We start from the raw sequence: 123373 nt of genomic DNA, 5'->3' as shown, positions 1-123373 counted from the left end.
GTCTAGCAACATTGCCAGGCTAGGTATTTGAGCCTACGTTTAATTTTAGCAGCTGCTGGCAATCGGGAGATGTGGGCAGTCATATATTGTGCATGCTAATGACACATAATGGTGTTGGCTGATCCTTTGTTTCTCTTTACAAATTGCAGTTCCAGTAAGCTAATAAAGGAGAGCTTTAGGTACCAGAGCTAAGAGCCTCACAGCTTCAGTCCTGAGCCATGTCTCAGGCTCTGGTCCCAGGGCCTGGTGGCAAACCAAGCTGAGCAGGGCCTGCCACTTGTCCAGTTTCTATCCCCATGCAATCTTCTCGACTGAGTCCATACTGCATGTTACAGGGTCACATAATTAAAAGGATCACAGAACTAATCCAGCTGAAAAATATCCCTAACAAAATATACTTTGAGGGTTATTTTAGATAAGCTATCCATTCTATGTAAATATCAGTCATACATAATTGCACGTTGTCATATATAATTGTAATGTATTTTTGTGCATGTAAACTTACACTTTTTTACTATATCTGCTGCTAAACATCAAAACTTGTCATTTTTAACCCAGATGAGTTTATTGCTGTGGTTCCGTCTGGGACTCCAGATCTGATTTTTCACCTTATGACTACAATCTACAAGCTGTAGTCAGGACAGCAATATTTATTTAATGCAGCAAGCATAACATCTAGGTAACAACAGTGATGGTGACCCAAAGGATTACCCTTTTGAACCTCCGTCATCTGGCTGGTCCATGAGCTGGTGATGGGGAGAAACAGCGCAGGGGTGCAGGAAGGGCAGCTGCTTGCACACAGCTGGAGCAGGGAGTCAGCAACGGCTCCTTCCTGGCCTCCCACGTGAAAGCTGCTGGAGGCTGAGGGGCTGCAGAGGTGAAACCAGTGGTGAAACCAGCCGACCTGCTGGCCGGCCGGCCAGGGCATCTCTTCTGCTTAGCAAGCTGCAGCCCCAGAGCAGTTTCCCTCCTCTGCTTAGGGCTTCCCATTACATGGCACTAAAACACCAAGTTGTATGATAGTGTAATGGAAAAGATTTTTTTAAACAAACAAACAAAAAAAACCACCTTAAAGCCAGAGTTAAAAAGAACATAAATCTCCAGAAACAGCTCATTAGGAAGCTGGAATTAAGCACAAGTGAGTAGGAATTTTAAAGATGACATGCTAATTTTTTTAATTCAAATTATTGATATTGCAATCTTCTATTAATTTTCCTCTAATTTGCGTATGCACTTAAGAGAAAATATACTGCCCATCCATCTTGTCAGGCACATACACCCAGGATTTTAACAGCAAGAGACGGAGAGAACAAATCCAAGGTTAGCGGAGAGAAAGCTGCAGAAGTACCCCTCCGTCGCTGGGAAGTCTGAGTGGCTCTCCAGTAAATAGAAGGGAATGCAGTTTTGCAACACACAGGGTGCGTAAACCCTATAGCTTCACAGTTTCTTTTTTCTGCATTACTTCAGTTGGAGTGCTTCAAGCACACTACTGAAAATGTCAGAGGACAAATCAATATCATCAAGAGGAGAGTGTTGTTGATGTACCGCTGCATCACATGTGAGGAGAGGGACAGCACTCCCTTCTGTAGTGTTTTTGCTGGTATGAATGCTACTGTCTGACACTTAGCCCCTAAGGGAGAGAAAAGTGTTGGGATTTTAATCTTGCTTCAAATAACCACCCTCGCTCTAATTCAGCTCAAAGCTCAGAAACCATTAGAAACCATCTCCAGGGTGTGTCACAGCAGAAAACCAAAATGCTTGTTTAGAAAGGAAGGGAGTAATTTTCACATAGTTGGAGGAGGCCTGGGTTGAAAATAATCATTATCAGCTGATTCACTGCGTCTGGTGCCTGGTGCCCCAGAAGACGGGTCTTGCCTGAAGCGAGGAGGGCCGGAGCTCAGTACCCACAGGTCATGGTGAGGAGGAGGAGGGGCGGGCATCTGCGGACAGACAGCTTCAGAAGAGCTAAGGTGCAGCACAGCGAATGGGCAGCTCTCCGCTGGACTTCGTGACAAAGCAGTGGAACAGCATTAAAAAAAAAATCTAATAAAAATGAGTGGTTCACACTTTTCAGAGCAATTTTGTCAGGCTCCCTGAGAATTCAGACTAGAGGCCATAAAAGTGTGTTTGTCACTGTGGTCCCCACCTCTGTGGAGCTATGTAGGCAGTCAGGTAAGGAATTAACAAACGCAAACATCTTTCACACAGGAAAAAATAAATAAATAAATAAAATAAAAAGAGGCTGGAGGCTCTCTTTAATGGAGAGCTTTGCCATTTAACATTGTTCTATTTTGGTAATATAAAAGAGAGTTTTGATAATGGTTTGAGAAGATGATTTTTTTTTCACCTTTTTTGACAGCCTCCTGCTTGCCAATACTTGGCAACCTGCTGTTACGTTATGCTTACCTCATGTGCTAAGCTTAACCATTTTTAATGACTTCCTTACTTTCAATTTGATAAATCTTTTTTTTTTTTCTTGCTTTCCTGTCTTTTTATGCATTTGCACGTCATCTTATTAGGTTTTTTTTTTTCTGTGCTTTGTTCTCATGTGAAATATGACCGAGTTACGTGCAAAGCCTTGGAGCACATCCATCATTACTTCTTTTCTGGATTTAATTTTCCCCACGCCCTTGACAGCATTATTCATGTATTTCTTGGCTGGCAGCACCCTTACTAGCACATTTAGGCTATGAATGCCCACTGGCTCTACCGAGACTTGGACCACAAGAAACTTGCCCTGTGGGCTGCCAACCCCCCACAGCAGTCACACACTGCCCTGCTGCCTGCCTCGGCCTGCAAACAAACAGCCCTTGGTCCTCGGTGTCGTTTTCGGCTGAGGCCAGCCTGGTGCCGTGCCCAGTGGCTTTGAGGCCTGGACCTACAGCAGCCCAAGCACAGAGCAGCCCAGGCCCTTGGGGCACGGAGCCAGAGCGGGGCAGAGCAAAGCCCCCAGCAGCCCAGCTGTGGTGGAGGCCCATGTCTGCACACACCTTAGCTATGGCGAGAGAGCCTTGCTGCACCACAGGGCTGAGGCAGCCTCGGCTTCTCCCTCATGCAGGGCTCCCCTTTCTCACAGGGAAGACACAGGCCACCAGGCTGGTGGGCGACGTCCCCCACCCAGCCCCAGCGCGGCAGTGCCTGGCTGCTGTGGGGGCAGTGCCACCTGCCAGCGTGAGCCCCAGAGGTGGTTTGTGGCCCCATCGGCTTGGGGATGCCCTGCGCCATCTCTGCGGGGCTGGGCTGATGGCTGGTGCCCATGCAGACCCTTCAGCTCTGCCATACAGGTTAATACATTTCCTCCGTACAACCTCAGGATGAGTGTCCTCTCCATTCAGGAGCATCATCAGATTTTATAAAGAGTGCTGCTTTTCTGTCTGGCGTGTTTGAATTCATTGTCATCAGAGTGACATCAGCTGGGAAAAGCTGGTACTGGAGCAGAACTTCATCTCAAAGAAATTTCTTCTTAAACAAAAGCAAGTTGCTCCATGGCTCCACAGAAGGACACCTCAGTTCTTCTGATGTCCAAAAATCCTGGGAAAACTATAACTTCTCATAAGCTGAAAGCAACAACTGACCTCCTGCTTCAGAAGAGTTACCCAGCTTAATATCCAATGAAGTTGTATTTTATGAATTTAAACTATAAATTCTTTATACTTGACATTAGCAAGAGAAAACTAGAGGGAAACAGCGAAGCTCAACCTCTTTGAAGGACAGAGCTGGGCACAGTGGGGTTTTCTGTTTCAATCATACAGGAATGAAGCTTCAGCACCAGCTCTCATGGGGCTTGGATGTGGCAATTATCATACTGAAGGGCTAGCTGCTTGATACATTTTTTTCTTTCCATGCTAGCTGTAGTAATTGTATTTTAATGTTATATTAAGGCTACAGGCTTCTCATTAAAAGGCAAAGCAGTTGCAACACAATACTAAGTGATTCAACATATGCTTATAATAATTTCTGCTTCTGGCTGGCAACTCATGTAACACGCAAGAATATAATGGATTTCATATGATTTTGGCATAGATCAGGATTATATTTCTTTCTGAAAGATATCAACAATTGCTGTAAAATAAATTATCTCGGACAATTCTGGCATACATAGATGAGCGGGAAATATATCAAGATTTTCTTTGGAAACGAAGAATGCATACTTTTTTGAATATGTGATAGGTAACGCTGGAGAAATCCTCCTCAAAGAGGAAGATAGGTAAAGCAAGCCTAGGAGACTCAGATCAACACTGAAAGATTTTTTTTGTTTTCTTACAGCAGGAGACTGTAATCTTTATGGAATTTTTTTCAGCCAAAGATCTCCATAGGTACAGCTGAGCTGATCTTTTGGGAAAAGAAACTGTATGAACTCTTATATAATAATATATGTGATATTTGCTACTCTAAAATCTGTTACAGATTTCAACATTGACAGAAGGACTTTGGGCTAGGATTTTGTTCAGTGACCAAAGTTGTGCATTCCCAGCAAGAGACAGGCATTTTCAGTGTCTAAGGCAAGCCTTGCAAAGGGAAGTCACTTTTTTCATGCAGAAAGCTGAATACTATAAAGGTCAGAGGAACCAAAACTTTCTAGACACAAGCTAATTTATGATACTATGGAAATATCCCACGGAAATTCAGTCTGCACACAGCAAGTCTTCTGGGAGAAGGGAAAAAGCTGAGATTCCCAGAAGAATATCACTCTTGAATTTTTCTTGGCATCAATACCCTTTGGTAAAAAGACAGGTGCTGAGCTAGCACGTTCCATGGGATTACTGTCATGAAAAAGGAGTCATTTTACCTTTAGTTCTTCCATTTCATGAAAGGGTTTTCAAGGTCATATCAGGAAAGGGAAGGAGCAAAGTGCTTATGGGAGTAAACAGCTCCAGTAATTTTCATAGTATTTATGAAAGTTAGATTGAGTTGAAGTTTTGTAGTTTCGCAGCAGCAAACAGCATCTGGCTAAACTTTAATTTTGCTGCTGGTTAAAAGAAAATTATGAGCAGTAGCTGAAGCAATGGAAAACTGCAGGAAAAGTGCAGAGCATTACAGCACGCTTCTCTTTAGCAAGAGTTGTTCTACACGCGCAAGGCCAACTACAGTTTAAAAAATGAAACACAGGAGTCACTGGGATTTAGAGGCTGCAGAAGCAAAGACTTTAAATGCATCATTTCAAATGCTTCATTGCTCTAATGCAACACTTTGTTAGGAACCTGTCAGCTCCCCAGGTTTACAACTCAGTGGTCATATCTGTTAGCTGGTGTTGAAAAGAATTCCCCTCAGAACACCTGAAGTTTAATCAGACTTTTTTTTTTTCAAAACCCTTCACTGAAGCTCAGATAATTAGAGAAGAAATGTTTCTAGGTGTAAGCTCTTAAAAATGAAAGAGAGTAACTACATTTATATGTTTACTCTTTCTTGCCCAAGGGTATAATCAATTTCAGTTGCTTCAGTTCGCAGATAGTAATGATATATAGGCAAGAGCTACACTAATGCTGTCTGGTTTATTTTACAGGAACTTTCTGAGATACAGCGCCAACAGGCGGTCTTTTGGCTTACAGTACCAGGCTGACAGTACCAGGCTGCTATCAGCCAGCAATCAGCATCAGCAGCTCTCACTGCTTTTTCTCAGAACTTTTTTTTTGCTGAACAAAGTTTCTGGGCTTCCTTGCATAGTTTTTTGGTGATGCTTCTGTTTCTCTCCCCTCTTGCTTGCATGCATCTTCAGTCAACATCAGTGCTCTGCCTGTATGTATATTCAGCCTATTAAATAATGTGTCCATCCTCAGAGTTAAAATTTCTGAGTAACTTTGCACCTGTAAGGAAAACGCTTAAACTTCTTCATTTTTTTTTCTCTTTTCCTTTTATCTCTTCAGCCATGTTCCATTCAAAAATAAACGCAGTGGCTGATGGCCTTCCTTGTACCTCTCGGCCTGGTCTAGCACACCTTCTGGTCCAGGGAGAAACTCGCATCTGTTGCTGCCTGCCTGGTGTTACCTTTTTACAATTGTTTTCAGAAATTCAGTGCTGCTGTTTTCAGCTCAGTGCCAGTTTAGTATCATAAATCAGCTGCCAGTCTCGCACCATACTCCATTTGGCTACCACCTCTCCTGGAAGAACTATCCTCCTTTTGACAAAACATTTCATGAGCAAGAAGGAAACCAATGAAAAAACCTGTTGAAGCCTCTTTTCCAAAGCATGTGAATCCTTTCCATCCCAACAGACGCACACCCATGAACCAGCTCTCTTTGAGTTCTTCCTGCTGCTCTAGTTGAGCACCACTCAGCAATGGCTGGTGCACAGCTGCATGCTGCCGGTTGCATAAAGGCTCACTTATGCTTTATTTTCCTACCTGGGCACACTGATTTGAGAGTACAATCTCACTTACTCAGCTATTCAGCCTCACAGAACTTGGGAACTTTTCTTTTTTTAATATATATTCTAAAGACTGCCAGCATATTCAGATCATTAGTAGCAACTACAATTAAGCAATTAAGTAAACAAGCAAACAAATTTTCCACAAGTTTTCACCCTCATCAGAGCTATGCTGAGCTAACCAAGCAGTTTTCCTGCAGTGTTTCTAATCAGCAGTTTCAACACTGGCAACCTGAAAGCAACTACGAAGAATAAACTGATTTTTTATTAACGTCTACTGCCCAACAGTTGTTTTACAATTCAGGAACTGTTGGGCATTTAAAAAAATGCATTTCAGATAACTTCAGCTGTTTCTGGTTACATTAGACAACTATTTATGTAAGGAGTTCAGCTGTTTCCGTTATCTGCTCCTTTGACTGCTTTTCTTTTTATTCAGTAACAGCATAAATAAGTTGCTTGCAATTATTATCAATAATTAATTACCTTTGGATTCTTTCTTTCCTGTCATAACTAGTTATGGTGATACCACCTCCAAAAAGAAAATGCTTGGATGTTGTGTGCCATGAACCACAAACACAACAATCAAACCCTCTGTCCGTTGAGGCAAATGATATATTTGTAACCCATTAAGTGGTTTTCTTCTAATACCACTCCTGTTAGCAACATTTAATTTAGGTTTCCAGAAAATCAGTTCCACAAGTTATTTTAATTAAAATCAGACATTAAACATTTGTTTTTCCCCCTTCTCAGCATTTTAAAATCTTAGTTTCAAATTACTAATGGCCAAGACATCAACATGCTAAAATTACAAGCTGGTAAGGTTTCAGTTTGGTGCCTAGTTAGGTGCTTTGGGCTCTAATCGCAAAATAAAGATGCAAAATGTAACTGAGTCATAACACATCTAACGTATTAAGTCCCACATTACAACTCTAGAAACTAGTCAATCATTCTTCTGCTTAATTACTAAAGTTTCTTTAGCATCATCTATATGAAGAATTACGTCCCCAAAAGAAAAGTTGCACACTGTCACAACACAATCATTAATACAATTCTGGAGGAAAAGTCTAGTTGGTATATTTCCCATACGCTGGTGCAAATGGATCTTCTGCAATGCTTCCTTCAAAAAATGTTCCCATAAACTCATGTCAATGGACACTGTATCATGTTTCTTTCATTATCAGGCAATGGTGTCTTGTGTTGGCTTATTTTGCTTAGGATTGATAATTGCAAGATATCAGTTTGCAATTCTCTATACTGTTCCAATCAAGATTTTTTTCAGAGAAAGCAAATCCCAAAACAAACTCAGACTGACATAAAGATACTAATTACTGTGAACGCCAATAAAAGGTCCTCATTTAATAGGATGCTGAACACTTGTGAGTGCACTTTAAAAGGCCAACAAATTACTGAAGCGTTCTTAGAATTACCTTCTGCCATTACTTGTTTGCATGCTATTGCTGCTGAGAGAAACAGAAACATGAAATCAAGCAATCTGTTAGGTTTAAAGATGACTGAATATTTCCATACTGAACTTGGCAGTCCAGACAGAGGACTTAAAAGGTATGAGAAGATTTCTATCAAGACACAATTTAAAAACAATGTAGTAAGAGTGTAAACAGAATTTGGTCTTTTTTAAGAACACTACTCACTACTGAATTAGCAGGCCACATGAAGTTAAGTGAGACTATCTGCAAGAATGAAACAAATTCCTTGCTGGGAGGTATTCAATTTACAGTTCAACATTAATCTTTCCAATTTAAATACCCTTAAAAACATAACATTGTTGTTTTACCTGGCTCCATTTTGTCCTACTGTTAAGTTTCCATCATTATTTTTATAAAAGCACCATTTTGAGGTTTACAATTAAGATGTTAAAGAAAGCTGTTACAGTAATGATGCATACTGAGTGCCAGTTTTAAAGTGGAAACAGAAGCACATATCAAGTCAAAGACGATGCATCTTCAGACAATATGGTAATTTTCCTTCTTCCTGTAACTAGCTTGTGATCTTAAGAGTAATGAGAATGACATGCATGTATTAATCCTTAAACTGTTTGCGCACAAACATTACAGATGGCTTTCTGAAAAATTAAGAAGTAAACAAGCATTAGCCATATAACATTTTTATTTTACTATATTGACATTTTCTGCACAAATATTTTAGAGTAAAAATAGAAAATAATTGTTTTGTGTAAAATTACCAAAAAAATGCAAAACAAAAGAAATACATAATTTTAGCAGAGTATAAGTGTCTTTATTTAAAGAGTAAAAAGTATGCAAAAAACCTTCTGTTTTACAAAAAAATGGGAATATTCTTTCTGCGTTTTCCTTCTGGCAGCAACAGAACAACTCTTGACAATATATCCTACATCTGTTATTTCATTGAAGACATCAAGTTAGTCACAGGTTTCTCCCTCAACTGCAGAAAATGTGACTGATTTTATAATTGTTTAAAAGATTTCTTCTTTACCAATTTGAACAAGGTGGAAAAGCAGATGATCCCACAATAAAGAACCCAAAGGACTGTATCATACCCACTGAAAAGCTTCAAAATAATAATCAGATGTATTTACAAAGTGTGATATAAGAACTCCCTAGAGGGCTTATCATGTAATAAGAACATTCAGGGGAATAAAGTATTAATATTACATTTCAACTTTGCTATTAGTTTATCCTACTGCAGTCCAGTTCTATTTAGTAAAAATATTTTAAGCTCTTCTTTTTGTACTGTATTTTAACTTTAAAAGGCCTTTCACGAACTCTGCTAAATACAACTGTGACTTGTTTTGGACTTTTGTTTAGTAATGGAGCAGTGTTACATACATCGTTGCTGCCACTGAACTATCAGCTTCATCTTATTATTAGTAAGCAAATCTACATCTATTTGCGCAAGTCACCTCAAACACTTGCCAACGGGTGAAATTAGACTATTTTAACAGTAAGAAGTGGATTGACGATTGACCTCTTGTGACAGACACATACTTTGCTCAGGGTTTAAAAAAAAACTATTTAAAAAAAAAGCCAACATGCTTAGCAGATGGAGTGCTTTAAGCACCCAAGAAAGAAAACAATATTAAGAGTAATTGAAAGAATCTGTCAAGAAAATGTTATAACTGTGGAGGTAATGAAAAAAGTAGACTAGAAATGCATGCAAGATTTCTTATGTATCAAAAGCTATCTGCAGATGAACATCCACCTATAAAACAAAACAGATTTGACCTCAATACATTTTTAAAATAAACATAAAGAAGAGTATTCTGTATTTCCTGCCCTCTGACTGCAAGTATGACCATTCACTTTCAGATCAAGAGCAACAGCCCAGTGCTCTCACTACTCAGTATAAAGAAATTTTATGTTTAGAAACTCTCTGTACAAGCACTTTTGATTTAAGGTTTAAGGGTAGCTCACTCTCACAGAATTAAAGGTTTTCCCTTAACCATTTTCATTTTAATTAACTGTGAAGTGTTGGGAAGGGCGGGGGGGTGTCAATTATAAAAAGTTGCAAAATATGCCTTGTGACGTAAATATTTATACTGTTTAATAACATGAAGGGGCAAAACCAAAACAAAACCATGCTATTTTCAGACATCAAAAGAAAGTCCAATAGGCATCAGTATAGAAGCTCAAACATTGCAGCCTACTTTTTACTGCACATTTGCATGAACTACTCTCTATACTAGTGTCTCAGAATTCAGAATACATTCCAACTATTTCTATTCATCATCCAGACTTCGAATTGCACCCAGCTCTGGAGCATGCATTTGGCTTATGAAGCTTCAAAAACATCATTTGAAGTTCAGAAAGAAAATTAATTTTAAATAAAAGTTACACATCTTTGTACTTCTATATATGTCAGACTGTACAATAATTTGGAAATCAAACTTGAGTTCTCTTTAAAACTATTTCCAATTTGCATTTTCTTTCTAAACAGGAAGGGACTACTGACTGTGATTAACTTAGGTCTTCAGTTACTAAGGTTGACTACCATGCAGGTATAAGCACCTTGCAGAACAGAGCATTAAAAAAAACCCACCAAAGCAAACTACTCTTTGGGCAAGGGATATTTTTTCAAGTTTTCAAATCACCTGATGGGGGAGGGGGGGGAGTTGTTTTTTTTGTTAAATGTCTAGCATCAACAATGTCTTTCAAAACAGGTAAGTACTTGCCCTCATATACGCATATTATCTACATATTACAATGAATACTCATAATTGGCTTTTCACCTAAGCCAGATCTAAACCTGGATCTCCTTCTTCAGCACAGATCTTCAGTTCGGTCTAGTCTTAGTTTGCTTTGCTTATAAACACGGAAGTCATTTTAAGAACCTAATGCTTTGTAATGTTTAATATGTCTTTCAACTCTGCTTGATTAAATGAGAATAATGAACACGTTTAACTTTGAAAGCCTCAAATTCCATTTGGTAGTTCAGCAGAGAACAAAAGACTGGAAAGAACTGAATCCAGACGAACTGATCAGCCTGCTTACTGTATGTACTTCATTTCTGTTAAAAGCACTGCAAAAAATATTTCGTAGAGCTGTGGGCACAGAACACTAACCAGTTCAACTTCTCTCCCCAATTTCAGACTGTATACCACGGAGGCCCTGACTCAGTTGCGGAAGCTGCAGTGATCCCTTAACTTACACTGAAACATATGCTGTTAAAAGATCCAAATTTATGGCAGTCCCAGTTCTTTGTAGAAAATCATGCACTGTATTGTACTGTGAAGAAACAGAAGAAGCTTCAAATTCTGATAAAACTAAGAGCAACTGCTCTGGTTATATAGGAAAGGCCTCAGGCTCCCACTTTTAGGTCCTAGTGCTTAATTATCTTTCTCTGTTTGCAGGGATGCTGTAGCTAGTGCTACTGCTGTAACTGGCTGAGCAATGCCGTGAAGCTGCATCTTGGCCAGTTTCTTTTGCTCACATTCTGTTACCAACCGATTCAACTCTGCTGCGCTGTATCCAATGAGAGTTTTCAAGTCGCAGACAAATTTGTAGACAAACCTCTTGCCTTGCACTTTGCAGATCATGTCTCCATCATAGTAATATCTGTAAAAAGAAAAAAAAAACAAGTTTTCAGCATCTCTAACTTCCATACACAGTCACTTACTTAGCGACACTTGGACACTAAAACATGAATCCTTTGCACATCAATATTCTCATGTGATTTCATATACTGAGATAACATTTAGGCTTTTTTTTTTCTCCCATAAGAAAAGGGAAGAAGGTTGAAAGTTTTCCCTGCACCTTGATATGTTAGGTGGAAACAAACCACAATAATTATATTATAAACTGTAGAAAGCACCAAGACCATTTTTAAACTGGAGAAATTCAGAACAGATTACAGGGATAAGGGGGTAAAGTTTATATAGCGCTTTGCCTTAATAAGAAAATGTTATCTCCTCCCTCGTTATTGTCCTTTGCCTTCTTTATTCACCTCTGCTTTTCCGAGACAAACTGTTTATGTTGGAAACAGCTTGAAAATTAGCACTGTGGTTTTTACACTACTAAAAACAAGTGAGAGAGTGACTTTTAAAGACAGAACTATAAAAGCACACTTTTTTTTATAGTTAATACTTGCTAAACAACATCCTCTGCTTTTACTTACAACTAAAAATCATTTCTCTAACTATGAACACTTTTTACCTTATGTCACAGAAGAATTATCGCACTGAACAGAGATGCGGAAAAGATAACATAAACCCTATATGACTCATTGTACTCAAGAGACATTACAGTATAAGTATTTGATTAATACCAATAAAATAAAGAAGCCAGCATTTACATTTTTGTTGCTGTTCTTGTCTGACTGCAGGGATTAATTGAATGCACATTTTATTTCTCATTAGGAAAACCTAAGTGGTTAGGACATAACTTGGACTTGATGAGCTTAACAAACCTGTGATAAATTTGAAAAAAACCAACCAAACAAACACAAAAAAAACCACAATTTAGTTTCCTCAAAACCATCACCCAGATGTTGTATAAGATAGCTCAGATTTCTTGACTGTCTAAAACTCAACCCTCTGAGTGACATGCTGGAACAGTAAAGATATTTCTCATTTACCATCAAAATCGAGTCAAGTAAAAGACTAACTTTAGTTTCCGAGGTCTAGGGGAAAGTAGGTAAGTTACTAAGAAAGCAACTATATTTTTTTGGACACTTCAAGTTCAGTATTTATGCAAAGGGCCAAAACCACTCAAGATTCCCACATCTCGTGATAGAAACAATCCGATTAGAATTGAAGCTATACGATATATATATCTCCTATATATATTAGTATTATGTTGAATTAGTATTACATAATATATTAGTATTATGTTGAATACACTTCTGGTTACAGCATTTGCCTATTCAAAACCACAAACAAAGAGCTAAAATACCCATGCAAGTTTAGAAATTCTTAGTTGTTGGATCTTTTGGAGTTGCACGAGCACTTTGTTTCAGAATAATAGAGGACATGAATTCTTTCTCTTCAAGTCTCACTTCCCTACTGGGTAATTAAGCAGATGCTGATTTTAGAACATTCACCAACTTGTATGTAACAAAAAAAGCTGCTATTCCTTTTTTTCAGGAAGATACTGCCTGATTTTCCTGCAGCTGGGCAGAAAATTTAGCACATTTAATAATATCAACATCATTTCTGGTACTAATCAAAATTGACATAATGATTTCAGTACATTAGTAAACAAAACATATTACCATTTTTGTTTTAATAAAAGTTTGGCTTGACAACAGTGTTTATCTCAGTAGTAGTAAGAGGCATTAAATATCCCTTCAGACATTCAAGTGTTAGAAAACATGTCAATATTGATGCAGCTGCCAAAATGGCAAAACTTTGTGGAATGTGATTTTTGTAATTCTGACTGAAATATAAATGCAAAACTTCTCTAATAGTGATTTATGCAAATTACTATGCAGACATCTGTTTAATATCCCAGCGATAAGAGCATTATCCCAGAGTTCTTCAGCTGCCTTTGAGATCTTCTGCATAGTTTGTTGACAAAACCCCAAAACCATTAGCATCGTTTATACGATCTGATGTTCCAGAAAGTTTTCATGTATACCTTCAGTGCATAAATGAATAGATTCAGAAAAGCAAGCAGGAAATATGGGAATGGTATTGGAATGATAGAGGCTGGGGACTGTCTGTCTGGGGAGCAGCTCTACCTACCAGGGGAAAGGCCCTGGGCACCTGCACTGACTGCAAGCTGAGCACGGACCAGCAGCATGTCCTGGCGGTGGAAACTGCCCAAAGTGGCCTGGGCTGCACAAATAAAAGTGCGGCTAAGAGGTGAAGGGAAGTCACTACCCTTCAGCTGGCACTCATGAGAGCATATCTAGAATACCACGTTCAGTTCTCAGTTACCCAGTACAAGAAAAACAGACAAACTGAAGCAAGTTCTGTCAAGGGCTCTTGTGATAGTTGGGGCTGGAGCACTTCCACTGCAAAAAGGTTGGAGGAACGGGGCTATTTAGCTCAGAGATGGCTTCAAAGGGACCTACCAGTTAGACAGGTCCCAATACCTACAGAGAGGTCACTGAGAAGAAAAAGCCACACTCCTCATAATGGCACACAGCAGAAGGACAAGAAAAAACAGAAAAAGAACAGCATAAACTGAAACAGGAGAGGTTGAGACTGGATATGAGGACTTTTTCCCCCAGAGGACAGGCAAGTAGTGGGAGAGGTTGCCGAGTGAGGTTGTGGAGGCTTGTGGAGGATTCCAGATCTGCCCAGAAATAGGCCCTGAGCAGCCTTGTGCCAGGTTGGACCGCAAGCCTCCTGAGGCCCTTCCCAGTCACAGGATTCTGTGATCCTATGAAAAAAGTAATGCTCTAATTTAAAATATAAATATTAAGATTGCAAGGACGGCCATACAAGTGCAGACTTAAGATCTACCTAGAACAGAATAATTACTCCAATGAACCAAAAGCAAATGCCTAAGGAAAAGCATGAAAGTAGAGAAGATATATAATAATGCTCTTCCTTGCTTTCAAAGACCTGGGGCTCAAGAACTTCTAGGAGTTCCACTTTTCTGTATTTAATACACCTCAAGGGTTTTTTTTGTTTTTTTTTTTTTTTTATTAATTTGTCCTCCTGCCTCAAACTCATACAATCATTTAGACATCCACAATAACGCGCCTAAAGGAGTTAAAAGACAATAAAAGGTATAGGCTATATATTTGCTGCTTGTCTATTTCTTTTCATGCCTCCTGTTCACGTAAATGAGATAGGGAGCAGTCATTCTTTATAAAACCATGAATGGCATAGTCAGTAGCTTCCAACCTCCCCCAGTATTAACATCATTTCTTACAGAGGTATATTTAAAGAGAATTTGATATTTTTTAAACAACGATAGATGAGTTTACTTCCTTCTAGAAGAATAACATAGCCAAAAGTGTAAATAATTAAAAGTAAATCTTGGATCTGACTTCAACCGATATACACCTTTACTCATTTAAAGAGACTTCTTAAAACTGCTTCAATATTTATTGCTTAATGCCGCAAATACCTTTCTTGAAAACTGATCAAGAGAAATAGATTTAGCCATATCTGAATACAAAACTCAATCTTAACAATTTAAGAGAATTTGGATGAATTTTCCAATGCTTCCAGAGACCAAATTAACTGGGAAAAAGGTATAAAATTCATCTATTTGCATTCTTCCCCACTCCCCAGCTACATTGTCTACAGTGATTCAGAAATACAAATTATTTTTGCCAATGTCAAACTACAGAAATCACAATGGAATGAAGACAGCCCGAAACAAATCATTACAGAAGAATATCTGCTTTATACCATAACACAAGCAAGAGGAACATGAACAAGTAAACTGCAAAATATAAATCAATAATTCAGAGTATTCACATATTATGCATCTTTCCGCATTAATGAGCACAGTTTGGCATGCTAGTGAAAGCATAAATGCTGAAGATGCATCAAAAAAATAAATATATTTGTAAGCTGCACAAATTGACTGTCATGTCAGAGTTCAATAATCTTGAAAAAAAGTTTTCAAATGTTCAAGAAATTATTGCACTAGCTGCTACAAAGAAAAGTATGATCTAATAGGAAGGAGTATCTTCAAAGGATCTGTTTATCCCCTTACTTAAAAAAAAAAATGTATCCAAGACTTGCATTATGATACTTGGAGAAACAGTAGTCAAGAGGAAACAAAACATTTTAGACCTGATCAGTTTCTAAAGTTTCTTACCTCAAAGCCCGACTAAGCTTCTCATAGTTCATTGTGGGTTTGTTTTTGCGCTGACCCCATTTTTGTGCAACCAGTTCAGGTTGGTTCAATTTAAACTCTCCTTCATCACCAACCCAAGAAATACAGTCCCGAGCATCCTTGTCAGTGAGAAGTTCTAATAAAAACTGCCACAACTGGATCTGGCCATTGTTTCCTGTTGAAAGAGGAATAACAAGATCCATTTCAAGTAGTACTTTTTATGTTCCCATCAAGGCTAAAAGTTTTCAACCAACATATTAAAGCAAATAAGCACAAAACGTATGATGGAAGGAAAATTTCTTCTCCTCTACAATAAAAACAACACAATACTTCCTTGCAAAGTCACCAATATTAGTCTATGCAAAAAGAAACTGAGTATTATGCAAAACAAGACTTCTCATATACTTGTTTCTATAACTTAGGGAAAAAAATATTATGAAAACAAAAGTGACAAATAGTCATTTAGGCACACATCCGTCCCTGAAATAGAACAGATTTAGCACAGTCTGTTTATTCCTCTTCAGGCATACAAATACATATATTTTTTTCCAATGATCGTTTATTCTCTAACTTTCTACGTGACATATTAGCGATAGGAAAACAAAAAATACCCACGAACCACAGCTTAAGTCAATATAACATCCTTCGCGTACAATCACTACTTTTCTTTTTAACTCAAGTATATGCAATTAAATTTCTGAATTCTCAATGAGATATAGATAGCGGACCTAATGCCTAAAAGAAGAAACCCAGAGTGTTTCCCACTGATGTAAGATGATAAATTCTGGGCCTAAAAATTGTGAACAACAAAATAGACTTCCAAATAGACTTTCTCAAAAAAAAATTTAAAAAAGGCTAAAAAAAGAAAAGGATTTAACAGAACAAAGGATTTAACAGATCTGCAGCAGTGGAGAGAATCAAAGCAAAAATGATAGCAAGAAACAAGAATTACATGATTTATTAATGATCAAAGGGTATATACGAATACCAGTAATTCTGAAAATAAACTATAGATTTAGCTTGCCATTTTCTAAAAGGTGCATTCACTTAACAGAACAGACATCTGAAGCTTGCTAGATTCTGAGGCCATCAAAAAGGAGGAAGGTCAGAGCTGGACAGGGGGAGGCAAACAGATCAAGCAGTAGCTAGGCTAGGTTTCTGCAACATACAGTTTATTTTCTCCCCTTTCTGCAAATGGAAGGTGGAAAAGTTAAATGCTGGAGTAAGTGCCATGCAATGGTTTGAGAGGACAGACCGTTAAGCTACAGGAAGAGAAACAATTGTGGGCATTTTATTTACTATGGCTAGCTCTATCTGCTCCATGTCAGGAAGATTCAAAAGCTGTGGGACCACATTAACAGCGCCTGTTAGAGCTAACGAACCTGCCAGGTTTGCATGTGCTTGAGATGTTTTGTAGGTAACAGTCTCTTTTTTGTATCTATATGGATTTTTCTACAAACATTATAACCAAAGTGACAAGGATGCATCCTACAAAACTATAATTCAAATTAATGAGTGTTTAGCTCATTTGCATTTAAAAATAACGTAGACAATACCTGTTCTGTTCCCAGGGGAACTTCTATCTTCCCCAGAGATCCTTGGAGCTCTCTGTACTTTAGCTGCCTTTGCACTGCTGTTTATTACTTTAATGGTGGTCGGGGTTGCAGGCTGTACAGATGCTGGAATAATCTGCACAGCTGCAAAGCAGAAAACATTGCAGAACATCAATTATAAATTGCTGACAAAGAAACGTCAGATACATAGACATGTATTATTTATTATCTACATTATAATATTAGGAGCTAGGTTTTTTTTTTCCATTGTTAAAAAGATACATGCTGTATAAATCACAATGCGAAGAATTAAAAAAAAATCCACTTACAGTGGAAACTCTGGGTTTAGAGTTGTAGTAAAGATGCTACATTGTAAATATAACATTATAGATGTGTCCATTAAAAAAACTCATGTCTTTAATTTAAATTTTATGCTGTTCCCATATGAATTACCTTAATGCAATCTTCTCTACAGTCACTGTGCAATCCTTCACATTTGCTATTCAAACAGCAATGAAATAACCTGCTATGGCAATGGTGTAAGAAGACTCAAATGCCCCACCTTAGGTGGACAAACCCAGGACACAAACCCAGGAGAGAATACATAGTCCATCTATTTAATATGTAAGCTGCTTACAAGTCTTCTGAAAACTGATCAATTTTAATAATTGATGACACTGTATTACAACTAGAAGAAAATTTCAAATATTTTTTTCCTTGTATTGCTCTCCAAACAAGTCCTCTCTTTCATACACTTTCAATTCTTTTTGGAAACGCTTTATTTTGAAATCAAAATTGATAAATTTTAATTTATCAATTCAGTAATGCAATATATAACCTAAAATACCAAAACTTCTCAAGTCCTCAAATATGTATCCCTAGACCAGAAATCCTACTGTCCAAAATAGGTTAGAAACTTCCATAGTTCACGTCATACAACATCTTTCAGCCAGTAACAAAACATTGAGAAACCAAAAATTTTGCTTTTTAGTTTGATGAGAGGAGAAGGGGGGTGTATTTTAAAGAAAACTACTCTCTTTAGTGATTTTCTGACTGTTGTACCATTATGGTGTGGAACCAAAGCATAGTGCCAAACTTGCAAATGGTTAATTGTATAAACTAACTGCTGGCAGAAATACTTACGCTGATCAATAGTAACAGTTGCTATTTCTCCAGAGTGTTCTTGGCTAGCCAACACATCTGCAGATCAGAAAGAATAGTTAAATTCTTATTCAACCCGCAAACTTCAAGTCTACCTTCATCTTCACTTGAATATCAAAAACTTTCATATTTCACAGAGGGAAAAAAAGCCAACACTTTGTATTAGTTTGCAGGAGACATGCACAGCTCATGGTCTTATATGTATGTGCAAACATTTAATGTTTGTTATTCAACTTTCAGAAATAAGTACGTCCATGACGAATTTCAAAATATCTTTTTCATTCTTCATCCCCTAAAGCCATTAGCTATTTAATGTAAATTGAGATTGAAATAGTTTATTCTGCCAAGTTATATTCAAGCATGGTAAATCTAAAAGCATATTAATGCACGTACAAATGCACTGCTTATCAGTCAGGCTGTGCACACTCTAAGGATTTCATTGCCTATGCTTAATACTCTTCAATTCCATGTGAGACAGAGATGTACATTAAATAACTCACAATCAATATTTAATTATAAAACTGTCCAATTCAGGAGAAGCATGAATTAAGAATCTTACAAAAAAAAAAAAAAAAGACTCATCAGTCACTATTTCCTCCCTCCTAGTTATGAAGTTTAATGAAAAATGGGGAAACTGTTTAGTATGCAGACATGCTTTGTAACAGCAGACATTCTCAGTAATACCTCCTGTTATCTTTTGTTGATGCCCTCATTTATACTGCTAATATGAAGTGGAGAAAAAAGAGCTGCTCACAGCTCATTTCATTTTAAGCAAAAATAAAAGAGAAGGGGGAAAATGAATTAAGTAAAGTCAGTTACAGAAAAATATCCCATACACTTTCGAAGAAGTTCCAAATGACTCCAGAGAATTTCTCCACGTGGGACTCGCTGGAAGAAGTCTTCTTGAGTGAGGCTGCAGAGTTCACGCCCAGGAATGCTGAGTGCATTAAGGTCAATGTCTGACATGCTGAACTCCTTCATCACCCACACCACCCAGTGGAGCACCTGGTCTGTTGACCACTGCACAGGGTCTGGAAAAAAAGAGGGAAATGAAACTGAAATACATCCCATTGCATAGCACACAGTTCCTCAGCACTGAGGCAGTCCTTACTGTAATTCACAAGAATGAAATACACATGGCTATCGACCCACTGGGTTCAAACAAGAGTAACCTAGCGCTTGTTTTTTCCATGGGACCATCTCTGAAGACCTTTTTCAACCTTTATGTAGGTGTTTCTTGTTATCTTCCTTTTTTTTTTTTTTTTTTTTTAAATTAAAGGGCCTGCTTCTACACCAGTCAGTGCTTATATTCAAAGTCCTGTGATGGTATGTTTTCAATTACAAAATAACTTCCATAAAAGTAAATATGTAACATCAAGGAGAGACATGGTTATCATGACTCAATCTGACTGGGTAGAAAGTTGACTACCCTTAAAGTGCTGATGGAGTGGTGTGGCTTGGTGGACAGATGGAAGGGATGAAAAAAGGGATTTTCTTTAGCAAAAGCTTCTACATCAGAACTACACATGACATTCCTCAAAACACAAAATGACATGTTTTCTTTTTTCCACAGGTCTTCAGTTTCAAAAGAAGATTAGGTGTCTCTCATATCAGGATGGTCCTCCTCCAATACATTGATCTGCTTGGGATTACAATTAAATATTAAGTTCTAAACTCATTCAACATTATTCCAGTTCCTTTACTATGTAAAATCACAGTACTTTTGTTCAAGACACTGGAGGTCTACATGTCCTGCAAAGTCCCGTGACTTCACTGGAATTTTTAAACACTTTCAAGCACCCTCCTTTTCAAACACACTCTAGTTCTGCAAGGCTGCTTACAGAGTACAATTCAGCTTCAGACATGTGTGAAGAGCTTTATCACTAACATACACATTTTTAAGGAGAAGGAAGAAAGACTGCTTTCTGAAAACTGCAACAACAAGAAGGTTCTGGAGCAAAAAGCATCATTTTAGTCAAAGTATTTGAAGCTTTGATGATGATTCTCTTTAGCTTTCTCCTGTGCAGAGGTATTTGTATTGCACTTACCCACACCATAACAAGCCTCCTCGGAGGTACCAGAACACTTTAATTACATAAGTAAAGCTAATTATCATTTATGAAAAATACATGCAACCCCCCCCCCTCCCCAAATATAACCTCCCCCCCAGATATAAAACCAACAAACCCCAGTAGAACCACCCCCTACCCAAACATATGCCCACCTCACAATCAAACATTATTACCATAGGGTATCCCAAGGCGCTCCTGCTCCTTTCTGTAGCCTTCCAGTGCTGCGGCCCATCGTGTCACCTGTTCGGACGTCTCATCTGAAATTGTTGTGATGTGTTTTGTTCCATCTAAGGTTATCACTTGAGCTTCCTCAACAAGGTGAGCTTCAGCCTCCGCATGATGAGCATCTGGATCAATCACTACCTCCACAGTTTCCACAGGCTTCACAATTTCAAGGATATTTAACTTGGGTTCTATCCCTAGGTGTAGATAGAACAAACAATACGATAATAATGCAAATATAACAAAAATTGTTTTAAAGCTTTGCAATTAGTAAGTGTTAGAACCCTTATGAAAGAAGCGTGATTGAAAATAATGATCACCGTATTTCTGCAAGTCTCCTAAATGAGAATTATGTAGTCCATTATACAGAATATAAAGCAAATATAAAGCTGTCCCTCTTTTCTCCTCTGGTATTACAGTTTCATCTTTTTTCATAATTCTGTATGGATGAGCATGTGGGCATATACATAAAAATTTGTGTTTTTTAAGAAACATATGGGGCCAAAACCAACCAACCCAACCCCCTAAACGAACAAAAAACCACGAGCATCTGCTTCCTTCCCCCCACCAACAGGTATTACTTTCAACCTTCACAGTACTTCCCCACCATCTACATAAGTGTTAACATTTTCTCTCAAAGTGTCCTGCAGGAAGCAGCGCATTCGACAGCAAGTTAAAAGAAAATGTAAAAAAATCTTCCAATTTTTAGTTTTATCATTTTATTCATTTTTGTTTTAGTTCTGTCACTTAAGAAGTTTGACTGCAGAGTTGGAAGATATGCCTGCACTCTGCAACAAAGATCTCACTCAGTAATGCCACTAATGCTTTGTATCACCATCCCCTCTGTGGTCTCCCAAGAATGCATTTTGTCCAACCTCTACACAACATCAGAAATTTGGTGAGGTACAAGATTTTACCCATCATAATATGCTAAACTAGTTTCTTTTCATTTTTCTGATGTATCATTTCCATGATAACAACAAAAACAAATGCACTTCTTTAGCAGATTTACATCAAACATGTCTGCACATTCCTTCACCACTTCCAGGTGTATGTGGATCTGTAAAACTCTATTTTATTGTTTTATTTTGACTTTAAAGACATTGACTAGAGTTAGGCAGTTGACGAGGAGGATTCACAGAACACCACACTGTTAGGATAACCTCAGCATTTTGTGCCATGAGGTACTACTTTGTGTCCCTCCCAATTGATACTAAAGCTTAATGTGACATGTTGATTCTGTATGTGACACTGCCTTAAAATCTAAAACCACAATTTACTGTTTGTAAAGAAGAATAAATGGAACACTTACCCATAGTGTAGGTGAGAACAAACTAAATCTTTTTGATAAGTATAGACTTTAACAGCAATTTAACTTGAGACAAATGTTAGAAGGGGAAAACTACAAAGACCGTAAGTACATCTTATTCAGCTGCAAGGTTTAATGAAAACTTGTGAAGACATACAAAGTCAGTTATATTGCCCCCCCCCCCCCCCGCTTTAACCCTACGCCACTTGGGGTAAAACCATAGTTTTGCTGTTAAAATGACTGTCTGGAGCGTTTCATTGTGCTCATGAACATTAAATGTACTTTCTTCTCCCACTGCGTGATTTTAGATTCAAAATCAACTGAGAAAATGACAATTAGAAAACATGGTACTTTTTGGTACTCTGATTCAAGAAAAGGTTTATTTTTCTCCTTTATCAGAAAGTTACTGTGGATGCAAGACAAATACTATCCTCTGTAGTAAAGGAATGAGGTACTCCTCCTCTTGGTGATTTGATCGTCACATTCTGAAAAAACTGACAACTGTGCTGCTGACAACCTTGCTGTCTTTTACCTGTTATTTGCCAAGATAGATTTTGTTCATAGTGCTGCCAATTCAGCATCTTTTCCAAGCACTAAAATAGCTTAAGAAAAGTCTCTGTAAGTATGATAAACTTCTGGTACTATTCCTCTATAAACCTAATTAAAACAGTACAATAATCTCTGCTGAAAAATACTGTTTCTCCTTTAAAGAAATTCATTTTAAGTGTATTTAAAACATGGACCCACACGCTGAGCAGTCTACCCTGAAGTGACACTCAAACTTAAAGCTCCTTATTATATTTACTACTTATGAATGTACTTTTAGCTATATAGAAATAACTTATTATTTCAAATCATTTTTTGCAGGCCTACTTCTGCTTTTGATTACCAGACTGCAAATATCAGAGCTACTCTGTTTTAATGTTTATGCAACAGATTAATACCAAAAAGTTCTAAGGCCCAGCGAAGCAAAGAAAATAAATTAACAGGTACAACATACAGCAATATGAAATTAAGGAAGTGAAAATAGACGTACACAACCGGTAAGCGATGGATTAGATGAAGAAACAAACATGAACATAAAGCAAACAAGGACCTCACTTAGGACAGTAAGTGTTTAAAGTAGGCCATCTAAGCTTAAGGTTCAGCACAGGCTTGTTTGAAAGTCAGATAGAAGCGGGTACGGGAAACACTAAGGGTTACGGTTCTATTTTTGATCTTCAAAAGAGAAGAAAAAGCTTCAAGAGAGGAACAGTTCACTATTGCTCCACAAAGTGTCCCTGTCTGTCAAGTAACTACATGTCGAAAGAACTGTGAATCTACTGCTTTATCCACAATACAAACATGGAGATCAGTGATAAATCTCTGTAGAGGAATCGGCTTAGAAGTGTTGTGAAGTAACAGTATGCCATGTAATCTAATGCAACATGAGATCAGAATGAATTCACTGGTTTTGTCTGCATGTTTTCAGATCTCTCCCTTTATCAGCGTTATAAGAAAATACGTCCAGTCTTTATGTCTTGTCTTCTGTGGACAGCATGTAAATTGTGGGACACAATGGTATAGAATGTCACATCTCAGAAGTATAAATTGGTTGAAAAACACAAGAATTCAAGGAGTTCAGCTATCAAGACGTCTAAATGTTGCCTCCAGTACAAGCCCCTTCACTGCAAACTAGGGTAGAACTGATCTGCAGGCAACCTGGCTTAGTTCTCTAAATGCCTGGTATTAACCACAGCCAGGGAGAGGGCATTAGCCAAACTGCACCTTTAAACTAAATCAGCACGGTTCACACCACACTTATGAATCCTTCTTTTTCATACTAAAAATAATAGAAGTCCAGTTATTGCTAAAACAGTTTAGAAAACATGGTCACATGAGGAGTTACACACTTAAAACAGGACTCAGTCTTCAGGTACCTAAATGCACAGGACCTCCCATCCTCATCACTGCTTAGTCCCAAATCTCTGTAAATACAGCACAGCTACGTGCATACACTTGCTCAGAAATTCCGAGAGCAGCTGGACACTAACTTCTTACGTCAAGCATTCAGAAAGTCTGTGGAGCAGCATCTGTTCAGAAAGATGTTAATCTTGCAGGTGTGCTTTGGGCATATATAGAAGAATTGGGCTCAACACAAAGAGCAGCTAGAGATACTTTCATTCACAAATACTCCCTTGACCTGTTCAAGTTTGTACTTGGTATGTGAACAATTCGAATGCCAGGTTAACTGAACTACCTGTTTGTATACTTCGCAAACAAGAAACAAAGCAAAACAATATTGCCCAGATACATAATACAGGTCTCTCTTCTCCTGTTGCTTAAACCAATCTGACAGATTGCCATTCCCTGCTGCCACAGTAACTCCTTCAATCTTAGGACGTGTCCCCCACAGATAATCTCTGAGCAACAAGTGTGATGAGTACTCCTATTCTACCTTGCCTCTACTCTGGTGATTAAGGAGGTAGTAAACGCAAGAAAGATTTCACCCTACACCATACCAAGCACTGGAATTCACCACCTTTTTCCCCCCCTTTTCTCCTCCTTTCCTTTCCAAAAAAAAAAGGGGGGGGGGGGGGGGGGGAAGAAGGGGAGTAATAAGCAAAATAAAAGGTCAGAATCGATTTTAGCATATCTCAAGAAAAAACACCAATCAACCTTTACAGTTTAAGGTTGGCAAAATGTTAATCTGATATTATCCAGTCAGACAAGCAGGAGAAATCCTTGATCTGGTATTACTTGTGTCTACATAAAAAAAAGGCAAAAATATTCTATACAGAGGCCTTCAAAATTAAAGATTCTTTCATATTCTTTGATATATGATGCAACGCGGTTACTTATCTCTCCATAGACTTGCAAGAGGTTTACTTGACAGAAGAACAGAACAGGGCTACACTCAAAAATAGCTGTTCCCACAATTGTAGGAAAACCACATACATCTCCATTCTTCAAACTAGGAGAAAGTAGTTAAAACAAGGTGGAATGAAAGAATGGCCTTTTTAGTAAAAAGATTAAACAGGTGAAGTAAAAAAAAGCACAACCTTAAACATTATGCAGTAGCGGCAATGCCAATCTATTAAGTGCACTGCAAACTTTTTGCATTTATGCTAATATTTCATCTGCCATAACTTATTATAAGATATCTTTGTATGAAATACTACAGAAGAGCTACAACAGACTAGATTCCAGTTGGTGTTTATTTCTTTGAATTTACAGATGTGTAACCGAAATCTGATAAAACATGTGAACTGACGTAACAGCTTGTCTCTTAAGAAATATGAGTCCACTCCAGAGCAAGGATTAACATCAGTGAATATCACTAGCTTAATTCTATAAATGACACAAGCTGGGGGAAAATAAATAAATAGCCAAAAAAATCTTTCAGTGAGACCTCATTTGTAGAGCAGAAGACAAATACAGGAATGGCACAAGAATTGTTTTTTTCCCCTCTAGCTCAAAGGGACACTGCAGTCAGAGTAACAAGTTCATCTCCTCTACATTACTTATATCCATGCCGTTTATTTTGTCATTTTCTGCTATACTTAACCATGTTCAACAGGCAGATTTTTTAAAAGTTGCTCACATATCAAGTATCATGACCTGAAAAACAACATTGAGGACTGTTCTGATGTTATACAAAAGCACTTAATACTAAGATGTTGCTTTTAACAAGGGAAAAAAAAAGCTCCTTTAGCTATATGGTCATGCACCTCAAGTTTATGTTAAAATAAAAAAAGAAAGCACAAGAAGAAAATAGAAGCTAGTAGTGAAGATACGTATCACCTGCATCCTTCTGAAATTGGAAGGCTGAGCACTGCATACTACAAGCTACTGGACTTGAATTAAGAGCAGTTATTCTAATACAATAACTGAAGAACATTTCTATTTATTTTTAAAGCAAAGAAACAAGAAAGATACTGCAATCCCTTTTACATATGGGGAACTGAAGATTCAATCTAGCACTTGACACCTGACACTTAGCATTAAATGCAAATCCTCAGTCCTACCGAACACTGTTTAAGTACAGTTTAAACAGACAGACTTTCTTCTGTCTCATCTGTGCTGAAGTAACAACAAAACAAAATGTGATCCCCAAATTTTGCTAATGTACTCTGATGTCATTAATTCGAGAACAGATAATCAAAGATACCCTACTGCAATAGGAACTTGTTTCCACTGATGACTTGAAAATACAGGAACATCCACAGCTGTTTCCCAGAGCCCAATATGGACACTGTTCTCAGCAAGTGGTGGCAGTCCTTCGACCCAGGCACATTGAGGGGGCAAAGGAGAAGAACAGGACACAAAGAACACAGGACACAAAGAACAGTAAAGCTACTAATTGCTGGGGATTCAACAACGGGAAATCCTGGTGCAATTGGTGCTACAAACAGCTAGAGACATGCATCAACAGATACCTACCAACCTGGTAAATGCCCCTCCGTCTTAGTGGTTTACCCCAAGCTCCCATCCAAAGAAAACAGCTGATAGTGATCCTAGCCTTTCATACTCATTTTCAGTTAACTACATATACTCTCAATCTAATAATTCACAAGACACACGAGCTCGTACTCTTCACAGAGATGACACCATTGCCTACCTAGATGAATATCCTTTGCTTGCTTAGATACTTTGTCTGATATGACTAACTACTAACCTTTAATGAAAGTCTTATACCTTAGGTAATGATAGCTATTTGATCCATATATTTTGCTTTGAAATTGATACAAAGTTTCCTAAGACATTTTGCATGGAATCAGTTCATGACATTTATTTTAATTATTTCTACATATGGCCACAGTACACAATGAAAAAGACATTCTGAAAATATATTACCATCAATTTGCAACTAGAAAGAGTAGAGGATTGGGTTTGCTCACAAGCACTCCTACAGTATTAACCAGTCTGTAACACAGACAAATGTAACTGCTTACCTTGCCTAGATATTACTTGCACACTGAGCTGTACTGTTCCATCTGTTTTTACTCCTTGATCAAAAAGGCTTCGATCTGGGTCCAGCTTAATAAAAGCAAACAAACAAACAAAAGTATTAGTCTTAATGTTATAACAAACTCTTATTCAGTTAAACCTTGGGCAGTTATACTGTCTAATATATGGTGATGCTTGTAGAAATAGGTGGGCAGGGAATTTTTTCAACTATTGTGCTATCTATGCACCTGACTACCATAAAAATCTTCCTGCTTTATTCAGATTCAAAACAAGATTAGACTCTCAGATGTTCAGACAGCAACAAATGATGTGGGATACATCAAGTCTTTGCTTATACAGGTATTGTCATTGCCCTCACTCAACTTTCACTTAGTGCCTTTTTTTCTTTTTAGGTTATATTATAAAATATAAGCCCCCAAAGTTTTTTTGATGTTATTCGTACTGAATTAGCATGTACATATTAAATGATTTGGTGATAAGGAAGCTGACATAAAATTAAACGCTATATTGCAATGTACAAAATTAAGTGTGAATTCTGTGAACGACGGAAGAAGAGGACAAAGTAAAATGTTTCTCTGGTAAGAGTTGAAATCTGCCATGACCTTTCAATTTACCTGGATATCTTGCAGGCAAATTTCATGTGCATCCAAGGAACATTGCAACCTGGGTTCCAACAACTTCTTAAGATTTCCAATTGGTTCATTGATATCAATAGCTTGACTCACGAATTCTGCTGTCGTATAGGTTTGCTCAACGATGCTTAAGTACCAAAAGAAAACAATAAATCGTTACCTATATGTTAACAAAGCTTGCACAATACAGACAGTATAGGATAGCTTAAAAAAAATAAAGGTAGAAATAAGCTACATAAAACAATGTAATATTTTGAAATCTTAATACCACACAAGGAAACTCCTAGTTTGGGTAGAGTGTAAATTGCCAAATTTGGCCCCATTGATTTTACAACTGTGTAAATCTTCCTTTGTTTTTTTTTTTTTAAAAAAAAATCATGTCATGGTTCCAAAGCTAGGCTAAATTCTTTTCAAAACAGAGTTTTCAAGAACAAAGCTATGATTAATTGTACATTGTACATTGTTAACCTGCATGTAGAGTAAAATAATTCTAGTACCTTGCATAGTCTGTATTTAAAAGATCCACGTTAAAAAACAAATACAAAAACTTAACATGTAGGGAACAAAGAAAATATCCCCTCTCATACAGAATAACCATCCACATCTTTTAACCAATCAGCATAAGGATAAGCTTAAGACCTACAAGAGATGCCAGAAAGAACTACAGCAACATGTAACCTTGAAGGAAACATTATTTAGATATCATGGTTGTCTTGCATTAAATTGATGACACTATTGGCAGATGCATTCCAAAATAACAATTTACAGAGAGGAAATCTGAAAGTATATGGACACAGTCAGGTCATATGTAATAAAAATACACAAGGAGCTCAGAATAAGGAAAAAATAATGAATGGTTTTGAAACAGTTCTCCAAAAAAGGTTCTTACAGAGCAGGTCATCTACCAGCCTCAGTTATTTCTTCCAAATGCATTAACTGCATCTCTGTATTTTCAAGAACAGTTGTGGAAATTAGGAGGGAAGCTCTCAGAAGAAAAAACTAGGCTGAGGTAACTACAGCAAAGTCGACTTTCATATCTACAGTTTACAGGGCCCTGTTAACAATACAGTCACAATATACAGCATATCATTTCTGCTCCTTTAAAAAAGGGATGCTGAATAACAGTAAAGAAATGGACTGGAGAAACTGAAAATTTTTCAGTACATGTAAACACACTCCTACAGACACTAAAGTCGCAGAAAGAAAGAGAACTATTAAGAACATAGGAAGAGATAAATAAAATGGTTTGGGATTTAGGCAATTAAGATTATAATAGAATGGGGGATGAGAGGCTGGAGTGCAGCCCTGCAGAAAGGGATTTAGAGGTTCTGGTTGATGGCACGTTAAATAGCAGTCATCAGCTTGTCCTGGCAGCCAGGAAGGCCAACCGTACTCTGGGGTGCATCAGGCATGGCATGGCTAGCCGGTTGAGGGAAGAGATTGTCCTGCTCTGCTCTGTGCAGTTTTGCGACCCACAGTACAAAAAGGACATAAAACTATCAGAGAGTGTCCAAAGGAGGGCTACAAAGATGGTGAAGGGCCTGGAGGACAAGATGTGTGAGGAGTGGCTGAGGTCCCTTGGTTTGCTCAGCCCAGAGCAGAGCAGGCCGAGGGGAGGCCTCATGGCGGCCTGCAGCTCCCTCCCGAGGGGAGCGGAGGGGCAGGCGCTGAGCTCTGCTCTCTGGGGACAGCGACAGGACCCGAGGGAACGGCATGGGGCTGGGACAGGGGAGGGTCAGGCTGGGTGTTAGGGAAAGGTTCTGCACTCAGAGGGTGGTCGGGCACTTGAACAGGCTGCTCAGGGCAGTGGTCACAGCACCACTTGAGCCTGCTGGAGCTCAAGGAGTGTTTGGATAACGCTCTCAGACACATGGTCTGATTTTTGGGTGGTCCTGTATGGAGCCAGGAGTTGGACTCAATGATCCTTTGTGGGTCTTTTCCAACTCAGAACATTCTACGATTCTATGAAAGCACTATACCGGTTTCCAATAGTGGCTACACTTCCACTTCAAGAAACCACCACTTAATTGCATTAGAAAAATTGAAGAGAGCACAAGCAAAATGACAAGCTTTGTATCCAGCAAGAAAGCTGAAAAACTATGGAAGTCATCAAGTGCAGAAATGTGGAGATGACAGCAATCCTGTTACTTCGGCCAGTTTCAAGTTACTTCTTTTTCCTAGCTAGAAACACTTGCACTTATTTCATAATCATGGCCATCTCTGAAGCATTACACAATACCTAATAATAAATCTGAATAACTGAACTTAGTGTGTGCAACCACAAATCTGAAATCAATAAAATAAACCAAATAAATAAATCATAGCCTAATGATCCCCCAAAAGTGAAGACAGTACCTACCTTTCTTCAGTGCATTCCTGTTTCTCAGTTCCATCAATTTCTATTTCTATCAGCTCTTCTGCATCTCTCTTAGTCATGGCTAAAACGTCTTGAAAACAGAGCTATGAACAGAAAAGATTTTTTTCGTAAGTCATAGACAAACAAAACTAGACAATGTTTTGTGTACTATCCAAAATTTTTAAACCAAATACCTAGGCAGCTTTTTAAATATAAGAATTGACCTAAAAAAAAAAAAAAGAAAAACAAAACCTAATACAGATTTCACAAAGTATATGACAATACCCGTTTCTCATACGAATGTTCCATGGGACAAATTCAGGACTCTAAACGGACATAAACACTAAGTGCAAAGCTTTGTTTCCTTGGAAGCATCCCTACTTACTGAATGCTTTTGGAATAAGCCAAAGAACTTTTTAAAGTTCTTTGAAAGTTAATGCATATTTTTATGCTATGTACTATCTTTGTCTTCACAACAGCTAGAAGAGGCTAGCAAGGTTTCAATCCTGGAATCATTCTTTCTGATGGGCTCATTTATCCCAAATCCAACTGTTAATTCGAGACTTTTAAATTCTTCTCAAAATGAATAGGGAACAAGTCATGCAGTTTTACAGAGGTTTAAAAAAAAATTCAAACTGCACATCTTATCGTGCCCTTTGAAAACTATTACATAAAATTAATTTTGTTACCAGAAGAAATCAAGTGTTGTATCTGGTGTCAATCTGTAAGAAGCTATGAGGGCTAGACAGGAAGTAAACAGCACCTCATTAACATCTCACCACCAAAACCAGAATCTGTTCCACTCTCACATCTAGCTCTGTGAAAACCCCCTGAGCTGTAAGGGATGGGTTCACTGAACTTTCCATATCACCTAACTTTGTATATCATCCTCATGCTAAATGGGAAAGAATGAAACACCGTTTCTGAAGAATGTAGACAAGCTTAACCAAATCTCTGAAGGAACCGATGCTACAGGTGAGCTGGTCAACTGTTAAGATTTTTGGAAATTAACGTTTGAGCAAAGTACCTTACTGAAATCTCCCAGGGAAGCTAACTGGTACTACATACAAAACAAAACAAACAAACCTCTCATGTGTTAACAATCAAATTCGAAAAAAAAGAAGTAGAAATCCAAAACAACAGGAGTAAGTTTTTTTTTTGTGAGGAAGGCAGTTAACCAGCAAGGCCGCAAAAAGGGCTGGGCTATAATTTCTGCTCTTTGACATGTTCATGAGTTATTTATTAGGAATCTGAAGAACTCTTGAAAGAACTCAAGATCTTGAATGACTGATGAAAGAAAATATTCAAGATTGGTAAATGCAAAGTCATATGCATTGAGTAAATGTTACAGGAACCCTGTAACTGGAACTGTACAGAATTAGGTAATACATATTGGAGTCCCTGTGGACTGGACTCTGAATTGGCAGCTGGACTAGCAGCAGTTCACTCACTCTCCAAAGGCAGTTTGCCTTTTTATGTTACGCAGTTGCATCTTGCAGGCTATGCAACAGCCTAACTTCTACCCTGAGGAGGTAGAAAAGGTGAGCGCAGGCACAGACAGCAGGTAGAGGAAGAGGAAAAAAGATGGCTGCACTGAGCACAAATGCAAGAAAGGGAGATGGCAGGGTGGAAAGAGGCAGAATAACATTAACAAAATACGTGAAGTCATAGAACAATTTGGAGAAGACTAGCGGGGAGAATTATTCACTCTCTTAAAGAGTGAATAATAGACTCCTGATAACATTACCAAGCAGCACGTTTAGAACAAACGTCTCACAAGAAGTCCAGTGAAACGTGTTGCTACAGGACTGTGCAGAGGCTGAAAGCACGCACATGTTCAGATGGGACTACACAAATACACGCAGACCAGCTTGCCAGAAGTAGCTACAAAGAAGAGGCGGCTATCATGCCAAGAGTCAGCTCAGAGACTCTCCACAAGAAAGATGCCCAGCTAGACATCTAGTACGGCAACTGCCTAAATCACTAAAAAAATAGAAGCAACACACGCAAGAACCACTGCTTGCGTTACTTTATTTGAAAGCACTGATGGCATACATTGTCCTTGGTAAGCCTCCTGAGCCTTCTCTGAGGAATAATACTGAGTTCTCAAGTTCAATACAAGGGAACTCAAACAGCCTGGCTGGCTAGGAAGGTCAAAGTGGAAGCAATACTGCAGTAGTAGCACTTATTTGGAGGAATACACAAGGTGGTACTGGCAGCCTTCTGACTGCTGCAGCTCCGTTTGCGCTCCCCAGCCTGTAAGGCCGTGAGACCTACCCGTTACCAGGCCGGAACGCGTCCGCAGCGCCAGCCGCCGACCTGCGCCGAGACAAGGGCGGGCACCTGTTAGCAGCGGCTCTCCCGCTCCGACACGGCCCGGCGCCTTCCCCGGCTCGGCTTCCGCGGTCAGGGGCGAAGCTCCATTGTCCCGCCCGGGGCGGCCTCTCCTCTCCCGGCCCTGCAACGCCCGGTACGCCCGGTGAGCACACCGCCACGGCGGGGCGCGCACCCCACAGCCGCCGGAGCCCCCATGCACGGCCGGAGCCCCCCGGCGGAGGGCATCTGCGCTCGGCTCCGAGGGCACCGGGCGCCCCCAAACCCCCATCGCGCCCCCAACGCCCCGCTTCTTCTCCGTGTCCCCCCCCCCCCCCCCACCCCGGCGCCGTTTGAACCCGAAACGGAAATGAGGCCGGCGGCACCGCGGAGAAACGGAAACAAAACACGGGGCGGCCCCGCGGCGCGGCACGGCTCGGGGCAGGCCGCCCTTACCCACCGCCGCTCCCCCGTGCCGTGCCCGGCCCGGCCCGGCCGCACGTTGCTGCCGCCGCCTCCTCGCCTCGGCTCCCCCCCGCCGGGTCCCGCCGCCCTGCGGAGGCCGCGGCGCGCGCTCGCGATTGGGCAGCGCGGGGAGGGCGCGCGCGCGCGCCGAGGCACCGCCGCCACCAGCACCACCGCTGCTGCCGCCGCCACCCCCTAGGCCCGGCGGGAACTACAACTCCCGGCGGCCCCCGCGCGCAGCCCGGCCGGGCCTCGCTCCCAGCAGCCCCCGCGCGGCGGCGGTGCAGCGGCCGAGGCAAGGTGACCGCGGCGGGTGCCGGCATCGTGGGGGCGCGGGGGGGGGGGGGCGTTAATTAACGGCTAATTACCGCGCTTATTACCCCGCGTACGCACCAAATACCGTATTTACGTGTTTATATCAGCGACGGGTGTAGGTAACTGCGCGTTTTTCCCCGTTTTTCAGCCCAAACGGCAGCGCCGCCATGGTTCTGCGCCAGCTGCTGCGCGTCCCGGCCCTCCTGCGCGCGGCCGTCCGGGTGCAGCTGCGGAGGAACGTGGGGCTCTCGGCCGTGGCCTTCAACAGGGCGAAGGAGCTCGACCCGGTGCAGAAGCTGTTCCTGGACAAGATCCGGGAGTACAACACGAAGAGCAAGTGAGTGGGGGGAGCCTTAAGGCAGGGGGCAAAAGTGGGGGAAAGGTGATTTTAACAAATTGTGACATAGGTTAACGTTGTAGTTGGGCCTTGCATGTTGCAGGTGTGCTCCTGTGTCAGCAAGCAATGCCTTGGTAGGTGCTGAGATCACTGGGAGCAGACTGAGTTCATTCAAATGGCATCCACTTTAATTCATACTCAAAACTTGTCTCCCTCTGGTAATGGAATCAGAATACCCCAAGCTGGAAGGGATCCACAAGGATCAGCCAGCCCAACTCCAGCTATGCTTATCTTGTCTTACCTACTCTTACCTCTTGCACACTTCCTTATGCAACCAACCACTGATTAACAACCCTTTGACGGCATGAAAGACTATAATAAGCATAATGCAGGGAAACTGTGAATAGCAGTCTCTTGTCGAGTTTCTCTTTAAACAACCCATGAGACCCCACATAAAGCTGAATAAAAGCATTTCACGTAATATACTTAGCTTTAAAATTGGAAGGCTGGCATAATGATTTGTTTTCTTTGTAAAATATAATACGCCAGTGCAGTTTTTGCCGACAGATTTCTTTGGTACAGAATGGTAGTTTTTAGCAGGATGTATTCCCAGGTCTAAAGCTAAGTTTAGAGCAAGGGTTTAAGTTTAGCTTTTGCATTTCAAAAGAACACCTGAAACCACTGACATATTGGCTGATACTTGGTGATATTTCTTCTCTGTTCGTGGTATATCTTGCTATAAGAATATATTTGGAAGGTGGTGTTGACCGTGTTGAAAACAAGATTCAAGTCCTTTCGTCTAGTTCAGGAGAAAGTTGCCGTATTAGCACACTGACCATACTGAAAAGTTTTTGGCTTGCTTACAAAAAACAAATAAAATTGAGTGGCTTTAACTCTGCTCTGAGACTGTTCTGAATGACCATTCTTGCTTTCCTGCAACACGTATTGATACTGTTATGAGCAAGAGAAGGCTTGCAGTTGGAAAGCTAACAGAAAAGGTACACCTTTTTCTCCCCCTTAAAGAACAGCTAATGTCTTCCTTCTTAGGGAGTTAAGGCACTCAATAGTTTTTTGCACGCTGTGGAGCATGAGTAATCTGTGGATGTACTATTTTAACTACTTTATACATGCATCCCAAGAAATTCCTTTCTGAATCTGTATGAATTCATGGTGCCGTCTCTTGTTCTTTTTGCTTGTTTAATATTTAAATGATGTTCTCTTTGCAAAACTGAAGTTCAGCTTTTCTAAGATCACTAATTCAGAAATAGTAGAGGTACAAATCACATTTTTGTCAAGAAGTCACACCTGGCACAAGTGAAATGCCAGAGCCCTGCAAGTCTGGATATTCATTGTAGTTTTGTGTCTCGAAAGGCTGCCTCTGTAGCTTGGATTTTCACTATTTGTAGCAGAAAGCCTGCACTTACCCCTGAGAATGTTCTTTATCTGTAAGATAAGTAGGCCCTAAGGTGTGTCTTATATCGATTTTTGGAAATGCTCTAAATTATTTGCTTGATTGTCAAAATGGTAATTCATAAATTGCCATGAAAATGTAGAACTTCCACATAAAATTTCAGAACTGAACTGTGTATCAGAACTTTTTTTTTTTTTTCTTTTTTAGGCAAGCTGGAGGGCCTGTTGATGTAGGCCCTGAGTTCCAGAAAGACATGAACGAATCGCTTGCTAGACTTCAACGGATGTACGGTGAGGGAGATCTAACCAAGTTCCCAGAATTTAAATTTGAGGGTGAGTTAACAATCTTACTGAACTTCTGATTGCAAATAAAGTAACGCTCACTAACTGGTCTTCACATAGTTAATTCCCTTTTGGTTTTTATCTGGACCATTAATCTCACTGAGATACCCTCAGTGAATATCCTTATTTTTCCAGTTCGTATGTGAACTTATACTGAGGCTTGACCAGACTTGCAGGCAGAGTGAAGTATCTTAATTACCTTTCACAGGCCCTAAAGAAATAGCCCCAAATGGCCCGTTGTTGGCATCTTTATTTCTCCCCAAAGAGGTCAGCAGACTGTAATTTGAAAACCAGTCTGTATCATCCGAACTGTGGTTCATAAACTTCGTAATCTTAGGGTGTAAAGGCAAACTTTTTTTTTGTTTTTGTTTTATGACAGACTCATTTGTGTTGTTTCTCTTAAGAACACCTCAAAATCTCCATTGCTCTCAAGCAGCCTTACCTACAGTCAGGTTGGGAAGGGGGGTAAGACATCTTTCCCATAATCAGTAAACAGCCGGCAGCTGGGATTCCACAATATTTTGTAGGGGGCAGTGCGTTGGGTTTACATGGCGAGGTTTGGGTAGTGGGGAGCTGCTGGTGTGGCCTCTGTGAGAGGAGACCAGGGGCTGTCCCCACATCAGGCACAGCAAGTTGCAGCAGGCTCACTGCAGGGCAAGGCTCAGCCCATCGGCGGCACTGGTGGCACCTCTGTGGTTTAAGGAAGGGTTAAAAAAAAGCTGCACAGCAGCTGTGAAAGGAGTGAGGAAAATATGTGAGATAAAAAATTCCTGCAGACACCAAGGTCAGTGAAGGAGGGGGATGCAGACAAGTCAGAAACAAAGGAGTGAAGTTGAGCCTGGAAGACAGTGGATCTGTAGGAAAGGTGTTTTTACTTTTTGTTACTCCCTGTCCTATTCCATTTTTCATTGGCAATAAATTAATCTTGCACAAGTTGAGTCTGTTTTGCATAAGAGGGCAACTGATAAACGATCTTCTCTTTATCTTGAGTTCACTTTCTGATGAACTCTTTCATCTTATTTTCTTCTCCTGTTAAGGAGGAAGAGAGTGAGCAGCTTGGGGGGCACCTGGCAGCCACCACAGTCAGTGACCTGTAATTCTGATCAGACTAACCAGAAATTGTGGTTTAGACCAGGAACTCACCTTAATTTTTTTTGGTGGTATTTCAGTTGGATTGAGGAAGAATTTGGTGTCGAATTCTTACCGGTGCAAATAAAACAGAGCATCTGTCAAGTAGATCTATGGTGTTTCTTTTTTTCCCCCACAGAAAAAAAGGTTTCTTTTTTTCCATTCCCAGTTTTAGGGATGTGGTTTATTTATATTCGGCTTTATTTCTATGTAATATGTGAAACAATACATATTAAAGTTCAGGATTTTTTTCTTTTGTAATGAAACAATTTACGTGGCAGTAGGAACAGATCAAATAAATGGGGGCGACACCACGTTACCCATTCTTTTATCACTGTTCTCTGTCCTTTAATCAACTTCCAACAAGTTCTCAAGACTGTGGCTAGATGCTTTGTTTTTTCCTTTAGTGAAGATTCCTATAAACTGAGTCTTACCTTTCTGACGCCTCGTAGCAAAGAGAACAGGCATTAATAGCCACTGTGTCAAAACTCTTACTACTTTGAGTTTGTGCCTTTGGCATCAAGAATTTGTTCCTCGTATTTTTTGTATAACGTGGAAATTATCTTTTGCTGAGTGGAGTTGACATTATGCGCTCCATTCACTTAATTAGCTATGAGACAAGAACCAAGAGGACAGAAGAGCTTGGTTGCTTCTTCTTGTATCAGAGCTAAGCTGGAAGTAGTAGTCATGTTGTCTAGTAACATTCTGGTTGATTTCTTCAGTTCCCCGTCTGCCTTTTTCCCCCACCTCACCTGTTGCTAAAAGGTGTTGCAGTAGAGTGTTACGAGGGGGCACGTCTGTCTTAAAACACACTATATGCAACTGTAAGGTGGTAAGCCCTGCCTCAAGTGTAGTTTGTTCTTTAATGCTACTGTGGTGGTTTAACAGCTGATGGGCAGCTAAGCACCACTGCACGGCTCTCTAACTGCCCTCTCCTCAGAAGGACAGGAGAGAAAGAGCTTGTGGGTTGAGATGAGGACAGGGAGATCCCTCTCCAAGTAAGTGGAGGTGTAGACTCCAATGTACAAGTCTTGGCCTGCCAGCTGAAAGTTTAGTTGTCTTTAAGTAGCAGATGAATGGTGGTATTTTAGGCTGGAATAAAAAGAAACTAACGTGGCTTTTCCCTTTCTCTGCCCTGCTTCTTCCTCCTTTAGAGCCCAACTTTGAGGAGACTCCGAAGTGATCTCTGCCGGTTGTACTCCAGACAGCAGTGTACATCCAAGGAGTTGCTGAACATGGCCTCAGTTGTAATTTAATAAATGTGATGTTTAAGTTTGATTTCAGAAGTGTGAAGTTCTTATGTGTATGGGGATCCTAGTTAGCTTTGCTTATCAACTCCTACAGTTACGGAGGCAGCAAGTAGCGCTTCTCACTGTTAACAACTGAACTCCTTTGGCAAATACTGGTTTAGTGCTGTTAAGATTATAATCCCAATGGTGATGCACCTGGAATAAACTACTTTTTTTCTCAGGAGTTTGTAGTATGTCAAGCTTCTGCAAGGAAAAAAAATAATCACAAGAGAACCCGAAATCTGTAGCGAAGTCCAAGGGAGGTGAAGGACCTGCAGAGCCAAAACGATAGGTACAAATGTGCTCATTTTACACTGCATCAATGAACATGAGTGATGAAGGATTACCCTTATAGAAGTGACTGAAACCTGTAAATGAGGTTGTGGTGTTTAAGCTTCAGTCACTGAACTACTGACACGCACATTTCAGGTTCTGAAGAACTATTTATTTGTAACGCTTCAGTAATTAGGGTCCAGATACTACAGCTTCAGTTGTGCTGGTATGATTCTTTTCATAATGGAAGTTACATATGCAGTCCACAGAAACAGACGCTTCCTCGAAGAAGAGATGCTGTAGGCATTTTATATTAGACAATAAAACAATGTTTGGGCTTCCATTACAAAGCAGCTTTCTTCTCCTAGAATAATGAGTTAAAGTTTGAGCAACTACTTACACGCTTCTAGATGGCTCTGGCAAACCCGGTACGTTGTCAGAGTACTTGTAAGAACAGAATCAGAACTGGGGGACAGTTTGAGACCTTGACAGGGCTAGAGATTTGAGTAGTAAAAGTACTGGTAACAAGGTCATCTGTCAAAATTATTTGGATAGACTATGCCAAGCTCCAAGCGTGAGTCCTTTATTGCTGCATGTGTGCCTCAACAAAATGAGAAGTCATCACACAAATTGACTTGTATATTCAACTTAGCTATATCTTTAAGTTAAGGGTTTGTTTTTTGTTTTTATTTTTTATTAAAAAAAACAATTAGGTTGACTAGATCTAAACAATAGCAATTCCTACTTTCCGTGTGTAGTACATGGAAGCAATATTTACAGAATAGAGGTCAAAAATCCCTTTGATATTTTTGTATAACAAGTAGTCATTTGATGTCCCTCACAGAGGCTGAAATCTTCTAGATAACAAAGGACTTGGTATGCTTGAAATCCTAAATGAAGGAAGGTAATAGATAAGTAATAGTTCAAATATTTTAACCACATTAACATTTAATGTGCATTTCAGAAGAAACTCAGGCATGCAGGCTGACAAGAAGCACACCTGAAACACTGTCAGTTATCAGTATATGCTCTTTCTATAAAGGAAAGCCTACAGAATGTACTGTTACACAGAACAGAAGTAATACCCTATTAAAAGGTAAAAGTATCATCATTCTTCAGCATGCTCTGTTTTGATTAAAGGATTGGGGTAGCTTTCAGAGACCTTTTAAGCCTACTAGTGTAGCCTTAAACTGTAGATAGTGAAATTTTCTAGTTGAAGCTTTAGTTGGAGCTTCATTCTTTTTGCACCAGTTTGGAAAGCTGGAACAATGTATATGCAATTAAATCCTTTGAGCTCTCTCATTGAGCAAACAGGAAAAAAAAAAAAACCAACCCACAATTTTAGCTTCCATATTTAATCAAGCCTTTTTAACCAATATTAGTCTTAAGCGGAACTAAGGCCCCAAATTTCTGTCACTGCTGCCTTGGTGCTTGTTTGACTTTCAGTTTCTTTGGTTAACTAATATGCACAAGCACATCAGAGTGGAACTCTTCCTCACACCAAATGGCATGGTTAATGGACAATAACTATTGTTATTTCCCTTTCCCCAGGTGTTAGTGGCATGTAGGGTTTTGAGTGCATGCAAAAACATCACAGATCTAAGGAATTTTGATGGAACCTGAAAATGTAAACACACTACTAAATGCAAAATACTTGCCTTTTCACTCATAGCTTGAGAGTTGGACTTCTTTCTGTTAATAGAACAGAAAAGGAAATTAGGTTAAACAGTGACTTTTTTGGTGTTTGTTTTAGCCCTTCGACAACTTTATTTATGAATGCATTTGTCCTGATTTCCAGTAATGCTTAATTTTTTTTCTTTTAGGAAAAAAAATAAATTACAAAATCTCTAACAAATCCACTGAATGCTTTTAGACAGCTGTCATTATTTCATGAACCACTGCCAAGCTACCTTCCCTAGACTGACCCTTCAAGGCTTCCAGTTATGCTTTGTCTAATTCATGACCAGTATAAATATCACAGTATTTTAAAATAGTATTTTTCCTTACTGTATTGCTTTTTACCTGCCGTTACCTAAAAGCAGTAAGATAAACTTTAAAATCAATAAATAAAAAATGTGGAGGCCACCCAACCTCCAAGAAAACATGATTTTAGTCTCATGTGGGAGCACTAAAATAGATTGAGGAATTCTGACCTGCTAATAAGAATTACCTAGTGGCAATTTAAGTGCATTAAATAAATTCATATCAAAGGAGTAGACCTTACAATGTCTACCAGTCATATTTTTACAAAACTGAAGTAACCTGTAGTTGTGGTTCAATTTGGCCCTGAGCACCTTTTATCAGATTTTGATGAGAAAAAACCTATGCCTCTAGCTGAGTTAAGGGTGTACACCATAACTACAAAAAAATACTTGTCTCTGCACATTTATCACAATAATAATAATTCATTTTCTGACCAGCACATTGGTTCTAATGAGGAAACGAGTTGGTGTGCCAAATCAGGTTTATTTCAGTGTTCAAAAAAGCCACTGTATGAGAATCAGAACAGAAAGACCCTAAGCATCACAGTTACTAAGTCATCAGAAATGTAGATTAAATTTATGGTGACTTGCATATAATTTGTATAAAAAAATAAGATACTTACTGGGAAGAACTTTCCTCTGCAGGGGGGGGGAAAACAAGAAAAATTAGCACAACAGTAGTTTCCTTAAACTTGTTCGAAATATTAACTCATAGCTTCAGTTGCTAAATGAAATTTCTCATTTTGATGTACTGAGTTTGAACAGAAAAAGATTAGGTTGCTTTCAAAGGTAAACGTTCTAAGTGAGCGTGGATTCTAACATCAGCTCTGTTACCCTGTTACTTTCAGGCAGTGGCCTTTCCCACTCTGGCATTTGGGATCCCTTTTTGCTGTGCTGAACTCTACAGGCACTAACACAAATGCTATGGAGAAGTTGCTTGATGTCAAGCTTCTGTGAATAATCCTCAAAAGCAAGTTTTCTCCATGTGCACTTTCACCGCAAACCAGAAGAGGGAGCCAGTAAATTACTTCATCAGAACTCAACTGCTCAAAAAACTGCTTTTGAACTCCAAGTAAGCTTGTACAGCTTGTTTTCATGGTGCCTTTCTTTTCCATGCCCTCTCGAAACTAGAGCAAAGAGGCTCTGGAAACCAGGGTTCTGTTCGTTGCTTTTCCTAGACTGCTGTCTGGTGGCCTTGTGCAACTGTACAAACATCTTCATTCTTACAGTATCTTTTATGGTAGAAGTAGGCAGAACAAAACTGCACAGTAAAGTTGCTGTTGTGCTAAAGAGTACTTTAGCTTAGGACCATGGAGCTACAGTCTTCATGAAAAGGAGGATGTTACAATCAGCAGAATTACAGCCCTATATTTTGAAACAAAGAGTGATTTTACTGTACTTACTTGTAAAATAACCCTTTTTTTGGGCATAAAATACTCCAAGGCCACATAATGCCATTACCAGTGCCACGAATACTACAGCAGCGATGATACCACTTACATTAAGGTCATCTGTAATTATAAAAGAGAAATCCAATGCTATAAATTTTAAAAAGTTCCATTAGCTGTTGTTTTTTGTTTGTTTGTTTGTTTTCCTAATTAATGCAGGTTCCTTTTATATTTATGGGTGGATTTGGCCCAAGGTTTATAAATTAATTACCAACATGCAGATGTGGATAAACTGTCTAAAAGTATTGCTGTATCACAGCCACAGTAAGAGGAGTGCTTCATACACTTCAAATCATTACTCTGACACAGAAGTAAGGGAACAATAACAGAGGTTAAGGGATACCAATTTCTTTTTATATCTACCCACAGTAAGTATTCAAGTTGTATGTCTCAAAGACTTCAAGATATTTTGTCTTAGTCTATTTAAACAAGTATTTTCATACACAGTTTGCCTAAAATAACTGAAACAGCTGGTGAGTGTTGCATCAGTCCTGAAGAACTCTTCAGGTGAATTATTTAAAATTTAATGTTTTTTAAAACTGTTTTTAAACAGCAAGGCTTTTAAATTAAACACACTGAAGGCCAAAAAAAAAATATTAGCACATATACCTTAAGTTAAATTTTACACTGGGCTACTGAAAAGTGCAGCCATTTCTATTTTGAAGATGACAGTCTATGCTCATTTCCCAATATAATCCCTAAATGCTTCAGACAATCATCCATTTTAGCAAAAAGAAAAACACCAACAAGCAGAAAAAAATTGTTTGTTGTTATTTGATCTGTTTTTGTTATATGATGAATTACTTATTTGGTTCCTGACTTTAAGCATACGTTAATACATAGTTGGGAATTTTTCCACCAAACCTATCAATTTTTGTGCGCTGGTTGACAGCAGTTCAGGACTTGGGCGAATATTTCCACAATAGAGCAATTCTCTCTTGGTAGCTTGTAGAATACTTGCTTATAATCAACCAGGAATTCATTAAAAACTTTAATACAGTGATTTTCAACTAAGTTATAAGAAAGCACCAGACAACTTCTTTATGGAGTACTAACAGGAAATAGTAAAGCTTTTGTGCGGTATTTGTTAGGACCTTTTAGAAACTTTAAACATCTCTTTATCTTTTTTTTTTCATAGCAAATTTGTAACAGCTAATTTTATATTTTGCAAAAACATTCACACATTTTGGATTATTATAGATTCTAGCCTTCCAACCTTTGCTAAGTAACTGTATTAATTAACCAGTATTACAATTCACCTACACTGCTCAAGTAGAAAAGAAAAAGGCAGCAGGACTGTTTTTTTTTTTAAGTCAGTGTACATTCCATGTTCCTCTGGCAGGTATGAATGAGTTTTTTTTCAGCTAAAGCTCTGATCTGTTACACGACAATCTCACATAAATGCATCTCAAAAGGGAGGCTATTCATTTAAAACAAACACCATGTAACAACAAAAGCCCCACAAAACACACACAAAAAAACATCCCAGAAACAAACAAACAAAAAGACAGTGAGTGGACTGGTACATTAATTATGCTGTACAACATCCACAAAACCATTCTGAAGCATTAAGGACCTCGTATGAATACTGCTGCTCTGTGACATTCAGTGTTTCGCAACCTTAATGCTGGATACTGCAGTAATTGTAAAGTACTCAGCTAGGTGCTTTTTTTTGTGAAACTCAGTGAGACATATTGCTGCTAAAAAGGAATGCTTTAGGTAGCCACCATAACTATGTATAAGGTGCTCTTAATATATGAATATTATTCCTCCCCTAAAATGCCATTATCAAACAGTAGTCTGTAATTCAGTCTTGTCTTAGCTTCTCAGCTGCATCATGCAATGAAATCAATCCAATTGCAAGACTGCTTTCTGCCCCTCTTTGCTCTGACACATACCGACTTGCATTCTCCTCACTGAGCATTTCTGAGGTAATCCAATCCCATTGGAGGCTTCGCAGAAATACTCTCCAGTGTCATTCTTTGTAACGGTGTTAAATAGCTGTTAAGACAGAGTCCAAAACCATTATGAGAATAGGGAAAAACACAAAAAACTGAATTTCCTACAGCACAGAAAATTTGACATATCAACAGTTAATATTTTTCCAAAAATACGAAAGAAAGTGAGAATTTCAGTCTCACGTTCCTTTTGATTCTGCTCTCTAGTCACATCCCCTAATACTTAACTTCAGATACTGGTCCAAGTGTGCATTTTAAATGGATATTTTAACTAGATAGAGCATATCTAAAAGGAGTTTCTTTTTCAGTGATCAGCACTTTCCAGTAAAGTGTATTTTCTTAGACATGCTCCCATTTCAGAATCCCTGAAATCAAAACACTGTGTTCGTTTTACAAAATAAATAAATACCTAATAAATACTTAACATGGTAAGTATTAATAAATATTAATAAATACTTAACATAGTACAAAATATATTTTCCAAGTTTTTTCCCCCAGAAATGCCAGTTTCTATGTGATTCCAATGGAGAAATGCTGAACTGCTTTACTTATGAAATACTATTGATGTAAAAATTCAAGTGAGAAAGTAAAAAATGGATGCTGACCTCATGTCAGTTCCTGTGCTTCTCTGTATTTATTTTTATAATTAGGCCTGTTACATCTTCTCCCTTTAATATATCCCATACATTAAAACTAAGATTTTTCAGAAGCTATTAGTAATTTTGAGTAGCCCACTGAATTTCCACAGTGTACTGAAAGATCCACAGCACCTCTGAATGATTAGGCACACTGTAGTTTCTGAATTTGATCATGCACAAGAGCAGGATGTCCATAAAATGACCCTTCCAAAAAAAACCATCAGCTTACATTGCACAGTAAGTGGTATATAATTTTTATTTTTAGAAGGATCAGCTATAATGCAGCGCAGGGGCAGAATGGAATGAGAAAAAGATGGCTAGTTCTCGGGGGGAACATAACAGAAAACACAGCTTACTTAAAGCCACTACTCATTCCCCTTGACAACAGAAGTACAAGACTGGAACCTTTAAATGCCACTGGATTGCTGAGATTCTAGACTGCCCTTGGTGCTGCTGCACTTCCCACTGAAGTGCATGAAGTTGCTATTTTAGATTTTAAGGTGCTATCAGATACCACTCTGTTGACATACTAAGAGATGATTCTCACCTCACCCTGGCTGACTAACTGACAAGGTGAAATTTGTCATTTATTTGCTAGATTCTGCTCATTTATCATTACTACAACCTTATAATTCACCTAGCTTGCCTATTACACTCAATCTCTATGGCTTGTCATTGGTCTAAGGCAGAAACTGTACCTTATACACATTAGCACATTTCAGCATGAGATTGATCTCTGACAGAGACCTCGTGCCTTGGATTAAGCCAAGGAGCATCACTGTACAAAACAGTAAATTTGGTCTTCATAGCTGGTTATTACAGAGTTGTTATGACACTTACCAGAGTGCCGGACTTTTTATTCATGGTGTAAGTTATGTTTGCTGCTCTAGCACTGCCTGTTCCTGTCTTACCCAGTAAGGCAACCCCGTTCTTGTACCACTGGTACTCAGACGGAGGGGACCCCTCAGTTTCCTTACAGCTCAGTTCCACCACTGTTCCCGTCATTGCAGAGCTGGGTACCTCACATACTGGAGTAGTTGGAGCAACTGGAAAATTAAATTGTACTTGTTACGCAGTCTTATCACTACTGCCTATCTCACAACAGTTTGAGAGTCACAGAGGAGGTGAACTTGTGCACGTGCTTAACAACTACCACAGCAATGAATAGAGAGGCTCTGGAGACAGGGTGGAAGGCAGAGTCCTGCTACTGAAGAGCACTGTAAAATTCGTGAGTTGCTAAAAGCAGTGGAAGGCAGAGGTTTGCTCCCAGCCTCCCCCACCACGTGCTGTGTCATCCTGTCTCCAATCTATGCATATTCATCCAAACCCTCGGTAGCTTGTTCCACTCCTCTGCGGAGGCCTCTGTGGGACCTCTTGCTCCCAGACAGAGGAGGGATGTCTCAGCGAATCTGGAGTCCAGCAATTTTTTTTTTCCTCACTAATATTTAAAAACAGAAGTGGAGAGGAGTAAAATGATTTTTGTATTAAAAAAAGTCTACCGTGTTTTGAAAAGCACTTGTCAGAAAGAATTAACAAGACTGGCCATCATCACAGCCACAGTGTGAATCTTAAATAGAAGATGAAAAGCAATTGTCTACCAATTTCATTTTAAATTAAATAAAAAAAAGCATACTCCTCCCCCTGCTCCCGATCAAGTACCTGTTTAGCATTTTTCTTTCATAGTTCTCTGAGCAGTGAAAATCAGTGTGGAAAGTGTTCAAATGCTTTCCTTAGGTTTTGCTGGAGTATTCAGAGAAATTTCTGTCAGGTTCTGCATCACAGATGCAGGACAGCTCTGTCATTAATATGAAGGTCTTTTTTTCCAATTTTTATTACGTCAACAGAAAAGGAACTTGATTTTATTTTGGTACCTTGACTACCCAGAAGAAAACTAATGGTGACGAGGAATGCATGTTACATGCATGTTAAATGCATGTTAAAAGCAAAAATTCTAAAAACAAAACAAGACACACCTAACTCCCATAAACTTTCAAAAGGTTTTGTGCACAAGACACACTAACACCCACCACTCTCTTCAGGCTCCAAGATCTCAACTTTAAGTTAAGAAGCTACGTTTTAAAAAGGCAATCTGTTGAGAAAGTGGAAGAAGGAAGGAAAAAGTGTGGTTACCTCATTATCGGAGTTAAGCAAAACTTCATGAATTTATTATATTTTATGAAGAAATTTGAGACAGTTTTTAAAGATCAATTATTTTTCTAATAAGAAATACAGAAACTTCCAAAACAAATACTTTCTTTCCTCCCTATGAGGAAAAAAAAAGAAAACTACCCACCAATCATTAATTGACTGGGAAAAAATCGGAGGGACAATGGAAGAACAATGTGCTCAGTATTCAGTTTTCCCTCCTTTCCTCAAATGGGGAAAAAACAAGAAAAAAAAACCACAATAATAATAAAAAATAATAACTTCTGTCCTGTAAATAAAGTCCACAGATTGCTAGCTGGCATCATGCAGACACTGCAGTAGTTTCTCCTTCCAAAACCAGGAGGAGATTGTAGCATTGGAACGAACTGCTGCTTTGGAATATTTGATAAGTGTTGACAGATGCTGACTTTCCGGTGCCAAACATCATGATCAGCTTATCTAGATTCTCAGCCACTGAGCGACTTCAGTTTTTGTAGAAACAGACATTTCACCATCACATGAATCAGCATACTTGCTAACTTCTGACAACAAAAATACACATTTATATCAATAAAGAAACTAGTTACATTCTTTGAACTACGTTACAGAATATGAATCCATGCATGAATGTATGTTTATAACCCAACCCAAGGAAGACTCAAAAATCCTACAGGCACACACTCTATGGACAACCCTGCACGCAGCACCTCTTGCCATCATTCAATTTCTTTACGGAAGCCCAAATAAAAAAAGTTTCTTTCTACCCAATACTGTGAGAGTAATGGTAGCCTCTCCTAGGTGTTGCCCCTCTTCACTCTTTGCGCTGATTTCACAGCGGTAGGTCCCAGAATCCTTTCTAGTCACATTTCTAATACGGATTCCTGTATTCAGCATCTCTGCTCGGTCTTTAAGATCACCTTTAAGAGAGAACAAACAGTGGTTTCTGGTCATCGCTTATAGAAATCATCTATGTCTCACTGGCTTGCTCTGAAATCACATACAGTTTATGCACTATTGCTCATTTATTCAGTGTTGGTCATCTATCACCAAGGAGCAGCACGTAATCCCCCTCCCATGACATTAAGAACCTTCCATAAACTTGTCCACTTAGTCCAAAAAAAAAACCAACAACCTCAGTTCAAAAACCTATGTAATTTTTTTGTTGGAAGATGGAATACTTTTTTTGGTAAACTGTGAACATTTCAAGAAATCATGTATGGATGTAGTCATGTGACAAAAAAAAAAGATAATTTTCCACTTGGAGGGATGGCAATCACTAACTTATTTCTTACAGAAATGATTCTTACCACAGCAAAGTATGTGACATTTTAACTTGTCAAGAAAAAAAAATTGAAGGAATTAGCAAAAGATATTGCCATCAGACTTCCTACAATGAGATTTTCATTTTACATCTTGTTATGAAATTAAACTTACTTGCACAAACAGAATCACGAGTTCCAGCATCTTTTAAAATGACATATATGCAGAAAAAAACAAGTTCATCAACAAGATCAACACATCTTGCGAGCTCTACAAACTAACAAAATTGCTGTGGCTTTGTTTTACTTCTCAAGTAATATAAATATGTCTTTATTTACTTCTCTTTATTTGTCGTGTACCAGAGACCCGTATTTTCTTCAACACATAAAGCTGTGGTATGTCTTTTAAAGAACATATAAGCAGAAATTCTACTTCCAAAAAGTAGATACAAATAATTTAAAAGGTATTGCTGAGTTTATATTTTAATGTATATAAAAAATGTTGCATTATTCATATCTAAGCCCCCAGATCTACAGGAGGTTTCAGAAACCTCTTTGTAAGATAGGAGTGCAGAGCTTTCAACAGTTTTAAAGGAGTTTATGTTTGAATGTAATTTCATTTTTGAAAAAAATTCAATAAACATGCAGAATCATTTTTCTTAGTCTCCAGTTTTATTTAACTTCATTCAAAATGTAACTAACCACTGAAGATTTTATTAAGAAAAGCTTTGTTTTCCCCTGAGGAAATATTCTTTTCCTCAGAAGGACTGATGTTCAGTTCAGTACAAGAGTCATGAGCATCCTCTTTCAGTCATTTTCCTATTATTATTTCCCAAGAAACAGTTGATATATATGCTAGAGAAGGGCATGTTAAATGATCAGTCTAAGCTTGTATTGTCCTACCTGTAAATTCACCATTGTAGTACACAAATGAAACTCCTTGAGACTGGATTTTCTTCCATTCTATTCTTAGACTCATCCCTTTTGAAAATTTGTGCTTGCAACTCAGAATAGCCTCTAAGGAGGAAACAAACAAACGAACAAACAACAACAAAGGAACAAAAAGCAAAAGAGAAAGTTAGAGCTTTCAGCATCATATTGGTACACAATCAGGTTCCATGAAATTAACATTCCCTCTTCATATATCTTGAGCAGTCAGCAAGGCCCAGATCTACTCCTCACAGCGATGTCATCAGACCTTCTCCAGGGAAACAGAAACTACTAATTTCCCCATTAATTAGGTGGCCTTTGGATCAAAATTCATATGTTGGATGAGCAGAGATTCTGTACTACTACCCTCATTTTATGTTTCAATATTTTTGTCAGTGAGCAAACCATTAAAAAAAGGACACTGACCCAGTTATCATCTATATTGCGAATTACCATTCCGAGTTCATTATCAGTATATGTAAATATACTAATAAATGTATATGTAAATATACTAGTAAATATGTAACAACACATATGAAAAACATACCAGTAAGATGGTTAAATGTTCTAAGTAACTTGTGTATTTAGTTACAATTTCATGTTGGTTATTTTAAGGGTACGTGGAAGGTGAGAGTCTGTTTCATTAAGGTTATCCAGTCAAGGACTTTTTCAATGCAAAGGTGATAATAATAAGGGGGCAGCAACAAACAAAAACACAGACACAGATATGACAGACAGAACACAATGACAAAGACCATCTGTCTCCAAGTAAACTGATGGGCCTGTGGTGCCAGCGAGTGCAGTCTCTGTGTCAGCAGTAGGAAACCCATGGATCTGAGGGGTGTGTGTTGGCGAGTCCTGAAGCACATATGCTTGGAGTGCTAGGCTGGAAGGGATGGAGGGGAGGGGACTGAGTGAACTTGGGGCCAGCAACTGGGGTCACACTGGGGGTGTAGGCACCCCCAAGCCTATAGCACTGGCTGCTGGAAGTGGAGGTGTGTGGTGTATGTGCCATGTCTGTATCTTTCCCCAAACCTGGTGTGCCTGGGGGTACGTAGCTCACTAGCAAACCTCAGGCTGGGTGAACTGGCACAGGGTCCAGGCAGGGGTAGCAGGGCTATCCACGCCAGGACTCAGGAGATCCAAGAACGTGCATGTGCTTCTGAACCCAGAGAGTGTTGTATGAGCACTTCCACCAGTGAACTCCAAACTCCAAAGTGGAGGAATGATGCTTGGTCTTCTACACTTAATGTTTTACATGAGCCCGGGTAGTACTACATGTGGGTGCTGCTGAAAGCAGTGCTTTGTATGTGGCAGTCTGCACATGCATCTCTGGTATACACACTGAGCCTTGCTACTGACTGAACCTGCGAAAGGAAAAGCAGCAAATGCATTTGTCAGTTTGGGACAAAGACCCCCAGGACTCCAGGCACGCTGGGCTGGGCTCCAGCAGCCAGGCAGTAAGACACCATTGTACACAGAGGCTGAGATTTCAAGAGTTACTGATTTACTATAGTTGCCATAGCTGGGTAGAAACCAGGCCAAACAGGTCAATTGTTCTTTCTCCCTCGCAGCAGGACATAAGCACATGCCATCTCTAATATGGAGCTTACATCATAATAACTGTGGCCTACGGTCAATGCTAGAGTTACGGGGGAACTGAAGAGAGAGAGAGAAGACGTGAGCTGTGTAGGCGAATTATCAGGACAAACTCAGCATTTCAGTAGTTCCACTGTCAGTGGAACAGCATGCTGGAAAATATATATATATATATATTCTTTCCTCCAGCAAATACTTTAAGTTAAAGTATTATTAAGAATTGTCTGGAATCTTTCCTCTGATACTGCTTCCAGCCACACATCTGACTGGCTCTGAATCTATTAATAAAGTGAAATTTAGCATCTCCCAGGAGTTCTTGAAAAAGAAACAAATACACCATTGATCTCAACTGCTCATCGTCCAATACAGGTCAGAGCATCACGGATCAAAGGCCTTCAAAGTTTTGGCAGTGCCTCTCTAGTTTTCAGGAAGCAAACATCCACTGATCAAACACACAGTCCATCTGCATTAACTGTCACCCTCGTTTCCAACCTCAGCAAAAAGGGCTGCAGTGTGATTAAGAGGTACCAGCAGATCTAGCCCTTCACCCCTTTGTCTCATTTCCTAGGTCTGTTCTGTGGAGAAACAAAATGTTTCAAAGGGGCCAGGCTGGTGGCCTTGAGAATCTCTCATGGGGAAAAATTGTCCAGACTTGAAAGAAAAATTGGGGCAGGAGTGCATTCTTTGCCAGAAACATGTTACACACGCGCTGGCTGCTACGAAAAACATGCTGTGCACTCAGGAAGCCTGAGGTTCCTGACTTCAGGTTGTGTGGATGGGTGGAGGCTTCCTGAATCTTAAGATTTGCTAAAGTTTCCTTTCCATTTTGTTTTTGTATCCTTCTAACAAAGAAAAGCCATCACTCAAGCTCAGCTTGCTTTTGCTACTGACCTTGTGACAGCTGGCTGGTCCCATGAGCTAGTCTGTATTAGCTGACACAGAGACAACTCAGCTGAAGTGTTCTCAGCTTAGCAAGTCACCTCTGTCCTGAAGGAGCTGCCCCTGCCTTGCATGCCACATTATCTTCCTTTCAGAAGATGCTAGTATTAATGCCCTTCCACTGATCTTATCCAGATAAAAGGTATAGAATGGAAGATGAAGAATAAACATGGAACAGAGACATCATAATAAAATCCCTCTTTGGTTATAGTTCCCTTCTCCTGCCTTTTTTTTTTTTTTTTTTTCATACTAATGTTATCAGTGAGAAGTATTTTCCAGAACAGGTCTACTTGATTTTGATTATGGTGGACCCACAGGAAGCTGTGCATCAGCACACGATCTACCACTCTGGGAAGAACCATCTGGGATCTTGGAGAGGTCTGGACAATGTTTACTTTGGATATATGTCTGGTCCAGGCCGATCATTTGATTAGCCCTCCTCAACTGTACCAGGAGTTGGAAAGAAAAACGCATTTCAGATCAGCTGCATTTAGATGAATAGCTAAGTCTATCAGCTGCTACCGTTCCCTTGGTGCTGCTACATATAAAGAAGAGAGCATAGCTTTTAGTTATGTTAAACTGATCTCACTCTATTATAGAAATAAGAAAAGAACAAAGTACAAGCCACACATTTTTTAAAAAAGGAGAAGACAAAGAAGAGAGATCGTGAAGCCAATCAAGCTCCTCTCTCCTCTGTCCTGTACTAAGCTCTAAATGTATTCTTCTTCCTCAAAAGTGACAAAAATACTTAACACAGCTGACAGTTTCGGAGATCACTATTTCATTATTATCTCGGATGAATAAAGCCTAAACCTCAGCAAACAGTTCTGTTGATTCCCAAATTCCCTTCTCTCTGCATTCCAAACAAATGCAATAAAAACAAAGAAACCCATAGCCTACAAACCTCACATACCTACACACTACTAGTATCTCTTTCTCACCTATCCAAACATCAGGTTTTCTTCCCTGCCTCCTTAACTTCTGTATCTGATTATTGAAAGTGATTGTCTTTATAGATAATAAAATATATGCGTATATTTTAAAACAGACATTCTAGTCATTGGCAATTAAAAATAGTCATTAAATCACATATACCAAGAATAGCTGATTTACAATTGTTCTCCCTCTATCTCCTTTTTTTTTTTTTAAAGACATCAGTCTTTAAAAAGATAATTAATGCCTCTCTTTTCTATCATTTCTCAGCACTTTACATGGAAGGAAACCAGACAGATGTTATAGAGTGGAATATCAGGACTGAGAAACAAATCACAGAATCATAGAATAGGTGGAGAAGGACCTCTGGAGAGCATCTAGTCCAACTCCACAAGTAACCTAAAGTGGGGACAAAACTAAGGTTACAATAAGAGCCAACAGAGAGAGTAGGAGCAATACCCCCCAGGAAAAAGGAAGACAATCTTAACTGCCCAGCTGTCTACATAGCTTGCACGTATTTATCCCATATATTTTTAATCAGAGCAATACGCATACTGTACCCTTAAATTCCTCTGCTTTTACATTTTTGTTATCCGTTTCAATAGAAATTCCAGTCGCCTTACGATCTGCAAGGGGACAGAAAAAAAAGACAATTCAGTAGTAAACTTGTACTTTCATAGGTGCTTCACTAGTTACAAGCAATGTTTTTGAGACTTCCTTACACAGGACGGATTAGATATTCTCTGCTAGGGAGAGCATGGGGACTAAGAGTTAGAACAGGACTGGCCACATGGGTGGCCTTGAACAATTCATATCTTTCTCTCTCTGTCCTGGCACCTGTAAAAAAAATAGTAATATTTCTCTTTTACAATGCCATGATAATATTTACATGTGAGAAATACTACATAAACAATAGATGTTGTTTTATACTGTGGCAACATTTCAGTCTGTTTTTAATTCTGGAGACTTTATTAACCTATGAGCGTATTTTCCATGGTATTTCTATTACAAGGCAGGCTTGTTTACTGAAGAATACCATGTACTACTTCTCCAGGATAACAAATGCAAGCAGTAACTGGAGGTTACCTCAAATTCGCATTAAATTTAGAAGAAAACATGAGTCAACATTTCTATAGTTTTATATGAAACAGATATATATATTAAAAAAAAGAAAAAAGAAAAGAAAAGCATACATTATTGGAATTTCAGTATACTCAATACAAGAGAGACCCAGACAAAATGCGTGAAATCACCATTAGCCCTGCATTGATCCCCACCAAGCTACCCTCTCCCTCACTGCATCTCATTATACATCTTCTCTTGAGAGCTGCTCTCCTCAAGAAAGGACACCAGTGTGCATTCCCTCATGATTCAGAAGTATTCCTACAGGGCAGAACAGTCCATCAGTTTTTCTGGTTACTCCATGGCAGACAACAAGTCTACCAAATGGTTAAAACTGCTTATTAATAGATAAATACAGTTCCTTACACAAGTTTACATTAACATTCTTTTCAAAAGCATCTCAAGTTCCACTGGTTTAAACTGGTTTTGAAGACAGCATGGACACTCATTTCACATCCCATTTCCTATGTCTGCATCAGCCAACTGAACAATTGCTACAGAGGGTATGAACAACAACTGAGTCCCTCTCGCCATCAACAACATTTAGAAATATGGCTTGTTCAAAATAAGAGTGTAATGTTCTCTGACTGACAGAAACTAGTTTAGCCTTACTCCATTTAATCTAATCTCATCTCACTATTTGCCTCTCTTGTGTGTACAGACCTCCTTTATTTAAGAATCAGTTTCTCGCCCCCCCCATTATGCATACCCAGGACATCCAATGTTGATCTGAAGACATGAACAGATGAAGAATCCTCTGCTTCTTACTATTTTATTTTGATTGTTCATTACTTCTGTTAAAGTATGTTCCTCATTTCTCACTTGTGTGAGTTTATTTGGGTTTCAGCTAGGGGTTCTCAAACCTCTGAGTATGTCATTTTCTCTACATACAAAGATACTGTCAACGAGTCATTTCATGGTTTTCCTCTCAATTAGAGATCATCCCCTGTTTCAAGTGTGTCACTGCAGATGGAATTCTCCATCCAAGCTGTTCCTGTGGCCGTCTGAGTCATGGAGCAGCGATTAGAATAGCTATCTGAGTCCCCACCACTACAGCAGTTGCTCATTCATGGCATCTTGTAGCGGTGGGTTGACCTTTGCTTGCTGCCAGACACCCACCCAGCCGCTCTCGCTCCACCTCCTTAACTGGACAGAGGGATGAAAAAAATACGAAAAAGCTCACGGGTTGCGATAAAGACGGAGACAGCACTTGCCAATTACACCGCTCCCCTCACGGCCCCCTGCCATGCGGTGTTTGCCGTCCCTTCCCCAGGCTGCCCCCGAGGCGAGGCGCCGCCATCTTGGCTGCAGGGCCCGGCCGTGCCCTGCTGTGAGGCTGCAGGGGCCAGCACGGGGCAGCTCTGGCATCACCTCATGCAGCGGCCCCACAGCACCCCACTGCCGGCACCACGGCACCCATACCCAGCACACCTGTATTTCTACTCAGAGATACTGCTTCCTACACATATCACCACCTCCCTCCAAATGAACCCCCAACATTTCTCATTTCTACAAGAATATAGCTTCATATTTGGCAACAAAAAGTGAATTTTCACATGTGCAGATTACCAACGGATCCAAATCTGTGTGTTAACTATGCTGTCCTCAATACTCTTTAATTGTATTGTCATCTTTGTGTCACCCCAAAATAGTTACAACAGAGTCTGTACTATGAAAGTAAATATAAAGCGTAGATGACAATTTAAGCAATGCCATTTATGTTCACTTATAATACTAAAATAGAAAAAAAATATTTCCATTACAAATAGTGCATGCAAATTTTTTCCACTCGATCCAGAAAGGAAACTTTCTTGTTAGACTTTTAAAAAAAGAACACAAACCACAGAAGGAACCCTGCTGACACCAGAGGAGGGAAGCCCTCCTCTCCTCCAGCACCTCCCGGAGTAACAGCTGCTCCTGCACATACACACAGAGCACATCTCTTTGATTTTGTCGAAGCTTGGTCTAGAATAAGGGCTGAAATAATTTTCCTTTTTGCCTACTAAGCCTTATTTAGGTTTATGGGAAGAAAATTCTCTTTTTATTTTTACCCAAACTATACTGTTTCCAGAACAATTGAAAAAACCACATGTCCTATACACCAACAGATAACAAATCATGTTATCTACTGACAGAACATCTTCCTTCATGTTCTCATGATGGGGGGGGGACGATTTTGTTCTGAAGCCCTGACAGCAGGTAATGCTTAGGATGCATTTCTAGGACTTGCTGGGGGGAGGATTAAAGCCATTTATAAATTACTGGCACATCAGCCATCTCTTTCTGTACACAAAACAGCTTGAACACATGCAGTCCAACACTTTATTACATCCACTGTTTCATAAACCTGAAAATTCTCTCTCTTCCTCCATAATACAGAGGTCATGAAGCTCATCAATGTGCTTTAAGTGTTCATGAGTTAGAATACACAATAAGAAATAATGTTTTATGACTTCTGGGGCAGGATCATGGCACTTATTTGTATGGAAGTTATCATTAAATTACTTTGCGTAGTTTGTATCATGAGCTTGCAGTTGTACCAAGTCTGTATAATTCCTCTTGCATCAAGGGAATTACAAATGTACAAGGACTCTAGCATGCAATGTAATACATACAAAATATGCCAGAAAAACAAACAAACAAACAAAATTCATACTCAGCATGCACACAGCCCTCCTCATCACACACAAACCACACATATACATGCCCCTCTTCAAGCAGTGCTCGAGTCTGAACTGTAAATTAAGCTGGTGCAGAGACGGGTGACAATTAAAGCTTGATCAATCAGAAAAACAGAAGAGGTCTTCAAAGCTAGAGTACCTCTTCCTTAAAATGTCCTTTCAGAAGTGTCTGCCAATTATTCAGAATCCAAGACTTAAGCATTGCATTTTAATTCACCATACAAAGAGCAATAGAGAAAAGATAACAGATTACTGTACCACCAAACTTTTTGTTCATCAGATGCTTTTATACACAGATTGACCCCGCCCCCCCCCCCCCCACTCTTACATGGGAGCAGCTTCATTTGTTTATAAGTAGGCCCACAAAATGCATGCTTTCCATTTGATAATCCCTCACAGAGCTGCAAACTGACGCTTGAGGAATCAAAGAAAAGCACATTAGTCAAACCAAATCAAAGGAAACAGTGGTGCCTGGAGGAAATTACATGAGAACAGAATCAAAACAAAGTTATAAGTACAAGAGAAAACACAGCCTCTTGGTATTTGTTTTGCCAAGTTCGAAGTAGCAGGTGGCCTAGGCCAAAGCTGAACAAAGGATTTCAGAGGATACTGAAGGTTTAGGAAGTCCGATGTCCCGAGAATAAAGCGATAATGCAGACAGTTCTCTTACCGTACTCAACCACAGAACAGGAAGCCAACCGTTATTTAATCAAATGACACCTTGAGTCTTGCCATGATCTTGTCATTTAAACACTCCCATGGGGCTTGGCTCTTCTGTTGCCGAATTTTTCCCTAGGAGAAGTACCCACAGATGGCATAGTCCATAAATGGGGAACAGGAGAAGGGAAGCTACCTAACTGTGGACAGAATTTGTTTATCAACTCAGAAGAGACTAACTCCCATTCTCCTTAGGAGTCCAAAATATGGTCACTACAAGCAAAAGGCTGCCATCCAGCTCAGGATATTGGCAGGCTAGAACAGTGTTACCCGGAGGTGGGCGAAAAACAGGCATCCAGGGCTCACACCACAAGTCTGACCCAGACATGTTGCTGTCACCATTTGAGCGTTTAAGCTGCTTTTATCTTCCATCCATTTTGCTTGGTGAATGCTAGCCTCCATCAAAAATGCTGGAGGGAGCTCTGGAGTAGTAAGAGTCTCCAGAATGCGTGCCAGAGTCCTTAACTAATCTCTGAAATCAGTGATTTATGCACCAAAATGTAGCCGGAACTGAGTGAAGTAGCCTCATTAGGAAATATAAATAGGGCATTAAGTGCTCAAACTTCAGACAAGGGCTAGAAGAAATTACCAAACATGATGGGAAAAAAGAAAAAGAAAAATAAAAAAGCTCCACTTCTGTCCTTCATTTATCTTGAGTTACAAATATTCTTGAATCTTAATAATGATAGAACAGGATTTACTTTGGGCAGAGTTTATATGTTTCACAAAAAAAAACCACCCTGCACACCTGTAGCCACAGAAAACAAATAAGGTAGCAGTCTCAATTCAGGCAGAGGCTGTAAAGTGGTAATAAAGAGTCCACTAAAATCCAGATGTGGATTCCAAGTTTGTATTTTACTAGGTGTGTTGTGACTGCATAAAGCATAGTAATCCAGGGAAGAAGGCACATTTTTGGGTTGACAAACTGGGTCTAAAACATAAAAGGAACTTAAGGGGTTTCTCAGCCACCCCTGTGCTTATGCGGTAGCTGTCAGCAGCACTGTTGTAGTGTTTTGGAAACTGCTGGACTTAACCATGGCAAGTTTTAGTCATTCAGGCACTGGAGCTGGTGGTAATACACGCAGTTCCTGAGAGTATCTTAACACACTATGAAATACGTGGCAAGATTTTAAACACTCTTATTGGCTAATTAGGACATAGCCCTTGATGATGTTTTTAACCATGAAAAAATACAAACTAGAGATCCTACTTCATGTACATGTGTTATCCACGCGTCAGTGGCAAATGAGAAGTTTTTCTACTAGCTTGAAGAAACTGCTTTTAATTTAGTAAAGTTTCTAAGACTCTACAATTATAAGGAAAACTGCTCCTCAGTATGATGCAGTGCTGGTTTCCTGGCACTACAAAGAAGTTGTTCTAGTTGCATCTGTGCTCTGCTAGTGTTTTGAGCTGAAGGAAAAACATATGACTAGTTATTTTCACTCCTTAAACAGTACTAGAAATGCAGTATTTTGGCCTTGACTCTTGGGATGACAGAGGTACAGAAGCAGCAAGCTTTTAGTTATTCAGAAGGGACAGAGAATAAGGGGATAGGGAAAGAAATTCATAGGCAGAGTAACAGCCTAACTTTTATGCCATAGAAAGTGCCTTTTCCATAACTAGATCAATAATCTTATGAAAAGCCTTGTAAGATACTTTGATTTGTGCACATAAATACCTGATAGCCTTCCCTTCTTCCCACACCTCCCCCTTTTCTACAAGCCCTCTTCTAATTCCTGATGAATTTCTTATTCATGGAGAAATGGACTAGTTTCTCAGAGCATGGGAAGAGAGTTGGGAACTAAAACCAAAAAAACTGCTAAATCCAGTTATTTGGTTTGGCTTCTCTTTTGGAAGAGCAACTATTAGAAAACTAAAATTCCAACTCTATAGCTGAGTAGTATATGACACACAAAAACTGACCTTTCCCCCAATCCCTGCAAAACAACAACAAAAAATTTCCCCAAACCCTAAGGCATTTTTTCCCCCTTCCAGACCAGGCTCAGAGCCATGCACTGAGTAACGGAGTAATCCTCCCCTCTGTCTGCTCCCATGAGCAAAGCCATACATTTGAAGCTGATAACAAGGCCAGCATCCAGATGGTAGGGTAGTTAGCAATCTAACACGCAGACACATTACGTGTCTTACTGGGTAAATCATCAGACACTCTCTTCACTCTTTTTCATTAAAAGCTCTCAAATTAACAGCAGTCAGATTCAGAAGAAAAAAATGTCTACAGATACCCAAGTGAGACAAAGCAGTCAAGTTTTAAGGTGCCTTGCCTGCAAAACCTGTGTCATAACAAAGCAAAGCGTACTTTAGGCTGGTTTCTCAAAACATTTCAGAGTAGTAGGTTGTTTCAGAAGACAACTTAGGTTAAAGTGACAAAGCGTTTAAATGGCCAAGCTGCTCAACTTCTAGTTTTTCTTGGATTTACTACTTATTGTACATCCAGAGGTATAGAACTTAATACAGAAATTTGCTGTTTTATTTAATATAGCATAAAAATAAAAACGAAAACAATTCTTCGCACTCATCTGTTAGAGAAAGTCATTTGTTTCATCAGTGTCAGTAAAACTCTGCCTTTGTGATGGAAATCACATGAGAAGCAGAACAGAGAACCTTGCGTTCATCCGGCTGCGAGTTATCACACAGGGCAGTAACAGCGTTGTCAGAAAGTGCCTTGGAGTGGGATTTCTACCTGCATTGAAAGCTGGTATTGGATGATCTCAGGAGCTCTCAGTCCCACAGGAGGGGGAAGAGCTCTTTTGTTATAATGCCTCAATTATAGAGCAGACTAGCAAAGAAGTTTTCATTCATGATGCCAGCCGAGGGATGATTTAATGCTCAGCTTCGTGTGAACTGCTCAGTACAATATGAAAGGCTAGCACACCAGCTGATGATGCCTTTACTTTTACTTATCTAGAAGGTCAAGAATAAAAAGAGACTGTAGTTTTCAGAGTGACTTATCTGAATTTACCGGCAGTAGTCCCAAGATTTTAAGATCACGTTAATGATCATTTTGGAGCACAGCCCCAAGGACAGTCGGCCCTGGCAAGACTGAACTGGAAGTGCTTGTAGAGGAAAAAGCAAGGAATAACAAACAAGTGGCATGGGACAAAAAAGGAGATTATTTAGGCCAGCCTTTCCAAAGAAACTGAACACCAAAGTAAATGAATTCCAGAGAAACTAAACAGCCTCGTAAGTGCTTTCAGCAGACCCAACACAAATTACTGTGTGACATGGTGTGGGAAATTAAAAAAAAAAAAAAGAGCGTGTTTTTATTTATAATCAGAATGTAAAAATTCCATTCTACTCAAAGTTTTTTCTTTTTTCTTTTTTTTTTTGCCTCCTCTTCTCCTTGTGTTCGAATTCGCAGCTTGCGCAGGTTCAACGCAGCGCAGACTGTATCCCAGCAGACAGACCATCCAGAAAGCCTGTGTTATTAACCAAGCATTCATAGCTCTCACTTTCACAAGACTCAAACCCGCTGCTCCCCCTGTCTCCATGGAGCCTGTGACACCGGGGTATGGGGTTTTGTCCCAGCCAGGCCCCACAACAGGGCTGGTTTCTTGCTTGCTGGTGCTGCTCCACAGCGGTTTCCACAGCAACCGGGCAGGGCGCACAGGCAGGCCGCAGGCAGGGCCCCGGCTGGCTCCCAATGCTTGCTTTGAGGTGGATCCGGATGCTGAAGACTTGTGTCTGGTGCCATTGGGTTAAAAAAGACCATTAGAAGGGGCTACGCGAGGAGATGTCTCTTTGCCACTCCTGTCGCACACACCTCAGGTAACACAGAGCAGCGGAGTTGAAGAAACAGGTCTCCAGCTGCACTGCTGGGTGCAACGCTTCAGCTGAACACCGGCCTGTGCAAACACCTCAAGAAGTTGTCACAGCATGATGACCGAGTATACGAAACAAAGCTGGGTCCCCGGTGCAAACTGATCCTCTGAAGTCAATAGTACCAGGCTGATTTACATCAACCGTAAAATCAGCCCTGAAACACACGAGAGACGAGTAAGTGGAGAAAACAAACAACCCCCGCCAAAAACAAACCACAACAGTTACAACAAAAAAAAACACAACAGAAAACCAACACAAACAACCCACAACCCTTCAGGCAACATTTCGAGTCAAATTTCATGATAGATTTCAAGGGTCTGCACCAGGCTCAAGTGACTTTTGCTGGAACTGCTGGGCAATTTCAAAAGGATAAACACTTTCAAGAAGTTGAGCATTTATATACCTGCAAATACACACAAACCTAAAAAAGCCTGAAAACAAATTTAATTTGCTTTCCAACTGTGACAGCCAGCATTAGTTATGGTTCCAGTATACACCATGTAAAACTGGAGTTCCTGCTTGCTCAGAGCCAGAGGAGTCATTTAACTCCCTGAGGGTAGGATCCTATTTCCAGATTCAAGGAAAACCATCAGGCCTCTGGGATTTCCAAGCATGGAAGTAGACTCCACATTGTTCCAGTGCAGGAATGTCTCTTTCCATAGGTGGTCTCATCCATATACGCTGGAACCAAATTTCCTGTGCAACTTCAGTCCTTTCTCAAGTTTATAACAGTTTTTCCCAGTAGGTCTTCTCAACCCCTTTTTGATTAACCTAAGCATTTCTACAAACTGCACTGCAGGGGATGCGTACATATTAAGTTCTGGCTTTTAATGGTAAAGGAGCACATAATGAGCCAGAACTGTGCACTGCGGAGGTCCCAAGTAGCAGGTGGGATAGCTCATTAGACCAACTACACCCAAATGTCTCATTTTCAGAAAAGTGTAATAATCAAAACCAAGTCAGCATTGTCACGTGTCCCACACTGAAAGAGATGATCCATCTGAAATCTGGTAGCTTAAAAAAAAGTTTGTCTCTGAAGGAAGCATTCACCCAGGATATACTTCTATGCTAATACGGAATAGATGCAAGAACAGCTCCTTGGGGTGAGTTTTTAAAGAGGGCTTTGCACAGGCTTCCTTCCATTCAATTTTTGCTGACTGGGATGTACCATGACTTCATTCTAGCTAGTGTGCCCATTAAAAAAAAACCAACAAAAAAACAATTCAAAGTCTCACCAAAAACAGTAGGATACTCTTTAAATGGATATACTCTGTGAGAAGCTGTGTAATGCTTTGTGAATTTGGGATTCAGACATTTCCAATAGGTGGATGTGGGATGCCACTTGACTGAATTTCATTTGAACCATGAGTTTTAGGACTGCATTGTGCCTTGATCAGCAGCACAGAGCTATGTATTCTTTTTTTTTTTTTCCCCTCCAAACTACAAACCAGACTCTGCTAATATGAGCTGCAAGCACAACGGCCTCTTCTCTCTTGGCCAGAAGAATCTGGTGAACCCTTCCTAATTATCTGCACAGTTTGCCAAATTAGCTCATCCCATTTTCATTCACACATGATCCCTTACGCTGCCAAGTTTGCTCAATTGTCTCTTCCTGCCAGAAGCAGCTAACGGTCATGTTTGATGGCTATTACTTTCAACCAACATTGTAGTTTACAGTACAAATACACATCTTTAGCCTTAATTCTGCAGGCCTTTAATAGACAGATCAGTTCTTCAATATCTGATTTTATAGGAGCACCTTCTGGCATATTTATCTGAACAGGGCTGAAGCCACTCCTTTGACTCAATTAAGGCTGTTATGTATCAAGAGGAGCTAGAACAAACAGAAGATGTTTTGCACACTGAAAGGAGAAGGGTGATTAGAAGAAATCCTCCGGAAGCCAGAGCTAGGAACAATAGGTCACAGTATAATAGGTGCCAAATTTTCCTTAAAGGGGATGAAGAGGGTAAAAAACAAACAAAAAACCACCTTAAAGTCTTCATCACATTAAAAGCTATACAAGCAAAACAACACATGGATATTCAGATTAGAAAACACTAGAAGAACACTGAAAAGTTACACAGGAAACAGGAATAAACACAGTCACTCTGTGCTTTATTTATTTTTAAACCAAGCATAAATGTTAACTCAGTAATCATCCCAGCTTTTCAACAGAAGAGATGTGTCAGGAGGCACATCCTTGAGAATATTTGGGTAAGGTTAGTTAACAAACAATTCTGCTGCTTTCGTCAGAAGAAGGGCAAGCTTAGGAAACAAGCTATCATTCACAATTCAGTAGTTCGAAGCTTCACGTAATATGTTTTGATTATCTTTTCAGCCAATACTTAAACTAAGAAAGTACCAGCTGTTTCACTTTCACAAAAGTGGAATGAAAAAAGATGTCAGGAATTCTGTAACATAAAATAAATAAATAAATCCAGGGCACAGAATAATTGTATAGAAGACAAATAATCTTGTCAGAATCAAATAGACAATCTTGTCGTAATTCAAAGACAAAGATAATACCAGGAATCCATAGAAATACGAATTCCGTATTATTTATGCCATTAGATATTTTTAGAATAGAAAGTATCTGATTAATGATTCAGCCCCCTGGCCCATCTTCTCAAGTGCAACAAGTGCTTAAAAATCTGGTGGTTACAACAGCTGTATCTGGAATGCTCTATAGTTCACATAAGGTATATACTATCAAAACCCTGTATTACATTTCTAAAATGCCTGCTAGAGTCAATAGATCGACACGTTTCATGAAATCATTACTTCCAGATAGGCACATAAGCTGCCCTAAATTGTTTTGCCATTTGCTTTGCCTACTTCTGCCCTGTATTATCTTTATAACCAACTCCTCCTGAGATATTGATACTTTATAAACTCACGTGACACTATTTTTTCCTAAACTTAACTTTCCAGTAGAAATAAGACTAAATAATACCACTCTGGAGTACTCAAGTCCGGCTAACTGATTTCAGTTCAAGGACCTCTCTTTTTGAGAAAGGTATCTGAGTAACAGTCCAAGGACTATGCTGGCATAAAGATTATACAGGCAGGCGCACATCAGCACGAGCACTGCAATCACATGGAATCCAAACACAAAATGAAGTCTTCAGATTTCAGATCTAAAGTCACAGAACAATATTTTAGTAAGATGAGGATCTAGCACATTTACCTATTTATTTCCACTGTTGTTGCAAGGCTGCACATCTTGCATCAAGCCCGCACGGTACAGAACTAGCATCAGCAGAGAGAGCCCTGAATGGTCAGGAAGCCAAGAAAGGGAACAAGATGGTTTGTTGAATAATAGATAGCTACCTGCACTTCTCTCCTAGAAAGGGAACTCATCACCACCTAAGTTCCGCTCAAAGCACCTCTGTTAAAATAAGCCTATAAGCTTTTATGCTTTGTGTTGCTATGCTGTGAGTGCCAAGTTATGTTTTAAGGCAGCTAAGGACCAGGTTCCTTACAAGACAAAATGGATTACTCTTTCACAGAAAAAAGAGCATCCATTTCAGAGCTTACAGCTATGTGAATCCTTATAGCCAAGTCTACATATACCTTCCACTTAAACAGTCTGATTACATACCCAAGCCCCTTCACATATTCGGCTGTATGAGATTTTTGGAAACTCTCTGTCCACCCTGCATGCTTCCCATCCCAAAGCAGAGGCAGCTAAAGGTCATGGACTATCTACTTTTCAGTCACTGCAATTAGCAATTTAAAATAATCAGATTTCATATTACATTTCTGCTTATAAGTCTTTAGCCATATGGACAGCACTCCATACATTTATAGGGATTCAAATGCAGCATCTAGCCACAGGATTGGAACCTTAACAGCAAAATCATGCTGTATTTTCTTCTGATTTTCAGACTCTTTACCCCATCCCAAAACTGAAAGGGTTTTATATATGTACAACTTCTATATACATACATATTGGTCACAAGCTAAACTGTTAGTTCTACTGATATTATTGATATTATATTGGTATTATCTCACTATCTTTGTATTCCATGAAACATGAAGATAATTCAGCTTCAAAAGAAGGGCAGATTCCTCCCTACCCTCTCCCAGTATTTCCATAAACGCTCACAACAACTGATCTCTGCTGGAAGCCAAAGATAGAGCATTGCTTCAGAATCCCACTCTGCCTCCAAGTTGATCTTTTGTTTTGTGAGCAAAATAAAATAAAATAAATCATACATTAACATAGAATCAATTGTTAAAGGTGCCAATAGGATCCAAAATTCAACTTTGCCCGCCCCCCCCCCCCAATAACTAGATGAAATTAAAAACTGTTTTGTTCTGAGTTTGTCAAATACTAGGCTAATCATAAATACTACCTCATTCCCAGTTTTACAAAGTAGTGTAAAACAATCTTTTGGTTTTAGTATATTGTTACATAGTTACTAGATTCAACTGTTTTTCCACTAAAAAAAAATTATCTGCCTTAAACTTTTATATTTTCCTAAGAGAATACAAGCTTTCTGGGACTTTTTTTGTGGGACTGAAGACTAGCTTAAAAAGATAAGAAAAATCCTTCTGCACTGCTTTGTTGTTCCCTAGAAGACATTAAGTTTGCTTTAACCCGACAAGAATATTCTGCACCTGCAAGTCTCTCAGCTGTATATGTAAGAACTGGCCATACTAACTCCTCTTTCTCTATTTACATAGCTTTAAAAACTGCAGAAACTTTGTTTAAAAGCTTATAAACAGACATCACTTCATTATTCTCTCACAAAAGTCAGTGTGTTCTCCCAACAGCTATTTATGTTAGAAAACTAATGCATATTGCAAAACCTGGACAAAACCTTTGTAGCAGTGTATTTCCTTCCCTTCCTCCTCCTCCTCCAAAAAGGAGACTAAAAATTTGAACACAGCTGGAAAGCAAACAGCAACTGTGTGTGCTGTTGAGAGTTGAGGACTTGGCTAAAGATGCAACTGGAACACAACTGAAACATATAAAGTATTCGGCAACAGGGGAAATGCAGAGCTGAAAACAATTTTTAGTTGTGTCTCAATATATGCTGCTGATTCCCTGTCGACAATCAGCTTCCCCTGATGCCTCTTATGTCCTGGAAAAGTATTTACTGAAAGGCTCCAAAGACAAGTGCTGTAAGTACGTTATCTTCTGGAAGTACCCGTCATTTCAACAACGCTTGAACCCAACACAGAGAGAACTACATTTACTTTCCATACTTGATACAGAAGTTTCCTGAAATGTTTTAATTAGTACTGTTTGAATCGAGGAATCAAGTGATGTCCAGGATGTAGGTCTTATATAGAAAAGGGAAAGAAAAAGAAATTGACTTAAAATGGAATTATGTGAAGGTCTCAGACTGTACTGCAAGAAGCAAAACCTTACACACATTGCTTTGTGATGTCTAAGCATACTTCCGCTATGCATCTGCATCTGCATACTGCTCTCTACCTCCTCTCCTGGGCACCAACTTTGATGTTACCAATAAATCTGGAGTCCCTGAATTTGTTTGCTTTACTAGTCACTCCAATACTACAAATGCAGTATCTTAAAAACCTTATGGGCTCTTACTATTACCTGGCTGTCCCAATCTCCCCCTCCTCCTGCCCTTTTAACATTTTCAACTGCTGTATTCAATATTGAAATATTGGTTTCCTTCAATATCGATTTCCTTTCAGGACCATCTCAAATGATTACAACATTTTTGTGCATCAGTAAATCACATTACACCTGGGAGGACCATTATGTTGGTCAGCAGAAAGCAGCAGGGGCATTCACTGCAAGACACAAAGAAAACTCAAATACTGACTGAAAATAAAATACATTTCATTCATTCACATACAAATATTTACTGGCATTTAAATGGAAAGTTGTTAAGTATACTCATAGAATACAGACCTTTTCTGCAGAAACTCTTCCAATGTCTAAGCATTGCTATTAATAAACTTTTAATTGGACTTTATGTGGACACTGGGGGAGGGAGATTCCCCCCTCTCCCCCCTTGTCTTGCTTTAGTATTCTACAACTTGTGTTTTTGAGATAATCCTCCTCTATCTAACAACTCCTACAGAGTTAGGTGTTTCAAACATCCGAATGAGCCAGAGTTGTTTATGTGTACTATAAGTCCCTGACCAGTTATAATCTTCTACATCTCAAGCAATGAAATACACATGTTTATCTGCTTGAGGTTGCAAAAATTTGTAACTCAAGATTTAGAAGAGGGTATAACATCTTAATTGGCAAGACATCCTCATAAAATTTGTTTAATTGAGCAGTATTTGAAGTCTTTAGTCATTGTTACACGTATCAGAGAAAGCACGCATTACTGTCTGTAATTAACTTTCAGGACTTTAATTTAATTAACTTGCACACCTTTCACATACCATGGGTCAGCTGGGTGCTTTACTCTCGACAGGGCCTGACTTACTCCCCGATCTACCTTTCAAAGTCAGTATCTCAGGTTTGCAGGCAGGCTCAACCTGGTGAGACCAGCGAGCGGGGCTTGGCAAAGCCCTGTAGCGCCATGCTCAAGGCCCCCGGTGCCCCGGACACACGCAGGCCTTGGCATGGCGGGGCCTGTGCGCCTCGTCCTCAGGCACTGAGTGCTGTCAGAAAGGCTCCTCCATCACTACCTGGGCAAGCAGCCTTCCCAAATACAGACATACAGCCCATGGTTATTAAATACACAGGACAGCCCGCTTGAATCACATTTTCAGAAGTGTTTACCACCAACAGTTTCAACAATACCAAAGTTGTGTTAGTGCCTTGTCACGCTACCCAAAACCCCAGTCAGTCTGGAGTAAGGGAACATGAAACAAGAGCCACAAACAAGAAGCCACAAATTTAAGAAAAAAAATCTCATCTTTGTGGTTTACCAGCTTCAAGACTGGGAGAAGGGTCAGAAAAATCAGTCTAGATGCCCCAATACTCAAATGCCAAAACCCAACTGTTTGCTTCTTTACGACATTTTATAGAAACAGGGTACTTGACCACAAAAGATAGCCATAACATGAGCCTGAACACACCTACACACACTAAAGATATCATTCCAGATGATGCGTTTTGGCTTATTTTTGCCACTACAGCTACTAGAAAGCTTCAGTTATGAACCAGTGACAGGTACTGTCCATACACTCAAGTGGTAAGTTGCTGTCTAACTCACATAGTATTATTCAAGCTCTGGTCTTCTGTGCATCATTCCCTCATATGTTTACAAGTATTCCAAGCATGAACATCTCTCCAACTCCAACCCAACTCCAGTCAGCATACACTAGCCCTTACCATACTGCCCCCAAGAATTTCTCCCAATTCATACTGGGCACTCAGGTATGCCTTATATAAACATTTTGGTTTTTAAATTATATATTAATTTGAGCAAGACTCGCATCTCAAGAATGCATGTTCCATCACTACCTCCAGTACTACGTTAGCAGTTTGCAAACAGCAAATATAGCTGCTATTGTTAACATTATCTGGTGCCAAAACAACCCTATAATCCATCGCTTGCCATCCGGACCACATTTTGTTTCACCTTAAGCCTGATCCAGTGGTTTGGACTGACTTGAGTGTATGTTAAACCCTTACAAAGTTAATCCTAACAAATGCTAAGTAAATATCTATCTTTTGAAACTTCATACCTGTAGGAACTGTTCTTTCTAACTCAAGTCTGACCATTTCTTACTTTTTTAAACAGTCAGGATCAAGTTATTGCTATTACAATGCAAGTTGGAGATTCTTACTGAAAACTGCTGAGTTGAGAACTCACAGAAAGTAATCATTCAAAAACAGCTTATTACCATATTTTCCCAGCGTGTTTTCCCCTGCGAATAACCTTTGAGAGAAACTGGATGCCTCCTTAAATTCCTGTTAACCAAGGGGGGCTACACTCATCAGTGGTTCAACAACTACTGCTGTTGTGTTGCTTGCTGTTGTTCAGAAGTGGCTATTTTTCCCTTCTTGCCTCTCCAAAAGCTCCTTCACCTTCCAGTGTATGTTAGGAAGTGACAAGTGAATGGGACCAGATGTTCAGCTGCCAAGCTTACCTTCTGCCTGTTTTAAAAAATCATATCTAAGCACTCAAGTGCTCCACAGTATGCTGTGAGCGTAAAGGTGACATAAGTCATTAGAGCTTTCCAGAAGAAGTGACTTTGGAAATACAGGAGAGCACAAGTGCTGCCGATCATCCAAATGCTGCTCCACTTTCATTTTCTATCCCATTCTTTGGGATACTCATTTCCCAAAGACTACTATTTAGATGAAGGAAACGTATCATTTGTCTTGATTACAAGACACCATAATATTTGCTTTAAGCTTCCTGTGGTAGTATTACAACACAGTAATGTCCGACACTTCAAGAAAGATGTGGCGGGCTTTTCTGATGAAGCGTTTTGTTAAAACTGATAGTTCTTAGAGAATTAATCAGGATGGAAAAGGACATGTCATAAAGTAAAACTGTAAGAAAAATAGTCTTACAAAATTAGTTTTCCTTGAGAGGAAGAGGTGAGCTAACAGTAAGAGAATTACCAGTAAAATAACTGCCTTTCAGTTTCCACATAACATTTCCCTCAGTTTCCATTAAAGCATTCACACCACTGGATATTAGCCACTAAATGGGAAAAGTAAGAACTTAACCCATCTATCTTCCCAAATATCCAATGGTGGTGTGATGTTATCATGGTGGAGGAAGAAATCTCAACCAACCAAACAAAAAAGCAGCAATAATTTAGGGTCCCTGTGGATATATGTGATAGACTATCTATTTTAAGCAAGTGTCCTTGTTTTATATTGTTCCATAACCTCAAGGGAACCTTAATTTAGCCATTCCATATAGCCCTCGCAAATAGCCTGCAATGACAAATATGAATGTCTATCTCACGCTTTAATTGTTTTGATGAATAAAATATTTATATTGCTATGTGGATACATGTTACTAATCTTCCTTTACCTAAGTTTTCACACTGGACTGACCTCTAGCATTGTTACGAGAAAGCATGACACCACATTTTACTTACTCTGAGAGAAGTAAATGGGATTGCCTCTTGTGAGGAACTGATTACGAATAGACTGTCTTCAGAAATGCTCTGAGGGAAAGATGACATTTTAGAGTTATGGTGGAATCTAAGTAGACTGTAACAAACTTTTAGATCCTGATTTCAGAACTAAACTAATAGTTGTTTCTGCCCCTCCAAATGCACTGACAGCCTAAACCTACACTTCCCCATCTAACAAGGGAAGCTTGCTTACTGCTACTGCAGATGATTTACATGGATGTCACTATGTCAATGTCTGTCTTCGGTGAATAAGCATCACTATTATACACTCATGTGAAATGGTATGAGAGCTGAGTTTTCTTTAGCATTAGTTGTACAAGAAGATTCTCCCGTATGTAAAAAGAGTTGTCTCTTTTGCGACCACCAGCACTTGGAAAGAAACAAGAGAACTTGGGGTACCCTTTGAGGAAGCCATATGTAAAAAAGCTCTAACAATTTCAGTGTATTTCTTTAAAAACAGGTCTGTACACGTGTCTCCCCAATAACATTTAGGGTTAGGCAGTGGCCTCAGACAAGCTTGGTAGCTCTAAGTCATGAAAGATGAGCCCACAAGTTTTAAGTCAGTTAACTAAAGAGAAAAGATGAAGTCAAAGTTCAAGTACTTGTGAGTTCTTATTCATTTGCTATGTCATCTGCCAATTCCTGCAGCAGAACCTGGCAGCCAGCACGCTGCTGCCAAAATACTCTATAGTAGGGAATTCAGATATCATAGAGGAAATATATTAAAAAAAATAGTAATAATACTTGGTGTAATTCAGTTAAATAGTCAACAAGAAGACCTCATCCAGGCTCAATTAGATTTGCTAATAACAGTGGTAATTTTAACTCTCATCATGGATGCCAGATGCCCTGTGGTAATCACAATTACCAGAAATACATGTCCTATGACACGAACAAAGAATTGTTGCAGCATTAAAGCCGAGAGAACAGGACCACGAAGGCCAAGCAACAGCAAAAGCAAGTCCACCACCTGCATACAGTCACCTTAAACAGAAGAAAATAAGGGGAATTGTGACTGTCTTGACTTGACAGGTGCATTTCCTGCTTCCCATATGCAATGAAGGAAGGCATTCGTCCTCATTTTTTCTTTTGCACATCCAGTAGCAGCCTGTGGGGCCAGTAACCTGAACTAAGGATACTGCAGGGTGAGCCAGGACCCAGCTCTCTCTGCTGGCCGAGAAGAGGGAGACAAAAACCCTTACCGCAGAACATCACTGCTTCTGGGTGAGTCCTGTCTGAAACAGAGATCCCTTCCCAAGCAGAGTGCCTAGATTTTAAGGGAGATAGTCTGGCTTGTTCAAATGCAATGAAAGCCATGATTTCTGAAAGACTTTCTAATAAGGTCACAGACAAACTTTCCTCTGAGCCCTGAAGATCTAACCAAGAAGCTGGAATTGTGAAGACAGTAACAGAGGGAGGAACCTGTCTCCTTTCCAAAGGCAGTGAAGGTCTTCCAACCAAGTCCTCAATTTTTATCTTTTTTGGAAGCATTCTAGTATCTTGTGCAGTGTCACCACAGTTGTAAGTGGAGAAAAAAAAAAAGGCTGAACATTTGAAACAAATGCCACCTTCTACAGTTAATTTTCTTTTGCTTCTTGGTATTTAAAGCCATCTGACCCCCTATGTTATGGTGCCTAAGAGTCTGTGCAGGTTTGTAGAGCACTAGCCATCTATAGCAAAGAAATGTCACTTCTTAACTAAAAGAGAAAGAGAAGGAACTATCCTTGAATATCTCTTCTGGGGTTACCCCTGCTCCCTCTCCAAATAATAAAAAAAAAAAAAAAGGCAACATGGTTCATAGCCTTATTTTGTAGAGATCTTAGAGAAGTATGCAGCTTTGCAAATTTAAGAAATCCCATCTCACCCAAATATGGACTCTAATTTAGAAATCATAACTCCCTACAGAAGTTAATCCAGCAAACACAGAGGGTTCAGTAGAAGACTGGGGGCTGATAATATTCTCAACATTGAGAGAATATTATCATGTGTAATATGGAAAGCATACTTTAAAGACTTCTAGCCCCACTGTCATTTCCTACAACTGATACAGTCATGCTTTGTAAGTTCTTGGAGGAGACTGAGGGTGGAGACGTGACTTTTTTGACCTAGAACCTCTGTATTTGGCTGAAAGATTCCTGAGTGCTAAGGAATGTTTGTTTTAAAGCCAAAATAAGGTGAGGTTTTATTTTTTATTTTTTTTTATTTATTGCTGAATCAAACTATCCCGTGAGCTCCATCAGATGTTTATGTAAGACTATTTATCGCCTCTGCATTGTCCTCGCACAGACACATTGTACTGAATTTGTTTTCAGCATCACCAGCTTAAATTTAATTTCTCACTTAAAGTAATGCAGGAAAAAGTCAGGCCTAGAAGCTTCACAAAAGGGCTAGTTTATCAGTACATACCACCTCCTCAACAGTAGCCATGACTATTAATAGCAATCATTTCTGTAGATTTTCTAACTCTCTCATCAACAGAACTCACAAGTCTTACCCTGTTGCACCTTTTAAAACTTTCACAGATAACACGAGTTTATTGATCTCACGCAGACTGAGACTATGACTGATGATCTCAAACTCACTAACTTTCCCCTAAATTAAAGGTCAAAGATAAGCTTTAACTCAAGACAAACCACTACTTCTACAGGTCAATGGTATTTCTTAGTAGGTTCTCTCTATAAGGACCTGATCTACCTCAGCACTGTTCTTGGCTACGCTGATTTCCTATGATCAACTTACACGGCTCTTAATTTCTACAGCTAAACTACCAAGCAAGCTCTCTACACTTGCTCCACAATATAATGCTCACACGCTTCAGGTATCAACCCACTTCTTTCTTTTCCTCCTTAGTGGGGAATGGGCAGAACCCCAGTCCTGCATGAGAAACTACTCAATGCATATGTCTGACTGGGATGCTGGTATTACTCAGTCTTATTGTTCATGTGAACATACTGCAGCCGCAGGAGGAGCAGCAGACTCCCGACTGCCTTTTCTGCCTGGATTTCCTCCAACTCACACAAACGATCAGCATTTGCACACCCACCTACAGTTGCTTTCTTCACGTAGCAACTTCTTATCAGCACCTTGCTGGTAAACTCAGTTCTCCCCATCTGGCATTTTCTTGGGAATAGCGAGAAGAGTAAAAAAAAAACGTGAGCCTGCCAACAATTTAGGCGCCAGATCCACTGTACTGCTTCCAAATCACCCTGTAACATTTCCACGCTGGTCAAAGCCAACACCATCAATGGACACAATCAATCCAACAGCTGAGCAGCCTGAACACGCTGAAACCAGTCACCAAAAAAAAAACCATAGCAGCCTTATTCAGTCACATATATCCATGAAATGAGGAAAAGATCAAAAAAAAAACACAAATTCATTATATGAAAGAGAAAGTCTACACCAGCTGCCCATCTAAATAAACCAAGTTTTCCATAAGGTCTTGTATAAGTGAAGAGAAAGGAAAAGAAAAATTGCCACCAAACCGAAACTCTAGCAGTGTATATGCCATTTAGAAGTCTGTCCTCTTAGGACTCGTTCCTCCTCTGCAAAGGATTTTCCACACACACAGATTTCTGCTAGGTGCGGAGTTAAATACAAAAATGCCCAGCATCAGCACGGTCCCACATCCACAACAGACCGAGCACCATTCGGGGCTCAGGTCTTACCAAGACCGTGCCACACAGTTCTTTTCAAAACATTATTTCCACGTACAGCCTCTTTCGCTATTGCAACAGCGGGACACAAGAATACAAGAGGAGTACAGTGAAATGTGACTTGAAAGCGACAGTCTCATCACAGGCAGGACTGCCACTGGTAACGCCGTGTATCGATTCACCACCTCAGTGCAGCTATTTTTCACTCACTTCCACGTGCTTTCTGAGCGGGGCAGCTTTTGCCAAGTTATTTTAACGCTTCCTCTCGCTGTTTTTAACGAGTTAGACAACAGCACCACAGAAACACTGCAAACCCAAGCCTGCTCTGGAGCTGCACCAGCCCGTGCCGGCAACAGACACCGCGCCCCCCGTCCCTCAGGGGCCGGAAGGGGAGCACAGCCCCAGTCCTAGCAGCCCAGCAGAGATGCGGGGGCTCCTGGCGGCGGCTTTGGCGTCCCCCTCGCCCTGCCCTGGACGCCCCCTGCTGCCCGCCAGCACCGGGCCGGGACCGGGGCCGGGGCCGCTACCCCCCTCCCTCCCGCTGCCACCTCGCACGCCCGGGGGTGACCGTGCCGCCGGGGCGACGAGCCCCAAGGGACAACAGCGCGGGCAGGCGGGCGGACCGACGGACGGACGGACAGAGCGCGTACGTGCTCCCAGGGGAAGGGGCGCGGCGACTTACAGCAGAGGACCCCCAAGTAGCCGAGGAGCAGCAGGCGGAGGCTGCGGCTCGCCATCTTCCCGGCAGCGGCCGCTCCCCCCCACACCCCCGGGCGGCAGCGGACGATCGCCGCGGGGCGACGCCGGCTGCGGCGGGGCGTGGGGCGGAGGGGGCGGCACGGCACGGCACGGCACGGCACGGCACGGACCGGCCTCGCCTCGCCTCGCCTCCCCTCAGCCGGCGCCCGGCGGGGGAGAGCGGAGAGGGGGCTCTGCCCTCGCCCCGGCGAGGCGGTGCTAGGCTCTGGGCGCAGCCCGCGGGAGGGGCGGCTCCGAGCCGGTCCCCCTCGGCCACAAAACGGAGGCGGCTTGGGGGTCCGCTGGGACGGAGGGGGCAGCAGGTGGGAGCGGGTGGGGAGGTGCTCGGTGGCAGGGCACCGAGCCTTGAACCCACAGGGCACCGAGCTGTGAGACCCACAGGGACAGGGACGGTGCCAGGACGCCTGGCTCCCACCCCCGGTTCCAGCACACAGGCATACAAACACACACAAAGGTGTGAGCTCTTCACGAGCTCAAGGACGTTTCTTGCCACAGAACAAACGATAAGCTTTTCGTAATCGAAGCCAAACTTCCTAAAAGCTTACACTTGTCGCAGGAGAGGTTCCCGGTCCCTGCCTGCATTCGCTTCCCCCAGTGAAACCCACCTTGCATGGAGAGGAGCTGGATGGAAGCAGCCCTAACAGGGTGAAATTGTGAAACAAAACTGCAACGGGGATGCTGCTGACAATGTGGTGGTGAGGTAGTGCTTGTCAGAGTCACAGTGAGCCCTGCTACATGTGCAGCTGGGCTGGCCGAAATACCGTGTACTGTAGGGTGCATCCCTAAACCAACAGAAGATGAACCACGCGGTCACCTTCAAAGCCTTCTTTATTGGGAGTTTGTATTAGTTTAGGAAATTATTCATTAAACATACACGAGCTGCAATGGCCCTTTAAATTTATGAATCAGGGAAAATTCCTCATCGTGACAGTTAGTGGTGTATCCGAGTCGTTTCTAATGACATCTCCAAATATATTACTGTGGATGTAATATGGTTCTCTAACAGGAAAAGTATTATAAGTATTTGATAATCAGAGTAGCAACACTGGCTATATTTTTAGACTAGAGCAAAATGAGGAAAGATTATTTATAAAGCATCTAGCAGCTATTTTAATGGAGACCAAACAAGTAGGATGCCATGATACTCTTTAAATCTTCTTAGCTTATTTATCACCTGCAAAAATGTATATAGAATACAAGTAATATTTCTGAAAAATAAAAGACCATATATATGTATATATCAAGTATGTATCACCACTGTATGGGAGGAGCATGGGGGAAAAGTTATAGAGGTGGGGAATATTAAGAAAGAGCAGTGTGGAATTAAGGGGTAGCTTATAGGATAGCTACTGAAGTGAATATAATGGCAACAAATTGATAACGAGAATGAAGAGGGAAGGTATCCTGTTAGACATCAGGATGAAGTTTAGCTACAGTAGTGTTTCCACCCCAGTAAATATTCAGTTATAATTGCCCAAATACATGGAGTTACATATAGCATTTAATTTGGATTTCATTAGCATGACTCATACCACAGTAAATCCACTTAAATGCTTTGGGTTTATATAAGCATGAGGTCAGAGTAAAATTCCTTTTTTTTTTTTCTTCACTATTTTGTTTCTCTTGGAAGAAAAAGAAATATCTAGTGTACAAGATTGTCTCCTCAACATTTCTCTGTCTTTCTAGTACAGTTTCACAGTGTTTTCACAGTTTCTTTGCATTCCCCTCTTTTATTTCAGCAATAACTGGATCATGGCTTCTCTGCTTGCTTTATACAATTGCTGGAAATACAAACAATTAAATATGAGTATTTTGAATGCATTTACAGAATGTTTTGGAAAAAAAACCACACTTGCAATGCATATAGTTCACTTAATGTATATACTTTTTCTGTATTTGCTGAAAATGGTATTCTTAAAAAATCTGTAAATACTTTGTTAGAAGAGTACAAGACTGCTATCAATATGCTTAATCTTTTAAAGTTAAAAGCAGTAAAACAGTAAAAATAGTTTCATTAAAACAACACAGAGAGCCCAACATGAAACAGTTTGTTCAAAATATTCCATTTAACAGTTATTCTGGGAGAGCTTTCCATGCAGACTCCTTTTTAGAATAATAAAAATAGTCTATAATTAGCATCTGCACAGAGAATGCAGGTCAAAGATAGCTATCTTATTTTGTAATAACTATTCTAGTCAAGTTCTTTGCATACAAAAGCCTTTAAGAATTGTGTGGAAGTGTAATATGATTTCAAACTTAGCTGCTTCTTAATGATTTTAGTAATTCATAAACCAAAAGTTTACACCTATATCATTAGATGACGTGTTAGAGTAATCCACATTCTTACATTACAATGGAATTCCTTCTTCATTTAATGAAACTATAGTACAACTGACTGCTGACAATAACCTGCTCTAACATTACAAGTTTACCTCTTCTGTTAGGATACCACCACTGTGTTAAAGAGCTCTGTGGAAAAAAAAAATAGGGTTTCAAAAGTTAATTTGCAAAAACTCTCTGAAATAGCATAAGCCAAAACTCATTATCTTCATCTTAAGAGTGTTTAACATTTTATAGTTGCATGATGATAAAATCAAATACAGAGAAATTAATCTATATTAAAAATGACTCCTTTTGGTGATTTCTCCATTCAGAATGTCTTGTTGTTTTTGTTGTTGTTGTTTCTTTTTTTTTTTTTTTCCAGTAGGAACAAAACCACCCTATATTTATTTTGCTGTGCTGATTTCTAGAATAACTTTGAGTTATAATGAAAAAATGAATACAACAACTTAGAAATGCTGCATTTGGCTTAAAGGCATTGCAATGCAAATAATCACATTACAAATAGTAAGAGAGGAAGATGATTATGATTCCTCATCTTAAAAAAAAACACAAACTTGTAATGGGGGAAAAGTACTGTGCTACAAGAAGAGAACTGGCTGTTTAATTAACAGATGAGTAAGATTTAATTCCTGTGTAATCACTCATTTATCATGGCTTACAAATACCAAACTAGAAGACAGTCATGGAAGAACTAATGAATATTCATCCTTGTACTGCCATCAAAAATAAAAGTTTAATGGAATGCCATTCTTCCCCACTATATCCTATTCAGGCATAAACCTGACATATTTCAAGTTTACTTCTTGATTTTAAGTAGACCAGCTGCTGTAACCATAGTTTCATGCAAGCAACTACTTATTTTTAATCTGGTGATGGTAGTATTGCTGTATCTGTGAGTAGATCATCTCTTGTTTGCGGAGTGAAACATCAGGGAAAGCACAGAGGATTATAGGTCTGCACTGCCTTTCCCTTTTCTTCCTGTGCTTCCCTAAGCCCATTTTCTTTAAATTTCTTTGTGTCTCTAAGATGAGCTATGGTAGGCCACTGAGACTGCTGTTAACTGGAAGGACTAAGGGGAAAGATGTAGGATATGGAGCCACTGAGGACAAGAGGGAAAGACATGCAAAAAAAAGTGCTCCTATGCAAAAGCATATCCATATCTTTATATGGACAGTAGCAGGGATGATTGTTATTGCAATTTACATTACTTAAGTTTTGATCAAGAAGACCTGTTTGAATATAATTCCATACTTAGAGATAGAAATGTTATGTTTGAGGTGGTCAGAGATGCCATAGCATATGTATGGGTTGAATCTATGTGTACACCAAATTGTTGTCGTGTATGTTCTCGTAAGTGCTGAAGACTGGAACAGAGAGCTGTAGAGTGATTGTTCTGGTGTGATTGGGGCACAGCAATGAGACAAGTTGATGGAAATCTATTTTGTAAAACTGCTAAAGCAGATTCCACTTAATTAATGAGCTTAATCACCAAAACACATATTTCACACTCCATGTAACAAATTTTAGTTCTGAAAAACGTTGATCAATATGCTATGTATTTTAGTTTGTGCCCAGACTAACAGCCTGGACTACATTGAATCAATCAGTTTGAAAGCTTTGCTCTAAGTATGAAGAATTATTAGCAAACGTGTAAGTATGTGATAGCTACACTTTAAGGAGTAAGCTTTTTCTTGTGCAATTTTAAATGTTACCACACCTAGTTTTTTATAATGTTCTGAGTATTGCTCTAACAGCTGTCCATCCTCCAGATACAGTAGGCCTTGTCTCCTTTCTACTTCTGTGGCATTTTGTTAATTTGTTTTGTTGCTTCATGTTAATTGCTTTAACTGCTGTCTGGAAAAAAAAACAAACTGATTTAGCTGGCAGATTATCTTCTTGTTTTGCACTTTGAAACTGAAAACTGCAAGTAGAGTTTTGAGAAAATAAGAAAAACAAAGCAAAACAAACAAAAAACAAATACTTTTTTTTTCAATGAAGCTGTCGCTTATGGCTGTTTAGAGACAGAGTATGCTGTAAATTACTTGCCTTGCTATAATGAAAGAGATTAAAGCGAGCGTTGTGATACAACATAATATCTCTATGAGATTGTCAAAATGTTGCATATCTAATGTGGCAGCCAAGCTAGAATCAGGAAAGAGAGAAAAAGAAGAAAGAAAGAATTACTAGAATTCTAGAATTACTAGAAGAATTACTAAAAGAAGAAAACAGTAATACATTTTACTTGTTTTCAATATATTTTTTTCCTGAATATCCCCCCAACCTGTTGTATAATTTTATCTTTGACTTGCAGAGTACAGTATTAATGCTGTTTTTTCAACTGAACTTGAAAGATTACTGTCACTGAGCAAGCAGCTCAGTAGCAATCAAAGGTACATTTCTAAAAAAAATCCACCAAAGTAGGTGGCATTGTTGGATGTTTCGTGATTCAGATTAAGCAACAGTGGAGAATATGATAGCAAGGATGCTGATGATGGTAGATTCAGAATTGTATTTAAAATATTTTGCAAAAACATGTAGTTATACACGACACTGTCTTACAAAGAAATTGCTGCCTCCAGCCATGAATTACTGCTACCACCTCAGTTGTGCACAGGCATATGTATATGAAGCTGTACTTTAAGACAGGTCACTGAAGTAACACAAATAAAACCCAAATCCCTCAGAAATACTCATTCTGTAACGTGTATCTGTTGAGTGATCTTGTGTTCAGCAAATTGTAGGGCTCTGCTGCAGTGGTCTGCCCAGCGGGTGAGTGGTAAGAAATGAGGGAGATGGGCACACGAAGGGGCAGGCTTTGTTAGGGCCATGCTGCTCCTGCAGTGATCTGTCAGCAAGCCCAGGACTGGGCTGGGAGCCACGGGGCCAGCAGCAGCCATGGTTTGTCACGTACAAATTGCCTCTGGGTCACACATGGTGGTGTAAGAGCACCAACAGGATTCCCATTGCTTCACAGGGCAATCTCCCATTTTCTGCATGCTATAAAATGCTATTCATGGTTTTCCTGAAAGTCAAACAGTTTTATGGACTTATGCCTTACAATTATTTTGGCCAGTTTTTCTCTGCTTCTATTACCTGTCCCTCCTCCATACCACAGACATGCTTAGTGTTGTGACATGCCAAAAGCCTCTGGCCTTCGGCCAAACCCTTCCCAGCGTACTTTTCAGTCGGAAGGCCTTGGTTTTGGGGCACTGACAGATCAATAGCTCGGGGATTAAAGCAGGCCTGTAAGCCCCCCGCCGGCTGCCGGCAGGGCCATGCTGGGCGGCTGAGCATAATCCCCAGCCAGGCCTCAGCTCAGGCCCCAGCATTGTGGTGGGTTTGTGATATTTTTTTTTTTCTATCACAGAAGCCTCAAGTAAATACACAGAAGTAAATGATGTTACAGTTGTGAGCCAGCTGTGGCATCATGTATCAAAAATGAGCTTGAAGACTGAACTTTGTAATTAACCCCAGATTGATGCCAATGTTGTTCCTCTTTTCTGCTTTTGTCCAGGGGCTGTAGATTTGGCAGGTGATCCCTGAGTGAAATTCCCAGCAGCTTCAGATGTCTTTTGATTTCCACTGGGGGGTAAAGCTTTGCACTGTCACTCTGCGGCCAGGGATTACCAGAACACAGAGGGCTATGGCCATGCTCCTCCCAAAGCCTGCAGCGTGCTACAAGGCCCAGGAGGCTTTTCATCCTCATTGTACTTCCATAGCGGCACCAAGCAAGTGGAAGCAGGGAACAGATATGCTACCACCATTTTCCTGAACCTTAATAAAGAGTTGCATATATTCATACAAAAGTTTTAGAGATTAGAATTTAAATTAGAGAGACTGTCAAAGTAAAGAAATGTGCAGTATCAAATGGAATTTTACTCTAGTCATTCAAGTTAAGTGAACAGCACATTCAAGAGTGACAGAATAGAGCTTATTTCTTTTTCATTCTCCAGACATTTCGAATTGACATCCTCAGAAACTAAAATATTCTTCTTTCTATATTCTTATTATACTGTACATTGAAAACTTTTTATTTTTTTCAATTAAAAAAAGATTATGTGATGTAATCAGTGACTGCATATGAATCCTCAAGCCATAGAATAAAAAGTTAATAGAACTGGCAGAGTTGAGCTATAGTGGTGTAAGTACTAATAGCATCTTTGTGTTTTCTGAGGACCTTTCACCTCAAGACTGTAAACTGTTATATACACACAACTGTGTAGCCTACAATATGCCCACTGCGCTAAAAAATAACTTGTGTTTAACTTGTTTGAAAAAGTGAGGAAGCACGATGTTTGACTTGCCAAAAATCTGTCTCTATCAAATAACATGATGAAGGGCAGCACAACCACTGTACACTCACACCTGGTTTTCTGGATGACAGCCCTGGCGAGTAGGGCTGCCAGCACCAGGTGCCGCAGCAGCAGGAGCCGGCAGCCCTGGGGCTCACCTGGCTGCAGCCGATTGCGGCCGCAGTGGAAAATTCCCTGCCCATTACTGTCCGTGGCCAGTATTAGCACATTTAATTTTTTGGATGCTGAGTTTAATTACAGCTTTTTATTTATTTATTTTTTAATGGCACTATGTCAGTGTAGCTGTTTTGACACTTGCATTCTTGGTGGCTGTTTTGTCTTTGCCACTGGGGGATCTGGCTGACAACCATCAGAATTTTAAGACATGGGAACAAATCCTGAGTTATTTCACAAATTGTAACTTTGCCTGGGCCTCGCTCCCGGCCCCGCGGTGCCGCCTGGCGGTCGAGGGCGGAGCGGCGCCCGGAACCGAGCCGCCGCCGCCGCTGTTTCCAGCGGAGCCGGGTGGAAGCGGCACCGGGGCGGCGGGGCTCGGCCGCGAAATGGCGGCGCGCTGGGCTGTGCGCTGCCTGCGGGTCGGGCGGGAGGGACGCCGTGAGTGGAGTTGGGGGGGCCGTGTCGTGTCGGGCCGGGCCGGGCCGTGTCGTGTCGGGCCGTGTCGTGTCGGGCCGGGCCGGGCCGGGCCGTGTCGTGTCGGGCCGTGTCGTGTCGGGCCGTGTCGTGTCGGGCCGGGCCGGGCCGGGCCGGGCCGGGCCGTGTCGTGTCGTGTCGTGTCGGCTGCGGGCTTGTCCCGCGCCCGTCGCTTTCAGGGGCCGTGCCCGGGGCGGCCGTGCAAGGCCGGGTGACCCCTTTACACTTATAACGCCAAATTAAGCCTTTGCTGCCTAAGAGGGTTGCTTCCCTTTGCTTGTTTGTTTTGTGACTTTAGGCATGCTCGTTAGCAAGAGCTGCTGAATGTTCGCCTTCCTGCAGAAACTGACTTATAAAGAGGTTTCAAAAACTGTTTATTGCTCACTTTAGATCATTTCTTCTACCAGGGTTGATCTCCACACCAGCAGCTTCTCGACTGACATCGGAGGAAATTATTCAGATGCGCAATGAGCTCTTTACCAAAGAGAAGGAGAGACAGCTATCTCTTTATCCACGAATTGAGAAAATAGAAGTAAAGTACACTGGAAAACCTCACCCTGGCAGTTTGCTTATAATGAACAAAGCCTTATCTACTCCATACAACTGTGCCATGCGTAAGTGAACGGGTTCTTAAGCTATTGTGCCACTGAGGGTGAAAATTATGCTGCCTGTTGAAGTATTTCCCTTCCAGATTTGAAATGTTAATATTATAGGCATTGTAATGGCCAAGGTAGGGGACATGCATTCAGACTATTTGTATTTAAGTTTACAGTACATTTGTACTGTGAACTTTGTGACCTAAAATACATTCTATTGGTGTAAAATACATCAGCATAAAATGATTAATTTTTCTAGACTCTATTTGCAGCTTATCCTTCTAAGTCATTTACAGTAGTAAAACACTTGCAGATTGTTGTTACAAATGCAGGGGAATAATTTGCTGACTCTGAAGAGTAATATTAATAACAGTGCGATATGTTTTTCACTTTCTTCAGACTTAAGTGAATGGCATTGCAAGAAATCTGTGCTAGCTCTTGTGGATGGTGAAGTCTGGGATATGTATAGACCCTTGACCAAATCATGTGAAATTCAGTTCCTTACGTTCAAAGATGAAGATCCAGAGGAAGTAAATAAGGTAAACTTTCATCTTAACCTCGTTGCAGGTGACCCCAAATGCAGCTCCTTGATTTTGTATACCCCTTTTAGTTCCATGTCCATCTGCCTCCTTGAACTTTGTTGTTGGTTGTTGTGAAAGTTTCAATATTTTTAATGGTTGGTTGGCACCTCACAGTTACTGTTAGTTGGACCACAGTGCGGGCTAGCTGATGTGTGGACATTCTTTTCAACCTATATTCTTGCATGATTCTATGATTTGAGGTTTAAATATCCCAAGGGAAACATCTGGCTTGCCTTTCAAGTGCAATTTTGATTATCTTGATCATCTTTAATCATCTCCAAATAGAAGTCTACATTCTAAAGAAAGTAATGGTAGGGTAGACATCTAGGTTTGTGCCTAATTCAATGAAATGTTGGTGGGTTTCTTTGGATAGCTGATGTTCATCTGGTATAGGTTGCTAGGTTCTAAGTAATAACTCTGTGTTTTGTAATTCTCTTTATAGGCCTACTGGCGTTCCTGTGCCATGATCATGGCATGTGTGTTAAAGCGGGCATTCAAGGATGAGTACTCTGTGAATCTGGTTAAAGCTCCAGAAGTGCCAGGTGATATAAATGTTTTACTGTTGATCATCTTGTCTTTCACTGCTTCTTAAGTGTGTGTAATTATGTTACAAAAGAAAATCAGAGGCTCTTTTTCCAGTGTTTGAAGGTACTTGGCATTTTTATGTATATTAGATGCTGTTGTTGCAGCCTTTATTTGTATTTGATGTGATGGGTGCATTGAAGTAATACAGAACTTGTATTTGATTATGTTAAGTAGCTGGGCTTTAAACTGTGACAACTGAGTGGTCTCTACATAACTGCTAAGCCGTGTGTCTGCTTTGAAGGCCATTGAATGGATTGGAGAAAAGGCAGGAGCCTATCTTCCGAAACTGTTTTTCTATACCATTTGATATACTGAGGATTAAATCTTAGATCTTTGCACTCTTTCCAGATTTCTTTTCTAAGGTTTTAGCTTTGCACTTTTAAAATGTCCAGAGTCTTACTTGACCTGAAATTATCAGTGGGGAGAGGGAAGAAGTTGCAAGGGAGTCTATGCTCCTGGGTGCTCCATTATTAGAACAAGAATCTGATGTACCAGGATTTCTTTAACTTACATTCATCAGGCTGAAAACAATTTATTCATTAACGTACGGAAGATTGGTCTGTATGGTAACTGGATTTCAAACCACTTTGGACCACATAGATTAAGTTAGTAACTTAATGGCATAGTCTTTTGATTATGAAGTTACATGAGTAATATATTTAGAAGATTTGATATGTTTCTGTGAAATTTGCCTTAATAACTATGTAACCTTATGATCACTTGAGTTATTAAAAGTCACCGTTTATACATCAAGTTGTAAGATTATTGAAGTTGGTTGCTAACAACTTTTGTTCACCTGTGACCTAAAATTCACTAAAATTAGAAAATGCACTAGAAAGGAGGTTACGTGGACTTGATGATTCTTGTGGGACCCTTCTAACTTGAGATATTTTTTGTTTTAAATAAGAGAGCCTACCACACAATTATATATTTGATATATAAGAATGTGGTTTGTTGTTTGGAGTCTTCCTACGATTCATTCCCTTTTCAGCCTTTTCATCACTTGTCTTGATTGTTAGGTTTAGAGTGGATATTTCAATTCTGCCAGGATTTGGAATAATCTTGCATATACTAATTTGTGTCATTACAGTGTATGTGTAGAAATAGCATTGACTTACTAGGTTCGTAAGCTTGATTTTTAATATGTCAATAGCTTGATAAATATACACAAAAAGCACTCTAACGACTACCACAGAAATTTGTGTTAAGTACGTGTCATGGATAAACATCTTAGTTTAGCTCTAATATTGTCTGATTTATCTATGCAATAAATTCCTCTTTACAGTTGAATGGTGCAAATTTAGTATATGATGTGAAAATACTGTGAAATATTTTCAAAGTCTATTGTCTTTTTCAGTGTTTGTGAGAAGCAGTTTTGGGAAGCAGTATAGCTTTTTTTTTGTTTGTTTCCTTTAATGGGTGTATATTATATCAACATTAAATTAAAGCACATTTAAAATGAATATTTCTCATTCAGTGAAACTGAAATGATACAGATTTAGTCTGCTGGTTGACTGTATTATCACAGCTGAAAATTTAAACTTTATCGATTTCTTAAGATTGTGTCTTTCTTACTAATTTTCGTACATCTGTAAGACTATAATATGGCAATGAAATATGTACTTCATTACAAATACGAGTATTTTTCTATTTGGAATTGGAATTGCAGTGATCTCTGGAGCTTTCTGCTATGATGTAATTTTGGACAACAGACTGAATGACTGGCAACCAACAAAAGTAAGCACAATAACTTCATGCTCAAAAAGTTCTGTAGCTTACATTTTTGTCCAGTGTTTTCTTGGCGGGGGAGAGGTTAGTGGGGGGTTTGTTCTTTTTTTTTCTTTTTTTTTCTCCATTCTTTTCATAGGGTATGTCTACACCAGTATTTTATTTTACATGAGGAATACACTTCAGAAACTAAATCTCTTCATTTATCATATACTGGCTCTTGCTGAAGAGTGCTGTCAGCTCACTTACTGTACAGATCCACTCCTGCTTAACCACTCTTGCCTGGTAATGGAGATGTGACATAGGCTTACAGACTTTATATGAGTAGAACCCTCTGACAGTAAGGATGTATTTTCACCTATTAGTTTACAGCATAATCAATTCATTGTTGTAAAAGAACCGTGAGCACATTCAGCTGAAACTCTTCTTAATAGTTTGCTTATATTTCATGCTCTCTGCTAAATCTAATCATCTACAAACTTCTATAAAATCTAATCATGTACAAACTTATAACAGTTTTGTAGCTGGTGTGATCACAAATGTTTTACTTGTCTGGTGCCTATTGTTCTCATGATGAAGTATCAGCAGAGGTGTATGTGGCTAACGAAGCAACGTTAGTCCAATACAGATTTTCTTCAATATAATCTTGTAGTTAAAATATTTCAGACTAAGTTACTTTATAAGTGACGTAGTAAATGCAATTTCTTCTAATAACAGTTTCTTATTTATCAACAAATCTGAGTGTACAAAGCTTTGGTTTTTGGACCAAAGCAGTGAATTTCATAGTTACTCCGCAGTTTTTTCTTTTGATTCCACCAGAGTGGAGGTTGTTTATAACTGGGGTCATGACTATGGGAAACAGGATACACAACTGAATATTGACGATTGGCAAGACCGCACTTGCATATATCACATTAGGAAAACACAGGATATTTAACTCCACTTAATGTATATTGTTTCTGATGGAAGAATGCCTATTGATTTGTTCCTTAGCAATATGTTGCTGATAAATAATAAGCATTACAATCCTACAGCTGTATTCTTACATTTAGGATTAATACTAGATGGTCCTTATCATTTTGACTAATATTTAGTGTTTCCTATGCTTTGTCTATTCAGTACAGCTGTGAAACAGTGGTGACAATTTTATGTTTCAATTACTTTTTAGGACAACTTCAATTCTCTTACAAAGGATGCTAGTAAGCTAATTTATAAAGACCTGCCATTCGAAACACTGCAAGTTGAAGCAAAAGTAGCACGTGAAATGTTTCAGCATAACAAGTAAGTGTATAAATTTGCCTTTCTTTTAGAAAGGCAATTATAAATTCATTTAAATCTCTGCATAAGATGTGGTAGGTGAAGTAAGAAGGTACATGTCCCACTGCTCTGATTGCACTCAAACACGTCTCCATTGTCTTTGTTCCACTGGCTGATTACATTTTTAATGTTCTCTCCAGAGGCCAACACCTTTACTGGAGGTAGTTTTGTGAGAAATGGAAAGGTTGTAGACTTCTAAGTTTAATATTGAGCTTCAAGATTTCATTACTTTTAAACTGGAGCTCTGGTGATTAGACTTTTTGCATGCTAGCTACCTTAAGCTTTTGCTGAAAGGCTTTCATATTCAAGTTTTTTCATATTTTGGTATCTTGAAATGCAGATTTAATCAAATGCAGTTTCTGAGCTCTACAGAAGGAAAATGGGTAAAATACACTGCCCTGTGTTATAGAAAGGCATGTTCAAAACACTTTTTTTAGCTGACCACTTAAGCAGTGTTTTGGAAAAATTAACTGGTCCACAGCTGTTCAGTGGTTGGAGAGAAGTAGGGGAAAATGACAAATAATTTGACACTTTGTGAACCAAAATAAAATTTTGCTTGAAGCTAAAGTTATTACCAAAATAAATACTACTTTTAGCTTAATAATATTTATGTGACATACCAACTAACATCTCTTAACAATGTTGGTTGACAAGCATTTACAGCAGGTAGGAGCTGAGCAGACTTCAGATAACAACTTTAGACATTGTATGTATGTGTATTTATGTTTGTAGAAAGAGCAGAGACTGCTTTTTGCCATCTTGCAGATGACCAGTTGTTGAGGACCACACGTTGCATAAGACCAGTTTAGGTGATGAGATAGTTTCTTCTGGACTTATATATGATTTAGAAAAAAAATTATTTTTCTATGTAGTAGTAGGTTCATTTTATCTTTCTGAAAAAAACTCTGTTGAGAGAGCATGAACCTCTGAAAACTTATATGCTTTATGAAACATGTCAATACACACTGGTGTATAAAATTAAGAGTTTAAATTTCTTTCAAAGCTCTCATTAATAAGAACATAACTTTAAGAAATGCTCCCTAAATCAATCTGTTAAGTATTCTTACAAGAACTTGGTGTTAAAGGTTAGAAATTTTAATCTTTTTTTTTTTGTCTTGATCAGATACAAAATCGAGACGATAGAACAGAAAGCTTCTCGGAACATGGAAGGAATTGTAACATTACATAGGTGAGCAAAACTGAACTCATTCTGTAATATTTCACTGAAAAGCTTAGTCGTATTGCAAGTAGTATTTGCAAGTAAAAAGAATAAGTTATTTATGATGGCTTTTAATTTAAAAATAAAATCACGTTCAAGTGTTGGAGATGGGAATGGAGCTGACTTTTGGAATGCAGCGTAAGATGTAAAGTTCTTAGGCTGGAGGAAGGAAGCTTTTATTATAGCTCAGTCTTACAATTTGTGACTCACTTAAGCTGGTGATACTCAGTTTTCCAGATGCCTAAACCATATTTGCTCTAGTTTGTTCAGGAAGAGGGTAGATGGGCTTGCCTGTTGATTGCTGGGAGAGGTTTGTTCTGAGTATCCTTTTGCTGTACATCTTCCTCTTGGCTCTCAGTTTTCTTAATTGATTGGCAACTTTCCAGGACATGAAAGGGAAATACCTGTGCAGGTAGTAAACAAACTGTTCTTCAGAATGTGTGATCTTGGGGACAAATCTTTTTCTGGTGAACGACAGAGTTAACCCACTATTAAAGTCAACATGACTTCAGAAATTTGAGAAACTAAGGATTATCTTTCTGGATTTGGGATTTAAATTTGGTAAATTCATTTTAGAACATTACGTGACCTGTATGTTTACTTCAGGAAATCTAGAAATGCTGTACTGGGGACATTGTTGAAAGGTGTTTTGGGATTTGTGTGGATTTTCTTTCATCTTGTTTGAAGTGTTCTGTAGATAGGATTTTGCTAACCAAAAAAAAATAGGATCGTAATTCTCTTTGATTATATTTTTCATAACATTTTTTTTCTTTTTTCTTTTCTTGACTCCGGTCAGGTTTGGTGACTTTGTGGATGTTAGTGAAGGCCCTCACATTCCAAGGACAAGTTTCTGTTTCCAGTATGAGATAACGGCAGCCCACAATCTTCAGACTAACCAACCTGAATTGATAAGGAGGTTCCAGGGTGTGTCTCTGCCAGTCCATTTGAGGGTAACTATTTCATTTTCTGGAAATTTTCTTTTCTTTTGAAGTTAGGGCATTTGGCATATTTTCTGGTCTTTATTCTATGCTGTGACTGTAATAATACAGAGATGAGAGGAGGATGAGTAGCAGATGACCTCAGAAAGTGATGGCCCATGATGATGACCTCATTGCGTATTTGGGGTTCAATTGACTTGGAACTATAGCAGCTATGGAATCAGAGTTTGAAAGCTTGCATCAGAGCACCCCAACATTTTTTTCAATACTTAAAGCATGATTTTGGTTGCACAATTGTCGCATGGCTATTTCATTGCCCTTGCCTTAGTGAATTGTTTATCGTAGTGCATGCTGATCATCTGAAATTGAGGCTGCTGACAATGTTCATTCATTCAGGAAAGAACAGAACTTTGAATTGACAATCATGATGGAATCTTTTATGATACCAAAATAAAACTTAGTAACAACAGCAAATCTTATCACTAATCTATCTTAAGGAAAGGCTCTGCAAAAATACAGCTGGAGGCAAGAGTCTTCCCATTCCTGTTGACTTGCATTGTCTTGGCCTATGGTCTAGAACGTGTTACTGTCTCCACTGGGGAAGTTTACAAGAGATAGGTGGGCACCGCCTTCCTTGCCTCCTTTCTATGTACCTTTCCTTATCATTCCGGGTCATAAGATTTTAGTGCCTATTTTTACCCGTTACCCCCTCAATGATTTCACACAGTGGATGGATGTGATCAATAAATGTCTATTCAAGCCCTCTTTAATCCTCCCAAATATGGGCAAACTGGACACTGAGGTAATCTCTATTCAGACGTTATGGCTTATTGTTACGTATTTGTTACATCATTTCTATAAACCTTTCAGAATCTAATCTATAGTAAGGTATTTTATTTAATTTTTTTCCTCCAGTAATATCATTTAATGACATTTATTACAGGCTCACCACACTGTGTGGCACAAACTGCTGGAAAGGTCGAAGTGGCTGGTAAGTCTTAGCGGTGAAATACGACTTAAATATATATAAAAAAAAAAAACACGATACAACAACCTCTGATAGAGTAGCATTTGAATGATTAGAGATGGATAATATCCTCAGTAACATATCTTTAAGAATGGAAATGTTAACAGATGAAGAAAAATTGGATGCACATGAAATTTAACTGCTTTGTAGTAGAAGATTTTCTGGTATTGTTTTTGATGTCTGACTGCTGAAGTGCATTGTACCATTCAGAAAAAACATGCAGCGTTCAACTGATATTTTGTACTATTTCAAATAACGGGAGCAAATTATGTCAGGCTTATCATCTATGACTGAAGCTATCTGCTTTTTAATAGTCCCTAAGATCTTTTTAATTATCACTTTAAACTACATCAGTATTTTTCAAATTCATCTCTAGAATTTATGTTGATACCACACGTGTAGAACTTAAAATATTTTTTTCCTGTTTTAATCACGAACACGAAATAAGAAAACTAAAAATTGGAGTAATGTATTTATACTTACCTAGATTTGAGGTAATAGTAAGTTTTCTGCCACAGGCTTGAGAGAACACAAGCAAACAATACTTTTAATAACTAAATGCAGAGATAAAATCTACCATTGGGTAAACCTAGGTGGAAGCTACTGGAGATGAAAGGAAATACTATCTCAGTAAACTGCATGAATGCACTAGTTTATTTTTCTCCATTTAAAATCTGCATGGAAAATAAAAGTTTCTTGCAAACATTCTTCTGTCAAACAGTGTTACAAAGTTGAAATGGGCTTATCCAAGAGAATCTTTATGCTGACTGAATAAAAGCAAAAAGGCCATTTTTTTCAATAAATGGAACAATAAAATATCAAAAGCTGCGTATAACCAGAGACTGACTTTCAAAGCATGATTAAACGTAGGGAATTGTTACGAGAAGTAAATAGCAGATGGTTTGAAGTCTTCAGAACAAATATTTTATTTACTTTTGTGGCAAAAGAGAGAAAAAATACGGTATGCCTACTGAAATTTGTTAGCCAAGGATGTTCTCAGAGTCTAACCCATAATTTTTTTTTTTTTAATTAAATTAGTTTGAAGATGCTTCTTGTCCAGATTGTTTACTTCTGGAGACAACAGTTGTCTTTCTTGCTACACTGACAGTGTGAGGGGAGGATTTCCAGGATCTAGAATTAAGTCATGTTTAATAAAAATAACTATTTCGTTATTTTTCTGCAGGTCACTGAAGAGAAAATTGTGGAAGCAGCAGCAGAAAGTCTTGAGGAAAAAGGTGGAACTGAAGAAGAAAAATCTTTATCAATCTAAATTAACCTCTAAATGTACATAATAAAATGTTTGTTTTTTTACATGGCTTATCTGTGCTACATGTTAAACTCTTCATTAATTCAGTTGAATTCCATGGACCTGAATCATGGATAGGTACAAAAGCCAGCATCATATATTTCAGCCTACTTTAATTTCAATTTTCTGTCCCTGTTAGAAAGGCATGGATTTTTTTTAAAAGTCTCATTTGTGTTAACTCATTTTGCAAATCATTATCTCAAGAACAATGATACGTGTCCAGATATTGTCCTTTCTGATTAGTGTGCTTTAGGCATCCTTTTTTAAGTTGATACAATTTCAAGACCACGTTTTTAGGCTAATTCTTTACATGCCGTGTTTCTTGCTGGAGTTTCCCGATGAAATTCCACTGATTTCTTTGCCTACTGCATTAGAGACAAATAATGTCTTAAACAAAAACTTCCAGAAGGCCATAAAGGGTTACAAAAGGGTTACTTCCCAATTTTGATTTTGTCAGAACTGAAATTAGATTCTTTTGTATTTGCTGTTCAAAAGACACCATTCAGTAGCTTAGTGCAGAATTACCATTGCTTTATGAGTACAAAAATAGCTGAATATAGAAACTGAAAAGTTCTTTGAGGTTATTAATTGTCTGCTGTACAAGAGCAGTTAATATCACTTTTAACGATCATTTTCCAGAACAGTACCAGGAATGTAGTCTTATGCACATCCCCACCATAGTAAGATTTATTATGCATTTTCATTCTTTGATATTTAAATACTGCAGCTTCAGTTAAAGTTTACAAGGGGTTTTTTGCTGGATAATGTTTTCTGACACTGTGTTTTCGTTACTAGCTCATTAGAGCTTCTCTCATACCAGAAACTATTACTATGTGAAGTGCAAATATTTTCTCTGAATTTTATCCCGCTTACTACTTTTACCATTAACTGCATCACTTGCTTTCTAATTGATTGATACTACAGTTTTGCAAGAGCAGTAAAACATTTAAGTAAGGAAGTCTTACCTAGCTTAATGAATCTACAGTAACTAATAAGGAAATAAATGCTAAATGTGTCAGAGCACAGAAGAAGAAATACAAATGATAAAAGCTGATGAAATTGCACAAAGTCTACTTAAGTTATGTGTTAAAATATGTTTGCTCTTAGGCATTTCTGTGCTTGGCACAATCTACCTATTCAAATTTACTGTCTTACGATGAAGTCTGTCAGTATAGTAACAGACTATGCCCTCTAGTATAGTTTCATGTTAAGTGCAACACATCCTTGAAATATAACCAACACCCTCCCAGATCATTTGAAGAACTTTTTTTCCTCTCAATTAGTATTGCAGATGATTTTTTAATAGTGTTGACTTAAATAAAAAAAAAAAAAACACAGATTCCGGATATAAGGTTTACTTTACGAATACACCCTCACATTCTATTTATTAAGACTAGAGATGATCTCTCTACTGAATACTTGCGTTTCTTTTGAACCTAACCTGGAGTATACTTTGGCTTTGGATCTGTTGCTCTGGTACTACTGAAAAAGCAGACACTGGTGAGAAAATGTGTGTTTTTTTTTTTTTTGAGGTACGTGCTGTCTCCGATTAACCCACAGTGAAGTGGGAACTGATCTAGGCCTCCTATTCTGAATTTTAAGCCGGTTATATACCCAGCTTAAAATGGGGGGGGGGGGGGGGGGGATGACAACCCAACTTTCATAGTGTAAAAAAAACCAAAAAACAGAAGGCAAATCGCTAGGCTAAAAGGTGTAGGGAGTAAATTTCTCTGTCCCAGCCTTTTCTGTTTGACTGCTGCTCAGTCGGCAGCACCGCTGCGGGCTGCCGGCCCTGGGCAGGCCTCAGAGCTCTGGGAGGCGAGGTGCTGCCTCCCCGTGGGTGAAGCTTTGGGACGGGGACTTTGCAAGCGTGGAGCTATGCTACTGAGAACTGTTGAGGCTGTTGAGGGCTGCCAGCTGAAGTTTACTTGAGGTTAAACCTTTATTTTTCCCCCCTTCTTAGGAGTTCTGTTTGTAAGAAGGTGGGAAGGTGAGCTTCTCCAGAACTTGGTGCTAACTCGCATCTTGGCTTAGGTGGTGGAAGCCAGAAGGCAGGTGCTCGTCCGGGAGAGGTTGAGCTGGAAGGTGTGTTTGGAAAGCAGTAGAAGACAATAGCAGTTAAAAGAGAATCAGGTAACAGAAGGTAGTGTCTGCTTCTCTCCTACCACCAGCATAGTGGTGACAGCACTTTTCAAAGAAGTAGATATAGATTCAGTTCCATATCCAGCCAGAGAGGGAATCAGAGCCATGGTTACAAGAGAAAACATCTGTGGGGTTGTTTTGGGATAGGTCATAAGTTACTCTGAAGTCTCTGTATGAAGTCTTCATACAGACTCTGTCTGTATGAAGCCATGCCATTATTATGAAAAAGTCCTGAATTGGACTAAGCATGAGAACAAATGTAAACGCTGCTCAGCAATGATGGCATCCATAGAGCAACAGGGACATATATATGGTCCTTGAGCTCAGAGCCTCCTGTATTTTATCGTTACTTTTAGGCATATAAAATGCCAAAATTTTCTACCCAAGAGGAATGTTAAATGGCTAGGCTATGATAATACCTCATTTGCCTTTTTGCTCTAAAGATTTCTGATCTTTTGTTGTACTGCAGGGTGTCACCCACCTGGTTGGCTCTTTGGGATCTTTGCTCAGACACACATCTGGAAGTATTAAGTGATCTATGTACCAAACTTAAAGCTGTGGAGTAGTATAAAGGTACCACAATGAGCTTGGGTATGGCAGAGCTCTGTCTGGGTTTAGAGATTTGTGTGCCATGGAGCCTGGGCCCACCTTTTACATTGGAAATAACCCAAAGAAGCCATAGTAGGTCTGTTCAAAAAGAGACAAGAAAGTAGATACTGTTGTTTTTCTATGTTGAGTGCTATAATCTAGAGACTACAGGGATTAGGGGAGAGTAGATAGACAAAAGAGACTACAAGAGTGAACAAAATCATCTCCTTAGCTATTTCTCCCTCTTATTAGATTAGTTTTCAGGTTTAAAGAGGAAGTTTTTACTGTGTTCTTCAGCAAAAGAAATGCAGATCCAGCTAGAGGTAAGGAAAATTCTAGGAAGACACCATACTACAAAATACAAATGATGGAGAAAGGGGAAGACAGGGAGATTTTAGGCCAACATACATGAGCAAAAGACGATACTAGCCACATTCTGATTACAGGGGAAGGGGGGCGGTGGGAGGATCTCTAGCCTTCTTCATTGTTGTACATCTCCATAGTAGCTCCATTGCTTTCCACATTCAACTTGTGCCACCTCTACATCGTGTTTGAAAGAAAGAAGATGACCCTAAACTTTTACAAATTGCAGAAAATTTGCTCTGAGCCTAGGACTCGTGAGCCTTCCCTTTCATTTAATGGTTTTAACCAAAACCGAAGCTTTGGACCATGGTTAAAGCTAAATAGTGTATTGATTGTATGAGGTGATGGTTGGAAGGTTGAGCTGAGTAAGTTTCAGTCTTGTGTACACATTGTCCAAACAAATGAAATGATTTTTTTTTTCAAATAAATACTCTAATCCATGTTTTCATGGATTTTGGAAACAGAAAAGACAATTATGATCTACTTTGGCTTCTTTCATAACAGAAGGAATTAAATGTCAAGAGAGATTTTTTTTTTTCATACTAAGGAAGCAGAATTCTTCCCTGGGAAATTGTACACTTTTGAGTGATGAAAATGCTTGATAATCAGTAGCCATTGAGTCCTTTATGAACAAGTAGAATGAGCTTTCTTTTCTATTATAACTTCTGGGAAGCAGTAATCTCTTAACTGCTGTTTGGTAATTTAGCTAATTTACTCAGTTTATCACAATATTTTTTTATACTTGAAGTTAGTAAACTTGCTAGTGCAGCAATATTATTTTATTATTTTTTTCCTAAAGGAGTCCAAACACAGGAACTCAATATCACAGAGGCATTTGATGGGAAGAATTGGTAGTGTATATTTCTTGAAGAACACCAACCATCTGAAAATGGTAACGCTGTCATGCTGTGGTCTTTCATAAGATTTAACTTCAGTAATGTACAGCATTAACATTTTTTTCAGAGTAAAAATAAAGCCTTTTTTTTTTTTTTATACCTGCTAATATAATATCTACAACTTAATGTGTCTGTTTATCTGGGGAATCAGCTATGCAGGAAAAAAATATATAAATGATATAATGACCATGTTTATAATTGCTATTTATTTCTTAAGTTCACAGATCACTCTTCATTTACTTTTTAAAGAGAGAAAACATAGGAGAACGTGCATATGATTTTTCTAGTATGAGTTTTCCTCCTTAAAAATATCCTTTCTATGGGCTTGGGTCTATATAGGACAGAAATGGGGGTTCCAGGCTGGGTAGTGGAGAGGTAGGGTGAAATGAGTAAGTCAGATCTGGTCATTGTGTGAGTACCATGCACTCACGAGCACTGAGGTTGGCACTGTACTCCAGGTACACAGCTCTGATGTTGACTAAAGGCTCTGAAGAAAAGAAAAAAATCCCTTACTGGCTGCAGGTTTGGGTCTTTGGGTTGCAGTAAATGAGTCTTCTTTTAATACAACAAAGATCCAAGTAGTAGTATTTTCCTTTTGCAAGCACATAAAAAATGTAATTGCTTTAATTAATAGTCCATTTTAATCTGTACATTCGATGGGAATTTAACTTCTGGAGATAAACTCAATACCATCTTCAGATTTCTGCATTTCACAGAAGTCTTTGCATTAGGTTTTCCTCTTTGCCAGAGCACAGTTCTCCACAGGCTCTGTAGCCATGCCAGGGCAGCTTCGGCTTTGCCACCAGTTCACTGGTAACTGTGCCACCGAGAAGGAAAGCAGTGGTGACCTGCGACCCATGAACTTCCTGCACCTAGGAGCTCGGGGACCACCTTGGCTTTATGAGAAGAACCAATACTTGCCTCAAATGGATGGTGAAATCAAGATGTGCTGCACTGTTTCACCCTAGACTCAAAAAATGAAAATTTCTATCGACTCGTCTCTTCCTCCACAATTTCCTCCCCGCTTTCAGAACTAATATTCCAGCAAAAGGAATTGGAATGTGCCTTTTTTTTTTTTTTTTAACAAATCAAGGAACTAAAAACGAAAAACCAAAACCGAACTGTGCTTCACAGCGTTGAGAATCCTCCCCTCAGAGCTATGGCTCTGACTTTGGAAGGGATGAGCTGGCTTCTGCATTGGGTGGGCACAGCCCCTAGTTACATACATCCCCAGGGGAGCCAATGACCTTACAGCCTGATTTGGAAAAGAGTTACACCCTGCAGCAGCCCTGTCTTGAGTGGAAAAACTGTGTTCAGTGAGACTGTTCATATGTGAGACCGTTTTATATGTGAGGCCATTGATTCATAAGCGTTTGCGGTCTCAAGTTGCTCTGTAATTACACTGCATGCCGGGGGTTCACAGTTAAAACAGTGGGAACAAAAAAGTGTATGCATATTGATACAGCACAAACATTAACCTTACTTCTTTTCTTACTTAACAGTGAGTGCTTTGGGACTTTTTTTTTCCCCTCTTATGCTCCCCCACGACTACTCATTAAGCAGATTTAATTAGAGCATAAGATAGAAAATTTTAAAGACTGGCTCTGGCAGTTTTTGCGTGCCTGTGAGTAGTCAGTATCTATCTATTTTGACCTTCCACAAAACAGATACAATGATAGTTTCGTATCACTTAGGAATTTCTGGAGATTTTTCTAAAACCTTAGAATGCGCTGGCAATTGCAAAGTAAATAAACATATTTTCATTTTCTCCTAATGACTCATTAATAACTGACAATCAAATCTCAGAAAAGCATTTTTGGCTAGTCTTTCTCTAGCATAGAATAAAATTCTATAGAAATTAATAAAATACACACTTATGCATGCCAAAAGTTTAATTCATCGAATTTCTTTCCTAAATAAAATGAAATAATGAAATATTTGTGTTGGAAATAAAAACAGAAAACCTGAAAAGCAGTAAAACAAAATAAAATCTGGTTGCTGAGCTCAGAATACTACACATTCTACATCCTACTAAGGATTTATTGATACACAAAGATGCTTTTTTTCCCTACTTTTTCCAGTGCCTTTAAACCTAGCAAACAGTCTAGCAAGCATGTCTGTATGCAGAACAACTTGTCTTTTTACAAGTAGAGTGGAGGTTTTCTCGGCGTGTTAGTGACTGATTCATGATTTCTGTTCTCCTCCCACAGCAGCAGTTTGTTCCATGTGAATTCTGGTAAGAGGCATGATACAGTGTTAATGCTAACATGTAGGAGTCAGTCAGAGGTAAAAACCCCTATCACAATTAGCATTAACAACATACAGCCTACAGAAGAACTCCAGAGACTGGAGTATGAGACATAAAGAACTGAAACCACCGTTTTTTCCTTTTGATATACCTATAAAAAAAAAAGAGAGAGAGAAATGCATCTAGAAATTACGTCAGAAAGAGGACAGACATCGGAGTAAAAAGATAAAAAGACAAAATAAATTCAAAAACTTTTAAATACAAAAGAATCATCTGCTATATATTTAGAAAAAGTCAACTATGCAATTGTTTTGAAGTTATTTTTAAGAGAGAAGTAGAATACATTCACTATTCTTCTCTGAGGGACTTTTATTTCCATCCTTCTGTTAATTACATTTTTGTGCTGCTTTATTTGCACTGAACAGAAGGAATATAGACTATAGTCTTTCCCAATTTTGTGCCCCTTTAGGCACCAGTTAATAAAGACTTCTAAGCCAAGCTTCTCAAAATATTAAGAACCCAAAATAAATATGTGATCAAACAGAAATTGCCTGGTTTTATTTTTACGTAAATAGACAAAGTGACCATCAGGAGAGCTGACTGCTTAACTTGATAAAAGAAAGAGAGCTAAGAATTAATCATAGTTTCATCAGTATGCCGTGTCTGTGATTAAGCAACCAAAGTTCCTTTGGATTCTGGAAAAAGTGAGTAGTCTGTGGAGAGAAAACCTGCTGGATAGATTTAGTTACTGATCTAGGATCCATGGACAAGCCTCCTACATCCTTGTTACAGTAGACTAGAATGAGATTAATAATTGTTTCTGTTGAGTAAGTATATTGTTTGCTAATCTCTTCTTAATATTAAACAATCTATGATGCTTTAACCATAAAATTAATGCGCAATGATTTATTTGACCAGAATTTAACTTTTTTTTTTTTTTTACTTCTTTCAGCCTACTGTGAGTTCTCTCCTAAAAACAACAAAGGAAAACATAGTTTTGTGAATCAATAATACTATAAATTATTTCAAAAATCTGCAAAGAAATCAAATAATGAAGTAGAAATGCACTCAACAGAAGAAAGATTAGAGAATCCTGATTATCTTTTTTTTTTCCTTTACAATTTTCAGTTACTTACATCAGTGTTAAGGATGGAATAGTTGAGACAGTCAATCCAAACACGTGTAAAAAGGCCTAAGTAATGACCAGTTACTTCTCTGCTAAATATGTCTTGATTGAAATATATTTTCCTTTTTTCCATCCTTCTAAAATAAAGTATCAGCTCCTGGGCAGAGTTCAGGCTTAGTTGAATCTTGTTTGCTTTCTGCTTGTTCTCCCAGTAACAACTTTTTCAAAATAAACATTTACAGTTATTTAAGAAACAACTAACATGAAAAACTGTATGGGAAATGAGACATTATATATGACACAATTTTGGAGATCTTTTTTTTTGTATGTAAATTTAAAGAGACTTATGTACATTTATAACTTCCCTACTCTAACTAACACATGTTTTAAGAGGAAGTTAAAATGTCATAGTAAGACTGTGATCTAATTTAGAGATTTTAGGGAAATTACCTTTCACTTTGTGCCACTCTAAATGAAACCAACCAAGTATATGGTTGTGATAAGTAAGAGGCAAGCAGAAATTCCAAGATGAATATAAAATTTTGGTAGGCATAAAAAAGTGGTTTAGAAATTTCCAAACCTCAAATTTAAAATGATGATTCAGAGCTCTGTTGAGTGTTCAGGCTAAACTCCTACTGAAGTCAGACACTGAGACCTGTGGGATTACATTTGCATTTGTGGGCAACGAAGTGAACAGTTTCTAAACCTGCACATCAATACTCCTAAATGGTGTGTGTGGGGGGTCAGGGGTGCAGTTCAGGGAGGAGGATGGGAGATGCAAGATAGGGTATCCATTGTGGGTCTTTCTCATTTTCTCTTTCTCACTTTCTCTCTCTCTCTCTCTCTCTCTCTCTCTCCCCTTTCAAAGAAAGCAACCAAATTAATTCTGTCAATAAAAGCTATTGAGTGGATATTATGGATTGAACCTGCTATAAGCAGGGATTGGGATGTGATGACCTTCGGAGATCCTTTCCAACCTAAATTATTCTGTGATTCAATTATTGCACTTTTAATGTCTCTAAGTCCCTGACTCCTTATTCACTTACTGTCACTCAGTGGGTATACATCTTTAGGAAAGGCTTGACACAAAATGCCTGTTCCTCTAGTGGGAGCCCTACACTGGCTTCACTGAGTTGGACAAGAGCTTCAGTACAAGAAGTTTCCATGACTTCAGAGTCTGTTGCCCCAAGACTAACACATTTGTAAATTTGCAGATCTTAAATGTATTACACATTACTAATTTTTACACCATGCTTCCTAAAAACTAATTCTTACGTATCTTTTAAGGTTTGCTAGAAACTCTGTAAGTTTTGCTAAAAAAAAGGATATTTTATCTGTGGTTTGCAGCAGCTATTTGTGGTTGATAGCACTTTCCTCTTCGTTCTGCTTTTTACTGCATTCGGTGTTGGAGAAAGAATATTTTTGAAATGGATGGCTTCAATGGATCTGATAATTGTTTCTCTAAAGAAGCTGAAGGATTGATTTATTTGCACTTGTCTACTTCCAACATTACTGTTGAGCAGTAAGGGAAGTGAAAGGCTTCGGGGAGCAATAGCTTTCTGCAGCTTTACTTCTGAGCGTCAGCTCTTCTAGGCAGAAGTGGGTAAGCAGTTTGTTACAGCCACTGACAAGCCTTTGTCTTTGGTGCTTTTCTAATCCCATGGTCTTGGATTTAAATAATGGGATAGTTTTGCCTAGACTGGCACCCTAGCATTTTAATCTTGGGTTTAAGAGCTGCATTGCGTCTCTAAAGTTGCAAACTGTTCTGCTTCTATGTGCTAAAGGAAAAAAAAGAATCGTGCTTTATCCGGAAGTGGTGAGAAACGGCATGTGTTTCCTCTTGCTGAACCTTTGTAACAGCCTTTTGTACAGCTGTCAGATTTCCATTACATGAACAAATACATGCATTGCTGCCTGTCTTCTCACTCAGCTCTAAAAATGTCGCCTTGCTATCAATGGAAACGATGATCATCTACTCATGCTTCAACACAACGAAATAAAATCCCCCATTGCTATCCTCACAACATTAATAAAGATAAAGCTCATAAAATCTGGTGTGATTTCTCTCTTCCTCTTTCCAGCACTCACTCTTCCTTCAGTTACTGGCATCGACATAACATGTTTATTCTCCCTATCATATCAGCTGATCTCTTTGGTCATCAGCTCCTATCTACTCATTTACTCTTCTGTTCCTTCATCTGCTCTAGTGACCTCAGAAAGATAAGTGTGTTTTAATTTCGTTTTCAAACTTCACATCTGCTTTCATTGCTATTGACTCCACAGAAGCTGCCCATGTTAAAACTGATCTCTTAGGCTAGACATTCTACCCCTTGTCTGACCTACATGTGAAAATGTTCCACCTTGCCTTTTTGTGCTTGTCCTTTCTTGGTTCTCCTTCCGCCTCTGTGGGTGGCCACAGAGTTGTCTCTGTATTTCAGAGCCTTCACTTAAGCATTGACTTTGCCTGTTTCTCTGAGATCTCCCTCTGGATTTCTTAGTAGCAACATTTGACTAAAGACATATAAACTGCAACACTTAATTTTTCCTCCAGAGTCATCTCTGCTTCAGTTGTTCTCCACTGGCATTCAATTCTTACCACCACCTCTTCTGCTGATAACATACAGAATTGATCTATTCCACCAGAGATGTTCCTTACTATATTTCATCTACTTCTCCTCACACTTTTTTTTCCAGGCCACCCTCCTTCAGACAACACTATTTCTCCACAGTTCCTTTTTCCTGTTTCAAACACCTCCTAAAGGTCAGCTTCTCCTAGGACAGCTTCAAGAAATCTGCTAGTGCTTTCTGAAAAGCCTGTGGGGCAGTTGGGATAAACTGAATGGTTAGATGACTTATTTTGAACTATAAACAGTGAAAAACAAGCATTAAAATAGTAAAAATTTACAATATTTCTCTACTCTTGTATACACATACATGTATTTAATTTCCTGTCTGTCTTTGCAGTATCCTTAGTATGTGACAATGTTTATCTCTATTTCTGTTGCAATATTAATGCGTCTGATTAAGACTTTACAGAGATTTGTGGCATTACTGGGAAAACAAACAATTTTTACAGACAATAATGCATAAAATAGCCTTTCTCAACATCTTCCAGAATATGTGAGAATGGACATCACATGTATAGCTCTCTTTTTATTTCATGTATTTTTCAAAAAAATCTTTGAGGCACTTAGTCCACTCAAGTGTAGGTAGCTCATTGTTCTGTAATGTAGGCATTTCTTTGGTCAGTAAAGTAGACATGATTAACCAGTTTGTCCACATATTCAGCCTATATTCAGATTCCTTTCAGAAGGAGTACCGCCAGTACAGTTCAAACTACTTAATTTAAGTTCTGCATGTGCTCATTTCCACACCTGTCCATTTGAACATCACTCTTGCCCTCAAGGGTCTGAGTGGACTCTTACACTGGGACACTGGTGGACTACAAGCATCCAGCTTGTTAGTCTAGTTATGTGATTATCCATCGGTCAGCTAGAGGGGATCCTTTGGCATGAAGATGTAGTAAAACTCAACCTTTTGTCTCTGGATTGGTAGGAAGAGGACATGCCAGCTCTGATAGTACCTTCCAATATGAACTATCTATAAAAAACACATGCAGGTTAGGAAACTAATTCAAACTCTTCAGTATTTGGTAGCCAGTTTAGAAAGGATAAAAGCTATCTCTGAACAGCAAAAGGAATTTAGGTCTTCCTTTTGGGGAGCCTCATCATTGCAGTTGTGCAATCACCTCCATTATGAAGCCCCTTTTCATTGTTAGGGAGAAAAGACAATTCACCAAAGCCAGTGATCTGCAATGATATCTGTTCACAGTCATGTTGGCGGAACCAGACAGTGATAGACTCTAGATCTTAATGCTTTGAAGTTAAAGAATAGAGACCCACACTGACCACAATAGGCTTTGAAACAGACCTGGTGTGCCCTGGTCTGTTAGCTGCATTCACTTGTGTCAAAACCAGACATAGCACACAAGCACAATGCCAGATTACCTGCTCAAAATTAACTAAAGGCCTGGTACTGGGAGAAGAAACTTGAATGAGCTTCGAGGTCTTGAAAGAGATGTGCCAGTAAGCAGACTATGTGAATACCTTTGTAGGACACACGGGGTGAGACTCACACCACCCAACTGGAACTATATAAAAATAAGGTCTTTGGCTTGTGCTATCTACCTATGTATTGCCCTTAACATTCAGCAAAGAGAGAGAGAGATGGAGAGAGAAGTGAGCACTGGCCAGAGGTTAGCGTGCTTCACCTGTTTTATCTGTTTCTTAGAGTGTGACAAATTGCCCTCTGGAGATGTGCATTTCCTTTAATTTTTCAAAACTAAAATTTGGTGTAATATAGAAGAGTGGCTCTTGAATGTCTTCCTTTGCAGTCATGAAAAAAAAAAAAGTTTTGTATAGAATGAAACCAAAAAAAAATTGCCAGTTTCAGAGATGTTTTTACCCTTGAATAGCAGAAATCTAATTTGACTAAAAAAGAATCAGGGTTGACAATTAATACAATTAGCACATTCTGTAATTCTTTTGATTACCTACAAACATCCATTACACATAAAAAATACACCACAGGTATTCTGTATGCATTTTCAGAAGTACTTTAAGTCATCTATTTGCATCCAATTTATCAGAAAGTAAAACATTAAAAAAAAACAAAACAGAAAAATACAGAATTCAAGTCTCTTACTTAAGATACTGGAAAAGCTACAAGGATGTCTATGGAGGTAGAAGAGGCTTTTCTCTGCTGAAAATTTACTTCTAAATTAAAATGTCCTCATTAGCTCTATTTCACATTGTGGACCAAGTAGCTGGAAAATTCTGGAATATGTTTCAGCTATTTTGTCAGTTCTATAAATTAAAGACTGCCATATTGAAAAGTAATAAAATAAATGATTAATGTTAGATACTTGCTGCCAATTTTGAGTTCAGAGCACATTTTTATGACAAAATTAAACCTCACAGTTTTTACTAGACAGGTATTAATGCTGAGCAGGGAGCCACTGTTTTGTCAGTATGGATGTGCATTTCAAGAAAGTTGTAGTAAGTTCCTATATGGGCTTTTAAAAACATTTTCATTTTAAAAAGAATGAAAACAAACCATATCTTAATGATGCAAGTCTAATGGGTATATTTTAAAGAAGGCATTTCTCTGTTGCTTATTTATGAAATAAGGACAAGAACTGGTCCCATGTCCAAAATTAGTTGTATGGCCAAGTTTAAGCAAGTCAAAGTAGTCTGTACAGTTACTTTTCCCCACCCCAGAATCTCTATGGCAAGCTGTAGGCAAGAGGAAAACTGCAGTTTAGTCATAAACCTCTTTCAAACAGATAACCAAAACATTGTAGAAATTATATTCCATATAGCGTGATCTTCTAAACTACCCATCTCACAGCAAATAAAGGAGGAGTGCAGGAGTTAAAAAGCAGCACGCATCCACCCCCCGTGTCCTCCTAGCTGTCTGCAGACACCTTTCTCATGCTCACTGTGCTCTGAGCTGCATGAGGTGTAACCGCTCGCAGAAGTGCACGCAAGGACACCAAGGGGACTGGGTTTGTATTCGCTTTAGACTGGTGGTCCGTGTGTGATTCAGGATGGCAGAAGGCATATTTCTGTCAGGATGCCTGTCTGAGTATTTCTGTATTTCTGTGTTTAAATGTTTGAAGTTTAGCCTGTCTGACTCTTCAGGCTTCTCAGCCCTGTCCTTGGGCCCCTTCCCTTGGCCTGCTCCCATCTCCTCTAACATATGATCTTCTCACTTAAAAAAAGAGCACACACAAAAACAAACAAGCCAAAGAACCAAACTGAAAAACCTACCTGCTATGAGGCAATTTCTTTACACAGAGATGCAAGCAAAACCAATGCAGCAAGAAGGCCACAGACTTCCTTTGTTCCATCTCACATGTTAACCATGATCACTGAGCTTGGGCTGTATTTTTTTTCTTTTTTTTTTTTTTTTCTTTTTTTTCTTCTAGAGAGAGCGAGAGGGAAAGAAGGGGGGGGGGGGGGGGGGGTGGAGAGAGAGAGAGCGAGAGAGAGAAATAAGGCAAACAGAAATGAAAAAAAAAAAAAAGCAATTGAGGCAGCAACAGTTGCCCCAGAGGTCTGCTGGTCTGGCTTGTCGCCTGATATCCCTGCAGCATGTTAGGTGAAGAAAGCCCGCTCCAAACAACTTGAGACCCTTTATAAGTCATGAAGGTGACTCATAACTAACCGACTTGCCTTGCCTTTAGTAAATCCCCTGCCTTCCTTTTCTTAGAACAGAGTTTAAAAAAAAAAAAGAGAGAGAGAGAGACAGAGACAGAGAGAAAACCCAAGGAAAACAGAAAACTCCAATCAAGCTGAGGATTTTTTAAAAAAATACCATGTACTTTCCTTCCCTCAGACAGCTTGGCATCAAGCTTTGAATTGAGTAATAATAATAAATGCAAACGATTGTTTAGTAGTGACGGACGGTACACTTAAACAAGTTAAGGGTATGTTGTGCGAGAGAGAGTTCCTGCCAGTATCATCACAGACCTAAGCCGGAGAGGGAGCTCACCGTGGAGAGCTGTTTCTTACTCTTCTTTGTGCTTCTTTTTCATCCACAGCTATTCTGCATGGACTCTTCATATCATAATTAACCCTGGCAGATCCGGACAGGAATAAAAAAATCATAGGTGGTTTAAATTCTCCTTGTCCTCAACAAATGTGCCAAGACACCTGACAGCTGTAGCTGAACAGTTGCAAACCTATAAAAATAGGGACAAGTTCTGACCAAATTAGGGTTCATATGGAAGACTGTAAAACAGTGGATTGTGAAACAGTGCTATTAAAATTATATGTGATTTTTAACATTCTTTACAGTCTCCTGCAGATGATTTGAAAGATTTGTTGGTCTAAATGTACAGAAGATACAAATATATACAGTTTTTAGGTTCTGAATGTACCCAGAAAAATCCAGCTTATATAAATTTCCTGCAAGAAAAGGTGTGGCTGTTACCTCCTGATTTTCCTCAGTAATGGAGGGTTGTGTGCTCTCAAAATGCTACATTTTTGCTATAAATAACAGAATTCCTTTTGCCTTTCCTTTTGAAAGTTCAGTGATTTTTTCCAGAAATATTTTCTTTTCAGAACTCATTAACACAGCTGAAAGACAATAATTCTGTGTGCCAACCATTGAAACATAAGGAAAAAAAAAAAAAAAAGACAAATTCCATCTTACACACACTGGTCTTCTCTTTGTTTTAGGTGTGTAATTTGAAATGTCTTCATTTTCCCCATTGAGCCCATAGAAGTTTTGGGTGCTTGTCTGCAAATCCTATACTCACATGGTTACATCAGGCCCTCATGCCTCATTAACAACGTGATGGATTTTGGCTCCTGTGGTTGTAGAGAGAAGATAGATGCTGTATGTAGTTGCAACAGGGATGTTTCTCTGACATACTCCGATGGAAGCAGCTCTGAGAAACACAAACCTCTCTGGGACCCTCAGTTATTTTTGTCTCCAAGGTCCCCTGCCCTGGGGACATTGCCATCACCCCAGATAAGCCATGCATGCTGCTGGAGAAGAGGGCTGTGGGTGGGGAGAGTACGGCAGTCACCTTTGCTGTTTCGTTTCTATGCCTGTTGGTTAGAAGGAGACGGAAATTCTCTTGGGCCCTTACCCAGGAAAGAGAAAAAATACTGAGCTGCTCATGGTCCTCTCCCCTCTGTGTCTCCTCTTGGTACTTGTTGCTGTAAGGCCAGATTTTGGGGCCAGCTTCCATGAGGAAGAGGAGAGTGACTCCGTGTTAGTGAGATTAGACCCTGGGGTTATTTCCAGTTTGAATATACTACAACACAAAAACCTTAATTTTTACCTCATTCTCTTTAACATGCATTTTTACTTGATTTCCGTATAAACTGGAAACTTACATTCCCAAGGAGAAGAGGCATATGCAATCACACTGGGCGTGTGAATGTCTGTGTGTGTCGTTCTCCTCTCTGATGACTTGAAATCATGGAGCAATTTGAATCCACACTGACGGAGGGATATCTCAAGGATATGGAGTTCCTACAACTTTTGTGAAAACAATTGAGCAGATTAGGAAAGGCCTTATTCAAATTCCCATTTGTGGAAAGGATGGTAATTGGATTTCAACTGTTATTAAATATTACAGAAGCCAAATGGCAACTCAATTACAAATCCATAGGCAACCAGATTTTGTTCATTTTACCAATAACAAGATGACCTGATTTGTAAACAATTGCTTTAAGTGCCTGAAAATACCAGTCATTAGATGATTGTGGGTTGAAGAACAAATACAATTCTACAGTCACTAAGAACAATATGCATGGGTAATTTAGCAGGAAAGCTGTCAATTAGGCATTGATTCCTAATCATGGGTAGTGTAATTAGGGCTGTGTGTGCACATCTGTGTTTGAAGGCAGGCAAATAATCAGCTTCAGTTGCCCAGACGGACAAGTGATGTGAGGCAGTCTGGTGCCATTGCCATGGTCCAGGACCCACCAAGGCTCTCCCCCACTCTCTTCCTGCTCCTCTAAGTTTCACTCCCTAAACTCTTTTTTGCTTCTTACAGCAATTGTTGCCGTGGTTCTGCACTCAAGTACAGCGCAGAACCATAGCATGGTTTCCTGGGAGAGTCAATCGCCTCTTGGTGGGCACAGCAAGAGACACCTTGCAAGAACATCAAAAAGGACCTTCAAAGTCATTAGAAACATTCAGTCTTTAAAGTATACCACATATTTTTAAGTACCTGGAGTACTTCTTGTTGTCCAGAGTACTCAGAAACATAAGTGACGTTGCTAAAGATGGTCAGGTTTCCTGACTACTGTGGTGCTCTATGAGATATGCCTGACCAACAGAGGGCATTATGTCCATACAAGCAATAGACTGGTCCAAAACCTCTGGAAATCAAGGAGAGTTTAAACTTAGTATAACACCAGTCAGAGCCGTAACTCTCCTAATTTCACCTGAGAAAGTCGCTAAAACTCTTAATGACATCTGTCAGAGACAGCGGCGGATGACAATTTGGTCTCTATTAGAAAATAAACAGACAACGAGAAAGGTAGATACACCAAATTTAGTTATGACTGTTTAATGACAGAAACGTTATCTTCAAAGAGAGCCTGTTCATGAATAACTACAGATATTTAACATTTGGGTTACTGGAAAAGGGAATAACAGTCTAGAGGCAGCAAAATTTTAATTAATTGCAGTTTTCTTCAGATTTTCCAGGCTCATCTTCTTTTACTCTTTGAAATAAACTTTTTATTTATTTTATCTAATGACTTTTCTGAGCTGAAAATTCCAAAATTGCTTAAATTAGGATTTGCAATAAAAGCCAACTGTAAACTTTTATTCTGAATACACTTTTAATACTTTTATGGAAATTGTGACATTGATTAGTCAAGACAGTTTTGAACAAAAGTTCTTTAAAATGTAACATTTCTATTACCAAAATTTTTTCTATGGCTTATCAGTTCGTGTCGCACTAACATAGAAATGTCTAAAACATCATCTGAGATGGATGTTTGAAGCTTTTTCAAACTCTCTGTTCCTGTTCTCCTCCAACCCTTCACAACGGCAACATGTGCAGTCCTGGGTCTTAATAGCAATTGATTTGCATTTACATGAGAACAGTTTTTTGTTGTGGGCACCATAATCTTGCTCAAATTGCTCTTTAAGTGTCTATCATTGTGCCTGTCACTTGTGATACTGAAATCGTATTGGTGAGCCACAGAGGAGCCAGAACGCGATTGCTCAGGTCTCTGCCTTTTCTCACTCAAAGGTCATAAAGCCCTAGAAAGAGCTTCAAACACCGATAAACAGTGCCCTCCCTTTCTTTACAATGTCTCCTGTCCGTGCTATGGTGATGCTGTTTCTAAAGCTGCCACACAAGCAAGGTGTTCTGGGTGACCTACTTTCCAGAGGGACTTGTGGCCATATCTGAGGAGCTAGAGATAGAGCCAGTACCTCCAGAGCTGGAGGGGCTCAGGAAAAACAGCTGAGCTGCTCATGGTCCTCTCCCACTTGTGTCAAAATTGACAGTGAGAAATTCAGGAGGACATGGCAGAGCAGTAGGCTGCATAGACCTTGGAGTGCAGCTCGGAGGAAGCACCAGTGAAAAAGCTGGAGGTCTGGCTTCAAACATGAACTCCAGAGCTCCTTTGTTCGAGGCTCCAGAAGAAGACAACAGTGATGGAGAAGGCTGCTTAAAAAGCTACATCCTAGGTAAAACAGGTTCCTTCTGTCTTTCAGGAAATTAAAAGACTCGTTCCTGGAAAGCAATGAGAACTGGAAACAGCAAGGAGGACTCCAGATCAAAAAGAGAATGAATGTTATTGTGAACTGCCTTTAAGGTTAAGTGTTGGAATGGACTATGTTTTTAAAATACACATTTTAATGCATCCTGGATAAGTCCAGGTGTGACTGAATTTTTAAACTCATGTGTAATTAAAAATATATAAAAAATGCCAAATTACTGACTGTAATTTCTAAGGGCTCTGAGTTATATCCAGACATCAAAGAATAGTTTGGATTTGTATCCTAATGGCATTTCTCCTAACATTGTTCTCAGCTTACAGTTACAGCTCCCATAGTTTTTGGATATTTTCCTTATTAGAGCCTTTTGTTCTTAGGGGAGAATTGACACCTTTATATTCCCAGACTTTAAGTAACTTTAATTTCTAGCAGTTCTTTATTTTTTACTATCCTTAGCATCCATGCTTTGTCCATTTTGATGCTACAAAGAAAGTTGATAAAATATGTATAAACTGGAAGTCATTTTTATATACTGGAAGTCCTTTTCCATTATTTCGTTGGTCATAAAAAAAAATGTTTTCCTTTCAAATATGCAAGAAGAGAGGGAATATGGATATTGCTAAAAACCATAGAGTCAGAGGACAAGGTAGTTGGATACTCATATTCCTCTATCCAGCACACTTCTGTAATCCTCAAATCTCACTAACATTGTGGGGGAATGCAACATTTTACACCAATAAAATTTACATTGTGATTTCTGTGTGTGCTGGATTTCTGGAGCTGGCTGGATTTCTGTCATCCATTTGTTCAAGTGGGTTCTGTCCACTCTTCTATGGGAATCATTTCTTTCCTCCAGCAGACTAGCTCCTTACACCACAGGCAGTGCCAGGCCATATAACAGGCACTCAGAGCCATGACTTGATGGAGAACAGCCCTGAACGTGGCACAGGGATCCACGGCCTGAAACTTACAAGGAAAAGAAGGAGTAAGGATGTAATGTTGCCAGGAAAAAAATGCTGCAAAAGAGGAGAGCAGCCGGGTTCATAGCTCCTCAGCTGACTATCAGAGGAAATGCTGAGAGGCTTGGGGCTGTTCAGCCTGGAGAAGAGAAGGCTCTTAGAGGGTATTTCAGTCACCAAAGTCCAATTTTGCCACCCTTCCCACCTGAGCGGCGTGGCAGAGGTGACAAGACAGAGGGCATCCTGCTGCGTCATCCAGCTGCCTTGTCGGGTGGCCCCCATGGTCCCCTCAGCGCTGTGCCAGGGGCGTGGGCATGGGCCAGGGGCAGCCCCCTGGGTCTCTGCACTGGGGGACAGCTGCTGAGAAATGTGGTGGCACGGGCTGGTGGTTGGTAGTGCTGCCTTCCAGCATGGTACCAATAAAGCACTTCACCCTCTCTTTCTCAGGAGGCACCAGTTGAGGGGAAACACATGACAGGGAGAAGAGGAATCTCTGATGGGTTTGGTAGGGGAGAAGTGTAATTGAGGGAGTGGAGCATGTGCTGAATAATGAACTACTAAAGGATGCTTTCATATCAGAGTTCAGAGAAATTGAATTGGCATGTATTTCCTTATGGCTTCTAAAGAACTTAAAAATACGTTTTAGGAAAAAAAAAATGTTTTTTAGGCTCACAAAAATTGAATTTGGCCTTATCAAATGATTTTGGCTGATTTTTGATATGGATTCATATACTGCAAATTCTTATTTTTAGTTTGCAGCACCAAAATAAGATGTTTGTAAATAAATATTTACAAAAATATTTTGTTTAGATAAAATGGGTGAAACATTAATAAAATCTTTAAAGTTAATTGTTTTAGATTTTAATTAAAAGAGTTGTTTTAAATTAAAGTAACTAAAATGAAATTGAAATAGGTTAAATGAATATTTGTAAATATTTAGTAGCTAAAGTGTTATTTTTAGTAAGCCATTGGATCCTGTTACTGAATCATACCACCTCGAACTCTCCTGATGTTGTATGTGGTCAGCTACTGACTGTGTGTAATTTCCTTTATCTTCTTGCACCCTCGTTTTTTACCACTTGTAGAAGATAGTAAAGCTCCCAAATGATTTCATTTAAATAAAAGCTGGCCCTTTACCCCTTTCTCTATCCTTTTTGTTTATGACAGAAGTTTGGTAAATCCATATTTTGTTTATTCCTTATCATATGAGTGCTGTTTAACTACAGAAGTTCTTTGCTTTCTAAGATCTTTCCTCTTCAGCTATGTCCCTAATTACGTTAGCAAAGGATAGCCATTAAAAATATGACTGAGGAGGTTAATCACGACAGAAGTCTGCTCAGCCTGTGTTGAAGCTAGGACTAAAGATGTGTGTAACCTAAAGCAGGGAAAGTTTTATATTTATACTTTATTATTATTATTATTATTATTATTTTAATTCTTTTCCCCTCAGTCTTGGTAGGCATGGGCTGAAGGGACTCATGTGACTCCAGCTTGGAGAAGCGATCTTCACAAATTGCCTAGGTCCCCTAGAAGCAAAACCTTCTGCATATGTCTTAGTTGGGAGCCAGAGATAAGCTGGTCAAAGAGTCTAGACCTAAAACTAGAAGAGAAAATTTTCTCCCATCCTAACCTGACTGTTGTACTTGCACTTTCGCAGAGAAAGGGAAAAGAAATCAGAGCAGTGAAGAAAACTGTGACTACTTTCAGTGCTGTGGAACCTCCTTCTATCTGCAGGTTATATGCTCTGTCTGTATACGTAGAAAGGTAGGCTTGCCTTACATGGCATTTGAGAACTTTATATTCCTTATAATAAGCACCCTGAATTACTGGGGCAAGTATGATTTTTATGAGTTACACAGAAAAATGCACACATAAGTGCTCACAAGCAAAGATCAGATATCAAATCCTTCAATCCTTATTCCCCCCTAAAAAATCAGAATTGTGTTTTTAGGAATCAGAAGAATATTTGCATTGCTTATTGATCAATAAGAAAACTGACAGTTTGTGGAATTTATTTTTTTCAGAAGTATTATTGTATTTTTGAAAGTGTTATTATTATTACTATTATTATTACTATTTATTCTTGCTTTTACCAGGATAAGTGGTTTTAGCTGTGAAACTGGGCTAAGGGACAGTTGACTTTGACAACAACCGTTATCTATGCGAACTTCTTGAAAAATTACAATATACCAGAGATGGATGGGGGCACATCCTCAGCAAGAACGGGGGAATTAGCAGAGTAGCTGCAATTCAGAATTTAGGAAAATAGAAGACTGAGTACCAAGCAAAAGAAAGGCTAACCTAACCTGATGTTTCCTCACAGCAGAAGAGTTGGCAATGTTTTATCTAAATTAGATGCTATCTGCAGCTATTTGTGAGTGCCACTTGGAAGTAAAAATCCTTTCTCCAACATATGACCTATTTTACTTTTGAAGGTGGTTCTCATGCTGTTTCTGATTTGCTTTTGTGTACCTGTTAAATGATTTTGTTCAGTCATTTTGCAGTGTAGCCAGACACAGTGAGATAAGGCACGGAGCATGGAGTTCCTTCCTACGTGTTATCATTCAGTGGTTCTGACAGTGGACTTCTGCTCATTGTACAATATTGCACAGTTACAAGATTTATTGGTGAAGAACATGAAAGTCATAGATAGTAGACAAAAGTTTCTGATAAATGGAGTTAATTGTATGCAATGGGATCTTGAGTCTCAGATTCCTGCTTACCTCCATGCTGTTTTCTCAGTTTTGGACTGCAGAGTACATTATATTCATGTAAAATATCAGGATCTTTTTGAAGTGAGTAGGTGTTTTGATAAACCATCATCTGCAGGACAGAAAGAATTATTAAGAATTCCACAGTGCAAGACATCTTTATTACAGTTCCAGGCTTTCTCTTTGTCTGGATGTCTAGGGAAATTTAGATAAGAATTATGAATTTATCTAGCCTTATTCAAAGCTCCTAACTTGCTGCAGTCTGTATATCACTCTAACAATCTAGCAAGAGGTTTCAGCAAGAACTAAATCAGAAATATCTCCCAACTGTTGAAAATTTAGAGCTGAATCTGAGCTCATGGCACAGCTCTGTTTCAGGAACACACTGGGCTGTCAAATCAAGAAGAAAAACAGATGTTTATTCCCTAGGCTAAGAAAGTATGTTAATGTTTAGTATGACAATTATTATTTTGCAGATGTTAGAAACAGCAATATGGTAAAGAAGGACGAGTCATGAAAACATCCACAAGTATCTTCTGTGGATAAATAAGAAACAAAAACAAAAATAAAACCACCCAATGAGTATAAATAAGATTCTTAAATTAAAAACCCTTCCCCCAGCCATTGCTGTTTCCCATTGAGACTGTTGTTCTTTGTTCTAAGGCTATGATATGTCATGTATTGAAAGGGTTAATGGATTTTATCTGCTTCACTTGTACTCACAGGAAAACTAGTTAGGTCAATTTCCTGTAACATAGAGAGCTGTATCACAACATGAAACACTCAGCTGACAGTTTTATGGCAAGAAATGGAAGGAGCAGATCTGTGAGACTGTGCTTCAAAGAGAGTAATGTGGGTGGGGAATTTTTACAAGCTGCACACAAGTTCAGAAATTTCTGAAGAAGTTAGTGTCCAATCAATGATCTTTGTTTCTGTAAAGTACATGGGATTTTGTGCTTTTTTCAGTGATGAATATTTCCTTCCCAGAATCCACTTAATGACAGCATTGGTTGTTACTACAGCGGCATGGGATTAAAAAAAAAAAAAGAAAAAAAAAGAAAAAGATTGCTGGGCAGTATGATAACAAGTATCTTTATGTCACAGAGAGAGAGAGATTGCATGAAAAAGTATATGTTTGGATGTCTTCTATACTCTTTTATGTGGGTCAGTTCCTAGGAAAAATGAATAATTTTATAAATAGAAGCCTGCTAAACATGTTGTAAACATGGCTACACAATTTTTCTCTTGAAATGTCAATAAGGTTTATTAATAACAACAGCAGGAATAACAATAGTACCAGTAACTAATAATTTAATGCATAATGCATATACTGAACAACAGTAATTAAAAATTCTTATTAATTAAAAGTACTCTCCACTCAATAAATGTATGAATAGTTAAGTAAAGCAAAAGCAACAGATAAATAAGACAACTGAAGTGGGGAGGGCTGGTTTCAGTGAGGTTACAGATCTCTGAGAAAGGACTTGAGGCAGAAGAGTGTCACCCTTACAGGTGTTACTGGGAGCAGAAACTCATCAGGTTGAGATCTCGCTAACCAATACCATTGTAACTACAACTATACTCCCATTTCACCTGTTAGAGAAAAAAAAAATCTACCATTTTTCAGGTTTCCAATCTCGTGGCTGCAAGGAAGGCTACATAGGAAGGATGTTTCAGTGCCACGAGGAGATGTAGGGCTCCTACCCTCAACTATCTGTAAGTGGCAACAGGAGAGGGCAACAGAAGAGTTAGAGTAAGCAAGCCTGGAGGGTGTGATAGCATGTGTTACCAGCATCAGGTTGCCTTGAGAAACTAACTAGTAATTATGTGCCTAAAAATCACATTAGCAAGTCACATCCAACATAGCCTTCAAAGGAGAGGCTGTGGTCTTAAATGGGGCCAACAGTTTTACTCTGAGTCACAGCCCCAACTGATTTCTTCTCAATTGGAGGAGGAATGAGGAAGGAATATCTGTCTTTTTCAAAAGAAAGCAACATGATCCTGCACCAAGAAAAAAAGTTATAGCTGCATTTGAAACAAATTGCTCTGTTTTTAAAGAAGGACACAGTAGCACTGAAGACTGGATACCCTGTGGTTTTGCTCAGGTAAGGAGTACACCATCACATAACCAGTCCTGTTAGGATAAATAAGATCATGCTTGTGTCCATCAGCTGTAGGATCTGGACCGCTTCTTCCCAGCACATTTCTGGAACTGGAGGAAGACAAAGAAAAATACCCCAAACCAGAACCTGTCTCAACAGCAAACACATGAACAGGGAAGTAGCATTACATCTAATAAACTGGCTAGCAGTGTGACAGTGTGGCAGAGTACATCTTTATCCATGCAGATCTCCATTCTGTGAATGATCCGTTAGGCTTTCAAGCTAACTCATGAGCCTGTGTGTGCCTAACACATAATCATCCCTCTGCAGTGCAAAGCTGAAGGTGAGATTCACAGAGCAGCCTGTGCAATGCAGTTGGCAGTCTGGGCTAACCCTCCAGTTGGTAGCTGGGGATGGTCCCTTCTCCCAGCAGCCGGCAGGCTCTGGGCAGAGATTTGGGTTCCCAGGGTGTCTCTGGTAAACAGGGGTGGCTGGAAAGTCCCTCAGGGCACTTCCCTGTGATCAAGTTCAAAGCCCAGGAGCCAGAAAAGCTCTGGCTTCAGCAAAAGCTCTGTATGTCTCTGAGCAGCAGGGAACGTGAAAACTCAGTGACCAAGGTTCTTCTGCTTTCCAGAGCTGCCAGAGTTTATGCTCAGGCATCTTAAAAGTCTTACTTTAATTTGGGGCAGTTTGGTTCTCAGATGGTCCTAGTGGGAGAGATGTGGTGCTCTGGGGCCACAAGCCTCAGTGCATGCAGATCCCAGCAGAGAAATGAGGTGGCAGGAAACCAGGGAGAATGATGCTTGCTATTTGCTGAAAGTCTTCTGAAACAGAAATGTTTCCATGAGGTTTATGGTCATCATAAAATTTCACTATGGTGCAGAATTCTTTACCAGCTTGAGGTAATGTCTCCATGTGCAAAGAGCTGGAGTCAGAAGCAAAATATCAGAATACTGATTTAGAAGTGGCAAAGCAGGTTTTCCTGTTCCTTCATGTGTTCTGCATTTTAGGATCGTGTTTTTGGTGTGCTTGTGTGCAGTGCTGAGGGCTTGCAAGCTACCCTAAGTGAAAGCTGAAAGTCTGATGCTATTGCAGGATTGCTGAGTCTGAGTTTGTTAAGAAAAACACCTAACTTCCCAACACACCAGTGCTACGATCTGCCCAGCGAAATGTGGCTACTGCACAACTTAATTGAGCTTGTTTTTGTCCTTCCTTTCCCTGTATTCTCCAGTCCTGTGGAGAGAAGAGATGACAATGTAGAGCAAGAAAGATTTAGTATGAGCCAAAATATTTCCCTGTCACTTTAGTGCCATGTAGTAGTTGACTGCTCAGCACAAAGTGAGACTTAAGAGGGAAATAGTCCATTCTACTTCTTTAAAACACCAAATGACTATGTTGCTATGTATTAGATGCTCACAAAGAGACAAATGGTTATGAATAACCAGTCAATGGTCCACAACTGAAAATAATAATAAAAAAGTTCCTCAATGGAAGCAGCCATTTTGGAATGACATTTTAATGTCTTAGGCATTCTTAAGCTAGTAAATTTATCTGGGAGGCTGAAAGACCAATTCATATTTTTCCAGTTTTTGTCAGCATGCACCAGAACACCCATCTGTCTAAAAAATTTGCTTCCAAAGCAGCGCTGATGAGATGAAAAGGGATACAGTTGCAGGAGATGAGACAAACCAGTACTGGTAAAACACATCAACCTGAAGGAAGCTTGGGAGGAGGAAGCTGATTGAAAATAGGAGCCCATTTCCTCTAGGACTTTTCGCTATCAAGATGTAGCTTACTTTGCCGTTGGAGGTTTTGAAGGAGATCGTTACAAGCGTGTACATGTGTAGAGATACATCCCTCCTTTCCCCCCCTGCCCAGTGCAGTGTTTGTGGTAGGCCATCAGACAACTGTGTGCCATATAGGCAATTCTCACAATACTAAACATATATACTAATGATTTTCAGGAAAGACAAGACAATGTCAGATGGAGGACCAGTAGATTTGTAAATTACTTTCTGATTCAAGAAGATATGCATGGTTACGTACACACACACAAACATATACACTTACTTCCAGAGTCCCTACAACTCCAATGAGGACTTCCTTTCTATAGGAAATATCTACACTGTGACAGAAAATGAAAACCTTCATGTGTAAATATTACCTGCTTCTCTGAAATTTCATCCTGTGAAAGATGAGCATTTATATAGCAGAGCCTACAACTAAAAAGAAGAAACGTACTGAGTATTTTCATGCCCACCAGACATGTTTGTCTCTTTTCCAAGTGACATGGCTTCATATGCAAAACTTTGAATTTCTAAAGTGACTCACGAAATGAATGGGGGCTCTGTTTATGCTTTCTTCACCTTGTTAGCAAAGAATGCCAAACCACTGAACGTTAGGAAGCATTCCTACTTCATTTCTTAGAAGTTTTTGCTGTTCCCCTTTCTAATGAAGGCTGCCGTTATAGTTGTATGTCAAGAATGATTCATATAACACAAGATAAGTTTACATATGCCTTGCTTTGTGTACTTTCACTTATTCATAAACTTACACACTCATTCTTGTTTTAGATTTGAATTCCTGGATCAGGATGCGTGCTCGTTTTCTCAGAGGAAGACCATTTATCACATTGCATCACATTTTATGCATAACATTTGTCAGCTGGGCACTTCGATGCTTTACCTTAGATAAAAACAGACATTCAAAAAAGAGTTCTAAAACACAGTGTCAAGATTCACGTACCTTTATCTTCTGTATTTCATACTACAGGTAGATGGTTTTATCTTATGTGTACTGCTGAATTAATTTTACTGCTTTATGTGATTGATAGTCATTTTTATAGTAACTTTTTGCCTGGCAGCTGTGGATAGTTATCTACCAGATTTCCAGAAAACTACTTCTAATAATAAATATGCCAACATAAGCTACTGTTTTTTTGAAAATCCTGGTAATAGGTGCTAGGTATGGACGTGACATATGAAAACTAAAACTGAGGAAGATTGGATAAATGCGAAAGGTCAGTCCTTGCTTGAGACTTGCTGCACATCCAAGTGAATACATTTGCTAGTGCCCATTTGTTGCCAGGGCATTTGCTTTAATGGGCTTGGGTCGTTCTATGGGGAAGAGGATAATGAAGTGAAGTCCCTTTGGGCTTGAATGCAAGCAGATTTGGACCTTTGGCAGAGGATTCGTCTTGTGTAAGATGGACTTTCACATCTGTGTCTGTGTTCGTTACCTTGGATTCTCTGTAAGGTCAGTGGGAAGTAACAGACATTTTTGGAGACAACTCATCTGGCCCATTTTAGATTTCTACTTTAGATGGAGATGATGTGTACCCTAGAAGACCTATCTATCTCCATGACTGTACAGAAAATCTATACTTTTATCTCAGATGCTGAAGTCTACTTACTTATCTATATTTTTATCTGAAGCCTGCTTAGTCTAGACAATTTTTATTTATTTATTTATTTATTTTTGGTGAATCCTACTCATAGGGCACAGGACAAGGCAAAGATTAAACGGAAAAGCACAACCAAGTGCACTAAACCTGGTATCTGCCTCAAGCAGGAGGTGCTACAGCTATAGTGATTGAGACCCAGTACTGATTAGCAATATTAATAACATAAACACATTTACAAAGTTTTGTGGAGTTATCCTAAAAAGATTTAGGTTGTGTATTTATTGTGTATTTGGCTTTATTTTTAACATATGATGTTGCAGACAGGTACTCAAATTTACTGTGACATGATCTGAATATAGCTGTAAGATTTCACAATTAAAAAAAAGTCTCAGGAGAAAATATCTGAAATCCATTCATTAAAGCTATTAAACAGGATTTATCAATTTGCACTTTTATTTAAGACAGGTTCAAACTAAATGTACCTGTAATGATCTGTATTTGCCAAAGACTGTAAATATGGGGCGTGGCTGGACATCTTCTGATGCCGAGAGAGAACTCTTGGCAGGCAGTGACTATAGCTAAGTGGTGAGTTTCTTATTTATGGAGTGCAATGTAAGGAAATTTATCTTGATCTAAACATCAAAACTTTCTGTGGATATTTATATGGAGAAGTCCAAACTTTGATGACTGTATTTGACTTCTTAAAGGCATGTCATATTCATATGATCAGCGCTGTTTAAAGTTAGACTGGATTTACTCCCTGCTAGTCCACTCTCCCCAGTCTAGCAAAGCCACAGAATAAAGGGGATGATAGGGCAGGAATCAAGTCACACCCTTGCAGAAATGTAATTTATATATCTTTTTATTTATTTATTTATTTATTTTTAAGATGTGCATCTAAGAACCTACTCTAATGTTGCATTCCTACCTCCTGGTAAAGAGGTAAGACAAAACTTTTCAGTTTAGGATTCGAACAAAGGAAAGTGGCACCTGAAGAATGCTCCAGAGCCATCAGCTTCAGCAACACTCCAAGTTTCTTGACCAAAAAAAGAAAAATTTGGTTGTCCAGATGTTTCTGTTATGGCAACAATGAGCATCTTGTAGGAGAACTGAATTAATTCATGAATCAAATGATATTTGATTTGAATGTCCACATGAACACATTTGTATTACTTTAAGTAAGGGGAATTTTTTTTTAACATTCTGAAGTGTAGACTAGAGTTACCCAATATGCAGGCACTATGTGCTGTGCCATGAAAGGATTCGCCTCACTTGAATGTCACAAGCATTGCATGCTCCTGAAAAATTCTGTTGCTCCCCTCTTTCAAACAGGAAATGCCACTTAGCTTTGTCAGATTTTTCGAAACAGGACTGTGTTGTTACCATGACATTTGCAATATGAAGCAAGACTACTATATCCTGACTATCTTCTGAGACATGCACAGGGAAAAGAAGAATACTAATTAAAAAGAAAAAGAAAATTGCCTTACTTGGATTTCACCCCTGGGGAGTGGGGTGACCAATCAGGGCTAGGTGCAGTGAGAGGATTTGGTATCTGAGCTCATTGAAAATGAAAGATGTTTCATTCCAGTCAATTATATCATGACTTTACTGGAAATTTGTGAAGCTCAGTTCTTCCTGGGAGTACTAGGTAAATTAATTTCTCAGCTGAATGTCAAACACAAGTGTAATATTTAATTAAAAAATACAGAGATAAAGCTTTCTGAGTGGTGAGCATGCTTCCACTGATTATTTTTAAAAACAGGATATGTGTTCCAGAATTTTCAGGTGGAACAGAGTTGCTGAGAAAAAAACAATATATATATATATATATAAATAAACAAAAGCAAATTCTGTAATATCATCTGTCATATGTAACTACATGTTACACTGCTGGAGTATGAAGACAGGTTCTTGCAGGATGTAATATGGTATTAACAACAAATAATTGTTAACTTGTTAGTTAAATGGATTCTTAAATGCAGTTTATTCAAACACATCTTGTGGTATCTTGTGGTACTTAGGGACGTGGTTTAGTATTTATTATCGGTGGTAGGGGGATGATTGGACCAGGTGATCTGAGAGGTCTTTTCCAACCTTAATGATTCTATGATTCTATGATTTTAACTAATGTCTTTTTTTTTTTTTAAATACTGAAGTCCATACAGCATATACCATAGAAATAAGAACTATTTATTTTATTTGAATATTATGTCATATTAATAAGGTTTCACTGGAGAGAATAATTGAATTTGTTAATGCTGGTCTAACATATGTTGTAGATAATGTTGTATCTATGGGAGACACCCACTTGTTTTAGTGTGAGTTTACTTCACTGGAAGCTGGATCCAATGTATGAAGACAGAAAATCCCAACTACTTCTAATAAAAAAGCTATATATATATATCATATATGCACCTTTGCAATCTGTATTCACTTAGATGCATTGTGAAAATATACTGTTAAATTTAATTGAAAGTCTTGCGTAACCTATTTTTTTCTTGCTGGCAACTTATTCACTATTATCCAATGACTCAACAAGTAAATGAGTGATTTGGAAACAGATTTCTCTGTTTGAGGTAGACAATTTCATCTGTCTTTAAAAAAAAAAAATGACACTCAGGTAATATTTTTTATTCAAAATTTAAAAACAGGTCTCAGAATGACGAGCGATTTTTAATTGCAAGCATATGGAGTTTTACACAAATGTCCCTTCTCCATGTTTCTTCTCAAGAAATGAATCTGATTTTTGCAGTGGCCTGCAGTCATTTTAAGCCAAAAGTCTTATTAAAGTAATTGGTGTGGAGTCTGATATATCTCTTGGGAACGTTACAAGGAAAATCTAAAACTTCTCTTATTTTTACACCTTTCATCCTGAAACTTCATTTAATCAAATGAAATTACTCAGGGTTCTTACCAACCACAGGGGAGAAGCAAGCTCCTAAACATGTCTTCCAGTCTCCCAAAGTGATGCCTTCCCTTTGTTTTAGCTGGGGCCATAGGCCCACCATATTTCATTATGTTGACTTACGGCCTCCAAATCAATACTGATCTAAATACTTACTGCAGTGTTGTGGCGTGAGCAATATCTAATTTAAGAAATTGTCTTTTGGATAATGAAATGGTCAGGTCACACTCATATTTTACTTAAAGCAGTGTTCAGGTTTCTTGCATAACTCCCTATCTGCCCCTGTTGCATTCACATGGGCGTTAACAGTGACTAAAACATTAACTAAAGCATTTTTTAAAGTATACGTCTTACTACCCACTGGGCAGTTTTGTATGCAGTCAGATTGTAAGACATGATGAGAGACCTAAACCTTCAGTATTTCTTGGCAGAACACGTGTGAATGGTTCGGTGCACAGAGGAAGTGGGAACCAGTCTGTTCAATGTGTCAGAGGAGAGTATATCTAATCACTTTTAATGGAGCATTGTGCATGGTGAGAATAATGATATTTGCTTGTGTGTGTTCTCACAATTTTATTTATTTATTTTTGATTAGTTCATTTTTAACTCCTTAAATATACTTCAAATTATCTTATTCCAGGAGCATGTCCAGGTAGAATATCAGGTATGTCACCAACATTCTGTGTTTGCGGAGCACTCCTCAACGTGACATTAGGTTGTCTAAGCCCTACATCTCACTTTCATTCCCTGGCAGAATCCTGTTAAATGACCTCTTTCTTTGACAAATACTTCTATGAATTTTGGAGACTGTTTTTGCTAATCATAGAAATGCTGATAACAGTGCTTGACTTCAAATGAAAGAGTAATTCCAACAAAATTAACAGAATTACTCAGGAAATTAATCTGGTGTATAGTGAGCTATCCCCACTTACAGAATCAGAGCCTGAATTTCTGTAGGATTCAGAAGATCACTGTGGTGCACTTATGAAGGCAGTGAAACAATTTTTTAGATCCTTTGAAACGCATACACAACAAACGCCATTGCCTAAAGGACATTTGCGACTCGGTTTGGTAATGTTTCCTTCTTTGGATCTACATTTATAATGAACTGCTTTTTGGTATTTCAAGGCCACTAAATCACAGGTGGATAGAAAAGATAATACTTATAAGAGAATTGTTATTTTCTCTGGATACCTACATGCCATTAAGTTTCCTGATAATTCCAGCTGTTTCTTGTGTCCCAGGGTGGAGGTGTCTTACTGTTTGATGCATGAGAATGCAGTTCAGTGGTCATACTAGTTTCTTGTAATTTTTTTGCCTTTTCATCTCTTGACATTTGCTTACGTTAATTTTTGTGACCTTTGTGCTTTTGTCACTAAAGAGAAAAAAAAAATCAAGTTTGCCACGAGACTGGAGGAAACAATTACAAACACATTATTTATTTGATATATATTTGCTTTTACTGCGATCTTAGAGTTAGAATGAAGGAAAATGGCTTACACAGAGGGGACTTTCAGCTCGAACACATACAGAAATAACTGCAAATGAGGGCTGTGACTTAAAGAGCAACATAATTTTTAGTGATCTTACAACACAGATGTCTGGAACCTAACATGTCTGGTATTGGCTAGGGCAGGTTGGACCATTGCTGTGATTCATCCTGGCAATTCTCAGATGATTTTGTACATTGAATGGGGATTCCCAGTGAACAAGGGTAATTCTAAAAGAGTGCTTGTAAGTGAATTTCTGCATTTCAGAATATTTCTGACCTCAGCCCATTTGTAAAGTCCATAAGGACTTTATCATCCTAAATGTGTGTCTGCCGATGTACTCACTCTGCTCCCCATTCATGTTCCCTCTGCCCCCAATCTGTGGGGATTCTGCACTGTGCACAGTGTGAGGGAGTGATGTCTTCCTATTAGTGCAGTAGGAAGACAAAGACTAAATTCTAGAAGCAATTACTTCTGACTCTCTCATTACACAAATCGCTGCTCTTTTCCTAGCATCCTCATATCCTAACATCATTTTGTTTCTTCTGAACTTCCTTTTCTCCATTCCTTTACTGCAGGAATTACTCCTTCATATTATGCTCGCTCTCACTTTTACTTCTACCTCACAGATCGGAGCATATCACTCTCAGCTCATTCCCCCCTTTTAGTTATCTCCATCATCAGCATTCACTTTCATAGACATTCATCTAGCTCCCCAGCTTCTATATATTTCTCCAACCTTTTTTGTAATCATTGCTTTACATCTATCCACAACTTGTTTCCTTCTCTTTCTTGAGTGACAATGCCCATCTTCTATGGCATTTATCTTTCAACTGTCACATACACTCACACATAAAGTAAGAAAAAAAAAATCCACTTTCAAGTGTTCTGCAGTTCTCTTAATATGGACTCTTATTTCACAGACCATGCCTTATTTTTGGTGATGGGGGGAGTTGATCTTATCATGTCACTAACATCCTTATTTCAAAATATACATGTTTTATTTAATGTTGAGAAACATTTTGAAAACTTTAATCTCTCCTCCAGCTCCTACTCTTATTCTAGATAATCCCTACGTCTGCACATCTGTCCAACATGTCAAAGCTTTGTGTTCTTTTATGTTATATATTGTTTTTCTTTCAAACTTTTCAGAATCTTCACCTTGGGATGTGGAGAACTACTCTGTCGTCCTTGGTATCCTCATGTTAACTTTTACATCCTCTCTTTTTGTAGAGCAATTTTTCAATCCTTTCACCTTCTCCTTTCTCTCTTATTTCCATGCTTTCCTCTCAGTGTAGGATACCATCCCATTAATCCTGAGCCTTGGCTCAGTTCTTAGTGCCCACTCCTTTGTCTTTGTTCTTTTGCTGCTGTGCAGTTTTGAAAGAAATCCAGTTCTTCCTTCAGTACAATTTGTTCCATCCTCCATCAGCTTTTTCATCTTTCAGGCCAAGGAATAATTCTTCCCTACTGGGTTTCATGTCCAGAGATACCACTTCAATGCAATCTTTTATTTCTTACTTTACTATTGTTCTCCTTATCTCCACCCTTGATTTTTTTTTTCTTCCTTTTATTGCCAACCTCTCTCTTTTTATCAGAAACAAAATTGATGAAATCCTGTATGATCTTACCCCTTTAGAGTCCTTGAATTATTTCCTACTCTTTCCCATCAACATTTCAGTGACTGTGAAAGACTGTCAAGCTGGCTCTGGAGATTGGGCATCTGAAGAATTGGCTTCTAAAGAATTTTTGAGATTCAACAGTCATGTGTGGATGCTACAGGAGATACATGGAGAAGAGAAACAGAAAGAAATCAAAATAGCGTTGTTTAAAACAGCCTCTGTAAATACCATTCTGGCACTTCTAAGGAGATGGAGCTTGGTTTTGGTTCAAGAAGGCTAAGTGAGCTAGGACATCAGTTCTAAAAGCTAGGATAGATAAAGAAAATGTCTTAGAAGCAAACTAAAGTAAATTGCATTGCAAGACTGAATCTGAGAAGCAGGTGAACACCCAGTTGTGTGCTACAATCCTAGTCTATTGATAAACCATACTGAAGAATTTGATGATCAGGAGTGCACTGAAGCATGCCAGAATACACTGTGTTTCCTGCTTTTTCTGGGTGTCTCCTTTTCCTTCAAAAACCCCTCTGTCTCATCCTGATGTGAAGCTGAAACACCTGTAGAGCAACTCTGTATGTGGAAGCTCTCAGGATAGACATA

The 123373-nt window shown here is 39.2% G+C and overlaps 4 protein-coding genes and 1 long non-coding RNA gene across 12 annotated transcripts in view; 2 read left to right on the top strand and 3 right to left on the bottom strand.

Moving 5' to 3' along the window:
• Positions 1 to 8594: 8594 nt before the first annotated feature.
• On the bottom strand, positions 8595 to 32758 carry GABPA (GA binding protein transcription factor subunit alpha). Of its 6 annotated transcripts, none has more exons than XM_080573145.1 (11): positions 32621 to 32758; positions 32129 to 32309; positions 29855 to 29955; positions 27478 to 27622; positions 26848 to 26932; positions 20556 to 20801; positions 19147 to 19341; positions 18293 to 18349; positions 17153 to 17293; positions 15579 to 15771; positions 8595 to 11411 (listed from the first exon to the last, which is right to left on the bottom strand). In XM_080573145.1, exons 3-11 carry the CDS (start codon positions 29929 to 29931, stop codon positions 11183 to 11185), a joined length of 1368 nt encoding a protein of 455 aa, XP_080429271.1. In that variant the 5' UTR covers positions 29932 to 29955; positions 32129 to 32309; positions 32621 to 32758; the 3' UTR covers positions 8595 to 11182. The 6 variants fall into 6 exon arrangements, with proteins under 6 accessions (XP_080429271.1, XP_080429274.1, XP_080429273.1 ...); XM_080573148.1 differs by having other exon boundaries at positions 32195 to 32309; XM_080573147.1 differs by having other exon boundaries at positions 32625 to 32750.
• On the top strand, positions 32626 to 37439 carry ATP5PF (ATP synthase peripheral stalk subunit F6). The gene is made up of 4 exons (XM_080573261.1): positions 32626 to 32924; positions 33093 to 33281; positions 34900 to 35024; positions 37316 to 37439. Exons 2-4 carry the CDS (start codon positions 33112 to 33114, stop codon positions 37342 to 37344), a joined length of 324 nt encoding a protein of 107 aa, XP_080429387.1. The 5' UTR covers positions 32626 to 32924; positions 33093 to 33111; the 3' UTR covers positions 37345 to 37439.
• A 434-nt stretch (positions 37440 to 37873) lies between these two features.
• Positions 37874 to 73594, bottom strand: JAM2 (junctional adhesion molecule 2). Of its 3 annotated transcripts, XM_080573199.1 has the most exons (10): positions 73299 to 73592; positions 52115 to 52180; positions 48057 to 48170; positions 46659 to 46811; positions 44590 to 44795; positions 43052 to 43154; positions 41109 to 41216; positions 40329 to 40344; positions 39382 to 39415; positions 37874 to 38613 (listed from the first exon to the last, which is right to left on the bottom strand). In XM_080573199.1, exons 1-10 carry the CDS (start codon positions 73351 to 73353, stop codon positions 38581 to 38583), a joined length of 888 nt encoding a protein of 295 aa, XP_080429325.1. In that variant the 5' UTR covers positions 73354 to 73592; the 3' UTR covers positions 37874 to 38580. The 3 variants fall into 3 exon arrangements, with proteins under 3 accessions (XP_080429325.1, XP_080429326.1, XP_080429327.1); XM_080573200.1 differs by lacking the exon at positions 40329 to 40344 and having other exon boundaries at positions 73299 to 73594; XM_080573201.1 differs by lacking the exon at positions 52115 to 52180 and having other exon boundaries at positions 73299 to 73591.
• A 6883-nt stretch (positions 73595 to 80477) lies between these two features.
• On the top strand, positions 80478 to 89990 carry MRPL39 (mitochondrial ribosomal protein L39). Its single transcript, XM_080552302.1, has 10 exons — positions 80478 to 80625; positions 81069 to 81275; positions 81657 to 81796; positions 82281 to 82380; positions 84093 to 84160; positions 85320 to 85432; positions 86592 to 86657; positions 87484 to 87637; positions 88569 to 88616; positions 89836 to 89990. The coding sequence occupies exons 1-10, from the start codon at positions 80574 to 80576 to the stop codon at positions 89920 to 89922; spliced, it is 1035 nt and encodes a 344-aa protein (XP_080408428.1). The 5' UTR covers positions 80478 to 80573; the 3' UTR covers positions 89923 to 89990.
• A 30519-nt stretch (positions 89991 to 120509) lies between these two features.
• LOC308185358 overlaps positions 120510 to 123373 on the bottom strand; it is an 11009-nt gene continuing 8145 nt past the window's right edge. The window contains exon 3 of the long non-coding RNA XR_013943323.1: positions 120510 to 123373. This exon is cut by the window's right edge and continues 224 nt beyond it. This is a non-coding gene — a long non-coding RNA (uncharacterized lncRNA).

This window comes from Anser brachyrhynchus (assembly GCF_964034855.1).
Source record: "Anser brachyrhynchus genome assembly, chromosome: 1".
In the NCBI taxonomy this organism is placed as follows: domain Eukaryota; kingdom Metazoa; phylum Chordata; class Aves; order Anseriformes; family Anatidae; genus Anser; species Anser brachyrhynchus.
The sequence above is the reverse complement of the archived record's forward strand: the minus strand, read 5'-3'. Positions and strand labels throughout refer to the sequence as shown.

What these genes read in the sequence shown, in the direction of transcription:
- MRPL39 (XM_080552302.1), top strand. Translation starts at nt 80,574, where the DNA reads ATGGCGGCGCGCTGGGCTGTGCGCTGCCTGCGGGTCGGGCGGGAGGGA. An exon ending in TAAAGCTCCAGAAGTGCCAG is followed by an intron (nt 82,381 to 84,092) that starts GTGATATAAATG and finishes TTGGAATTGCAG; the next exon opens with TGATCTCTGGAGCTTTCTGC. An exon ending in TGGAAAGGTCGAAGTGGCTG is followed by an intron (nt 88,617 to 89,835) that starts GTAAGTCTTAGC and finishes ATTTTTCTGCAG; the next exon opens with GTCACTGAAGAGAAAATTGT.
- ATP5PF (XM_080573261.1), top strand. Translation starts at nt 33,112, where the DNA reads ATGGTTCTGCGCCAGCTGCTGCGCGTCCCGGCCCTCCTGCGCGCGGCC. An exon ending in GAGTACAACACGAAGAGCAA is followed by an intron (nt 33,282 to 34,899) that starts GTGAGTGGGGGG and finishes TTTCTTTTTTAG; the next exon opens with GCAAGCTGGAGGGCCTGTTG. An exon ending in CCCAGAATTTAAATTTGAGG is followed by an intron (nt 35,025 to 37,315) that starts GTGAGTTAACAA and finishes TTCCTCCTTTAG; the next exon opens with AGCCCAACTTTGAGGAGACT.
- GABPA (XM_080573145.1), bottom strand. Translation starts at nt 29,931, where the DNA reads ATGACTAAGAGAGATGCAGAAGAGCTGATAGAAATAGAAATTGATGGA. An exon ending in GCAAGTAATATCTAGGCAAG is followed by an intron (nt 20,802 to 26,847) that starts GTAAGCAGTTAC and finishes ATCTACACCTAG; the next exon opens with GGATAGAACCCAAGTTAAAT. An exon ending in GCGCCTTGGGATACCCTATG is followed by an intron (nt 19,342 to 20,555) that starts GTAATAATGTTT and finishes CTTTTTTTCCAG; the next exon opens with ACCCTGTGCAGTGGTCAACA.
- JAM2 (XM_080573199.1), bottom strand. Translation starts at nt 73,353, where the DNA reads ATGGCGAGCCGCAGCCTCCGCCTGCTGCTCCTCGGCTACTTGGGGGTC. An exon ending in CTACTTGGGGGTCCTCTGCT is followed by an intron (nt 52,181 to 73,298) that starts GTAAGTCGCCGC and finishes GTCCCCTTGCAG; the next exon opens with ATCGTAAGGCGACTGGAATT. An exon ending in CATTACTCTCACAGTATTGG is followed by an intron (nt 44,796 to 46,658) that starts GTAGAAAGAAAC and finishes TTAATTTTCCAG; the next exon opens with TTGCTCCAACTACTCCAGTA.